Source organism: Mya arenaria, chromosome 3 (genome assembly GCF_026914265.1).
Source record: "Mya arenaria isolate MELC-2E11 chromosome 3, ASM2691426v1".
NCBI lineage: Eukaryota > Metazoa > Mollusca > Bivalvia > Myida > Myidae > Mya > Mya arenaria.
In genome coordinates, this window is record NC_069124.1 from 33857051 (window position 1) to 34001229 (window position 144179).

At 35.9% G+C, this 144179-nt stretch overlaps 4 protein-coding genes across 7 annotated transcripts; 3 read left to right on the plus strand and 1 right to left on the minus strand.

The window, feature by feature from the left end:
* Positions 1-5156: 5156 nt before the first annotated feature.
* Positions 5157-28923, minus strand: LOC128227487 (ceramide transfer protein-like). Of its 3 annotated transcripts, none has more exons than XM_052938088.1 (14): positions 28531-28923; positions 23685-23909; positions 22699-22831; positions 22099-22194; positions 21142-21296; positions 20704-20808; positions 20330-20416; positions 19648-19719; positions 18137-18304; positions 16337-16402; positions 14069-14132; positions 12659-12858; positions 10963-11086; positions 5157-10295 (listed from the first exon to the last, which is right to left on the minus strand). In XM_052938088.1, the coding sequence occupies exons 1-14, from the start codon at positions 28765-28767 to the stop codon at positions 10168-10170; spliced, it is 1860 nt and encodes a 619-aa protein (XP_052794048.1). In that variant the 5' UTR covers positions 28768-28923; the 3' UTR covers positions 5157-10167. The 3 variants fall into 3 exon arrangements, with proteins under 3 accessions (XP_052794048.1, XP_052794047.1, XP_052794049.1); XM_052938087.1 differs by having other exon boundaries at positions 19648-19722; XM_052938089.1 differs by lacking the exon at positions 16337-16402 and having other exon boundaries at positions 19648-19722; positions 28531-28922.
* Positions 28924-29051: 128 nt separating this feature from the next.
* On the plus strand, positions 29052-39676 carry LOC128228463 (fructose-1,6-bisphosphatase 1-like). The gene is made up of 7 exons (XM_052939784.1): positions 29052-29344; positions 32049-32211; positions 32813-32905; positions 34795-34935; positions 36498-36635; positions 37662-37778; positions 38292-39676. Exons 1-7 carry the CDS (start codon positions 29163-29165, stop codon positions 38478-38480), a joined length of 1023 nt encoding a protein of 340 aa, XP_052795744.1. The 5' UTR covers positions 29052-29162; the 3' UTR covers positions 38481-39676.
* A 4744-nt stretch (positions 39677-44420) lies between these two features.
* Positions 44421-78066, plus strand: LOC128226604 (ADAMTS-like protein 3). 2 transcript variants are annotated; one of them, XM_052936564.1, is made up of 17 exons: positions 44421-45414; positions 62181-62348; positions 62593-62826; positions 63334-63489; positions 68302-68435; positions 68806-69010; positions 69528-69666; positions 70174-70288; positions 70563-70693; positions 71097-71207; positions 72021-72150; positions 72725-72837; positions 73495-73586; positions 74556-75353; positions 75761-75949; positions 76496-76649; positions 77097-78066. In XM_052936564.1, the coding sequence occupies exons 1-17, from the start codon at positions 45370-45372 to the stop codon at positions 77225-77227; spliced, it is 3045 nt and encodes a 1014-aa protein (XP_052792524.1). In that variant the 5' UTR covers positions 44421-45369; the 3' UTR covers positions 77228-78066. The 2 variants fall into 2 exon arrangements, with proteins under 2 accessions (XP_052792524.1, XP_052792523.1); XM_052936563.1 differs by having other exon boundaries at positions 44422-45414; positions 63334-63493; positions 68306-68435.
* Positions 78067-102212: 24146 nt separating this feature from the next.
* On the plus strand, positions 102213-113228 carry LOC128228562 (uncharacterized). Its single transcript, XM_052939942.1, has 4 exons — positions 102213-102376; positions 103443-103728; positions 109477-109623; positions 110292-113228. The coding sequence occupies exons 2-4, from the start codon at positions 103500-103502 to the stop codon at positions 110747-110749; spliced, it is 834 nt and encodes a 277-aa protein (XP_052795902.1). The 5' UTR covers positions 102213-102376; positions 103443-103499; the 3' UTR covers positions 110750-113228.
* The last annotated feature ends 30951 nt before the right edge of the window (positions 113229-144179 follow it).

A 144179-nucleotide genomic window follows, 5' to 3' on the forward strand; every position in this document is an offset into this window, starting at 1 on the left:
GCTTGATAGGAAGTGTTCTTGTCTAGTAAGCAGTCAAAGTAGCTCAGTCGGTGGAGTTCTTGTCTAGTAACCAGTCAAGTTAGCTCAGTCGGTGGAGTTCTTGTCTAGTAACCAGTCAAGTTAGCTTAGTGGGTTGAGTTCTTGTCTAGTTAGAAGGCAAGTCAGCTCAGTCGATGGAGTTCATGTCCAGTAAGCAGGCAAGTTAGCTGAGTCGGTGAATTTGTTTGTATAGTAAGCAATCAGGTTAGCTCAGTCAGTAGAGTTTTCGTCTTCTAAGCAGAGCAGTCAGGTAAACTCAGTCGGGAAGTTCTAGTCTTGTAAGCTATCCGTCTTGTAAGAAGCTAGTTAAACTAAGTCGGTGGAGTTCTTGACCTGTAAGCATCAATGTTTGCTTTGTCAGAGGAGTTCTTGGGTTTGCTCAGTTAGTGGAGTTCTTGTCTTGTGGGCAGCCAAGTCAGTATAGTCGGTGGAGTTCTTGTCTTATCAGTATTCAGGTCAGCTCAGTCGGTGGGAATCTTGTCTTGTTTGCACCCGATTGGCTCAGACGGCAGAGATCTTTAATTAATAGCAGTCGTGTAGGCAGCAAGGCTAGCTTATTCGGTAGAATTCTTGTCTTATATGAATAAGGGTCCTATACTTGTGGATCTATGATCCATGATATTATCACCAGATTTGACTACTCATCAATGGGCCATGGTATTATCACAATACCTGAGTGTATATGCGCTATGGATATTACTACAGAAACTTGAGTATCTATCTATAGGCCATGGTATAACAATGAGACTTGAGTATCTATGGGCCATGGTATAACTATGAGATTTGAGGATCTATGGTTCATGGTATAACAATGAGACTTGAGTATCCATGGGCCATGGTATAACAATGAGACTTTAGTATATATGGTTCATGGTATTACAATGAGACTTGAGTATCTATGGTTCATGGTACAATGTATAACAATGATACTTGAGTATCTATGATTCATGGTATAACAATGAGACTTGAGTATCTATAGGCCATGGTATAACAATGAGACTTGAGTATATATGGTTCATGGTATTACAATGAGACTTGAGTATCTATGGTTCATGGTACAATGTATAACAATGATACTTGAGTATCTATGGTTCATGGTATAACAATGAGACTTGAGTATCTATAGGCCATGGTATAACAATGAGACTTGAGTACTTAGTATCTATGGGCCATGGTATTATCACGAGACTTGAGTATCTATGGGCCGTGGTATTATCACGAGTCTTGAGTATCTATGGGCCGTGGTATTACAATGAGACTTAAGAATTTATGGCCCAAGGTATTCTCACGAGACTTGCAAATCTTTGGAACAAGGTATTATCTATGGGCCATGGCATAACAGTGAGACTTGAGTTTTTATGGGCCATGACATAACAATGAGACTTAAGTGTCTATGGGCCATGGTATAACAATGAGACTTAAGTGTCTATGGGCCATGGTATAACAATGAGACTTGAGCATCTATGGTGCATGGTATAACAATGAGACTTAAGTGTCTATGGGCCATAGTATAACAATGAGACTTTAGTGTCTATGGGCCATGGTATAACAATGAGACTTTAGTGTATATGGGCCATGGTATAACAATGAGACTTAAGTATATATGGACCATGGCATAACAATGAGACTTGAGTATCTATGGGCCATGGTATAACAATGACACTTTAGTGTCTATGGGCCATGGTATAACAATGAGACTTTAGTGTCTATGGGCCATGGTATAACAATGAAACTTTAGTATCTATGCGCCATGGTATAACAATGAGACTTTAGTATCTATGGCCCATGGTATAACAATGAGACTTGAGTATTCACGGGCCATGGTATAACAATGAGACTTTAGTGTCTATGGACCATGGCAAAACAATGAGACTTTAGTATCTATGGCCCATGGCATAACCACAAGACTTGAGTATTCACGGGCCATGGTATAACAATGAGACTTTAGTGTCTATGGACCATGGCATAAGAATGAGACTTTAGTGTATATGGGGCATGGTATAACAATGAGACTTTAGTGTCTATGGGCCAGGGTATAACAATGAGACTTTAGTGTCTATGGGCCATGGTATAACAATGAGACTTTAGTATCTATGGGCCATGGCATAACAATGAGACTTTAGTATCTATGGCCCATGGTATAACAATGAGACTTGAGTATTTACGGGCCATGGTATAACAATGAGACTTAAGTGTCTATGGACCATGGCATAACAATGAGACTTTAGTGTCTATGGGCCATGGCATAACAATGAGCATTTAGTGTCTATGTGCCATGGCATAACAATGAGACTTTAGTGTCTACGGGCCATGGTATTACAATGAGACTTTAGTGTCTATGGGCCATGGTATAACAATGACACTTGAGTATATATGGGCCATGGTATTATCACGAGACTTGAGTATCTATGGGCCGTGGTATTATCACGAGACTTGAGTATCTATGGGCCGTGGTATTACAACGAGACTTAAGAATTTATGGCCCAAGGTATTATCACGTGACTTGGAAATCTTTGGAACAAGGTATTATCTAATGGCCATGGCATAACAGTGAGACTTGAGTTTTTATGGGCCATGACATAACAATGAGACTTTAGTGTCTATGGGCCATGGTATAACAATGAGACTTGAGTATCTATGGGCCATGGTATAACAATGACACTTTAGTGTCTATGGGCCATGGCATAACAATGAGACTTTAGTGTCTATGGGCCATGGTATAACAATGAGACTTTAGTATCTATGGGCCATGGCATAACAATGAGACTTTAGTATCTATGGCCCATGGTATAACAATGAGACTTGAGTATTTACGGGCCATGGTATAACAATGAGACTTAAGTGTCTATGGACCATGGCATAACAATGAGACTTTAGTATCTATGGGCCATGGCATAACAATGAGACTTTAGTATTTATGGCCCATGGCATAACCACAAGACTTGAGTATTCACGGGCCATGGTATAACATGAGACTTTACTGTCTATGGACCATGGCATAACAATGAGACTTTAGTGTCTATGGGCCATGGTATAACAATGAGACTTTAGTGTCTATGGGTCATGGTATAACAATGAGACTTTAGTGTCTATGGACCATGGTATAACAATGAGACTTTAGTGTCTATGGGCCATGGTATAACAATGAGACTTTAGTGTCTATGGGCCATGGTATAACAATGAAACTTTAGTGTCTATGGGCCATGGTATAACAATGAGACTTTAGTGTCTATGGACAATGGCATAACAATGAGACTTTAGTGTCTATGGGCCATGGCATAACAATGAGACTTTAGTGTCTATGGGCTATGGCATAACAATGAGACTTTAGTGACTATGGGCCATGGCATAAAAATGAGACTTTAGTGTCTATGGACCATGGTATAACAATGAGACTTTAGTGTCTATGGACCATGGTATAACAATGAGACTTTAGTGTCTATGGGCCATTGTATAACAATGAGACTTTAGTGTCTATGGGTCATGGTATAACAATGAGACTTCAGAATCTATGGGCCATGGCATAACAATGAAACTTTAGTATCTATGGGCCATGGCATAACGATGAGACTTAAGTATCTATGGCCCATGGCATAACCACAAGACTTGAGTATTCATGGGCCATGGTATAACAATGAGACTTTAGTGTCTATGGGCCATGGTATAACAATGAGACTTCAGAATCTATGGGCCATGACATAACAATGAGACTTTAGTATCTATGGGCCATGGCATAACGATGAGACTTGAGAATTTATGGCCCATGGCATAACCACAAGACTTGAGTATTCATTGGCCATGGTATAACAATGAGACTTTAGTGTCTATGGACCATGGCATAACAATGAGACTTTAGTGTCTATGGGCCATGGCATAACAATGAGACTTTAGTGTCTATTGGCCATGGCATAACAATGAGACTTTAGTGTCTATGGGTCATGGTATAACAATGAGACTTTAGTGTCTATGGACCATGGCATAACAATGAGACTTTAGTGTCTATGGGCCATGGCATAACAATAAGACTTTAGTGTCTATGGGCCATGGTATTACAATGAGACTTTAGTGTCTATGGGCCATGGTATTATCACGAGACTTGAGTATCTATGGGCCATGGTATTATCACGAGACTTGAGTATCTATGGGCCGTTTTATTATCACGAGACTTGAGTATCTATGGGCCGTGGTATTACATCAAGACTTGAGAATTTATGGCCCAATGTATAATCACGAGACTTGCAAATCTTTGGAACAAGGTATTATCACGAGACTTGAGTATCTATGGGCCATGGTATTATCATGAACTTTGAGTATCTATGGGCCATGGTATTATCATGAGACTTGAGTATTTATGGGCCGTGGTATTATCACGAGACTTGAGTATCTATGGGCCGTGGTATTATCATGAGACTTGAGTATTTATGGGCCGTGGTATTATCACGAGACTTGAGTATTTATGGGCCGTGGTATTATCATGAGACTTGAGTATCTATGGGCCATGGTATTATCACGAGACTTGAGTATCTATGGGCCGTGGTATTATCACGAGACTTGAGTATGTATGGGCCGTGGTATTACATCAAGACATTTGAATCTTGGGGTCATGGTATTACCACAAGACTTGAAAATCTAAGGACAAATGTATTATCGCAAGATTTCAGAATCAATGGGCAATGGTATTACAACAAGACTTGAGTATCTATGGCCCATGGTATAACAATGAGACTTGAGTATCCATGGGCCATGGTATAACAATAAGACTTTAGTATCTATGGGCCATGTTATTACAATAAGACTTTAGTATCTATGGGCCATGGCATAACAATAAGACTTAAGTATCTACGGGCCATGTTAGTACAATAAGACTTGAGTATCTATGGGCCATGGTATAACAATAAGACTTAAGTATCTACGGGCCATGTTAGTACAATAAGACTTGAATATCTAAGGGCCATGGTATTATCATGAGACCAGTATCCATGGGCCATGGATACTTACAGAAACTTAAGTATCTTCACTTCAGGCCACGGTATTTTCGGTTCTTAATTATTCTTAATTATTCATAACAGTATGCAATTGTATGCACAATGCTAAAATGAAAAGAAACAGGATTTTATTTAATTATCATATTTATTTGTCTTTAAAGAAGAAATAATGAAAAACAGTTATCATCTATTATCATAAATTATATCGACCAGATTTACATGACAATGTTCATCTGCTTATGTACAACATGTATATATAAATTGCATTGAACAAAAGTAGTTTTTTTATACAATATTGTAAATAGTAATTCAATTTATAAATACAGAATCAATAAACATATGTTCCAATTCAGTCATAAACATCACACTTTATTTGTATTGTAATATAAACAAACACACCTCACTCCAAACAATCTAAACAGACATAAAGGAGTTTTATGTGCACCAAAAATAGAAAAAATATACTAAGCTTTTTGGAAAAAAATATATTTCAAGCTTATTTATTTAGTATATATTAAATCAAAAGCTTAAAGCTATTTCAGTATTTTATGAAAAAGCCTTATACAAATGTAAGATCTACAAATATTATTTGCTAAAATCAAAAGAAAAAAAAAACGCAGACCTCTTTCAAACCAAGCATACAAGAAGTGCGAGTGGACGGAAGGAATGTTACCATCATAATGTGCAATGTTATCATTGGTACTTACTGATTTGGATCTATTTTGGTAAGAACGAATTGATTGTGCTACAAATAAAGAGTTTTAGCCAGGTTTTAAAACAGACAGGGCGCTGAAGACGAGGTTAAAGGGCACATATTGTGCACTGGCAGTTAAGAACATTAATATTATGAGTTCGGCAGAAAATGTTAGGATTTGTGTTTAATCAAAGTAGTTTTAGGTTTCAAATGCCAAATATGTTAAGTTTGTATGTGTCTATAATCACAGTTGTGTTTAATTGAAGTAGTTTTAGGTTTCAAATGCCAAATATGTTAAGTTTGTATGTATTTATAATCATAATTGTGATAAATTGAAGTAGTTTTAGGTTTCAAATGCCAAATATGTTAAGTTTGTATGTATTAATAATCATAATTGTGATAAATTGAAGTAGTTTTAGGTTTCAAATGCCAAATATGTTAAGTTTGTATGTATTAATAATCATAATTGTGATAAATTGAAGTAGTTTTAGGTTTCAAATGCCAAATATGTTAAGTTTGTATGTATTAATAATCATAATTGTGATAAATTGAAGTAGTTTTAGGTTTCAAATGCCAAATATGTTAAGTTTGTATGTATTAATAATCATAATTGTGATAAATTGAAGTAGTTTTAGGTTTCAAATGCCAAATATGTTAAGTTTGTATGTATTAATAATCATAATTGTGATAAATTGAAGTAGTTTTAGGTTTCAAATGCCAAATATGTGAAGTTTGTTTGTATTTATAATCATAATTGTGATAAATTGAAGTAGTTTTAGGTTTCAAATGCCAAATATGCGAAGTTTGTATGTATTAATAATCATAATTGTGATAAATTGAAGTAGTTTTAGGTTTCAAATGCCAAATATGTTAAGTTTGTATGTGTCTATAATCATAATTGTGATAAATTGAAGTAGTTTTAGGTTTCAAATGCCAAATATGTTAAGTTTGTATGTGTCTATAATCATAATTGTGATAAATTGAAGTAGTTTTAGGTTTCAAATGCCAAATATGTGAAGTTTGTTTGTATTTATAATCACAGTAAAAGTTTCAATAACAAAATTTGACAATTTTAAGAAGGCAGAAGAGTGCCCATGCTGGTCTCCATGTGGGCAGAATGCTTCCGAAAAAAGGCAGGATTCAGCCCCTTTCCATAAGACCTTAGCTAAAACCCTTACAAAATGTATACTAAATATCTATAATTAGTCAATGCCCAGTCTGCATCTACATGGCTTTTCTTGGAAAAATAGTACATTCTTCAATTATGTATAATATATTTCTTTCCAGCTTTTTTATAAGCCATTGAATTTGTTATGCTGGATTTCAATTCAGTAAAACAAATAACACAACATTTCAAAGCAATAATGGCTTATAAGCATATCTAAACATTCATATTTTTTTCTCTTTTTTTTTAATGTGGCATAAAAAGGTACATATGAGTTTTAACTATAACAATTGAGAAACAATAAACATTCACTATAAGTTTATATTTGAAATCAATACAAACCCATAGATATTTTTTCACGAAAATGAACTTACAGTTTTCCGATATATACATGTAAAGTGGAGTTTTAAACAAAAGAATAATACCATAATAAACCTATATGCTATTGTGAAATAATGATTATTTTTATAAAACTACACATCTATTTCATATAAACAATATTTTTTATCTACAATCTTTTTTCTCTGTAAATTCATGCATATATAATTACGTTTCATCATCATGTTTATAGATTGGCATTAAAAATAATACAAATGATCTGCGTACCCCTACAACAATTTGCAAATGTTAGCTCTGTCATTATTTTGCAACATACCTTTTTAGATTGTTGAAAAACATGCTACTTCCAAAGTAAAATGTGAATAATACTTGATTAAGGTGTTTTTGCTTTTTTTTAACACCCTTTTTAAACATGCAGTTTTGATAATAAAAATATATATTCCTGGAGGCAAAAACTAGAGCATAAGGTTTTAAAAAATATATAAACAGTCTTTTCTTGGTCTTTAGACAAAAGCTATAAACTTGAATCATCACATCGTCATGGAATAATATTTGAATATGACCATAAAATTTATGAAAACAAACAATGTCTTATAATATTGCTTCTACATTACATGTATTAATGCATTGTTTTTATAGATGTGAGATTATAACTGAAGTATCTTCCATGCTCGAGAGTGTAAGATAGGTTCATCCCACACCGAGCATAAAGTTGTTTCACTGAAAGGAAGTTTATCGATTTTCTGTAGAACACCCTGCGCGACTTTTAGGATGAACCCATCTTACACGACCAGCCATGGTAGATGCTTTTCTCCCGCCTCAGTTAAAAAAAATAAAATAAAAATGTATTTTAATTCATTTTTAACATACAAAGTACTTTTTTATCTTTGCCTGAAGGCAAGATCAGGATTTCCAGCATGGCCAAATATTTGGATCTACTTATCTGGTGAGGGAGAATAATGATTCCACTGCTTAAACAATTGAATACAATTCTTACATCTTATAATCACTATCTCAATGCAATAAGTCCATAACTGCCTCTATTTCTCTTTGCAGTTATTGAGTCATTGCATTAGGTGAGCGAAATGAAGGGCATTTTAACCTTATGAAAATTAAAACAAAATTTTCAGAATGCAATCAGGGTATCTTACAATTCCAAGGCAACATGCATAGAAAAATAGCTGTTTCTACAAAACTGATGAGATAATTCTCTTAAAGATTTATCCAAAACAATCATTCAAAACAATACAGAGTTCCACAGAGGACAATGTGTACTCATATCATAATGACATGTAATATGTTACACATATATTCACAGTGAAATTGAGGTCAAAAGGGGTCATAATCAAAAGGGGTCAGGTTCCTGTACTGTTTTATACATATGCATGACCTTACATGTTATAGCCACATATTAAATAATAACAATAAGAAATTAGATACCGTTTTGTCATTTTAATTTTTTAATTATTATTGCCTCAGAATCAGCTTATTTTGGCACCAATGCCTTCAATTTGGTCATGTTAGATAGCTCACAATATATACAACAGATCATGTGTTTGGAAAACTGCTGAAAATTTCAATTGTCTTAAAGTCATAGTAAATAATGCTTTTAGCAATAAAACATCATTTTGGAACACAAAAAAACCCTGCAATCTTACCATATGACAGCAGTCTTATATCACTGTTTTTCACCTTTGAGTAGGATTAAATTGTAATGGACCCAGTCTCCACGCAAAAACGCAAAAATGGCTCATTCCAAGACAATAAATAAAAACAGTTGTCAAAACCATCTATCTTTGAGAGTACAGCTTTAAGGGGCTGTATTTATGAACTATTCTAGGAAAAACTTCAACTAAAAAAGAATTCCCTTGACTTATCTAAATCCTTCTACATTTTATCAAATTTATTCATTTGAAATCATAATTATAACCATTTTCATGCATATGTTTATAAGTTGTATTAACATCACACATTTTCTTTAAAGTCAGCAAGGCAATTTTCTACTAAGTTGAACATAAAATCTAAGTTGCTTTATGAATATGGCGCTTAAGAACTGTCAAGAGAAGGTGTCAAGTGGAGATGATGAGGAAATAGAACAATAACTATGGCTGTACAAAAGACTGTGTCCTCACTCTGTACAATATCAACCCATACAGATACCACAATAGCTGGAAACTTAAGTGAACAAAGCCAGACACAGTGATTACTGCTGGACATAATTGACCACAGTTGGACTCAACTTGTCCACAGTTAAACATAAACTGACCATAATGGACACTAAGGTGAACACCGTTGGACGCAACTTGTCCACAATTAAACACATAGTGACCAGTTGAACACTAAGTTGACCACAGCTGGACACAACTTGTCCACAGTTAATCACATAGTGACCACAGTTGGGCACTAAGGTGACCACAGTTGGACAACACTTCTGTACATGTACATGTATCACAGTCAGACAGTTTTAACATTCCAGAGCAGAAGTAGGCCAGTAGCTGTCACCATATTAACACTGTCAATAAAGCGTTTAAACATTTGGTAAGTGACTTCCCTAACCCTGGTAAGTAAATTAAATCTTTAGTAAGATACCACATAAATAAATCAGTAACATGTCTCTCCATTGTATTTTTTCACCCATTAATTTGACAATTGCTTTCAACACACTGCAGCAGTTACAATGTTTGTACCTTTAAGCCACAAGGACATACACATCATAATCTTTCACTAAGCTTAAGTTTAGCTCACAGGCAACACTGAAGTAGCGGTAAGAGAAGCCCTCTGTCCCAAAGTCTTGTGCCGGTACCTGATGGCATACATGGAATGGAGAGCGAGAAAGAGCAAAAACTCAGAGCAAAACTGTCCTAATTATCTGATTCCGTCCCAGAAGTTACAGCAGTACTGCAATGAGTATGCAAGAGTGGAAGGCAGAGACATGTGCGGCAACACTAGAACATAATCTCCTTGTCCTTGGTGGCATCCCGCACGTAAGAAGTGAATTTTTTCAAGAACTTTGGGTACTCTCTCTTATATACCGCCCGTAGAACAGACGCTGGCGCCCAGCCACCCGGGTTCACTGAGAATTAAAAACAAGGTAAAAGTTATTCTTTAACCATCAATCAAACTTATATTTAACTTGTGAAATTAAGATTTTGCAACAACAAATAAAAAGATAATAGTCTGCTTTGTGTAAGCGTGCAATGTATTTATGGAGTGAGCACTAAAAAATATTTTTTACTTTTGGGGTTCAAGAGGTGAAATATATTGCAATCTTACACTGAAACAAACATTATCTGTTTATTATATGCTTAAAAGGAAACCAAATAACAATTAATTGTAATTTTTTATAAAAAAATGCCGAATTGTCTTGTGCTCCAGCCCAAATTAAAAACGATTTCAAAACAGTGAATAATATAAAATTGTTATTTCTGACACTGATAAATCTCTATAAATCACAGGAAAGCATATTATAATCAAAGCTATCTCATCTTGATTACCTCTCGAGAAGTGATTTATAATCATAAAACAGCAATGGGTCACAATAAGGCTAAAAATATTTTTTGTTTCCGCTTACATCTCTAAAGGAAAAGGATAGGTAGAGGTAACTTTTTTAATTTAAACCTGTTCACTTAAAAAATGCACATTTCTGAGCAATTCCACACTACAAACAAAAACAATTCTTTACAACTTAGCAATATGATATTGGATATATGTACATGTTAAAGTCGTAAAAGAGAATATACCTTCAGCAGTATAGGATATTTTACACTTGATGTTGTCTCTTGTGATTTTCCCATCAAGCGGAGGTTCAATAATGGTTTGACACACCATCGCAACATTCATGATCACTCGAACATACTTGTTAGACTGAAAACAGAAATGATATATAATGCTCCTGGAATCATGTTTCAAAATGCTGTGACAAAGAAACTTTCTGTATTATAAAAACCCAAACAATCTACCGACTGATCAGATTCTGTTAAGTAAACAATGTGATTAACAAAACTGTTGTTAACTTTTAAATGTGAAATATTTAATGATGTGCTTTTACATTTTAATAAAACAAGTATAGTTGAAACTGATATCTCAACTCTTGCTAGAAATACTGAAGATCTCAAAAGAATCCATTAAACTTCCAGATCAGTAAAGATTTAAAAGATAACAACAATGTCGTTAACAATGTTGTGAACTTGAACAGTGGTCTGAGCAATCAGCATATCAGATCTCTAAAGGTGATACAACAGAAAATTACAGAAAATTACAAGGATACATATTTGTTCTTAAAATCAAATATTTTTTCTAGAAATTAATTAAGAAAAAAATGAAATATTTAAATTAGTGTTTTAGCCAGAAATTGAAAAGGGCAGGGTGGGCCCAAAAAGGGGCAGGGTGCTTTCTTAAAAGGGGCAAAATAGTGCGCGCAATATTTGATTGTGAAACAGCCATATACCTTAAAGTCCATCTTAGGTTGTTGTCAAACTGTGACTTTAAGTGTGTCCTTATGCCTAAAAGAGTTAGCAGTATGTGTAAGTCAACAACAAGGAGATGCAAGTTAACAGTTTTTATTGTATTTTTTATATTATCCAAAAGACTGTAGTAATAGCACGAAGACAGTCAGTAGTCACAGGAAATACACACAAAATTATCATAAATGATAATAAATAGTATAATAAAAAAAATCAATGAGATCAAACAAGACTGTTACAATGAGGCAACCAGACAACAATTACCAAGGGGGGACAAGTTCATACAATTTTTAGTTTTTATCGAAAAGAGATGTTTTGCTCTGTTGTTTTAATGTATATAATTGAGTGGTGGTTTAATTAAATATTTATCTTTAAAATATTGCAATATGCATGCCATAACTTATCAAATGTAGGCACACAATTGTATTCTTGTTATTTGTATGAACTTGTCCCCCCTTGGTAATTGTTGTCTGGTTGCCTCATTGTAACAGTCTTGATTGATCTCATTGATTTTTTTTATTATACTATTTATTATCATTTATGATAATTTTGTGTGTATTTCCTGTGACTACTGACTGTCTTCGTGCTATTACTACAGTCTTTTGGATAATATAAAAAATACAATAAAAACTGTTAACTTGCATCTCCTTGTTGTTGACTTACACATACTGCTGACTCTTTTAGGCATAAGGACACACTTAAAGTCACAGTTTGACAACAACCTAAGATGGACTTTAAGGTATATGGCTGTTTCACAATCAAATATTGCCCGCACTATTTTGCCCCTTTTATTTAAATGCAAATCAATGCCATGAAGAGCTTGCTGTATGAATAAAGTCCAAAATAGATCAATGAACTAACTATCAATCTATTACAGCCTCCATAAATGGTTAAAAAAATGTATATAAAGGAAAGCTATTTCAACACAGTAAATCAGACACAACCAGTATATCAAACACATGTATCAACTAACCTGATCACTTTCATGAGATGTTGAATAGTTGATAACAAGCCAGAGGTCCGGTTCCTCATCCGTTTCACCCTGCACGTGTCGTATGTGCGACCAGAAGAGTGCGTCACGCTGGGAGGCCGGCCACACGCGCTTGATGATGTTGTAACATACAAATGAGTCCTCTGACAACCATTCCACGACATTGCTGCTGTCAAGGGTAGCTTTAGGATATAATATAGATGGTAAAAATAGGAGTTTTAATGGCTCATTTAGTACTAATACAAACAATGTCATAATGATATCAAGGGTGTTAACTCCAGTTTTTGGACAATGCCAGAATCTAGACCACCAATAGACACATAATTAATTATTTGTTGACAAAAAATTTCAGGTCAACAGTGGGGACCTAACACAAACGCTTCAGCATCAACTTCACTAGAAAACCATTTAGGTGTAACTTCACATTCACTGGCAAACAAGTTACATTCACTTAACTGTCACGTAAGTTACATTTACTTAACATTTACTGGCAAGCCTTTTATGTGTACCTAAGATTCATTGGCAAGTAAATTACATTCACTAAACATTCACTGGCAAGTTAATAACCACTACAGTAAAACTGCGATCACTCGAGGTCGCCGGGGACCGAGCCTAAACCTAGAGGGAACCCATGTTTCAAACGACCCGATTTTCAATTCTCCAGTCTGTTATGAAATATATTTCAGTGTATTTCAAGTATGAAGTAATCTGTTTAATAAGACACCGATTATGTGTTGCAATTATGTGTTAACAGTGTTAAACGTTTTTTTCACACCCTATCCATTGCCTTTTAACTGTCTGCAATTTTTACAACTTGCAAAAATTTGAATACCTAACAATTGTTTGTTTATTTTGGAACACGCGTTCGGGAAAAAGTGTGAAATAATGACCTCGAGGGAGCCATAAGGTTTTGTGCATGATTTGTGTACTTGGGACCGAGAATATTGCTCGACTCCTCGACATAATTAGGTTTCGATGCAGCGTAGGTATATTTTATAAGAAAATAGAAGGAAAAAAGTTCGGGACCAAGCTCCGACCTCGAGGGAACACCGCTTCTCGCACGACCGCTTGTTCGAAGGACCGCAGTTTTACTGTACTTGACATTAACTGGCAAGTAATTTACATTAACTGGCAAGTAAATTACATTTACTTTACATTCATTGTCAAATATGTAACATTTACTTGACATTCACTGGCAAGTATGTAACATTTATTTATCATTCACTGGCAAGTATGTACCATTTATTTAGCATTCAATGGCAATGTAACATTTAAGCATAACGTTAACTGGCAAGTATTTTTTGTTTATTCAACATTCACTGGCAAGTATGTTACCTTAACCTCAAATTCACTGGCAAGTTAGTTACATTTTAATTAATCTCACAATCCTACCTTCCCAATCCATGCGGTACTTGATGTCCCAGAAATGACTACACACCTCATGTCCTGTGATGCCCTGGAAATACACAAACCATACAGTGTATTAAACCATGATCAAATCAAGCTATGAAGTCTTAAAACTGACTGGTAGAAAACTACAGTGTCTCTTTTCATGTATCATAAATAAATGTTAATGAAAATGTTGATTTTTGTATTTGGTATAAAAATTCATTTTTTTGAAGTTTTTTTTTATAAAAGTCAAAGACAAAATAGTGTTTTGTCCAGAGCTTTCTTGGCGTATGACTTTTAGCAAACTGATAGTATTTAATACATAAGAACTCAAAGACAAAATTATAATAGTGTATAGGAATATAACAAGTAAAACAATATTAACAAAGAAAAAAATGGAACAGTCTAGTGAATGACAATGTGTTTTAACAAAAGCACTTCAAGCGAGCATCAATTCTTGTCTGTTTGTTTTAGTTGATCAAGGGAAACAACTCGTACATAAAAAAGAGCTTCACAATTAATTGCTGTAATGGAGCATATAACTAAATGGAGGCCAATTAAATGAAGAAGTAATTGAAACATATGACTAAACTGCAGCCAATGAAATGGTGATGTCATGGAACATATAACTAAACTGCAGCCAATTAAATGAAGAAGTAATTGGAACATATGACTAAACTGCAACCAATGAAATGGTGATGTCATGGAACATATAACTAAACTGCAGCCAATTAAATGGTGATGTCATGGAACATATAACTAAACTGCAGCCAATTAAATGAAGAAGTAATTGGAACATATAACTAAACTGCAGCCAATTAAATGGTGATGTCATGGAACATATAACTAAACTGCAGCCAATGAAATGATGAAGTAATTGGAACATATAACTAAACTGCAGCCAATGAAATGGTGATGTCATGGAACATATAACTAAACTGCAGCCAATTAAATGAAGAAGTAATTGGAACATATAACTAAAATGTAGCCAATGAAATGATGAAGTAATTGGAACATATAACTAAACTGCAGCCAATGAAACGCTGACGTAATGGGCATAAAACTTAACTGCAGCAAATAAAATGCTGATGTAATGGGCATATAACTAAACTGCAGCCAACACAATTCGGATGTAATGGGCAAATAAATAAACTGCAGCATAAAGCTGATGCAATGAAGTATAAAGCCATAACACTTTTGTTTGAAATAACAAATGTTAATCACCATGAGATGCATTTTATTCATAATTCTATAATAGTTATATAGTGTTCATTCCATGGTGTTTGTTAATAAAGCAATTAACATTAAGTGTTCTTCTGACAGTGGTAAAACCTTTATAAATAAGTGAAATAAAACCCAAGGCAAAAATACATGAAACAAATAGTATATGATGTATGTAATATATATATTTGCTATATCAACTAAGAAATGGACAAAATGTGAAGCCGAAATCATGCATACCTGCAAACAAGGAAACCAGATAACATATAAGAAGTTCAGTATCAATGCAAAATATTGGACCCACTTGCTTCTCTTGCACTATGAAAGGCAACAAACAAATACCAAGGCTTTTTCTCAGAAAATTCAATTGATGGCAGTAATTTCTTTTCACTGTTTGTTGGTAATGTATGAAATGTTTGTTCTTTGCAGAATATGGTTCAAAATTTGCATTATTGTAATTGCAAAATATTTATTGTTACCTATTTTCACCAAAGGTAAGAATTCTACCATTTGCTTGAATCTTCATTTAGAAAATATTTTAGGAAAACTGGGAAACAAATGATAATATTATCTAGTTTGGGCTGTAAAACACTCACTTATAAGGCCCTGAGTGTACATTGTAAGGTTTTAGCTAAAGAGTAATGGAAGGGTGCTGCACTCTGTTCTTTCTGTTTTGGTATAACCCTTCAGGCTTCTGCCCTCATTGGGACCAGCATTTTGCCTTTACAAATTAGGCGCTTTAAGACAATGAAGTTTTGTTTATTAACACCTATACATGTGTAGCAGTTGAAGTTGAACTCAATATTACTTCATTCAAACACATTTCCTTATTTTTTCTGTCTAATGTTTGATACTTAATTTCTTTACAGACCAATACAATGTACCTCTTTTCTGCAGCACCCTGTTCTTTTCAAAACCTTGCTAAAACACTAACTCATATTACCCAGTTGTGGCTATGAAAACCCTACTAAAAAGCCCTGATTGTACGCAGTAAGCATGTGTGCGACCATATAACAACCCTCCAATGGGGATTACAGACTGGTGATTTACCTTGTACGTCGTGGATGATCTTAACGCTACAGTGTCAGGGCGGGTAAGAATCTCCTCTATGCTATCCTGCTCAAAAAACACACACACAACACTCAGTGAAGAAGTACAGATAAGACTTTAAGGGTTATAGGAAGAAAATACACCAGAAGCACAACAAGTAAAACTAGATCACACATAAAAACTGTTTTGGCCCTCACACTACATGTATTACAGTGCTCCAGCCTGGATTTGAAAAGGGCAGGGTGCTAGGTCAGAAAGTGCACTTTTGATGCACATTGACTGAGCCTTAATGGGGCACTTGCAAGGGCAAATGTTTAATTCTTATTGTGTATGTGTTTTAACTACTTTCAAAACTTAAAAGTTTGTTATGGATAACTTAGCTATTATCTATACTTAAGTTTAAAAATAATGCATATTTATTATTTGTATACTAATTTCATCAATATGTGGAAGTTTAAGTCTCTCGAACACAGCAATTTGTTCCACTATTTTTCAAAATTATGTTTAAAATCAAAATCAAATCAACATTCTTGCCAACAATTTTATATCATAATAATTTATGTTACTTCAAGACTGATTGTAAATGTCACCTTTGTGGTAACATTAAAACCAGGTTTTGATATTTTGAACTTCCATGCCTTCAACTTTGGAAGAAAAAATGTTTTTTGTACTTTCTAGGCATCAATTTTTATAGTTTTAGCCCATTTCTAGCATCCTCCACACCCCAGCATATCATAACCTATATGATACCCTGGGCAAATCAGCTGTAAAAATCTCGTACTCATGAATAATTAATAGGGTGAAATCCAGCTGCTTGATTTGTCGCATGAGACACACCTAATGCGATGTGGAAATGGCCAAGAAGTTACGAATGTAATCTCGGTTTGAAATAAACCAATGAGATCACGGCTTAAAAATCGTTTTAGGCAGGATATTGTTAAATATGCCGATAGCTCTTCACAAAGGAGATTTTTTCCTTTTTGTTATCAGCTATTGCATTGGTCAGAAAATGCTTATGAATATTCAAGAACTATGAAGTTTCCCTAGCCAATTTGCCCAGGGTATCATGATTTCTAGGGAGTATATACTTCCAAAATTCCTTTAATAGAAGCCCTGATTACTCCAGCTTGGAATAAAAAAGAATGAGGTCAAAGGAAAGGTTTTATTTTACTTCATCCTAGCTGAAGCAATTGTTGAAACAAGACACTGATGGATGGTCACAAAGCAGTAAGAATTGGCAATTAAATACCCGTAGATAGGACAACATTAATTCCTCCAGGCTATATTAAGTTTTGTTTCAAAAATCAAAGAAGTAAGAAACAAAAAAATAATCATACATAATGATAAAAAAAATCTCAAGGCAATAAAAAGATCTATGGTCAAGGCAAAAAAGGGTAGGTGGGAAAATCTGAAACAAACAGTTTTTTTATTACGCCTAACATCGCAAAAAAATGACTACTTAATATGGATCTTTTTCCTTACAAACAAATTTGTATATTTACTTTAATTTCCTTAAAATTAATGTTTTCAATGTATCTAATGCTAAAAGCCGTTTCACAAAGTTGCTGTTTCAGTTTTATACCAATTTATTTTAGCTCTGTTGGGTAGAGAGTTTACAGCTCATTTACAAACTCACCAGAACTGAATGTCTATGTGAGAGCTCACAAGAACATTCTACTGGGGTTCGAACCAAGGACCTATTAATCAGGAAGAGGACACTCTACCATTAATCCATCCTGACCTTGTTTTAAGTAAATGTTTTGAAATATGATTACTACGCCGAACTTCAACTAGCCTTACCGTCACTGTGTGTACGGCTTTCATTGGGTCGAGCACGACTCCGTCCACCTCCAGTTCCCGTTTGTACACACGAAGTTCACCGTCCTCCGCGATACACTCCCATACGTCCTTCCCGTCAGTTGTTGTCTCATTTAGTTGCCGAATGTGCGTATTGACAACTTTATTGATCTGAAGCAAAAATGATTACGTTGTTTACACAGAGTACAGATCAAAAACTTCAGACAAAAAGCTGGAATTTAGATTTGCTATTACTGTCTATTACAATTGCAGTTCTTACAAGCCCTACACATATTAAATCAGTGTAAGGCTTATTGATTTTTGCTAATATCAACCAATTGTTGTGAACTTAATGATTGTGACATGATATATTAAAAGAATTAGGCCTAAATAAATAAAACAATTGCATGTGTGTTTTAATATGTAGTTTAAAAAGCCATAAACAGATAAATACTGATATGCTGATTTATTTAACACCATTACCCAACGATGACAATAAAAGTTGTACATAAAGCCTAATAAAAATAGATAAAATGCCTTCCTACCCTACCTGTTTTTGAAAAAGGATGTTACCCTTTCCAAACTATTTTTTTTGGCCTTAGCATTCATTTGTTGCAAATGTTAAAATTGGTGAATTAGGTAAATGCCTATTCAGGAAAACATTTATCTAAAAAAAATTTTTTAAAAACACACCAAATAAAATATGTTCAAATCAAAGTCAATAATTCTTGGCATCTTTGTTTTGACCAACTGTAAAGCTGTTACATTTGTGCCGTAAAATGTTGGAATTTTTGCATTAGCTCTGTATTTTGTGCAGTAAAATATTGGAATCTTTGTTTTGACCAACTGTCAAGCTCTGAAATTTGTGGCTTAAAATGTATGAATCTTTGTTCTTCATTCCAACTGCAAAGCTCTGAAATTTGTTTCTTAAAATGGTGGAAAATAGGTTTTTTCCGACTGTAAAGCTTTGAAATGTTTCGCATAAAATATTTGAATCTAGGTTTTTCAACTGCAATGCTCTGAAATTTGTCTCTTGAAATCTTGACTTTTACCAAGTGTAAAGCTCAGAAAATTGTGTGATTAAATGTATGAATCTATGTTCTTCCAACCACATGAAAAGCTCTGAAATTTGTGCCGAAAATGTTGGAATCTTAGTTTTTACCAACTAAAAGCTCCGAAATTTGTGCCATTAAATGTATCACATTTGTTCTTACCAACTGTAATGCTCTGAAATGTGTGCCATAAAATGTAAAAATCTTTGTTCTGAGTACCAACTGTAGAGCTCTGCTTTTTTTTGCCTTAAATGTATGAATCTTTGTTCATACTGACTGAAATCCCTGAAATTTGATCCATAAATTGCATAAATCTGAGTAAAGCTCTAAAATTTGTCCTTGTAATAATTTGGAATCTTGGTTTTTTCCAACTGTAATATAAAGTCATGAAATATGCCCCGTTATCTTGGTTTTGTAACATTAACATGTAAAATTTGAGTCAAGAACAGGCAAGCGACAAACCTCATCATAATACTTGTTGTCTGGAGCCAGTGAGATCTTTGGTGGTGGTTTGGCCTTCACATGACCCAACCGCTTCTGAAACACAGGCATTTGCAGACACCAAACACACACAGAATATTAAACATTGGGTATTATTATCATTGTTGTGCTTACATGTACATGAAGAAGATGCTTTATCATATTATCAGGGGATCTTGATGCTAAAAATTGGTCAATTTCTGAAAAAAGCCAGGTTTGTTTAACTCCGAGAGACTTACGTCCAAAGCAGGGTAAAGGGGCTTATAACTCTTCTGAAGTTGGTTCAAAAGTCATTTTATTCATTTCAAGGAAAAGTCCGAGCAAAAACACAATCTTTACAACAGTACAATTGTCTGAACTTAAAAGTTCACAATCCTGAACTTTAGAACCCCTAATAATTTTTATAGTAAACCGTACAAAGCAATTAATAGACATTCTTGTACAAAGATGTGCTATTGTTTGAGGTACAGCTTTTACAAGAATGTGTAACAGAAAATAATAACATGTGAAATTAAATTTGAAAGCAGCACCTTCTAGCAAATAAACTGCCACTGCATGGCAATTAACAATCAAGACTGAGTTTTAGGTGGTTTTGAATGAAACTTAGTATCCAAAATACATGTGTTTTCCACCAGTATAAAATATTATTTCAAAAGAGCCATACATCTTCCTCCTCTTTCTCCAACTTGTCCAGTGATGCATCGATGGCATCGAAAAACTCATCCTCCTTAATGACTGAGTGAGGACCCTCCTGAAATGTATGTATGAACAAGTCAAGTAGGATTACTAGTTGTGTGTTCATAGGTAAAATGTATAAATATACACATTAAGCGCAAAATAGAAAAAAGTGGTATAAAAAAGTAAAGAGATTTCGGACTAAAAGTTATGGAAAAACCTGCTGATTATCATTTTTGCAGAGGTACAACACATAAGTAACACTGGATAACATAATAATGTCCACGTAGGAAACAGAAGAACTATAAAAGTCTTGTTTGTAGAAATGGCAATTTTTTTTTCTGAAGGCTGATTTATCCTCACCTCAAAGTCAGGCCCCGCAAGTCGGGTGACGTTCTGCTGTTGTATGTTATGCTGCTCCAGCAAGTTCTTGTAAGCATCCTCATATTTCTTCCGTCGCTCCACCTCCTGGTTATGGACAAAATGCATATAGACAAGATTTACATAATTTCTTTAAATAAATGTAACAATAACATAGCAACAATAATGTATTTTTTTTATTACTGGCATTTTATCCTAATCTGTGATGCATAAGTGTATGTATTTTATCATTTGTTGATCGACATCAGGAATGTGATTGACCTTGCAGCTGACAGACTGAACCCAAAGGGGCCTCAGGAGTGAAGCACCCTGCAGCAGAAGCAAAATATTAAGTGCCAAAACAGCATTTTCAACTTAAAATGGTTTAAGATTTAAATAAGAATTTTAATGAAAAATATTCCACACAAACATTGACCGTACCCTTTCTAACCTTCTCCGCCAAGCATCTTCGCGCTGAGACATCAGCTCCATACAATGAGACATGGTGGCTATAATGCCCGCTGTTGTGGCTTTAAATGTGAAAGACTCTCCTTTGAAATCTACTGAATGGGCTCCATGCTGCTGTAAAATGGAAGCTGAAATGTATGAAATTCAGAAATTAAACTGAAACTCCAGAAGTATATAATACAGGTATGATATCCATAGAATTAAAGAAACCTACACCATGAGAAGAGGGAAAATCTAAAGTTTACAATCTAAAATGCTGAAGACCATTTTCAAAATGTTTTCTAGTTACATAAGGAATAAATAAAACAACATAAGCATTCTCCTCTCTGTGTGCCCCAAAGCCAAATGTGAGAAGAGAAAATGAGTATATCCTTCTTTTTTAATATTAAATTTTCAAAGTACCCCAAGCAAAAGTGTGAGTCCAGGGTCCATGATTATAAACAGTTTCAAGTCCGAGTCTAGACTTAAAAAGGTATTTTTATGCAGGAACAAAAAAATCAGCTTTGTTCCATTTTACAAAAAAGATAATGTACAAATGATGTTGAGACATTCAATGTGTAATGTGCTCTGCAAAAGGGAAAGTAACTGAAAAGAAGTTTTGCAATTATGTGTCGAGCCTGAACTCAGACTTGAGACTGTTTGTAAACACAGGCACTGGGCATGCCAAATGCAAGGTCATGTTCAGTACATATGCATACTAAGTTGGTCACTAGGCATGATATCATAATGATAACATTTGAATCATAGCTGACAATAGTCATTTTTATCATATTTTTGAGATACCATGTAGAAACAGACCTCTGGTGTAAAACACACACAGTAATAAGAGAAATCTTAAGTTACAGACATTTTGACAAGAATGGTAAACTGATAGGCTGATAAATGGATTGAAAGGAAAACAGGCCCTATAAATGGACGCCACTGGATTACCTAAATCTTTAGGTGTGTGTCCGGGGAAGTTGACACCAGACTGACTGCTGGCCACACTGTCCAGGTCATCAGGGTCTCCAATGTCATCCTCAGTCACTGGAAATCAAAATACATATTAACACATACATTACATTCCATGTGCAATAGAGCATGCCAAATATATAGTGTCAAAAAATAGCGCATTGATCTAACGTTTCTTGTTATCTTATACCCTGACTTTAAATAAAGTTTCTTATATCTTGTATAGTTTTGGGAATATCAATTGAGGCTTACATCTGTATGTTTTAACAGATCAGATATCTGAGTTTTAAGTTCATCAACTTTCAGCCTAAAAAAAATATTTACATTCACAATAAAACGAATATTTTCAAGTCAGAGCAAATGAAACTTTCCTGAAGTTTATAATATTTCTTCAAAAAAAAATTCTACATTAAATTAATAATTATTAATAAAGATAAATAATTATGGTAATATCAAATAGATAATGGTAAATATGTATTTTGCAAATGACATCATAGTCTAACTGTCTTTGCAGTGCAACTTGATTAAATTTCAAAGATCAATTGATCAGTTTGAAACTCAGAGTACTTTATGTCTTACAGTCATTGATTGAGCCATGAGAAACTGCCGAAGCACAACTGTCAAAGTAGCTCTGCAGGGTTTCAATCTGTCGACACAATATGTCTCTGAATGTCTCCATCTCCATCAACTTTTCTTTGAGACCTCGTCCTCTCTGAAGAGAAAATACACAATATGACTTAAAATCAGATCGTCTTTCAGCTTCAATTTTTCTGCAGATTAAAACAAAGAAAATTTTATATTCAGAGTAATAATAGTAAAAATCTAAATGATTATATGGTACAATTGAGTTACTCTATCAAAGGAATGTCATGTGAGTTTGGTTTGTGGTCACCAAGTCAGATAAGTGGGTTTTCTCCGGGTACTCCGGTTTCCCCCACAACACAAGACCACACTCTCGTGCACCATCGTGCCAACGAGGGTGATTAATATAAGTTGCAAAAGCTTGTTTCACAATCGTTATAAAATAAATAAGTTTAAACTAAAGGAATGTCAAAATTAAACATCTGATATCAATTATGTTTTGGGTTTTATCCAGGTTTTAAAAAGGACAGGGTGCTGCAGAAAAAAGACAGGATGCTAAGGGAGAAAAATTTACATTGTGTCAGACTGCGGAGAATGAATCTCACAGAAAATGTAATGATTAGTATTAAATTGAAGTAATATTAGGCTTCATCTGCCAAAAATGTCAATTGTGTGTGTATTTATAATCATGTTTTAATCAAAACAAAGGAATATTTTATCAACTTAAGCAGTTCATTCTATTAAGGTTGGAGGGTGCACAAACTGGTCTCCACGAGGGCAGAAGAGTGCTACCAAAATAGGACAGGGTGCAGCACCCTTCCATAACTCTTTAGATTTAACCCATGTAATACTGATGCTGACAGATTACTTCAGAATTACTGCATAATTTAAGCTTGATTGTGAAGACAGCTATTAGCTTATATACATAAGTCATGAATAATTCTTGTGTTTGTGAAACTTGACATGTTAATCTTGTTTTTTACCTTGAAAGAAGATGTTGATGTTGTGGACATTGATGTACCGGACGTGAGGGAGAGAAGTGAGCCATGACGTCGCAGGCTACTCTCACTGCCGTACCCAGACTCTGCCTGCCGGTGATTGTCAATGGCATCAATCCATACATGTCTCTCATCCTCACTTTCCGCCCTCAAGTACCACACAGAGTCGTTCACTGCAACATCGAATCTGCACTCATCAAACTGATGGGGCTGAAATTGATATTGAGTTTATTTTAAGGACATGTAAGGCTGTATATCATAAGTTGACATATATCTTCTTAAAATTAGAAAATCATACCATATGAAGATAACAATTATCATTTGCTCCAATTAGTGAATGAACGATAAAATTATACCCAGTCTGGTGTATTACTACTAGTAAGATATCAACATATGAGTCATATACTGATATTAAAGTAGGTCAGACTCAGTCATCATATAATCATAGCATAACTGTTGGAAGTCTTTCTGGCCAGTTAACATAGACTTTAGACCTAGTATCATCTATTAACCAAGTGATTGGCTTTACAGGAGGAACACTGATGGGGACAGCATTTTGTGAAAGTCCTGTAAAACTTTCTTCAAAGATAAAAAGCACAGTTCAAATGTTTTTCTTTTAAAATCTTTTTTAAAAATGTTGGAAGATAAGTCTGTTCCAATGCACTCTTATAATTTTTTAATTATGAGTAATTGAATTTAGTCTCACTAGTTGTAAATATTATGAGAGAACTTGTTCAAACACAAACTCATACCACTATGAAGCCGTGCCATGAATCATGGGGTCACAGACATTACAGACCATGGACATTACGGACCAGACATAACAGACCAGATTTAGGGACATAACAGACCAGATTTAGGGACATTACAGACCATGATGTATAATTTTACCCACAATTTGATTTAATTTTATAACATACCATATTTGCAGACAATGATATATAATTTAACTCACAGCTTGTACAGTGGAAACTCACTAAACCGGACAAGATCCGGACTGGGCAAAATTTTCGGTTTAGTGAGGTTTCCGGTTTAGTGCGGATTTGATGTACGGAGTAAGTTTACTCAAAATATTAACTGAGTTAACCTTTAAAGGCTTTTGTCCTCTATGGACAGTTCAATTCTCCGACGTTCAGACGGAGATTGAGACATGATTACCGTAAAGCACTTGCAAAAGTGATAAGCATAATTAAACATTTCTGCGCTTTTATAATCATCTTTTTTCCAAGTCTTGAAATAAAACAACTCGCGTAATTTAATGTTTGTTTAAGTATGTTTGATAGTTTAATTAACGCACCGCTCTAATTTGATTCAATCATAGAAGTCTTAGATCAGACAACCCTCCAAAATGATCACTAAATAACCGTTTCTAGTTCTTTATTTTTTGCAACAAACAAATTAATGTTTCAATCAATTTTCTTTTCACAAGTTTGATTATCCTTTGATTATCGCACGACAGTCAATCCACAGCACAATCATCATTATCGATTATCGAGTTAACACAACATCACAGGTGTAATATTTAACGACGCACCGGACACCAAAACAAAGTGACACGCGATTTGCGAATTCCTAATACACAAAATTATTTTGACATGTTTGAACAAATAAACGTCCGGTTTTGTGAGGTAAAATTACGTTGACAACTAACAAATTTTCTTGATTTTTTGTCCGGTATCCGGAATTCCAGGGTTCCGGTTTTGTAGGGATTTTTTTACATTAAAAATAGAAGGGGAAAACCGGGACTCTGAAAAAGTCCGGTATCCCGAGGATTCCGGTTTTGTGGAGATCCGGTTTAGTGAGGTTCCACTGTATTTACTTTATAATGTACCATATATCAGGACATTACGAACCATGAACTATTCATCACTCACAGTATGTTTGAGAACGAAATTTATAAAATGCCATATTTTAGGTCATAATGGACAATGATTTATAAATTTACATACAACTTATGTATATTTGTGAATGTGAATATTTATATGTACTTATAGGTGATCGATTGCTTTCTGAAATAAACTTTGGAGTGTCATATTTGTTTCTTTTCCGTTACATCTGTTTTAATTGAATGGTTCAGTGAAAGTGCGCCATCACACCAGGTTTTCACACTTTCATGATTGCCAATTAAAGGCTGTCAGTATAATGTTTGTTTCTTTTATGATATACCGCCGATAATTACGGGCCACAATAACAACTAATTCACACTAATTAATGCAACAGAAATTGCCAGTTTTAAACATCAGTGGAGTGAATACATTAAAAAAAATAATGTTAATAACATTATAAATCATGGTCTGTAAGTTTCTCAAGATGGTCCGTAATGTCCCGAAATATGGTCCGTTATGTCCGTAATTCGAATCATGCTGATAGTTTAAATGATTTCTTTGAAGAATATTCACTGACCAGGGTTTCCGCCAGCCCTTTATGGCTTGTCGGGCCGGACGTGCCTTCTGCTGGCAAGGCTAATTACCGACATGCGTTAATTATGCCGACATGCTTTAATCCGCTTAGCGACAACCCTTATCAAAACAATCATCAGTTCTGACAATACACAATTTTGTTGCGATTGCAACGGTTGACTGACAGCCAGAAGGCGTGTCGGGACTAATACGGCATTTGTATCAGCCATTCAGGATCGACGACAGCATGAAGGCGTGTCGGTGAGGTTCAACAGTGCAATTAACCAAACTCCTCCTATTCTTTATCAAAATGGGAATGTGTGAAAAACACCACTGTCGTAATTGCGACCTTCATCACTATAATCATCTATGAACGCAAAGTAAACAATACGTCTTAATTGAGTTCGGTAACATAAATCATGTGTCGTTTTATTTTGTTTCTTAATCCCGAGTCCGTTTGTTAACCAATTATTAAATTATTGAGAACCGTGTGAAGATATCTGTGTTATTATAAACAAGGGTTATGCTATGTCGTCGTATGTAATTGAGTCGCGTTCCCGTCTTTAGTTTAAAAGTGTAAACTTATATTATGTGTTGCTTATTATTAAACTTCGATTATTTTATTGTTCTTTTAATTTATTTAGAAAAAAAGATAAATAAATCTGAAAATGCACATTACATTCCCTTTAAGTTATTATTTAGTTGACCCGGCTTTAAAAATATTAGCTGTAGCAGCTTTAAATACGAATACACCCACGAGCAGTCGCTTTGCTCCGGGCTCTTTTGTGTTCCAGCATGCAGCGTGCTTTACACGTTTTGCTGTGACGTCAACGGTGTCAATATAAATAATACCCGCACTAAACGAAACATATGTCGATCGATATCGTCGATATTGTATTGTCGGAAAACTTGAGAAATACCAATAATTAATGAAGAGAAACCATTAAACTTTTTCACAAATATTTTTAATGTTAATCATACTTGAGTTGGTAATTCTAAATCATAGGAACATAACTGTAAACTTGTTTAAAATGCAGGAAATTGCACCATTTTGGATACGAAAATTTAAAAAAAATCAACGTCGGGAGGGGACACCTCTCCCAAACCCTCCCCTTCCGACATGCCTTATGAAATTCCTGGCGGAAACCCTGCTGACTATAAACAAGTCACAATAATATGCGTCATAACTGTCAAACTGGATGTGTATGTGTTTCCAGTTCCATATACAAAAGGCAACATGTGTGCGTTATATTTATACTCTATTTAGACCAAGCGAAACACAAATTCGCATTATAAACAATTTTTGCACTATGCAGAGTTTAATATTGTAAACCGGCAAATAACCATCTCAATTTTCAAACCTTTCCTATACTTTTTACTATATAAACTCAATATATCGGACACCTTCTCTGTCTAGGGGTCAAGCCATAATGCAGCCATTATAGGGCACTGGCAGACCATTACAAACTCAATAACAACCTTCTCTCTATAATATGGAGCGCCACTGTAGTGTCAGTATGACTACTCCTGTTACCATTGTAACCTAGTCTAAAATAATAGACGTGTTATACGGGATTCTTCCAATCCCTAACGTCTAAACGGGAATGTGCAAAAAACGGGGGTGTTTTAAAAATATTGAAATTGTTTTAAGTGAAGTATTTTATGGTTGAAATTGATCATAAAGAGTTATATTCATATTTTAACATGTAAGTGAAATGTTATTTTGCACTAAACAAGCATTTAATGCATTAAAACAAGTTGTTTACCTTTCCAATAAAACGAAAGTTGACTGACACAGAAAACAATTATGCGAAGGGGAACAACTCGATACAATCGTAATACCTCGGCCTCCTCCGACAAAGCTTGGAGATAGACCTCGTTATACAATCGTAACAACTCGGCCATAGCCGAAATGTTCCGAGCGATTTAAAACTGTGCCCTGAAGCCTTGCAGGTGCCCTTCATGTATATATCGTTATGTTTTTACAGAATGAAATGAAAAAAACCCCATCAAACTCATAATTATAAGTTGGATATTTATTTTTTGTGTACGGAACTAATATAAAATAACATTATCTGGTAATATTTCTTGTTTTTATGATATTTTATAGACTCTATATGCTTTAACCCGGAATCCTGATCGGAACAACTACCCACTTATGATACTAAACAATTTGTACGTGAAGGATTTGCCATATCAAAAATCTAAAAAAAATCCGCCAACGTACAATTATTTGGACTACATTGTAACCATATGTTTCCTTTACACTGGCATTTTGTTATACAATGAACACATTTTTATTTCTCTCAGTTTGTCAAGGAGCAAAAGACTGAATTCAGAGTTGTTTGTCATGTATAATATGACCTGAAATTGCTAATTACACAGCAACCCTAATTACACATGTTGATAAACACATGAAAAAGATTTCTCACCGTAACAGAAGCTCGGGCCAAACTCACAGCTCCTCTACAGCCAAACGATAAATCATTTTCAGATTTGAAATAGCTAAGAGTACCGTCTTTCAGAACAATATATCTGTCTTGCCAACCATGTAAATAGTTAGTCCATTTGCTCAAAATTCCTTTTTTCTCAAATAGTGAAGAGTTTTCTTCTTCGGACTCGTCCTCATCATCTGTGATGCTGAGCGCATCGACCTTCTCCTCTGCCATTGTTTGTGGATTTAAACTGATTTGGCTACATGTGGGACGAGATAACAGTGACAGAATCTATGTAAACAACAAGGAGGTGTGACTGTCAAAAATCTGCGAGAAAGTGATTCATGAGCGGAAGTTGTAAGACAGCGCCCTCTTTTGCGTAAATTATTATACAGACGTGAAACTCGCAAAGGTTGGATTCCGGTCAAGGCCGTCTGTGAAAGGTGTGACCAATGATATTGCATGTTTTAAATCATAAACCATATCGCATCCAATCAAATGCCTTCTTTCCCAAGGTCATTGGCAGGATCCATGTCATTTTAGACGATCTCAATTTTGGACGCGTTTCTGTAAACAACCCTGCGAAAGTCACGAAAGCTTGTCTGTCACTCGCAAGCACCATAAGAAAAATGTCGTCTGGAGCCGAACACTCCCCGATAGACACTTGTCCTATCACACTGACGCGGTTTTTGCTGGAAGAACAGAGGAAGCTACCACAAGCGACAGGAGATTTCACTGCTCTGATCAACTCTCTTCAAACTGCGGTGAAGGCCGTTTCATCAGCTGTCAGAAAAGCCGGTATTCACAAACTGTAAGTGCATATTGTTTTATATGTGCAGTGTGCCTGTGGGCTATGTTTATATAGTAGTTAAGTAAACCTTGGAGGAAAAGTGCGCCCAGTGTAGGCTCGGACCCGCAACGGCCATTATACTAGTACAGGGCTCTTACCAACTCAGCTTACCAGGCAGTTGGTTCTAACCCATACGCACTACACTCCTCCTGCATTAACCTAGGCTGACAGAGACACTCCTGCCTTTTACCGCTGACACAAATAAGGTAAACCTGGAAGGAAAAGTGTGCCATGTGGGGCTGAAATCCACAACTCTTTAACCAACTGAGATTGCTGGGTGGCTGGTTCTTACTAGAACACACTACTGGTACAGTTGTCATTCCCAAATGCTTTTCAGGCTTTTTTTGGCTGTAAGTTGAGCTCTGGAGCACTTGTGACACTAGGCTTTAAATGTTAATGGGAAAAGAAGTCAACTATGCATTGTTAAGAACTAAGAGCTTGGATAGCTTAGAGCTCCATGCCACTGTGGTTTGTGGATAGATGAGTGATTTAGGGCTAAATGGTATTCTTGAAATGAGCCAATAACTAAATGCTCATATTCTCTAACACATTATAAATTATAACTATAAATGCTTTATCACCTACAAACATGGATCTATTAAAAAGTGACCTGAAGACATACTTCAAATTTGTCAAAACCAGATCAATAGGTTTAATAGTAGGATAAAGACTGTGTTTGTTTCCAAATGAATGGTGGCAAGGCCTTTTGATAGGGGAAAAATAGCTTTGTTTTGGTAAAAGGGGAAAAATACATGATTCAACTTGTTGTCAAACCTTTTATTCCACAAACCTACCAACATATAATCCATGAATTGCACTAAATTGTTACATTTGCTAAATGATAAGAGGGCAATGCTCCTAAAAAATTCCGGGGATTTTTTCACCTGGGTAGGGGAAATTTGATTTACTTTTTAAGGAGGGGAAAAGGGCCGAGAAACAACAGTGCTGCTGCAAGAGGAAATGTAAACATCCATAGCCTTGCCAGTAACATTTTATGTTAAATGTTGAATTCATAAAGAAAGGTCTAAATTGTTTTATTATTTTGGCTAAAAACCATACCGTATGCTAAATAAAGCAAAAGAATCATAGAAATACTCACTGTCATAGAAAGTATTTGTTAGCTTTCATCTCACACCAGAGTTTATTGTTTTCTGATTGACCACATTTATTGTGAAGGTATGTTGAAATACAGATCATTTACATCTTATCATTCATGTTTGGCAGAGTTTGGACATTAAAGTATTTAAGATATTTATCAATGCCACAGCATTTCATAGAAATAGTCCTTGCACTTTGCTGTTCCTTTTGCATTGTAATGAATTAAATGCACATATTTGTACATGTATTTTCTTTTCAGTGTGTCAGTTTCAGAAGAAAGAAAATTTGTCATGGCTGTCACATAGAATTAAACAAGAATGCTTTAAAAGGCAGACAGAAAAGGTCAAATAAGTCTGTTTTGTTAAGTATTCACCAACCAGTCTATAGATACAAAAATGTGGAGTGCGATCATTTGATCAAAATGAATATATACGTATACATAATTTTCATAACATAATTTCGGAATTTTATTCCAAATTTATGGAAAAATTATATGTTTTAGCATTTGGAATGGGGCTGATTTTTGGCCCTAAATTGGGCAGAAATTAAACACTAGAATGACAGAAGAACACAGATTAGCAACGGCTTGTGTTGTCGTAGTGTAATGTAACATGGAGTTAAGGCTGCATAGCTTTTTGATTGATTGCATTCTTATCTTGTCATAAACATACTAAAGGTATCTAGGTTAACAAATATACCTGAGTTGTGATGCTGCATTTATCATTTTTATTGAATGTGTACAGTTTAAAGTGAATAGGAATAAAATAAACCACACAAACACTTCATTATCTTTAACGTTTTTGCGTATTGCCTTCATCAGTAGATGTAAACAAAAGGAAGACACATCAACGTCATATAACGGGGGCACATATGGGTAGTTTGGTGGCAAAATAAGTGAGGTTGCTAAAGATATATATATGATCCTGCATATTTTTAGGCCGTCTATATGCCAAAATAGGCTTAAATTCATGTAGAGATTTGACACTTTCTTTATTAGACAATTTCATAAGGGCCCAATACAGTGAATACTTATGTATAATATCACCAATATTTGGTAATGATGTATTAAAACATATTGCTATGACTGATTTAACATTTGTATTTGTTTTTTTACAGTTTAAATTGACACTTTTATTTGAAATCACACTTGCACATGTATAACAAACATAAATCTTGAGTGATAAACCTTATTCTACTTTTTAAATAATGCATTATTTTATGGACAATATTGATTACTGATAAAAAGATTGTAACCATGTATTTTGTAGCTGAAAACGCACAAATATTAAATGACTAAAATATTTACAGTTATCAACTTTCGTCTCATTAGGTAGAAATATCGTATTTTCTGCACCTTTCTTTCAAATCAAACATGGTATCCATCATAAGAACCATTGTTTTAAAAATTGTATTAATTGTGGTGCATTAATTTGGGAATAAGAGCGCATCTTTAAACTCTACATGCATATTGTTTTTTTTGCAGTTCTTGTGCTGATTTAAGACTTAACACCTATTTTTAATGATAAATCTTGTATCGTTCAATAGTTCTGTTTCTTTCGACTGACAGCTATGGCATCTCTGGTACAACAAACACAACGGGAGATGAGCAGAAGAAGCTGGATGTTCTTGCCAACGACCTCTTCATCAACATGTTCAAGTCGTCCTTCCTCACCTGTGTCATGGTCTCCGAGGAAAATGAAAAAGTCATCATAGTCGATAAAGAGGATAGGGTACATATGAAATAGTTGTATGATAGCATTGTGTGATAATATCTGTACAAGTCATGGCTTCCATGTTTCAGTTATTTCCCTTTTACAGTATGTTATTGATTTCTGGAAATACAGGGTCATGGGTGGCTGCCCTTTGAAAAGCTACAGCCATGAAATGTATTGTTCAGTATGAAAAAAATGGTTGCTTTTGATATGTAGTTAAAACTTTTGAAAACATTGAGGTAAAGATTTCATTTAATAGTTATAAAAACTCGTCATCTTAACAGGGGTTGAAAAGTCTAAGGGTTGAAAAGTTTTCGTTTTTAGAAGGGGTTGAAAAGTCTTGGGGTTGAAAAGTCCTGCTCCCTATATTAATTTAGCTTGAAAAAATATAAATATTCTGAAAAATAGGTTTTATTATATGGTGCCTTTGGATGTGTTGAATTTAAATATATGTGACATTTGTTAGAAAAAAAACAACCATTGTGTGGTATTACAATGTATCTCTAGTTGTCAACACATAAACATTTATTCTGCTTTTATAATATTTGTTTGAGACGAAACAGCAAACTTTATACATGAGAATTGAAAAGGTCATTTGTTCTTTGTTTTACAATTGCAGGGAAAGTATATGGTTGTATTTGATCCCCTTGATGGCTCTTCCAACATTGACTGTCTGGTGTCCATTGGCACAATATTTGGCATCTACAGAAGGGTAGGACTTCATTATCATTGTGTAATGCATGTGTGTAAAAGTTATTAATGCGTATGTCTGCCTTAAATGGTTTTTGAAAAACAGGGCCCTGTTTCATCAAAGATTGTAAGGTGTAACCCCATATTTGGCCTAATCTGAGTTTTAATAAAAATTATCGCAAGAACATAGATTATTGTTTATATTATGTCCGTATTTTTATGAGTGTCCTCGAGCACTCTTAAGCTGGATAAGGTTTACAACATAGATATCTTATTGAAACTCGGCTCAGGTCATTAATGCAATCTAGCCCAAAGGAAATCTGAAAAACCAAATACAGCCAAAAAGATAAGTACAAGCCCAAGTACACAAAGTAAGGTATCAGATGCAGCCATATGTTGGTATCATTTGAGATGGTTTTGTGTGCAAAAAGATACAAATAAAAGATTAAAATAATAAAAATATATAATTCAAGTTTTTGGGGCTTCAAAAATTGTAAGATATATCATTTTTGTCTGATAACAGCTGAAATAAAAAAGCAAATATATATAAGGATACAGTTTTATGATGTATTTTCCCTTACATATTAATAATCCGTAATTAAGTACCATTTTTAGCCGAAAAAGAATGGGTTATAGTTTGGCGAAAACCGGGCGGGCGGGCAAAACAATTCTGGGTTAAAGTTTTCATTTTATGTAATAAAATCAAGAGTTTTATCCAATGGTTATCAAACTTGGTCAGACTATTTGTCGGCATGTTATCTTGAATATATATCTATGAATATGGGTCATCTAGGGTCAAAAACTAGGTCACTAGGTCAAATCTTTAGAAGAAATATTTCAAAGTAATAAATTCAACAATTTTTATCAAATCTTGATGAAACATGGTCAGAATGCTTGTCTGCATTATATCTTGCATTTTTTTTTTAATATGGGTCAACCCGGGTCAAAATATAGGTCACTAGGTCAAATCTTAGGAAAAATATTTCCACGTCATAAATTCAACATTTTTTTTCATATCTCGATGAAACTTGTTCAGAATATTTTTCTGCATAATATCTTGCTTATTTTTTTATATCAGTCATCCCGGGTCAAATTCTAGGTTACTAGGTCACATCTTAGGAAAATCTTTCCACGTCAAAAATTCAACAATTTTTGTCAGATCTTTATGAAACTTGGTCAGAATATTTGTCTGCATAATATCTTGAAAGTTCTTTAATATGGGTCATCCCAGGTCAAAATCTAGGTCACAGGGTCAAGTTTTAGGAGAAAGAATTCCACGGTCATAAAAATTCATTAATTTTTGTCAAATCTTTATGAAACTTGGTCAGAATATTTTTGTCTACATGTTGTCTTAAACATATGTGAATATGGGTCACCTCGGATCAAAAACTAGGTCACTATGTCAAATCTTAGGAAATATTTTCCTATGTCATAAAAAAGATGAAAACTTAGATGATAAAGTGTGTCATCTTGAGTCAAAAACTATGTCTCTGGGACAGATCTTATTGGAAAAGCGGATGTATTTATAAAATGTTCATTTTTCCTCACACAAATGGAGTAGCTTCAGTTGATCAGGTTATTTGTTTGAATGATATCTCCGGTAATTATAAATATTGGTCTTTTTGGTTAAAAATACTAGGTCACTAGCTCAAATCCTAAATTGCAAAATTGCATTGTCAAATAAAAAATCTAGCGTTGCTGCATTGGCGTCTTGATATGATACCAAAATAGTATGGTGCATTAATCATCAACTTAATGGATCTATCAGGAAACTAGTGTAATCGTGGGTCTGATTCCTTAAGATGGCCTTAAGATCTTTTGCTACTTTCATTTTGAATTATATTTTTTTTTAACTTCTTCTTAATGCTAAGCTTATCATAAATTATGTAAATCTTTTTTCTCCACCAACAGGAGGGAGAAGGTGAGGTCTCGGAGAAAGACGTATTGTTACCTGGCAACAAGCTGGTGGGCGCGGGTTATGCCCTATATGGCAGTGCTTGCATGATCGTTCTTACCACAGGAAATGGGGTGAACGGCTTCATGCTTGATCCGGTAAGGTTCTGTTCTTATTTCTTGTTTTTTTTAGTTTATCCATTTTGCAAAGAAAAAAGGTAAAGGGTTTGTCATGGCTTTGAGCTTGTCTTCAGCGTCAACCGCATAATGCAAAAATTTTAGGTAATTGACCGTGCAATATATTACCACGAAACTATATATAAATGTTACCAGTGGCAATAAACATATGTGTAACAAGGTCTATAGTCTATTACTCAAAAATCCAGAGTAATACCTTGTAACACATATATTTACATTCACACTGATTTCCTGTATGATAAATTTGCATTTTTTTGCATCAACTGGTCAACCCATAGTATACTCTGTAGGCTAAGTTTTGCAAGAAAGACCTAAATCATGCATATGTAAAACACAAATTAAAAAAAGGGTGAAAATGTTTTAGCCTTTTGTAAAGGGACAGGGTGCTGTAGAAAAAGGACAGGGTGCTAGGGGAGAAAAGGGCACACTTTGTCTAGCAGTAAAGAATTTGAACTAAATAAATTTAACAAAAAAATGATCGTTTAATATTTGTCACAAAAGAATATTATCTTTTAATTGTCAAGTTTGCTATTTTAAGGAGCATTTGCAATCCGTGGTTCTCTTAATGTGGTTTAAGTTTAAAAGATGTATGGCTTTTACTTTATATGGCTCATGATTATTTTCATATAAACCAGGATACAAGGTATTACATTGCCACTTTCTAGGATGTAATATTAAGGAAAAAATGGTTGTCCAGGATGTAGCATGATAAAAAGAATAACACAACAGCATAAATATTTGCAACCACTTTTTTGCTCAATCCATGGTTGGTTTTGTTTACATTTACCTTTTTCACTTTTTGAAAAGAGTCCAAAAAATAGGACACTTTACAACACTTTATAAACATTGTATTTTTGGCTCTTAACCAACATTTCAAATCCTTATCCTAATTAGTAATGCATTAGAAAGCAATGCAGTTATAAATTTTATACCTTATAATATATTAGTGAATGTGCTGATTGTTTTTTATACAAAAACTCCCCTATCAGAATGATAACTAGTAGGCGAAGCTTAACAGTTTAATAACTATGGTGCGAATAAGTTACAACCTTATTCACTTATGCACATGTAAGTTATGGTCTTTTTCCCTTGACAACATGATACAAATCAGTAACTTCACCCAGTAACTTTCTTTTTAAAAGTATAATTTCTGGCTGACGCGCTCTTGAATAAATTCAATAACTTGGGCCCCAAAAAATTAACTGCTTGGTTAGGGTTACATCCTTTTCAAAAACAGGTAGCGGAGGTAGGCTGTTGTTTTTTTTGGGGGGGGGGGGGTTACGCTTTATGTAAGAACATTATTGTCATCATTTTTTTATTTTTTATTTATCAACTGACTGTAAAAGCAGAAGGGTTGGCATCTATTTTGTAGGTAGAGTCGGTAACAGAAAATAAATGTACTTTTTTTAGGCCTTGTGTTGATGGTGCAGTAATTAATTAAGAAACTTCAAATATAACTCAATGATACTTGTTTGTATTTATGATATAAGATCTACTTTATCCAATATATGTCCATTTTGTAGGCCATTGGAGAGTTCTTGTTGACAGAACGCAACATGAGGATCAAGCCCCGGGGCAAGATTTACTCCCTGAACGAGGGGTACGAGGCCTTGTGGGACGAGCCTACAAAGGAGTATATTAGAAGCAAGAAGTACCCAAAGGTAATGATTCAGAATTTAGAATGGGAAAATCAAAATCTGGTTGTTGACAAAAATATCAGGTTATAATTAAGGCTATGATAAGCGACAAGTTACAATTTCAAAACTTACATAACTGATAGGAAAAAAATGAACAAAGAGCCATTCTGTTAACAACCAATGCAGCAAAGTAACTGATCTCACTAATAAAGTCCATAGAGAAAGTATCATACACATTTGCAGGTCTGTCCGTCTTTAAAATTACTGGTATATGATATATTTCTTGTCTCAGATTAATTGTATTTTATTAACTAGCTCTAAAAAAAGTTGTTGATATCTTGTTGAATGAAAAGTTCACACTGGTTGAACAAGTATTCGTTTAAATTTTATTTTTTTACAATAATTGTGTAGAAAGTTAACGTTTGCTAAGTCACTCTCATTGGCACAATGTTCTGCGAGAGTTTAGTCTCTGTTGGGGGGAACTGGAGTACCCGCAGAAAATCTATTTGTCTGGCTTGGTGACCACAAACCAAACTCTCATACACCCAGGCTTAGAATCGAATCGGGACACCTTGGTGAGAAGCTATTGTGCTAACTGCATAACTAGTATTAGTATTGCCAAAGAGCTTGAATAAAACAACCAAGGGGATAAGAATATCTCTGTAGAAGTACATACATTCATGCGAAACCATTTAAGGAACATACACAATGGGCTGATTGTTCAGAAAATTGATAAAGTTACTGTGAACAATGTTATAAACATACTACTCTTGAAGTTTCATGGATACACTTATGATCTGCTGTATTTAGACAAGTTTTGGGACAACTGACGCAGCTGTTCTTGTTTTATTTTAACATATGGGCACTTTATGAAATATTTTACCTTTAAAATTTAACAATAATTTATAATTTATAAATTCATTTATCACTTTTGTTTACTTAAACAACAGTCTGAATAACTTTTCCATAATTTGATTGTATCAAGAGAAGTGAGCGTTATTTGTAGTCTTAGCCAGTATTTTGATTATCTCCCTTTACTGATCTCTCCAGACTGGTAAGGCGTATGGTTCACGGTACATTGGTTCAATGGTTGCCGATGTCCACCGGACTTTGCTGTATGGAGGAATCTTCATGTACCCAGCTACCTCTGACAACCCAAAGGGAAAGGTAATGACAAATGTTGATATGAGCTTTATTATTATAGAGAGTAAAACTTTTCATTTGTGTGGACAAATTGTCAAGAAAAATACCGTTGATAGTGTAATACTGTTTGTAAGCATTTATAATATAAATATGTGTTTACTAATAATTGATTGTTATTTTTTCATTTTAATATTTTCCCTTTCAAAGATGAAGACAGAAAAACATAATTAGAAAAGGGCCAATTGTATGATTATAAATAAAATTGCCGTTAAAGGAACTACCTGGTAGACACAAGATGGTCCGAATATTGGCAAATACAGTATTTCATCAAAACAGGCCTACAATTGTCATGATAGCTAGTATGAGGTCACAAATTTTACATGATTATGCGAATATTTAGTGTCTGTCTCAGCTGAATTTACCCTTTTGAAAATAGCCCAAATTGGTTTCCCTTCCAATGGGGTCAAGTCCCATTAAATGTGAGCATTTTTTTTTACCAGAATTCAAAGTAATCATCATTCAATCTATTTTTCCTAGCTTCGTCTCCTGTATGAGGTGAATCCAATGTCGTGGATCGTGGAGCAAGCTGGAGGCCTCGCCACAACAGGCACTGAGCGGGTACTAGACATCCAGCCCACCGACATTCATGAGCGGGCGCCCGTCTACCTGGGCTCCAAGGATGACGTGCAAGATGTTATAGATATGTACAAAAAGCACAAGAAATAGAGGGCTATTGGTCTGTAGTCCGTATGGTCCATTCCATAGGGAAGTCTGTCTTCCAAAGTCAGAAAGACAGCTTTTGCACATTATTTATGAATACTATATGAATGAGGCCTGGGAGCAAAGTGATTGAATTTGATTGAATGTTGGAGCTGTATGTATACTAGTTTATGATGTGGGAATTGTCTCCAGTCAACGATATGTTAATAATGGTTGTATTTTGTCTTTTCATTTAAAGTGAGTGTTGCATTATGCTTTTTGTTTAAAATAATTGTTGAATGGTGCTTACCAATAACCGGGTATGTCAGATTTACTTGTCAAAGTAATATGTTTGTTTCAGGTCTCATGCCAAAAAAATAGGGTATGTAGGTCCTCATTATTTTTTTGGTATCTTGAGATTTTTCTATTACCAAAACTATCATTCATAAAAACATCTTTTCAATCAGCACCAATGGTATTGGTAAAAGTCAAAAACACTTTGGTTGGTAGGTTGGGAAACCTGAAACTTACATATCTGTATTTACACCTTAGGATTTTCTCAGATTGTGCCATAATTTCCAATCTACAGCAGTCTTACTGTTTTAAGTTTTCTATTGTGTTAACAATGTACTCGATGTATGATTACATTATATTAAATACATAACAGATGGGGTCATAAAGTTCACAATTAATCCTGAAATCAGGATTTAGAGCTTTTCATTCAGCCTGTTGTTGTACAGATGTAATGATTCTGTTTTTGCTTAAACATTTGCATAAAAAAGAATAGGAAGTACCTTGAAAAGAATTTGGAAATCATTTTAAAGGGGGTCTAAGCCATTTAACCCTGCTTTGGATATTAATCCCTCATACAGACCTCCCCCCCCCCTCGGATGTTTTTCAAAGTTTGACAAATATCAGCTTTAAGAACCCCTGATAAGAGGAATGTTGTGCATAACACTATGAACATTTAAATTGTTCGAACTACTAGTGTGTAACATATTGAGGATAATTGGACACACGTCATGAACATCTCAGTTTAGTTTGTGGCGTTATAGCCATTATAGTATTCATAAAATCGTTATTCCTGTGATCATTATGGGTTTTGTTTTAAAGATTATGTTTCGATATTTACGTTTATTTGTTATGCAATGACGCATGTATTCGGATAACTATGTATAAAGAAATTTACCTGGAAATACAGTCAGCTTTTAAAGCAAAATTTATTGTGTATTATTTTTATTTTTTACCCCGTATATACTATTATACATCATTTTCACTTTTTAGTGAAAAAAAAATATACCAAGTAAATTTAATGACATGTAAATGTAAAAATGCCATCTTTGGTACAAATTTATGTGAGGTATAAACAAAGCTGATTTGTTTTTTCTGTTCAAGGTTAAACAACAACAACAACAACCTGCGAACATATCTTGCTCCACATCTGTATATTTTAAGAAGAAAATAATAATCTTTATTAGTCTTTTATACTGCGAACATTTCATGCTCCACATCTGTATATTTTAAGGAGAAAATAATATTCTTCATCAGTTTTTTAAACTGTGATTGAGCCAGAAGTGTAGTGTAACTGCGAAGGAATTTCAGGCTTATCATGGTCTGGTCACGTTAAGAAGGCATCTTTTCATCCGCCTATTTTGCTATTTTGAAACACTCAATTTTACATCCTCCACAAAAAAAAGATGAATACACACATTCACACCCTAGTGTTCGTAATAAGAACAAGCCCTGCACTGGTAAAACGCTTTCCGGGCTTGCTCAAATTTTGGATTTTACAAAAGCAGGGCTTGTTAAAAAAAATGATGCCATGGAATAGTTTAAAGTGACACTCTTATTCAAAATCAATACATACACATGAATAACAAACATCAATTTTGACTGATAAACCTTTAACTACTTACTAAATAATGCATTTATGAATAATATCAATTACTGGTAATAAGATTATAACCGTGAATTTAATAGCAGAAAGCGAAAAAAGATAAAATAATTGGTGAATGCTAAAATATTTACTGTGATGTACTATAATCGCATGAGGTAGAAATACCGTGTTTTATGCTCATTTCTTTCAAATTAAACTCCGGTATCCTTCATAAGAGCCATTGTTTTCGACATTTTTTTCATTCTTTTTGGAATATTAAAACAATATTATTAATTGTGGTCAATCTTATCTGGGAGTAAGAGTGCATCTTTAGGATTTCAGGCTTGTTCATCCAAGAGTCTAAGCTCGCTGACTGCACAAGCACACATCAAAAACATCTGAAAGTACATGTATATGGTATCTAATCATTATACTTTCTCTGTAGGTAATGTTGTATTATTCTGTTCTTTACCCTTTAAATGGTAAGAAATAGGTATAACATAATAACACAAAGCATACTCTGTTTTGTACCAGTGGTCTAATAGTGACACTTTTGTGCCCAAAACTAACTCAGGTATCAATATCATCCTAAGGGTTGGAGAAAATGAGGTGAATTGTAACATGTTAGTAATTGCTGCTCTGACAATAATTCATCTCCATTTACCATTGTTTATATTCAAAACAATGGTACATACCATTCATCCAGGCAAATGAACATTGTAGGTTATGATATTAATGATTTGTAAATACAGTCTAAACTGGCTATGTAGAAGTCGTTGGGACCTCGGAAGCATTACCTCGAGATAACGAATATTCGATATAAGCGGAATATAAAAAGTGTAAAACTGAACTGAAAAAAAAATGAACATAATCAACATAACTGGAACATCGAGATAACGGAGTTCGACATAGTGAGTTTCGACTGTACCGGGGTTTTGTCAGAGATATATAGAAGCTCACATGGTGCTTGAACTTGGCTCTTTTTCATCTTACTCGCCTCGTCCTTGTTTTATTGATATGATGGTAAAGATAAACACTAACAAGTTAAATTACTCTTAAGAATATATTTTTGAAGTTGTGTCCCTTTATTTACGTAAAATATGAAGTTTTGTGGTGAAAAATATGAAGGCTTAAAGTGAACCAATTTCTACCCATTCTAAAGTACTGTGCACCTCTTTCATTCCAGGTTATTGCAAAGCTTAATCGATAGTTTGAAAACAACTTCTTTACATGTTTGGCCGCTGTTGCACTTAAAAAAGCGCCAATATGTCGCGGTGCAGGCTGGGACGTTTTCAGCGTATCACATGACCGTAGATTTCAACCAGCGTGTGTCATGTTTCGGGTTGATTTTGGCGTTGTTGTTTTTTAACTTGGAAAATTTGTGACCACGTCAGGCGCGTAAGAACGAAACGTCTTTGGGGCAGCGGAAAAGTGTTGGGGTTTGGGGCCCGGGGGTCCGCGATAACATTTTACGAACATCTAGTATAAATGTTGCGATTTGGTGGATTTCTGGGAACGATGACACTAGCAAATACCATAAATGGCAATACATATGTAACACATTCGGGCTTTCTGTTTGTTTTTTGTTTTTTTCTTTTTTGAAGACAGACAAATCAAACAAAGAACTTTTAATAAGCAGAGATATTTTTTACTGTTTTCGTTTTGACATTAAAAATGTTAGTATTTATAAATGGAGATTACAATTAATAGCTTCGTGACTAACATTTTTTATCTTTACACAAATTCTTTTTTGTTTTGATCATAAAAGTCAAATGTCTTTAACATAGTATTGCATTTAAATTAACACGCTCCTTTTGTGCATCAATCCAGGCTTTCCGCCTTTAAGCCATGAGATGACTATACATGTATAATAACATGTACATCTGTGTGAGACGGACGCTTGGGATCTCTTCAACTAATGATACAACAAGACATTGATTTGTTTACGTTTTATTGCATTATAGCTGTTTTATTGAGCTTCCTGGGGTAAGGCAATAAATTATGTTTTGGCAATGAATACCGGGCTAATTGTCGAGGTTGTCGCCGGGGTCGGCAACGATTTATCATAGGTTTTAGATCCGACTTGTGAAATCGTATAAGTTTACACAAGATAGCACGGTGCGCTGTAAACATTCATTGGCGCTCGTTCGTCAAAATCACTTTAACGTTTAATTATAAGAAACGCACCTGTGTTTTTAGATTTTTTGTATAAAAGAAACCTTGTGGGGATATAATAATAGTTCGTTTGACATCGGTGGCTAAGGGTTCCAGTTACTGATCCGTCTGATTTTCAACATCGCTAAACCCTCGTTCAATGTTTCTACCCTTACTCGATCTGAATGATTTATTTTAAAAACGCACACGACTACAGCCATGACGGGGATTTTAAAGTAGAGGGCTCCTAATGAATAATCTCAAACACCGTTGTTAACAGCATAGTTGTTAACTTTAAAATGTGAAGCCGGTATTTTTTTTATGTGCACATATATTTGCATTAAAAAGTACAACCGAAATAGTTGTCTCAAATCTTGTTAGAAACGATGCAGACCACAAGTGTATCCATTAAACTTCTGGTGCAGTTTTGATTTTAAAGTTAAAGTTGCACTCTCACAGATTGAACGTTTTGACAACTTTTTTTAAAAAAAAATGCCTTAGAATGAGCAATTTTTTGCGTAAATCCATGGAAACCAGTTGTATAAGTCTGCTGACAAAAAATCCGATCGCAGATTTTTATTTTAAGTTCAAAAAATGATGTTTTATGCATTTTTTCTTAAACCGTTAATTTTCGAACGGAAAATGAAAATCTACGATCTAATGTTTTTGTCAGCAATCTTATATCATTGGTTAGTAAATATTTACGCAAAAATTTGTTCTTTCCAAGACAAAAAATAAAAAAAATGTTAAAAACGGTATATCTATGAGAGTGCAGCTTTAAAAACAATGACGTTTGCAACGTTGGTTACTTTAACAAAGTTATGTTACAATTTGCCCAATTAGCTTATTAATGTTATAAATGGTAACAGTTTCAATCCCCTTTCAACCGTTTTTTTTTATGGGGGCGGGGGATACCCACTAGGGGTCTCCTACCTTAAGTGATTGTCATTTAAACGTTCCGCATAGACAATATCTCCAATTTCTATTGCCCTAATGATAAACTGTTAAAATGCAAAACAGATTTATATAATTTAAAGGCTAATAAGCTGGGAAAAATCATTTGAAGAGTCGTTAAAATGCAATTCCCACAACCTGCACGCAGTGTACACATGCAAACGGTTATGTGGTTTTGGGCTTCAGGCAGCCAGATTTCAGCACTCGAACTGCTTTCCTAGTTTATACAAGTGGAGTTTTTCTTAATTACTCAAACAAAAAAATCCACCGCTGCTTCCTAGTTGGTTTTTAAATGATCCTGGTATCGGGAAATGTATTTAACGCCTTCTTAACGTTTGAGCAATCCCAGGGGCGGATCCAGTAATTGACGTTAAAGGTAAAGTAATTTGAGGGCACAACCTTTTGACATGCGCCCGAAATTTAAATAGTTTATAATGTTATAATGTTGGCGTGTGTGGGGGTGTGTGTGTGTGTGTGTGTGTGCGTGCGTGCGTGCGTGCGTGCGTGCGTGCGTGCGTGCGTGTGTTGGGGGGGGGGGTACTCCCCTTTGAAAAATTAACCAATTTCTAGTCCGCAATGGTGCATTTTGAGCTTATTTTATTACTTTTTTGCTCCCGGATATCGACATACAAAGTAAACTTGGACGATTAAGAGGGGAAATATGGAGGGGGGGGGGGGGTGCGCCGGGTTCGCCCAAACCCTTGATCCTATAGTAAATGTGGTTAAGCCTTTCGTCAATACTCAATTTGACAAAATTAATACTGGCAATTTGCAATTCATGTAAACAATCTTTACACATCATTCAAAGTTAAACAATGTTGAGATATTCGCAAATACAAAAGCTACATGTATGTTTCAATGGCACGAACTACTAGCATTAGTTGAAACACGGTAACGTATAATAAAGAAACGAGAAGTCTTTCGACACTACGATCCAATGTCAATACATCTCCACTATTGCCTCCAGTTCACATCTGTTGTATGTTGCGCGACCGCGAGGGAGTTTTCTTACTTCACGCGATGAAAGATGCTTTAAGTTAGATGGCGGTTTAAGCTTCTTCTCCAAATGTTTTATGAACTCGGTAGCGAACACTGTATGTCAGTTTACTACGGGATACATGCAGTGTAGACTACTGTGTGATTTAAGTAGAAGGATTTACCGCACCAATGACAAATGCAATTTTAACTAAATTTCTTTACTGCTTTGGAGTTTTAAATGTGCATATTTCACTTAAATAATTGACACATACTTATAATACATCAATTTCAAAAAGTGCATTAGAACATCAAGCGTTACAGCATAACCATAAATTTGGATATAAAAATATTCGATAATTGAATTGAAAACGGCGATGCATGATGAACGATATTTTAATCATCGGGATTTCATTAGCTAGCAAATATATCATGATTAGATGAAATCTTTTCTGATTTAGCTGTTTTAAAGTTTACATTAAGCGATAAGTTGTTTTGTGCAAATTTGATACTGGTGTCAAGTACGCTTTAAAAGCGGAGTGTGAGTGGCTGAGGTCGATGACATGTCACCCTTACTGACAGTTTCGAAATCAATCAATCGATTTGCCTATTAAGACAACAGTGCCACTTGGAAAAGCTGCTGACAGATTTTTGTTTTAAGGAAGATTTTCTTAACAAATTGATTCATTTATTTTCGTATGTTATCGGATAGAGAAAAATAATGTTAAAAGTCTGTAACCTGTTAAACGTGTGTGAAAAGGTGAGTTGCAGTTGAATGCAAATGAACTCATAAAACGCAGGCAGTGCGTTTGAACGAACACAAGTCAACTGAAAACTACAAGTACAGCACCATCGCTTGGACGTTCGAGAGAATTGTTATTTGGCGTGCTGTGCTGTTGGCTTTCAAGATTGGTTTAATGACGCTATGGTGGCCTGGAAGCTTCACTGAGGACTAAGATGGTGTCGACTACAGCATCATGTCTTATTATCGTCGTAACTCAGGTCAGCCTCCTTTCTTCATTCTTATAACTCAGGGCCTTCTTTATTTTAATTGGAAATCTAGACGGTAGCTTATCGGTACCCGTTACAATGTTTTCTTATTATCAACGTAACTCTGGTCATTATGGCCTTATGACAAATGTCGCTGACATTTCAATGTGTCTTATTATCATTTCTCGTCTCAGTGTATTTCACTTTTTAATATCATCGTAACTCCCGTCAGCGTTTCATAACATGATCAATACTCCCGTCAGCGTTTCACGTGATCATAGTAACTCCCGCCAGCGTTTCATAACATGATCGATACTCCCGTCAGCGTTTCACATGATCATAGTAACTCCCGTCAGCGTTTCATAACATGATAAATACTCCCGTAAGCGTTTCACGTGATCATAGTAACTCCCGTCAGCGTTTCATAACATGATCAATACTCCCGTCAGCGTTTCACATGATCATAGTAACTCCCGTCAGCGTTTCATAACATGATCAATACTCCCGTTAGCGTTTCACATGATCATAGTAACTCCCGTCAGCGTTTCACACGATCATAGTAGGTCAGCGTCTTTTTTATCATCGTAATTCAGGTCAGCGTCATTTTTATCATCGTAACTCATATCAGCGTCTTTTTATCATCGTTACCCAAGTAAGCTCTTATCGATATAAATCAGGTCAGCACATTAGTTTCATCGTATCTCCAGTCAGCGTCTCTCGTATTGTATCGTTACTTACGCCAGCGTTTTCATCATCAGATCACGTTCTCTTCATTTCTATCGTTACTCGAGCAAAGTAACTTGGGCCATCGTCTATTTAAAATCGTAACTCCAGCCAGCATCATATTACTATCGTAACCGGTCAGGCCAATACCGTATTAATATAGTATCATCGTTTTTCAACTAATATTATCAATGTTACTTATTTCAGTACCTACATGAGTTTCTAACGTATAACGTCGCTTCCCAAGCCAGTGTCATTCTCTATTTAAGATTTTACTTTTACTTAAGCATTTTAGATTATCAGCGTACTTATCGTGGTAAGATTTAGGTTCCACGTCAACGTTTTGTCATTTTTCAGTTTACAAACATTAAATTTTGCATTCTTGGCAATGCGAATTCGTTATGCTTTTAATGTCTATATGTTTTTTCTTTATATAAACGTGTTGGCAACTGTCGTTGTAATTGTTTCAAAACAAAAGCCTCCAATTTCTTGACAGCCGCCGTCTGTCTTCAAATGACCACAATAATTAACAAAGCGCAACCTCCCGCGTTGATGCTACGTAGACACAATACACTGCATTAAATTATGGAGACAGCTTGAAATCTTGGACTGACATCTCTCATTTTGATTCATGTTTAACAATGTTTTATCATTAACTTGATTTTTTTATGAGAAGAGTATGTGCAGAGTGGTAATTCGATGGCAAACATTGTGTTAAACAAAGCTCAATTTCACAGACTTTGTGAAAATGTGCTCAAGACACGCGACTGAAGCACTTTTGTCACCAATGTGAATTTTGAAATCACACGTTTCACACTTGTTCAACGCATATGTTGTGTGGCACGTGTTGTCTATGCACCAGTCAATTGTTACCACCCCCACCCCACTCCAAGGTCCGGGGTATACCGGGAATAGCGGGGAAAATGGGCCGTGTGTTTACCTTACAGATGGCCCCGCAGTGTAGGGTAAATAGCGTAAAATGGATGGGCCTTACCTAGGATGTCCCCGGGATGCATGGACAGTTGGAGGGGATTTTACCAGCAGTTTGTCTCCGCAGGACAGGGATGCTACCCGGGGTCGGCTAGACCGAACGTTAAAATCCACGCTATTCCCCGGACCTGCGGCCGTGGTTACAATTGACTTGTGACTTATTATATTCGAATTTGATATAATTTACCAGTATGAACATTACGCGTGTGAAAAGATACGTCATACAAGTTTCACAAAAAATAACTTGGTAAGCAGACTCATTCATCAAGAGTCTTTGATCTGAGATCTAAACCGTAGTGTGACTAGCGGTCCATAATCTTTCTTTCTGTGTGCAAGGCCGAGATAAAATCAGCAGTTTGCCACACAATCCGGACTTTGTGTATACGTTTTCTGAAGTTTCCTTTTTCTCCAAACATCAAACTTCTTCCATAGCGCCCCTGCGACTTAAGAATGTAGTTTCATAACGCTGCTCGTCTGACTAGATGTTATCGTGCTGTGCAAAGTTAATTGCGCTTATATGAATGTTAATTTTTAAAAGATTCCAACCGAATACAATTTGATATATGTGAGCCGATATGTAATATTAGATAGGATAATCTGACATGCTAAACATATAGAATGATGTAAATAGCGGTATCAGATTTTATGTTGAATTGAATTGATCTTATACACCCACGAATGCAGTATAACTAGTATATCTACAGGCAGTGCTTATCGGTTTAATGTTCAGCTATAGGGTTATAAATCAATTTTCTTTTTTATATTCTCCAGTGTACGATGATTTCATGTGCATTTTCTCAAACTTGGACACCAATCCCTATCGTCTTGAAGATTGTTATTTTTTCTACACAGATATTTTTTAACTTAGACACCAATGCCTTTAGACTTGAAGTGTTCTCTTCAAAGATAATGCTTTAACTCAGACTTGAAGTTTTCTCTACAAAAGTATATCCTTTAACATGGATACCCATCCCTTTCGACTTGTTTTTTCTACAAAGATATTCTTTAACGTAAATACAAATTCGGCTTGAGGTATTCTCTGCAAAGATACTCGTATTCTTTAACTAATATACCAATTTTTCCCACCCCAGATTATTAGTATCTTCCATGGCCTAGAGTGTAAGATAGGTTTATTCCGACCCGAGCGTAGGGTGTGTTGCGGAAACGAGGTTTACCGACGGTTTCCGCAAAACACCCTGCGCGAGGGTCGGGGTGAACCTATCTTACACGAGCGGCTAGGGTAGATGCTTTTTCTCACACCTCAGTTAAACAAAATTAAGAGAAATGTATTTTTTGCCGGATCTCTTTTGTTCAAATAATTGCGTATGGATATCCAATAATTCGTGAATGTCATGGATATGCGCGCAGTGATTCAGATTATATTAATAGTCAAATCGGTCTTTAAATAGTTCTAAGGAGAGTGAAGCATTATTTCTTGAAAGGTGCGTGAAAACTGTTTTATGGTGACATTTGAAGCGAGAAAGAATTAATTAGCGTTCTAAATATTGCCACAAAACAAGGTTTCCATGATGCTACAGACGACAGTCTTTAACGAGGGAGGTAATTACAATGTGGTGACCATTAAAAAGGAGTTCCATATGGGCATTTTATCTTCGCCCGTGGGCAAGATAAGTATTTCTAGCATGGTTAAATTATTGGATCTACTTATCTGAGGTGGGAGAAAAGTTTGTCCTGCACGGCCATGCTGGAAATCCTTATCTTCCCCACGGGCAAAGATAAAAAAAGTCCCCGTATGTAAAAAAAAATTTTTAAATACATCTATCAAGGCCGCTCGTGTATGATAGGTTCATCTACACCCTAAGCTCCGGTTCGGATGAACCTTTCTCCCACCACAGATAAGTTGAACCAAAAATTTGGCCACGCTGGAAAATTCTCCGTTTGCACACGAGCAAAGATAAAACAAGTACCCGTATGGAACAACTTTTAAATGAAATCACATAAGTATCCCCCTTGTTGAAAACCGTCGTCTGTAGCATCATGGAAACCTTGTCTTGTGGGAATATATAAAATCCGAATAAATTATTTCTCGCTTCAAATGGCACCATAGAAAAGGTTTTACGCTCCTTTCAAGAAATAATGCTGAACTCTCCTCAGAACTTCTTAAACCTCGTTTCCGCAAAACACCCTACGCTCAGGTTTGGATGAACCTATCTTACACTCTCGGCCATGGAAGATACTTATAATCTTACACAATCGGCCATGGAAGACACTTATGTCTTTCCGACTTGAAATTTTCTCTACAAAGATCAAGACAAAGACGTACCACATGTTTTGCATATCTATTCGCTTCTTTATGTTTTCATTATTTGATAATTAAACTATTTCCTTCAAAAACATCATCTCGCAAAAAGCATCTGAACATTAAGATAGGTTGTGCGGCAAGAACCTGCTGAGTTGCAAATATCCGTTTTCTAATTGTTTCCGCAATGCATTCAAAACGTGCGGTTATCTGCATCGCCGTTTGAATGTTCACAAAAAGTGCAATTACCAAGAATGACAGAAAATTTACCTCATGAAAGCAAAAATCAAGTGGCGTACGATGGGTAATGTAATTGTTTTAATGCGATTACCATAAATAAAAAAGATTATAAAAATATCCCTTTTGTTACGTCATTTTCGCCCAATCGGAACTCCTTGGCCATATTCCATGGGGTGGGTGGCGTACTCCTAAAATTGTCCAAGTTAACTTTCTTTGCTAATATCGGAGGGAAAAAGTAAACGCTCAAATGGCACCATGTTATAGTAGAACTTTCCAAAATTTTGAAATATTTAAATTTCGGTTCTGGGGGGGGGGGGGGCGAATGTCAAAATATTGTGCCCTTAAGTTACGATCCTTCTAACGTCAATTCCTCGGTCCGGGACAGCGTTGTTAAAGTCATCATTGTTAACTGGACATATTTTACTGCACTTTGACTAGAATTTTAATGGACAAACTAATGATATGCAGTATTTCTAACAAGATTTGAACCAAACGCTTTAGCTTTACTTGTTGTATTTAAATACATGGCCACATCTTGTGAAGGCCATGCTGGAAATAAGTAGTAAATGTATGTCTGTAATGATTGTACACTTAGTATGTAACCTTCGTTAAATAAAGTTGTTATTATTATTATTATTATTATTATTATTATTATTATTATTATTATTATTATTATTATTATTAGATATTTCACATTTAAAAGTTAAGAGTGATACCGTTAATCTCAGTGTTAACTTAAACAAAGTTCTAAAAAATCGGCCCAATGTGTGTATATAATCTACTGTAATAAGTGTTAAGAACGAACTCGAAATCATACTCTACACACTATAATAGTTTGTCTTGTTTTGCCTTGCCAAGCAAACGTATCGCATTATCAAATTTAAACCCGCTAATATGAGTGGAATGGAATGCATGAATGCAATTTATTTTATTTCGCTCGCCATATGTTTTCCATAGCAATACCTTGCTATTTTTTCGTTAAGTAAATCATGGAGAAAACAAGCCTATAATGTATTCCTTTACCACATGCGGGGTTGCGCAACCCAAACCGTAACCCAGTGGCATAAATCATGGCACATGATCGCATTATGTGTCTTAGTTATTATAAATATTTATTCCGGTATTTCATTATTAACAGGGGAAACTTCAATCATGTTTCTACACCTGTTACAAAGTCATAAAACAACCGTCGGAAATGTGACTTTTCCACAATACTCCGATGCCAGGTTCGGTGATGATTTGTTGTGCGTTTTTATCATTTCCCATCGTGTGAATAGTCTGGCAGCATTGTACCATGTTGTCTTTCATGGCTTGAATTATTATGAGTGATGCTTGAACAGTCCCAGGTCAAGGTCACTCTTAGTTGGTTTATTTCTAATGCCACATTTTATGGTCTTGGTACATGGTCGCCACTGTTCTTGTAAAAGAGATGTTTCTTGCTTTACGTTTATATTCATAAAATATAGAAACGGTAACCAGTAGACAATACTCCTACAGTCTAGTAAGAAGCGCGCGAATATGTTACAACGCTATTTCAAGCTACTAATTAAAAAGCCCTTGACAATGATTGAAATTGTACACTCTCGCATCGCGCTCGTTGTTTGTAATTTCTCGGGTAGAGGATGCAGTTACCATAAATTAATTTAGACCGTGTGTAAAGGTCAATGTCACTTAAAGGATATGTCACAATGTAAAGAAAGGACTTCATTAGATGCTGTCGTTATAACTTGGTATAACATATAACAGACTTACATGTGTTTGTATTTGAGAGCGAACGTTAAATGTAGGTCAAGGTCGTTCTTAAAGGCAAGGTAGTATTGAAGGTCTTTGTAAAAATAGGTCAATGCCATACGTAAAGACAAGGCAGTATTGGAGGTATTTGTCTATGTAAGTCAATGTAGTGTAAGTCTCGGGTGTTTGATGGAGAGTTAAATGTGGGCCATGACCATACGTAAATGTAAGTCAAAGACATACTTACAGGTCTTGGTATTGGAGGGTAAGTTAATGTAGGTCAAGGCAATACGTTAAGACAATGTGGTTTCGAAAGTCATCGTTAATATAATGACCTATAATGACATACTTACATGTCTATGTATTTGAGAGTGAGAGTGAAATGAAGGTCAAGACTGTATGTAAGACAAGGCGGTTTTGAAGGTATTTGCAAATGTAGGTCAAGGTCATTCGTAAAGACAATGAGTTTTTGAAGGTCTTTGTAAATGAAAGTCAAGGAGGGGATTTAGATGAAGGTCAAGGTCATATAAAATGTATGCTGCTGATTAGTGTCTTGGCTGAAGTAACGTATTTGTTCGTTTGCCATTAAAATGCATGAATAAGCACCATTCTCAAACTATAGTTATGTACGCAAGTAAAGTATTCGTCGTATTTGAAGGGTGTGAAAGTTACGCCCCAAAAAGACATAAACATAAAGAACATCAGATGCTCGGTCGATTACAATAATCACTCTTTAGAAGACTAAAAGGGACATAATATATTTCCAAGGATTATTCTGATTGCACTTACGTATGAACACATTTATAGTGATAACATGAATCAGAGAGCGGAGCCAGGCTGTTTTGAAGTGCTTAACAGTTGAGGACTGACAGACTGCAAACCAATATGCATAAAGCTTAATCGTGTATGCAGGTAATTGGTTCGCCAGATGCGGGTATTTAGCTAGAAAATAATAAAATACGCATCGCAAAAAAACCATCCCACTATAAGGTATTTCGTTCATCATTTTAAGCGACTGTGAAGAAGGCTTTATACTTATGCGAAGCCCGGTGTTGCGCGAGAGTGTGATCTTGTGTTATATAAGGAACCTGAAAACCGGGAGAAAGCCCACTGGTCCAGTTTGGTGACCCACAAAGCAGTTTTTCAAGTTTAATTAAATAAACTAAATTTAAGATAACATGACAGCATGAGTTTATAAGAAACATAATACATCAAAGATACGAAGCAAAAGATGACGGGGAAGACATCTGTACAACAATGCTTTAAACTAACATTTAGCTATTTACAAGATACAAAGTACAAACCAAATCGCACATAACCCAAGGCCGGGGATCGATCCCGGTACGCCAGGGGCGTAGCTAGACCAGCATTGGTGTGCCGGACCAAACCGGTAGGCGGGTAAGGTCAGCAACCCCCCCCCCCCCCCCCCCCCCGCGCGTTGGCATAAAGGCTTAAAGCGTAAATTACATCTTAGATTGTGTAAGAGCTTTTGTGGGCCAGCGGTTTTGCTGTAACCTTATTATGATTTGATTGGCTGTACCTGCCTTGGTTCGCTCCAGGTTTTATACTTTTAATGATTTTTCCTGTAGTCTCGGTATTAAAGAGTAAAATAATTATAATATTAGTGTTTTCAGATGTATGACCGTGAAAAAAAACACATGGGCGAGTCCCTTTAAGACTCCGTCGCCACTATTGAACCTGAGTTTCTATATCTTCATTTTTCAAATACCTTCTACCGTAAAATTACATTTATAAGAGATTATGCAAATGTTGGTAATTGACAAATACGAAGGAATGCGCAGTAGGCACAGAATGTGATTTTTAGTTGACACAATTAGGAAGGCTGGATTAAATTTCGTCTATAATATATGTTTAAATGTCACCATTAAATAATAAATTTGCATACTTTCTAGTAATAGACTTCAAAGTTTATGGCAGTAGGGATGCAGTTAAATTGTGCATGTCCAATTTTTTAAATTCCGCATCAAGTGACATGTTTTGTTATGAATACTTTGAGCAATAACTTAAAGGTTGTTTGTGTTTCATATATAATTTCTTCAACCATTTCGACAAGTTCGCCGTACAAAAGGGATAAGATTGTATTTTTTTATTTTTTTTATTTTTACGTATTCCTTAATAAATCCGTGACATGATCGAATCAGCAATAAAGATCAAACCTGTAATATATTATAAATATTAAAGTAACACTCTTATTCAAAATCAATACATACACTTGTATAACAAACATAAATTTTGAGAGATAAACCTTTGACTAGTTACTAAATCATACATTTAGGGAGAATATTAATTACCGATAACATGATTGTAACCGTGTATTTAATACCTGAAAACGCACAGATTTTAAATGATTGGTGAGTGCTAAAAGATTTACTGTGATCTTCTATTGTCTCGTAATGTAGAAGAACTGTTTTTTCTGCACCTTTCTTTCAAATTTAAGTCGGTATCCTCCATGAGAGCAATAGAGCGTCATTTATTCATACTTTATGGTATATCAAAATAGTTGTATTAAGTGTGGTAAATCTTATTTGGGAGTAAGAGTGCACCTTTAACTGTTCTAATGAAACAGCTATATCTGGTCACCAGTTTGTAAAAAGGTCGAGGGGACCTAAGTCGGACCAGATCTCAGCGGTGGACAGCAGGGTGGAAGCTATCCACACCCTCTTGTCCGGGTCTTTTTTAACATTACCACATTCCCGTATACACAAATCCCGGCCAAAAGCACTTGTTTCACCCTCGGTCATGGTCCGGAAACAAATAACAAATGTCTCGCTTGATGGAATGTGTCAGCCGCCGCCGCCGCGGCACTAGAGCGGTCATTTGTCTTTACAAATATGTCGGTCCGAGTGTCTGAGGTCTTCTCGACTTACTGTCACACGCCTAATTGGGCCCCTTGATGGTATCCATTTACACCACTGTTTGTTTTGTCATAAATCATATTTCTCTTTAATTTTTGTCACAATCGCTTTTCTTCATTCCGAAGTAAGGTGATCACCTTTTATGTTTAAGTCAACACCACATGTCTACAATGACATCTTTCTATCGAAAGTACGTCGACAATTTTGCCCAAAGTGTTTTAGGGAACGTTTTCTAGGTTACGCAACATATTCAGAGGTAAATTAAGTCAGTAAGTTCAAGCATATCAAAACTATCTTAAAACTTAATGAACCTTAACTAAATTAGTTCACAGCTTATGCACCAGTCAATTGTACCCCCCCCCCCCCCCCAGGTTCAGTGAATAGCGGGGACTTTGATTTTCCCTGCAGGGACGATCTGCTGGTAAAACCCCCTTCAAATGCCCCCGCACCACAGGGACCCTAGATAAGGCTAATTTCCCGCTATATTTGGCATGAAGACAAAACCACCGCATTCACCCGACACTGCGGGGCCACCTGGAAGGTATAAACACGGCCCATGTTGTTGTTGAGTTTATATAGGTCTGCCCGCGCCCTATAATGGCTGCATTATGGCTTGACCCCGTCACATCCCCAAGTGTGACTTAAACAGAATTTTGAAGCCAAAAGGGGAGTTTTACCCCCATCGGTTGATGGGAGGATATTCGTCAAAGGAGTAATTTTGTACCCAAAATGCCGCGAAACCTGCGATGAATGACATCTAGGGAGGTCCCACAGCAAAACACGGCCCATTTCCCCGGCTTCCCCAGTTATACCCCGAACCGGGGGGGGGGGGGGGGGGGGCGTGGTTAAAATTGATTGCTGCATTGACGGGGGTCTGAAACGCAGGCATTTATGTTAATATATCAATTTATGTTATGCTGCCCGATTTATCAATGAAGTAGGATTAGTTATAAGGCGAAGGTCTCAAGTCTTCAGGATGAGCTATTAAGTCGTTTTATTGTTTAGCCCCACTCCTCCGTCAATGGGATCGCTAGACACATTCACATTTAGTCATATACAAAAGATCTGGCAACCACAATCCATCCGCCAAATCTCCATTATGTAACGATTCGATTAGGCATTTCGCGCTGAACATTAGAAAGTTTTTTTTTTTTATCTTTTAAACAACTATTCGGTACCGGACTTTGTCTTGCCTGTCGACTTAAACGTTACGAAAACAAACAAAAATACTAGATAATAAGCTGGACCGGTTGCGGAATTCGTCATAGGACTTGTCCCAAAACATTTCCCTAAAAGTGCGGAATATTCGGACCTACTTCAAAATGTTTGACACGTTTGCCAAAGGAACAATTTACAGATTTGTTAATTTTGGGACCTGTTACGAAACGTATAACGATATGGTCAAAGGACCTGTTCCGCAACGTGTAATGCATTAATCACAGGACCTGTTCCGAAACGTTTGACACATTCGTCATAATACCTGTTCTGCAAGCAACATGTAATGCATTAATCACAGGACCTGTCCCGAAACGTGTGACACATTCGTCACAGGACCTGTTTCGCAACTGATGCAATGCACTCATCACAGGACCTGTCCCGAAACGTTTGACACATTCGTCATAGGACCTGTTCCGAAACGTGAATTAATCACAGGACCTGTCCCGTAACGTATGACACATTCGGGCGTTTTCTGTAAGCTATTTTATCTGGAATCTTATAGAAATATATCATTAAATTAAAGTATGATTGCTATTATTATATTAGGAACATTTATGATAGACTGTTCGGAATTTGCAATTTAGTCACGCTGTGGAAAACTCGAGAAAGTAGATTTTTAGTGCATTGCAATCTTGGCCTATTGGCCTACATCCCGACCCCCGGGGCGCTAGGTAAATGGGATTTTCACCATCAACAATCGCTACCCGGGAAGCGGGACGGTCAAACCTTCTCTTTTCAATGCGGATACGGGAGATATTGAATTATGCGAAAATTGCTTGCTATTTGAAGTATTTCACTTTTCTATGATGATTAAGCATATTTGCGTCATTGGGAGATACTAAAATATTGTTCATGGAGTTTTTATTGACATTCAATGAATTTCATATAAAATGTAATGTGATTGATCGGAAATGCTTCCTGCATGTGTTTGGATGTTTATGTTCTAAATCAACATTTTCATGGCAATTCGGTAAAGAACGAAACACTTGCACTAGGTACATACCACAAAATGAAAACAGCTGCGCCAAAGAAGCCCTTTAATTAGATTTTCCATTCACAAATCCTTAACTAAACGACGATCTTGAACGAGTGTTATTTTCGTTAACTATCGTATCACTTTACATACTTACTACATTAATTGGAAATAGATTTACCGGGGAAAACAGCTGTCAGTATTTACTTGTTTCTTTCTCAAGAATTATAAAAATATGTATTAGCTTTTAATCACTGCAACATGGTTAAGAAATGACACAGGTACATCCAGATTTTAAGGTATGCTCTGTCCGATGATAGCACATATCCATACTTCATGCGTTTTTACTTTATAAAGGATTTTTTTTCTGCAAGATGATGAAATAGATCCATCCAGATTTTAATAAAAAAAATAAAGGAATACTCTGGCAGATAATGAATAACATCTATACATGTTTTAAAGGTACACTGCGTGATATATTGAATCACATTCATGCAGTTTTTACACCGTTAAAGGCACATAACGTGAGGCAATGGAACACCTTCATAATTTGTTTTTACATTGTTAAAGGTACATTACGACACGTCCATACGTTTTTTACACCGTTAAAGGCACATAACGTGAAATTATGAAACACATCCCTAGGGTTTTTACATCGTTTAAGGCACATTACGTGGAATAGTGAAAAACATTCATACAGGTTTACCTCGTTAAAAGTACATTATGTGAGGTAATGAAACACAATTATACAGTTTTTACACCTTTAAAGGCACATTACGTGCAATAATGAAACACATCATGGCCATACAGTTTTAACACCGTTAAAGGCACATTACGTGCAATAATGAAACACATCATGGCCATACAGTTTTTACACCGTTGAAGGCACATTACGTGCAATAATGAAACACATCATGGCCATACAGTTTTTACACCGTTGAAGGCACATTACGTGCAATAATGAAACACATCATGGCCATACAGTTTTAACACCGTTGAAGGCACATAACGTGCAATAATGAAACACATCATGGCCATACAGTTTTAACACCGTTAAAGGCACATTACGTGCAATAATGAAACACATCATGGCCATACAGTTTTAACACCGTTAAAGGCACATTACGTGCAATAATGAAACACATCATGGCCATACAGTTTTAACACCGTTAAAGGTGCATTACGTGCAATAATGAAACACATCATGGCCATACAGTTTTAACACCGTTAAAGGTACATTACGTGCAATAATGAAACACATCATGGCCATACAGTTTTAACACCGTTAAAGGCACATTACCGCAATAATGAAACACATCATGGCCATACAGTTTTAACACCGTTAAAGGTACATTACGTGCAATAATGAAACACATCATGGCCATACAGTTTTTACACCGTTAAAGGCACATTATCTGCAATAATGAAACACATCATGGCCATACAGTTTTTACACCGTTAAAGGCACATTACGTGCAATAATGAAACACATCATGGCCATACAGTTTTTACACCGTTAAAGGCACATTACGTGCAATAATGAAACACATCATGGCCATACAGTTTTAACACCGTTAAAGGCACATTACGTGCAATAATGAAACACATCATGGCCATACAGTTTTAACACCGTTAAAGGCACATTACGTGCAATAATGAAACACATCATGGCCATACAGTTTTAACACCGTTAAAGGCACATAACGTGCAATAATGAAACACATCATGGCCATACAGTTTTAACACCGTTAAAGGCACATTACGTGCAATAATGAAACACATCATGGCCATACAGTTTTAACACCGTTAAAGGTACATTACGTGCAATAATGAAACACATCATGGCCATACAGTTTTAACACCGTTAAAGGTACATTACGTGCAATAATGAAACACATCATGGCCATACAGTTTTAACACCGTTAAAGGCACATTACCGCAATAATGAAACACATCATGGCCATACAGTTTTAACACCGTTAAAGGTACATTACGTGCAATAATGAAACACATCATGGCCATACAGTTTTTACACCGTTAAAGGCACATTATCTGCAATAATGAAACACATCATGGCCATACAGTTTTTACACCGTTAAAGGCACATTACGTGCAATAATGAAACACATCATGGCCATACAGTTTTTACACCGTTAAAGGCACATTACGTGCAATAATGAAACACATCATGGCCATACAGTTTTTACACCGTTAAAGGCACATTACGTGCAATAATGAAACACATCATGGCCATACAGTTTTTACACCGTTGAAGGCACATTACGTGCAATAATGAAACACATCATGGCCATACAGTTTTTACACCGTTAAAGGCACATTACGTGCAATAATGAAACACATCATGGCCATACAGTTTTAACACCGTTAAAGGCACATTACGTGCAATAATGAAACACATCATGGCCATACAGTTTTTACACCGTTAAAGGCACATTATCTGCAATAATGAAACACATCATGGCCATACAGTTTTTACACCGTTAAAGGCACATTACGTGCAATAATGAAACACATCATGGCCATACAGTTTTAACACCGTTAAAGGCACATTACGTGCAATAATGAAACACATCATGGCCATACAGTTTTAACACCGTTAAAGGCACATTACGTGCAATAATGAAACACGTCATGGCCATACAGTTTTTACACCGTTAAAGGTACATTACGTGCAATAATGAAACACATCATGGCCATACAGTTTTAACACCGTTAAAGGTACATTACGTGCAATAATGAAACACATCATGGCCATACAGTTTTAACACCGTTAAAGGCACATTACCGCAATAATGAAACACATCATGGCCATACAGTTTTAACACCGTTAAAGGTACATTACGTGCAATAATGAAACACATCATGGCCATACAGTTTTTACACCGTTAAAGGCACATTATCTGCAATAATGAAACACATCATGGCCATACAGTTTTTACACCGTTAAAGGCACATTACGTGCAATAATGAAACACATCATGGCCATACAGTTTTTACACCGTTAAAGGCACATTACGTGCAATAATGAAACACATCATGGCCATACAGTTTTTACACCGTTAAAGGCACATTACGTGCAATAATGAAACACATCATGGCCATACAGTTTTAACACCGTTAAAGGCACATTACGTGCAATAATGAAACACATCATGGCCATACAGTTTTAACACCGTTAAAGGCACATTACGTGCAATAATGAAACACATCATGGCCATACAGTTTTAACACCGTTAAAGGCACATTACGTGCAATAATGAAACACATCATGGCCATACAGTTTTTACACCGTTAAAGGCACATTACCGCAATAATGAAACACATCATGGCCATACAGTTTTAACACCGTTAAAGGCACATTACGTGCAATAATGAAACACATCATGGCCATACAGTTTTAACACCGTTGAAGGCACATTACGTGCAATAATGAAACACATCATGGCCATACAGTTTTTACACCGTTGAAGGCACATTACGTGCAATAATGAAACACATCATGGCCATACAGTTTTTACACCGTTGAAGGCACATTACGTGCAATAATGAAACACATCATGGCCATACAGTTTTTACACCGTTGAAGGCACATTACGTGCAATAATGAAACACATCATGGCCATACAGTTTTAACACCGTTAAAGGTACATTACGTGCAATAATGAAACACATCATGGCCATACAGTTTTAACACCGTTAAAGGTACATTACGTGCAATAATGAAACACATCATGGCCATACAGTTTTAACACCGTTAAAGGCACATTACCGCAATAATGAAACACATCATGGCCATACAGTTTTAACACCGTTAAAGGTACATTACGTGCAATAATGAAACACATCATGGCCATACAGTTTTTACACCGTTAAAGGCACATTACGTGCAATAATGAAACACATCATGACCATACAGTTTTTACACCGTTAAAGGCACATTACGTGCAATAATGAAACACATCATGGCCATACAGTTTTTACACCGTTAAAGGCACATTACGTGCAATAATGAAACACATCATGGCCATACACACCGTTAAAGGCACATTACGTGCAATAATGAAACACATCATGGCCATACAGTTTTAACACCGTTAAAGGCACATTACGTGCAATAATGAAACACATCATGGCCATACAGTTTTAACACCGTTAAAGGCACATTACGTGCAATAATGAAACACATCATGGCCATACAGTTTTAACACCGTTAAAGGCACATTATGTGCAATAATGAAACACATCATGGCCATACAATTTTAACACCGTTAAAGGCACATTACGTGCAATAATGAAACACATCCACGGAGATATTTTACACCGTTAAAGGCACATAACGTGAAATAATGAAACACTTCCATACGGTTTTTACACCGTTAAAGGTACATTACGTGCAATAATGAAACACATCATTGCCATACAGTTTTTACACCGTTAAAGGCACATTACGTGCAATAATGAAACACATCCACAGAGATATTTTACACCGTTAAAGGCACATTACGTGCAATAATGAAACACATCATGGCCATACAGTTTTTACACCGTTAAAGGCACATTACGTGCCATAAAGAAAAACATCATGGCCATACAGTTTTTACACCGTTAAAGGCACATTACGTGCAATAATGAAACACATCATGGCCATACAGTTTTAACACCGTTAAAGGCACATTACGTGCAATAATGAAACACATCATGGCCATGCAGTTTTTACACCGTTAAAGGCACATTACGTGCAATAATGAAAAACATCATGGCCATACAGATTTTACACCGTTAAAGGCACATTACGTGCAATAATGAAACACATCATGGCCATTCAGTTTTAACACCGTTAAAGGCACATTACGTGCAATAATGAAACACATCATGGCCATACAGTTTTTACACCGTTAAAGGCACATTACGTGCAATAATGAAACACATCCACATAGATATTTTACACCGTTAAAGGCACATAACGTGAAATAACGAAACACTTCCATACAGTTTTTACACCGTTAAAGGCACATTACGTGAAATAATGAAACACGTCCATACAGTTTTACATTGTTAAAGGGACATTACGAAATATAATGAAGCACATCCATACACATATACACCGTTAAAGGCACTTAACGTGAGATAATGGCTCACACCCATACAGTTTTACACAGTTGAAGTTAAATTACGTAAGATAATGACAGAGCTCATTAGTCCCCCCCCCCCCCCCCCCCCCCATTTAAGCTAAATAAATCTCGATTCTGAGGGAGGGGCGCAAGTCTAAAGCTTACGCTCCTAAGTAACGCCCCCTTTGACGTCACATTCTAGAACCATCCCTATGTCAAGTTATGACAGTGATCCAACATAGTATGATGAATTTCCTAGTAAAAAAGGCAAATCACTCTTGTAGCAGATTATTTCTGTGCAGGATTGCGGTTATATATTTTTCTGTTCATGCTTGCTGAATAATGTATTAATGTTATTCCCCCACTGGATGGTTGGGAAGTAGGCTGGACCACACACAGGGGATTCAGACAAATCTCAAAACTTGTTACATCTAAAGATCGGTTTTTTAGCATTCAGGGGAGTTTGTCAATATACCTGGGATAGGTGCTGTTCTAGAGGCAAATCTTTCTCGGATGGGTTTCTCACCCGTCGGGCATATCAAAATAACGACAATCGGGAATCATTATTGTTTAAGCTCCGTCAATGCCCGCTTCCAGGCGTGGCAAAACATTGATTAATACATTATTATCTGCAGCTGGTGATGTGTCACGTGGCCGGAAGTGGTTGGGCGGAGTGGAGCCGGTGGAGCGAGTGTTCCCGTACATGCGACGGAGGTGCGCGCTACAAGACGCGGCGCTGCTCTGGCGTCCCCGGCTATGACTGTCCAGACAGAGGCATCAAATACACGTCTTGCAACACGAAGGTAAGCCTGGGTGATACTTTGTTTCGTTAATCTTAATTCTTTTAGGCAGACGGACAGTGTTGTTGTGGAGTAACGGTTGCATTCTCCTATATAGTATGACAGCGTTCAATGGGCAGTTTTAAAGTTTGGACAGAAAATGACAACTTAATATACGCAGTTTTCACTTCTCTTTTTTTGACTTCTCTTTTTTGAATTTATTTCTTAGTATTTCTTTCGCATGCTGCTCAGCAAATCTGCATTTCAGCCCTGCCCGCCAGGTACCCCAGACTTCCGGACGGAACAGTGCGCCGCCTACAACGACGCCTCCTACTCGGGATACAGTTTCCTGTGGGTGCCCTACCATGAACGGAAGAACCCGTGCGCGTTGTCCTGCCTGGCGGAAGGGACCAACATGGTGGCGATATTGGCTCCCAAAGTCCTGGACGGAACCCGATGCCGAGATGACTCCCTGGACATGTGTATCAACGGACTTTGTGTGGTATGTCAATTAAACCTGCACTCTCACAGATTTACCTTTTTACAACTTTAAAAAAAAATGTTTTATCTCGGAATGAGCAAATTTTTGCGTAAATATTTGCAAACCAGTGATAAAAGACTGTTGACAATAGATCAGATCGCAGACTTTCATATTTCCGTTCGAAAATTAATGCTTTATGGCAAAAAGCGTAACGGTTTAAGAAAAATGCATAACACATCAATTTTTGAACTAAAAAATAAAAATCCGCGATCTAATTTTTGCCAGCAGTCTTATTTATGACGCGTTTCCATGCATGTCGCATAAATTTGCTCGTTTCAAGACAAAAGTAAATAGAAAAAAGTTGTCATAGCGTTCAATCTGTGGGAGTACAACTTTTATGTCAGTAAAAACCTTTTCCCCATTAGAATAACCAGTTATGACATAACCGGATACCTACATTGATTGCATATCGCTTCATTCGCTATTCTTTTCAACACTGTAGATCTAGTTCTAATAATTCCCCTGCAGCCTGTTGGTTGTGATCACGAGCTGTACTCAGAAATGCAGACGGATATGTGCGGTGTTTGTGGCGGGAAAAACAGCACGTGCCACCTTATCGACAAAAGCGGCATCCGGTTCCAGTGGATAGCAACAGACTTCGGCGCATGCTCCGTGACCTGCGGTGTAGGTAACTGATGTCGTCTGTAGCATTACTATATGTATTCTAGCCATTAATAGTTGTACTTTTGTTGCCTGGTAACCTCATTCAACGATACGAGTTATCAGCTATTTTATTTATGTTGTAATACAGTCTACAGTCGAAACCCGTTTGCTCGATATCCCAGGGACCGGCTAAAAAACTTCGAGCCTCGCGAAAATCGAGCCCAGCGGGAATGCTTATAATGAGTAAAACTAAATCAGCCCTTTAGAGAAATTCGAGCCAAGCGATATCGAGCCAACGGGTCTCGACTGTATATAGATTAAAGATTCAAGATTCAAATATATTTATTAAGTAACGTTAACGTATAGTTGTTTCTTGCTACATTCTTTATTTAATTAACATAATTAATCACGTGACATGACAAGCATTTCAGCTTAAAACCATTTAGTATATATTAAGTGAAAGAGGAAAAAACACCATTTTCGTGAATCCTTACCATAAACTGATGCAGATGCATGTAACACATATTTTATGCATACAATAACAGCTACAAAGAAAAGCGAGGTTACAATGTCATGTAGTACATCCAGTTAGAATAAATTATTTTTTTAATGATACTTACAATTTTTTAAAAATATTTGAACACATAACAAAAGCTTCAGGAAAATATTTGCATAACCGCTAAAGAATACTAGTGTTCATTGTTTGTAAAAGTGATAATTTTTGCATCACTTAAGTTTTCTTATCATATGTTTTCAAAAAGTTTCGTAAGTATTACAAATACATACAAATTGGTACTCATCTTCTTAAACGCCAGATCCACAGCATTTTTTTTTATTTTGGTTAATTCTATAATTGAGATATCGGTCAGTTTCAATGCGTAGCCTTAACTTTGAAAAATCAATGTGATATGTTTTTGGAACTTTGTCCAATACAACAACTATTAAAATATATTTGTAATCTCTCTATACATGTGGATGTTAAACCTGCATTGTCAAATGAATACTTAACATTAGAGCTCCAATTTCTTGCCTCTGAAACGTCAGTAACCAATGTTCGTACAATCTTTGTGCAATAATAAGCTTAAATTCTTTTTTTTTTAATCTTAAGCGGATAACTACCTACTGTTTTAAATTAACGTATATCTTATTGCATAAAAGCAAAAAAATACAACGACAATAGCAATACAAAGTTTGACACAATATTTAAAGCGAACAATATAAAACCAAACATGTAGAGAATTGGGCTACGAATTTTGCCAACATCTGTTACAGCCCTCTCCCATCTCAATATAGCTCGTGTACAAGTTATTTGTTCAACATGTAATAATTGTTTACAGAATTTCAAAAGTACATGCTCTATTTTCTTATTCTTATTAAATCCCCACATTTCACGACCATAAATTCAATACTTGACTTGAATAGAAAACAACAAATATTTAACTTCTCAACCCCACGATTGACAATCTTCGTGTAAGAGGTCAAGACTTTTTTTGTATTTCTTCAACAGAATAACCATATCACCGGCAAATGAAGTTAATATAAAGGATATATCATCTGTGATAGTACCGCTATCAAACGTATCTTTAAATCTCGAAAAAAGTAAGGCGGCAATATTTCAACCATGTTTCAAACCAAGAGAACATTAAAACAAAACAACATTGACCTCTGTCTTTATATTTATACATGTTTTAACAATACTTTATGATTTAAAAAAAAAATGTCAAACCTACAATTTAACCATAAGCAATTTCTATTTCAATAATATGAAAGGCCTAATTGAAGTCAATAAATGAACATCGTTATTTTCGTTTAAAACTTTACTAACAACGGCATTAAGAACAAAACATAGCGTTCAACGTGGACTGTCCTGATGTGTATATAGGACTGATTCTTAACAATGTCCTGTACTGTTCTTAACCAGTACATAACACATTTTAATAATGTAAAAAATCCGGGGACCGGACACCGGTTATCAGAACTTTGCGCAACGTAAATGTCACTTACACGTACACATTCAGCCACTTCTCCATGATTTGCAACAAACAAAATAGAAAATATATACACCTTTTTGTGATTTTACTATTATCAATTTGAATTGTCAGTATTGAAAAAAATATAGAAAAAATAACCTGACAAGATGCATAATGTATTAATCGGATTTAAATTTTTATAATGACGTCATTGCAACGAAATAGACATAGCTCTGGAAAACAGAATAAGAATACATAATTATGCAGTTTGTAATGTTTCATAAATAGATAAGATTAAGTCTTTTGTATATCTGGTGTTGTATTGAGAAGGTATTCGATTATAACAAATTTGTTTTTACGTAACAATATATCAATGCAAACCATTGAACGCATTCCGAACCAGATTTATGTTCATATTGACGCCTCTTTTGTTTAGCGTGTATGCTTTAAGAACAAAGTTTTTTGAATGCTCTGCCAAAATGTCGTGGTTTCCATTATGTTCCCGCACCATTAATTATCCAAAACATCTCTGTAACTATATTAGATAAAATGCCGAACATTTAGCCGAGAAACACAATACAGCCATTATACTCCTCTGCGAAAGAACTTGTTTTACGGCTATCTCGCTGATTGATACATTGATCCAAACTGCTAGCGATATTGAGGATGAATTCCATTATTAATTAGAATTCTGTCAATGATTATAGAAAGTGCCAAGGGGTTTTGGCAAATATTTTCCTGAGTACTATGCGCTCTTATCGTTAACAAATAATTGGTACATTTTACCGAAAACTGTTTTTCCAAGTTGTGAGATATTTCAGGTCTCTCTAGTGATTGAATATGCCAAAGAGCTGATTAACCAGCCTGGTGTATGTTTGTCTTTCCCCAAAGAAAACATATGTTGAGCACTACAAACAACTCGTAGATAAACTTCGATCATTAAATTTCTATTAACAACTTGCATACCTGAAAATGATTTAATCGTGTGCACACTTTCGAGATTTAATGGTATAAAGAGAGTTCAATCAAGACTCTTTTTTCGAAAGCTATTAAGACAGTTACATTATTCAGTAGAGTAGGCAGCGAATGGCAGCTTGATTATACGAATTTCACAAAGCACAATTTTGTTGTCTTGAGAGATTTTTTTCGATGAAGAATTTTCCATTCATCTTGGGCGTTTGAATCTAACAAGACAGGCAGAAGTGTTCAATTGCGTGAATATGTAAAAAACAGTTTCTTGACAAAACGCATTATGCACCATAAGATAGATTTATGATGATTCATTTGTATTCGATGTCATTAATTCAATAAACATATACGTACTTGGGTTTCTTATACAGTATGGTTTAAATAATTATGCATTAATGGCTAAGTGATACTCGTCTTCTTTATCAATTGAGTTGCATGTAATAGAATAACGCTCTGTCAGTGTTATTGCGGCCATATCGGCCTGGTATGTGATGACAATCTTAGCTTTTACTAATGCATGTTGTTGTTTTTTGCTTAACCATCCAGATAAACTTCAATTTCAAAATGTTTCTTAATACTTTGTATGTACATTAAGTGTTGAAATGACTAACGTTTCCATACCATGACTGCTAAAAACAGCAATCTCATTATTCTGAAACACAATATGAACGTTTCTCAGATTAACAGAGTTTGGATTTAGCCACACAGATTAGTTATCATACACATCTTAAATTATTTTAACATTATTAACCCAATTCTAACGAAAATCTAGACTTCATTACAACTCGTTGTTTACCGTGTATAACACTATTCTTTTAAGAATTGCTTTTTTACAAAAATCCTAAAAATCTAGCATAGCTATTGACATTTGAGGGGGTTTTCCCTTATTCACTGCAAATGGCAAAATTACATGTACTTGTTTTAATACTAGTAAGAAAATATTACAAAATTTAGGGTGAATACGCTCAATTTCTTTTGATTTTGAAAATCCCCATATCTCAGACCCATAATTCAACGTAGCACTCACCAAAGGGTAAAAAGTTGACACAGAACGCTTGGTTAAAAACTGTAAAGCTTATCATTATTAATAAGTACGTTAAGAACATCGGGGCCCTTGCCGGATGTGGTTTCAAAACAGAAGAACCAATTAAATGAAAAATGAATCCAACGTAATTAATTTTATTAACTGTTTCAAGATACTTATAATAATAACCATTATTATTATTTCTTTACAAGCCTTTTTTCTGGAACACTATAACCTTAGTTCGAGGTCACAACTTCGACAATGTCGAGCACTTCAAGTAGCTCTACTAATTAATAAGACGCTTATAACTTCTTAGTTGAACTGTATATTGAATTCAATTCCACGTACATTTGTTCTTTTTTCGGAATTGTCACGTGACTTGACAAATGCCATTGGTTATAAATAATTATAACATGGTGGTTCGGCGTCATGTCACTTACTCAATCGGAACATACTCGACAATTACCAAAAGAAATAGTGTAACGAGCTTGCTAGAGAGGCCCGAGTAGATTTGATTCCTCATTTACCTAGAAAGATGAGAAAACAATCACCATGAGCGCTCGAGGAATACTCGTGTAGTACCACATGTTCTCAACTCAGGGAAAGTAGGTCGAACGCTCGGGCGTTATAGATTGTTTGTCAGTCACTCCGAGATCATCAGTCGAGCGTTCGAACGTTCGGAACTTCTTAATTTAAGAATGTGGACATAGTACTACCCGTACCTTTAATATTATTAGTCCGCATCAAATCATCCTCTACTGGGAATAATGCCGTTTGAAGCATGTTTTCATATAATTTTGCTTTAACTATGAAAATAACATAGTACCTATATATACCTGCAAACATTCTACCAATGCAGTTTTCTGTCAGATAGGCGTGAAAGAGCGGCGGCTGCTTTGTTACCACACAAAGAAGGGGCGTGTCCTGGATCCGAGCCGCTGTAAGGGCGTGGAGAAGCCCGTCAACATGCGGGAAACCTGCAGCCAGGGGCCGTGTCCACCAGAGTATGTATCGTCGGACAGTTTCAAGGGTCTTTGTATTTTTTACCATACCTATCCTGTAGTAGGTTTTTCATAAGAAAACAATTTACGACGATTCAAGTATGTTACGAGAACACTTTTACATTTAAGACCACGTGCCCAGCGCGTGGAGACTTATGCAGATTATTATAAGGACGATCGCAGTTTCGGATTTTTTTCTCCAAAATGAAAACCCACGAATTCAAGTACCCACAAACATGTAAATTTTCGGAAAATCACGAAATTTTATACCAACAAATATAAATAATTTCAAAGTATTTCATGTAAAATTGAACATTTGAATAAAGGTATCATTGAAAGTCCCTTGAATGAATCCCTTCTGTGTACCAACTAGATGGCGCGTGGGTCCCTGGCAGAACTGTACTCGGGACTGTGGGGGCGGCGTCTCGTGGCGGATAGTCTCTTGCATCCAGACTTTCGAGGATGGAACCCAGCAGCTCATGCGTGACAGCGCGTGCGACGCCTCGACGCGCCTGTCTTCAAGGAAATCATGCAACGGGTTTATATGTCCCACGTGGTACGCGGGGGAGTGGTCAGTGGTGAGTTGTTAGATGGACTGAGATGCATAGTCCGTTAGCTGTTTTGGCTTTTGTTTCTTCTGGGTATAGTCAGGAATGCCATATGTTCAGTATCTCAACATTATCAAAGGCCTGCAGTGTCAACATTTACTATCATCCAATCAATGCGAAGGGACCGTTCTTGTTGCATATGCGCATAACTATTAACTATTTATAGAGCTCCAAACACAGGACCCATATTCACAATGTTCTGTGAATAGTTCGAGGCTCAGACTCAGTTTAATGTTGTGGTAAAAATGTTATTAGAGCAGCAAGGATCGCAAAAAGTGGTGCATCAGTTACAAATCATCTTTTCTACTGGAAGGCACACATACTGTGTCAAATTTCGTAGTATTATTAAAGTTTGTCACATTTTAAAATTTAGTTTTCTGAGTCTGAGTATAAAATTAAAAGGAGTTTATATTTAATACTGGCCCAAAATTAACACTTTTTAAGGCTAGTTCCGCAAATGTTTATATCTCTGTTCCCATGTCCGCAGTGCAGTGTAAGTTGCGGTACGGGGACCCATGTGAGGGACGTGATATGTCGTCATGTCGGGGACGTGTTCTGTCGGCCAGGGGACAAACCAAGGACCGTGAAGAACTGTACTACAGGCATACCCTGCTACAACCTCAATGGTAACATAAAGTTGTTAAGTTTTAGAAGCAAAGCAAAATTAAAATGGATCGGTGGCAAAACTGTCATAAAAGGACATAACTGTACATGTATTGCGGTCTTTCCACTTCTTTGTATATACATCTACTAGTCCATATAAACAGCCGCTTCAGAACCAATGGCGATTTTCATCTCTGCGCGTCCATTCACAACTTGTTGTTTTCTTATTCCGAATCCGAGTGCTTAATATAACTAGCGGAAAAACAATACCGCGTTTAAGGGAACATAATGAGTGTCCAAATGTTAAACGTTTGTCCAAAATTCGCCTCGTGGTTCTTGTATTGACATCTGACCTGCGTGTAAGGTTTTGCTAGTCTAAATTCTATAGTGCAAGGTGTCATCTCTCTGTTGCTATTCTAATTTCTAGACTGATAACAGGGGCATCGGATCTAATGAAATTAAGAATTGGCACGGATAAGTGTACTTTCTTTAATACTTATTGCTGTCACGAGCTGTTTCCCTTGCTCTAGGCGACATTCAGGAACGGAACGTGGGTCAGTTCCGGACCGGAAGCGAGCACGAGCTACAGGGGGACCAGCCGGACACAACCAAACCTATCACCAAGGAGGACCTCCTGAAACCTAGGTGAGTCTACTATTTGATGTACTCATTTTGTAATGAACGCACGTGCAGAGAGGATTCCTAGACCGCGATAGTCATATATGTTATATAAAATGTCCCAATTCTGTACAGACGAAAGGTTAGTGTCTTTGTGCTAGGGTTAACTTTTCTTAAAGATTTTATATGTAATATAATGAGGTAATGTCCTGCTATGTGTCCACTACGATAAGGCTTCGTTATGCCGACGTACCACAAGCGGAATGGTCATTATTTACGTCTATTTTACGCGTGCTGATAGGTTTGTGACGTCGACGTGGGACGCGTGCAGCACCTCGTGTGACGAGGGTATCCGGTTCCGGTACGTGCGCTGCCAGGTGTTCCTCCGTTACCTTGACGACTTTGTCGACCTCCCGGATGAGGATTGCTTGGGTAGGGCTTAAAGCAAATATCTGGCCTATGTTCGTATTGACCGTACCCCGAATACGGACAATACAATTATGTTGATTTGTACAGTACATTAAACTTTTTCATGATATATCCAGTGATGTATCCATAAACTTGAATTCAAATGGTTTAAATATTGGCAGGGGTGTTTGGAATTACTTTGGTGCATTTTAGTGTATTTTATTATCTTTTCACCAATATTGACAAAAGAAGTAAACTTGGACGATTTCCCATAAATACGCTAGTGACATCCGTACTTGTCTAAATCAAACACCGAAATAATTGAAAGATGTAAAATTTTGTTCGTAGTTATATTAAGTGTATTCATTGTACTCAAATGGCGAATAGTTGTACTAATGCAAATCCTTATGCCATCTTGCATGTCCAGAGCACGAAGTTAAGCCGGATCAGTACGAGGCGTGTATGGTGGAGCCGTGTTACGACATGTACGCTTGGGTGCCCATCGGTATGACCGAGTGCAGCCGGACATGCCTCGGAGGTACGTGAACAGCCATGTGAAATCATTCATTTCACGGAGCACGTTTTTAAAATTGTAAGATGGGTGGGATGTGAAATTTGTGGATCATTTTATTTCACACTGTCATAGAAGCTCATGCGTCACAAGTGAAGCAGTTCAAGTTCACAAATGTTGAAATAATTCATTTGTCAAGTTTGCGTGAGTTGTGTGTCATTCGTAATTCTTAGTTTCTTTTTCTATATCATGCAATAAAGGAGACCTTCTAAATCTGGAACAAACTAATCGGAAAAATATGCTTCATCCTGAATTGCTTTAAAAAACCCTTAAGCTTACCATGGTGTACATGTATACAGCCGAGACCCTCTATGTCGAACTCTGTTATCTCGATAACCCGGTTATTTAGGGTATTAGAAAGTATTGTATTTCGTATAAATCGAATGTTCGTTATCTCGAAGTATTTTCCGAGGTCCCAATGACTTCGACATATCGAGTTTTGACTATACAGGGCCTCTCTATCAACAAAATTAAACCAACTACAAATATTTTCTTAAATTCGCAACAAGAATAGGGAATAGAGACTTCATAGTTCGCACATCCTCCCATATTCTAGTCTTGGTTGCGGAATAAGAAATTTCCAAAATTTAATTAAGATAAGAGGAGTAATGAGGACATACTTTCATATATTTTTCTTCAAAATGTTGAAACCCACGTTTACCAAAGTCAATGGAGAAGCATGTACTCATTTAACATGCAACAACATGAACAACAAAAGCAACAGCAACAACAACAACGTACTGTCGTATAAAAATGTTTCACACCGTTTGTGTTCACCAGGTGTACAGGAAACGATATTCACGTGTGAGCGGAAGGAGAACGGGGGCCGCGTGGAAGATGCCTTCTGTCTGGAGTCTCCACGTCCCCAGGTGGAGCGCCGGATCTGCAACGACAAGCCATGTCCACAAAGGTTCGTACCTGAATCTCGAGCTTTATTTGCTGGTACTGGTTGTAAGCAAGTGTTTGTTCCCGGGCGTGCATCCATTCGATTGTAAATCTGACACTAAAATTTAACAAGTTTACGGCATTTAAAAGTCGTTGCAATAAATTTAGTACTATAATGTAGACATGGCCACTGCAAAGTGTTACGACCACAAACACGCTGACCTTGGTAACATTTGTCTTGAAAGGTATTTTTTGTAAATACATTCGTATTTTATTCGGAGGTAGAATTATAAGTATCTTCCATGGCCGAGAGTGTAAGATAAGTTCATCTCATGGCTTGAGCCTGTCTTACAGAAGCAGGCAATGGTAGATGCTTTTTCCCCTACGTCAGTTAAACAAAACATAGTAACAATATATTTTAATTTATTTTTTACATTTTGCTACTTTTTTATTTGTGCTCGTTGGCAATATAAGGATTTCCAGCATGACCAAATGTTTGTATCTACTTTTTTGGGTCAGGAGAAATACACGTACGAGTTGTGTCCTTTTATTCAATGAAATGTGTGTCTCCCTTTACATATTCGTGTCTGCATTTGCAGGTGGGAGCTGGGAGAATACGGGGAGTGTTCTCTCACGTGTGGTGGGGGCGTCATGTCGCGCTCCGTACGCTGTATCCAGGAGTACGCACAGGAGTCCGTCCTTAACCTGCCAGGTAAGATCATTTCTAAAAAAAATAAAGAAACTCAAATGATGGATCTACAAACAGAGGGCAAAAAAACATAAACGGAAAAAAACTTATTCAGAGTGGGACTGATCTACTCAGACGATTTCTTTGAAGGGACTCGCTCATGTTTTGGCACCTAAAATAATTCTCCCGGTAATGCATCTGAATACACATCTATTATAATTATTTTACTCTTTGATACCGAAATTGCAGAAAAACATATATAAGATAGAGTCGTTGTGGGCAGCGAATCCACGACGGTACAGTCAATTAAAAGAGTGGTTGACCGACATCCTATCAACTCTCCCACAGGGACTCCAACTACACTATCGGATATTTAAACTTTTATTGCATACATTGGTTCATCACGTGATGATGTCAATCAACCAATCACGCTTACAGCCTTTTGTTGAATTGTGTTATTAACTCGTTTCAAAATTGTGGACTCTGAAGACAATGTTTGAGTAAATATTAACAATTGTTGAAGGGTTCCAGCCGTCAGTATCTTAGTTTTAACACTCGTAAAGATTTGCCACACTTTGTTCCGTAAAAATGGTGCATTTAACAAACCATAAACGAGTCCCTTTAAGAATGATAGCTAATTTTGTGCTGTGCTAAATTATAGTTATCTCCATTTTTACCCAGATTTCATGTGCAGCAAGCCGGGGCCGGAAAAGGTGTCTGGGTGTAACTCCAAGGAATGTCCGGCACAATGGGCCGTGGGCAACTGGTCAGAGGTAAACAATAGTTTGTACAGATTTTATTGGCCACGCGTATAAAACTAGTTTGTTAAGATTTAAAGGTCATGTCATACAACTGGTCTGAGGTAACCAGTCCTTTGTTAAGATTTTATAGGCCACGCGTATACAACTAGTTTATTAAGATTTAATGGCCCTGTGTATACAACTGGTCTGAGGTAACCAGTCCTTTGTTAAGATTTTACCGGCCACGCCTATACAACTAGTTTATTAAGATTTAATGGCCCTGTGTATACAACTGGTCTGAGGTAACCAGTCCTTTGTTAAGATTTTATAGGCCACGCGTATACAACTAGTTTATTAAGATTTAATGGCCCTGTGTATACAACTGGTCTGAGGTAACCAGTCCTTTGTTAAGATTTTACCGGCCACGCGTATACAACTAGTTTATTAAGATTTAATGGCCCTGTGTATACAACTGGTCTGAGGTAACCAGTCCTTTGTTAAGATTTTACCGGCCACGCGTATACAACTAGTTTATTAAGAGTTAATGGCCCTGTGTATACAACTGGTCTGAGGTAACCAGCCCTTTGTTCAGATTTAAAAGGTGGCATGCATATGACTACCTTCATACGTCCTTGATATGACGTCCAAGGCAGTTTAAGAACTGTAAATGTACAAAAGTAGCTAAACAGATTCCATAATTTTGAAAAAAGCCTTAGCTTACTCGTTAATGGTTCTTTTGAATGTTGTGTTATTTTCAATTACGCATGCTTAAATATATTGTGTAACACATTTGTGAATTAATGTGAAAAGAGAGTAAACATTTGTTTAAGAAATGTGATTAAATCTGTTTTGACCACGTTTAAAATCAAACGTGAAGTAAGATATCACTTTTATCGTACAAACTGTCAAAACATTACATTCACTTGTGAATTTTTTTGTCTATTGTCTATAAAACTGTGTTGTGCACTAATAATTGACTAGAACTATGAACGCTTATTTCAGTGTTCCGTAACTTGCGGGGTTGGGGTGATGACCCGCGTGCCGCTCTGTCAACGTGAGAGAAGCAGTGGTCTCGCCAACGTCTCGCGCTCAGAATGTGACGTCACGCTGAAACCACAGACGGAAATGACGTGTAACCGGACAACGTGTCCAGAGCCTATGATCAAACCTAAAAATATAAAATTGTATCAATTAAATAAAATTAATAGACTTAAATTATTTGTTGGAATGGAAGCGTCCATTCTACCTGACACAACTATAATTGTGAAGTGTCCACATGTTGGCTTAGATAGACAGAAAGTTACGTGGTTTAAAAATGGCTTAAAATTTAGACGCTCAAAACGGGCGAAGGTCGCCCGGTCTGGTGCTTTAAGAATTCGGAGAGCGTTCCCGGGGCGGGATGACGCTGTATATAGCTGCTTAATAGGAGGGCTAGAAGCTAATCTAACTATAAAATTTGCTTCATCATATGATGTGCTACAAGCAACAGTATTCCGTGAAAAGTTTTTAAAAGACGGGGCCAGTAATCATTCGTTACTCAATAAAACTGTGCTATATAAAGATCCGGTGGATCGCAAACGGAAGCCGTTGACGCTCATGTCGACGGACTGGTCTCGATGTAGCGTGACTTGCGGGGGCGGCCTTCAGTCGCGCAACATGAGTTGCGAAGTTATCACGGAGGACTATTACGAGGTGCTCCCGAAGGAAGAGTGCTTCCGGAACTCCGACGTCAAGCCGCCCCTCATCCGGAGCTGCAATGTTGAGCCGTGTGTAGAGTGGCGGGCTGGCAACTGGTCAGAGGTCAGTTTTGATAATGTGGCATACTATACCAATTGAATGTATATTTTCCAAGTTGCTTAACTCTTCGATATGCATTTTAGTGAGTAGATTTAAATAAGACCCAATTATGGACGGCCGTACGGCGCCTGAATGTGACGTTTAGTAGAATACAGCCGAATCCCATTGGCTCGAACTCGTTTTGCTCGAATCCCTCGTTGGCTCGAACTAGATGTAAAGGATCCATTACTTTAGACTGAACGTAAGAATTCCCGCTCGCAGGTCCATGGGAGTTCGAGCCAACGGGGTTCGACTGTATACATTTACCTTGATTTAGCAGTTTTGGCTTGCTTGTAATGTTTTTTTAATAGTATCGAATCGCAATAATTAATCTTATTCATTATATATGCTGAACTTTTATCTGCCTTCAGTGTTCCATTGAAGAGTGTGTTCGTTACCACTACGCGAAGCAGCGGCGGACCGTGGAGTGTCTTAACCTCTTCAATGACACGGCGACGGACGGCGGATTCTGCACGGACCTGGGGTTCCCTCCTGACAACATCCGCGACTGCTTCAACCCGAACTGTACCGTCGCCTGGAAGACATCAAAGTGGTCCGAGGTACTAGTTGTTCTATTGTTTCACTGCTAAAGAGTGTCCGAAGACACCCGTAAAGTTATGGCCAGAGTCTATACGATTCATGTTTTAAGGATATGTTTAAATTGAAACGCAGCTTACGGCAAAAAATCGTGGTTACGCCTGCAAAATTACGATATTAAACCTTACGATTTTATACAAACGGGACTCAGACTAACAGGCTCTTACTTACGCAGAATTTTAATTATCAACGAATGTTGTTCCTAAAAACTAAAAAGCGACTTCATCATCTGTTTAGATTTTACGACACGTTCAGTAACGGTAGCAGATATGAAATGTGTTGAATCATTGTTATACTAGTATACGTTTTGGTGGACGTAAATGAATCAAAGGGGCTGATTTTTCACAAAAGGTCAAAGTAGAAGTCAAGGTTACCATCATTTGACAAAATAAAATGACCTTTGTAAAAGTACACGTAACGTTTATATAAGGAGATAGTTTTAGTCAGAATGATGCTAACATGTAATTATACCGTTGCTGCTTCATTATCACGCCTTCTTTCTCCTATAGTGTATTGCTGACTGTGGGGAGGAGGGTTTCAAGGCGCGGACGTTCAAGTGCGTGTGGGCGGGGACCAACCGTCCCGCCCCTTACGGCAGTTGTGAGCTTCTGGAGCGGCCTCGCGCCTCCCGCGCCTGCCGAGGTCCGCCCTGCAGTAGCATGGGTAGGGATTGATTCGACGTTTTTTTTTTGTTTTTTTTTTAAACTTGACGAAAAAGAAACGTACGCAACATAGGAGACATTTAACATGTGTCGTCATGTAATTGCCCAATTAACATTGGTAAGCCAAGAGAGTTTGGTTTGTGGTCACACAGCCGGACAAGTGGGTTTCTTCCGGGTGCTCCGGTTTCCCCTACACCACAAGACCACACTATCGCAAAACATCGTGTCAACGGAAGTGATTAATATAATGTTTAATATCTTGTTTTACAATCGTTGTTTAAGTTTTAAAAAAAGCAAATACAATTTCAAACACAGGTTAATGGTTTCGCCGTCTAACTACGCAAGCATTATGAAACCTATATATCTCTTATATCAGTCCATACTCAAGGTCTGATGTATCCAAATGTTTTGGTTAAACTCTAATTCTAACTTTCTTCAATGCTTTCAGTATGTGAGGATGAAAGTGACCAATGTGAGCTGGCCGGCGAGATGGACATGTGTGGCTACAAAGCGTTCCAGATGCGATGCTGCTTGACCTGCTCAGCCATTGACGAAGAGTACGACTTCACGCTGGCCTGAGGGGCTGAGGCCCTGGACGAGGACTACGATTGCACGATTGCCTGAGGGATTGTGGCCGTTGACGATGAATTCGACTACGCAGTGGCCTGAGGGGTTGAGGTGCCATTGTTTAAAATCAGCGGACTTGATGGGCTATCTGGGGTTATGGTCGTGGCGTTGATAAATGACCATGAATACCCTTCGAAATCAACTCGCATATACTGTAAATTCACAATGACAACCTCATCAATATCTAAACAAAGAAGATTAACGGCAGCACGAGCCTCTACAAGTGTACAAGTGTAGGATGGAGAGTGTCGAGGCCATTTTCCATCGAAAACAACATCGGATTTATGCCGATGCATTATTAAAAGTAGTTCGTTAACTTAATTATAATAACAATTATGAATTGTAGTGTTTAACGTGAACTTTGTATTACTTAGTGCAAATTGATTCACAGTGAAGTGGGTGTTATTGCATAAAAAAATAAGATTTCAAAGATTTTAATCCTTATGTTTAACTGTTTAAGTGAAATTACTTCGCGATCTACTTGCAGCGTAGATATTCGATGTAAACCGATGTTGTGTTCATAGGAAAATGGCCGAATGGCTCCGATTGCTGTATAATATTTGTCACGGTTATTTATGTGTCATTGTTAGGATGTGTGTTTCATTTGCGTCTTAACATGTAGTACATCTCTAGACGAGTACTGCAAACAAGGAATTATTCTGGCTTTATGTATTTTATTGAGTGTGTAGTGTTTATTATATATGTAATGCATTTTTAATGACTATGCAACCTTGTACATATATTATACAGTGTATGTACATATATGTTTAATGCCATCAAATACAACTACGTGTAAATATGCTTTTTTTTGTTTCTTTTGTTCTTCGTTATACTTTCTGTACACTATAGATCCCCTTGAACTAGTTAGTTTATGCTAATTTCTTATTTCTAATTTTGCTGATTGTCAAGAATACAAATACAACGCAGGATCCGTATTTCCTAACGCCTTGAGTCTGTGAAAACTGAAGTCTTAAAGTTTCAAATTATCTACAATAGAACTATTGTTGACAAAAGATGTGTGCCTGGTTACAAAGCAGATTATTGGTAACATAAATCACAAGCAGTTCAATGGGGTAGGGGGGGGGGCACCCCAACCCCGCCAAATAAATATCGTCCAAGTTACTTTTTACTTCAACATAATAATTAAATACGCCCAAAATGCTTCATTCGGACTAGAAATTATTACTCGCGGCTTCGCAACTCGTGGAATGTAAATGTTGGTGCTCACTCGGTGAAATATACCACGATCTTACACTGAAACAAACATTTATCCTCTATATTCTCACAATAAATAACGACATATTGAAGTGAAAGTTCAGTTAATGTCAGAAGCAACTTACCACTATAAAAAAAGTTTGCTAAAACATCAAGGTAGGCAATTTGTAACGATGACTCATCGAGTGATGTTTTTTTAAGTATACAGAATTCAAACTTATTGCCCCTTTTCCAAATCACTGGCAGACTTGTATGACAAATTTGGCAATTGCATAAAAATCCTTCACAGTGTCAGTTGTTATCATGACCAGCGATTGTTTTTTTAAGCTTGACACGAACCCTGTTTCATCTTTCAGCAACTGCTTCTCAAAATATAAGTAGCGCGGCGCCATTTTTTTCTTCTGAAAAATAATAGAACTGCAAATGAGTTCAGCCCTAAAATTCTATAAGCGAACTATAAATCCTACTTGATCCAAACAAACACAAGCCAAATAAAAAATACCACTAGATAGAAAAAATAGAATATTCGGTGATATTACGGAAAGCATTTCAGCCATTCAGTCACGGTTAAAAAAATGAATTACCAATTTATTTATCAACGAGGTTTTATTGAAAATAAAATATACGATATGGTTGCATTCACATTTCATATCATATATCAATAAGTTTCCTTATTTTCCCGATTCCAACATCACACATGGTCGGGAACGAATTTTCAGGTTAGGATTCTAAAGGCATTTAGTGCTGATCAGTAAATGGTCATATCAATTGCTTTGATTATTTGTTCGAGAATATTATAATATTCATATCTTCGGACCGACTTATCGATCAATCATCAGTATAACTAATAAAGTATGCAAAACACAACGTCTCATGAAGGGTACGTCCCCTATTATTTAAGACCCAACATGGGTTTTTTTCTAATATGTGTAGCCGGGGCATATAAGTATAACGGGTGTCAGTCCGTTTATATGCTTAATTTCGAATCACAAGAGAAAAAACCAGCGGTGTGATAAAAAGTATTGTTTTACAACAATGCAAAATTGTAGATATGAAATTGTTCTAAGTTGTGACTCCAATGAGTGTCAGGACAGCAATGCCCCAGAGATAGAATGGCGGGAATGTTACGGGTGATTACGTGCATAAATGATTTCCTATATTAACCAATTGAAAGTTGTTTGACCACTATAATACGTACACACTGACCACTCTCACACACTCTATAATAAAGAACAATCTAAACGCAAGCAGGCAATGATAAATGAACATGAACGGATAAATTTAATACCCTGTTATATATGCAAACATTTCAATATTATAAACAATACTGGTACACGAATATAAATACAATAACAAAATATCTCAATTAAAGGGAAAAAACCAAAGCGGTACTTCTTTATTTCAAATCAGCTACCGAAACTGATTAAGGGAGATCACTGCGCATGAGTCGTATCGTGTTAAAATTGGTAGTGTGTGACCCTTAACGGATATCAATTGTGACGTCACAACGGAAGTGACTTCATGTCTTCAGCAGCAAATCTCCCTAGTTACTTTATTGTGACAACGGTGGCAAGACTTGTTTTCAAGCTCTGACATATTTTAATACGAATTTAAGCTTCAAGAAGCAACAAACATTCCTAAAAGGTATATATTATGAAAATAGTGTTAAATTATCATACAATTTTTCTTTCATGAAACTTTGTAGCAAGAAAGCACCTTTATTTAAAGTGTTATTGCCTATCTAGTGGAAGTTTTCCCCACCCACTCTTTATGCAACACGGATCATCCTGTGGCTGTATAGCGAATGTAGGCTGTAAACGATTACAAAACCATCTACAAACATTAGAAAGTTCTATGTTAACACAGTATGACTAAAGATTAATCAACTTGATGATGGGGTGTTGGTGGTGTTAATTTATTTTAAAGGGACTCGTTCAAGTTTTAGTAACAAAATATTTGTTGCACTGATAAAAAAACTTCAAAAGTTTAAATTAGAGCTCAACTGTAAATAATGATTAAACATCGCCAATTATTGTTCGATCTTTGTTCACCAATGCAAGTTAAATAACTCATTTTATACAAATTGAAAAACAAACATCGTTGCGGCATAAACTCTGTGAGTGAGTCTCTTTAAAATTAAACAGATAAAAATCATTGGCCCAGATAGTTCATAACCATGGGTCTTAAGACTTTAACTAAGAGCCACTGGACTACTGTTCTGTACAAGTTAGTTTAAAAAATGCATCATGTATCCATTTTTCCTCCCGGTGTCAGTAGTAAACGACAAGATTGTCTGAATTAGCCTAAAAAAGAGTATAACGTGTGTGGTTAAACACCAGCCGCTTGCCTATCTCTGTCAGTAGAGCGCCGTGTAAGTGTTCCGACGGTTGTGTGGTAAAAAAACAGCCGCTTGCCTATCTCCATCATGAGAGCGCCGTGTTAGCGTTCCGACGATTGTAAGGTAAGGAACCAGCCGCTTGACTAGCTCCGTCAATAGAGCGCCGTGTTAGCGTTCCGACGGTTGTGAGGTAAAAAACCAGCCGCTTAACTAGCTCCGTCAGAAGACCGATGTGTTAGCGTTCCGACGGTTGTGAGGTAAAAAAACAGCCGTTTGACTAGCTCTGTCAGTAGAGCGATGTCTTAGCGTTCCGACGGTTGTGCGGTAAAAAACCAGCCGCTTGACTAGCTCCGTCAGTAGAGCGACGTGTTAGCGTCCCGACGGTTTTGCGGTAAAGAACAAGCCGCTTGACTAGCTCCGTCAGTAGAGCGCCGTGTTAGCGTCCCGACGGTGGGCGGTAAAGAACAAGCCGCTTGACTAGCTTCGTCAGAAGAGCTCCGTATTAGCGTTCCGACGGTGGGCGGTAAAAAACCAGCCGCTTGACTAGCTCCGTCAGTAGAGCGCCGTGTTAGCGCTCCGACGGTTGTGCGGTAAAGAACCAGCCGCCTGACTAGCTTCGTCAGAAGAGCGCCGTGTGAGCGTTCCGACGGTTGTGCGGTAAAGAACCATCCGCCTGACTAGCAACGTCGGTAGAGCGCTGTGTAAGCGTTCCAACGGTTGTGCGGTAAATAACCAGTCGCTTGCCAAGCTCTCTCAGTAGAGCGCCGTGTTAGCGTTACGACGGTTGTGCGGTAAAGAACCAGCCGCTTGACTAGCTTCGTCAGAAGAGCGCCGTGTGGGCGTTCCGACTGTTGTGCGGTGAAGAACCAGCCGCCTGACTAGCAACGTCGGTAGAGCGCCGTGTAAGCGTTCCAACGGTTGTGCGGTAAAGAACCAATCGCTTGCCAAGCTCTCTCCGTAGAGCGCCGTGTTAGCGTTACGACGGTTGTGCGGTAAAGAACCAATCGCTTGACTAGCTTCGTCAGAAGAGCGCTGTGTGAGCGTTCCGACGGTTGTGCGGTAAAGAACCAGACGCTTGACTAGCTTCGTCAGAAGAGCGCCGTGTGAGCGTTCCGACGGTTGTGCGGTAAAGAACCAGCCCCTTGACTAGCTCCGTCGGTAGAGCGCTGTGTAAGCGTTCCAACGGTTGTGCGGTAAATAATCAATCGCTTGCCAAGCTCTCTCAGTAGAGCGCCGTGTTAGCGTTACGACGGTTGTGCGGTAAAGAACCAGCCGCTTGACTAGCTCCGTCAGTAGAGCGCCGTGTTAGCGTTACGACGGTTGTGCGGTAAAGAACCAGCCGCTTGACTAGCTTCGTCAGTAGAGCGCCGTTTGAGCGTTCCGAAGGTTGTGCGGTAAAGATCCAGCCGCTTGCCCAGCTCCGTCAGTAGAGCGCCGTGTTAGCGTTACGACGGTTGTGTGGTAAAGAACCAGCCGCTTGACAAGCTCCGTCCGTAGTGCGCCGTGTTAGTGTTCCGACGGTAACCAGCCTCTTGCCTAGCTCCGTCAGTAGAGCGCCGTGTTAGCGTTCCGACGGTTGTGTGGTAAAGAACGAGCCGCTTGACTAGCTCCGTCAGTAGACCGCCGTGTTAGCGTTCCGACGGTTGTGTGTTAGTTTATGTTTAAATCACTTTCTAGTTTATTTCTGGTATACTTTTAGGAAGACGAAGGGATGTTTTAAAGATTATCTTAAAGGCATACTCCGAAAAGTTTTAACTTTTTTTTAATCTCCTTATTTTTAGTAAATGAGAATTTAATTAAGGAAACGCTGAGAAGCCAAGTTAAACTCATCTCATCTTGTTTTGTGTTTTGTAACATTTTCAAATTCTACGAAAATGTATCCCAATGCTTTTGTTTTCGTTTTGGCTTAGGTTACTCGGGTTTGGTGTATGTAACACGGTAGCACAACCCCAAATCTAACAATAGTGTTTTTGTTTTGAGGTATAAAACAATCAATCATTTTATTCATATATATTTAGTATTTCATAATATGCATTATCACATGTATATTCAGTAAACGTTGATTAGTGAAATTGTCACTGCATTGTAGAAACTAATACCCATATACCTAGTTAGTGACCCTGTCACCGTTTACCATTATTTACCCGTTGAGTAAGTGCTCAAATTCTAATTTTCACCCGAACATTGTCGAAATCCGGCGAACTTTACAGTAGTATAAAAAAACTATATTTGGTTTGGGTATATATTAAACAAAATTATGTTTATCTTTTTATATAAAATTGAAAAAAAAAACAACATTTGGCAAAACTTCTGTTTCGAATCAGTAATTGATACTCGTTAGGGGAAATCACTGCGTAGGAGTCATATCATTTTTAAAATTGGTAGTATTTGACCTAAAGTCAATTGTGACGTCACGCCGGAAGTGACTTCATGTCTCAAGCAGCGAATCTCCCTAGTTACTTTATTGTGACAACGAAAGCAAGACTTGTTTACAAGCTCTTACATATTTTAATACGAAAACTATCTTCTAGACGCAACAAATATTACAAAAAGGTATTTTTTCATGAACACAATGTTAAATTATCATATTCATAAACCATTTATGTTATTAAACTGTGAACCATTTGTTTCAAGTGTTTATGCCAATCGAGTGAAATATTTCCCCACCCACTAAGTATAAATCACTGATCAGCTTGTGGCTCAACATAATGATCGTAGGCTGTAAACTATTACAAAATCATGTGAAACAGGCTGTTTAAACAAATTGCCCATACAACTTCCTCTCTTAAAATGATTTTGTAAAAAAATAATCTTTAATCAGTTAAATCTATTTACGCTGTTTGTGCAACTTGTTGCTGGGGTTGCTGAAAGTGATAATTAATTATAGGGAACATTGAGACGCATTCAAGTTGTTAAGGGTTTTAGGTCCAAGGTTTACCTTAATGCTTACCACAATTGTTCAGGTTTCTTCCTTTGGGCTCATGGTTTGATGACTTACACTTTACGGAGAATAGATACATGGTCATAATGCGAACATTTAAATAATGGTCTTCTAGGCTAGAATGAGTTTGTTCATAGCATGAAGTTCAAGGTGTTGGTTATTTTTTATTTCACGTTAGAGTCCCTTTTTATTATACTTTTTGAGAAGCCAACAGTTATTGAAAAGGTTGTCAAAGAACTTCGAGGAACATTCCGAAGTTTTAAACCATTTCGATCTCTTAAAGCTGCATTCTCACAGAATGACCGTTTTGATAAAAAAAATAATTTTTGTTTGTCTTGAAATGAGCAAATTTTTGCCTAAATATCTGATAACCAGTTATATAAGACTGCTGGGAAAAGATCATATCTTAGAATTCCATATTTACGTTTGGAAAGTGATGGTTTATGTCTGAAAGTGTTGTCAACGCGTCAAGAAAAATGCATCAAACATACATTTTTGGACATAAATTTAAAAAATTGCGATCTGTTGTTGTTTTTTGCCAGCAGTCGTATATCACTAGGTGACCATGCCTTTTATTTCGCAAAGATATAGAGACAAACATATAAAAAAAGTTGTCAAAACATTCTATCTGTGAAAGTGTGCAGATGTAAATAAAAACTAGCTTTTGGAAAGATTTGTGATTGCATCAAGATAATCGCTTTTTTATCGCGATCAAAAAAAGTTAAAATGATCATCTTTCATTTTTTCATTCCAGTTATTTTTCAAATTTACCGAAAAAGAATAAATGCACTACTTTTTGATTTGGCTCTTATTTCTTGTTTTGGGATGATCGGGTGCTTGTAATATTCCGACACAACATCAACCCGAATAATACGCTGACGCTGTTGTGTAAGCAGCAATTCATTTTCATTTATAAGCAGGTTCAACAAACAATGCACTGTGAAAGGGTCAATGAAACTCATATAATTTTAAAACAATTTTCAAACAATGCATCCCGCCAACTAAGGCACGTGTTTAAGAAAAGTGGGTCATCATAAAAAAGCAATAAGTATTGGACTGTGATGCACATAAAATGTCTTACTATAGTCATCGTGAAAATCAGTTTAGAATACAACCCACATTCTCAGCCAATGGAAATACAGATAGGCATTCATTAAGTACTCGGTTTTATCATAAAGAATTTCACATTCCATGGGTGTTTAAAGGTCCGCCTATTGCAACTCATCCGATATACACTCCCTGTGTCAGATTTTGCATTTGCAATACGTCAGGCAATAAGGTTCTAAAAGACGGTTAGATTACCTGAAATAATATCCTTATTATTAAGAAGGGCTGGTACGCTACGCTCACTTCACCCATTCATAATAATTAAAATCTTAATTCAACAGAAGCAATCAGATCTTCTATTAAGTATTTTTTGTTAAAAGGATGCGCCTTAAAATGCTTATGAAATTCCTTGCATGCATAGAGTTGTATCTAAATCACTCATTATGTATACTTCTCAATCCAAGAAGTAGGTTAAATATTAATATATATTTATTTGTATTGGGTTTTATCTTCTACAACTGCAATCACTTTATTAATTGAATTTCTATTTTCAGATGGCTACTTCAGTATCATCTACGCAAGCTGTGGAGGCTCCAGCCTTCCTGCCCATCACAATCGCTGCAGAGGTTCTGCAGCAGTTTGACCCTCTGGGTCATCCCAATCAGAAATCCGCTACCAAGCTAGCGAGCGAGCTTTCTGACAGATGTCCTGTCAAAGATGTCTTTAAGGATGTCTGCTTTGCTCAGGCCTCTAGCCAGAGTATCATTTTGCAAATGGAGGATTTACCTCTGTCATCAGCTGAGGGTGTCTCCTTCGCTGCCTTTGAGACTCCACAGCCGTTAGTGCCTGTCACACCAAGTCTGCACTCTGGTGATGTTGTTGTCCCCGGCGCACGGGAAGTCGTGTACATTCCAAGACCGAAGGTCTTTACAGCTAACATGGACGTGTAAGTTGTTCTTAAAAATGACCAGTCATGCATATGTTTTATATTTAATACTTCTTATATTTAAAGATCATGATACAGAACGTCTGTTATAAACATATTAAACACCTAAAACTTTACAATTCAAATGTGTTTGAGTTACAAAATGCAGCAACATTATTGCAGATATACATTAATAACCCTTACTGTTAATAGGTTTTATATACACAAATTATATCTTAGAATACAAGTGTATGTGAATATATTTTGTTAATTCTTCAGTTTCACCGATCTGAGGACGTTCAGCAAGCTTACAGGTTACATACCGACCTCCCAAGTGACCAGGCTGACAACAAAGATGCCCAAAATCATCACTCAAGGTATTAAGAGTTAAGACTTGGCTCTCTTTAAGTTACTGTTAGTTCATTGCTGTGGATACAATAACAAATGCAGTTTATATTATCATTTCAATGTCATTATTTTCATTATTTACAGCTACTAGTAATAGTAGTATTTTAATTAACTAAAACATATTATATTATACTTTGTGTTTTTGTATGTTACTGCTTTCTCTCTCATGTCTTAACATAACGTTTCATTGTACATTTGTATATTTCTGATGGTCTGTCCGAAAATTTTCTATCAGCAGAACTTATATGGCCCTTTTTAACGCATATCTACAACTTTTTATGCCCCCTTTTGAAAAAAGTGGGGTATATTGTTTTGCACATGTCGGTCGGTCGGTCGGTCGGTCTGTCTGTCTGTCGGTCGGTCGGAATACCAAATGGTTTCCGATCAATAACTTGAGAACGCTTTGACCGAGGGACCTCATACTTGGTATGTGTATTGGTCATCACCAGCAGATGAACCCTATTGATTTTGAGGTCAGTGGGTCAAAGGTCAAGGTCAGTGTGACCTTTACATGAAAAACGGTTTCCGATCAATAACTTGAGAACGCTTTGACCCAGGAACCTCATACTTGGTAGGTGTATTGGTCATGACCAGCAGATGAACCCTATTGATTTTGAGATCAGTGGGTCAAAGGTCAAGGTCAGTGTGACCTTAACATGAAAAACGGTTTCCGATCAATAACTTGAGAACGCTTTGACCCAGGGACCTCATACTAGGTAGGCTTATTGGTCATGACCAGCAGATGAACCCTATTGATTTTGAGGTCAGTGGGTCAAAGGTCAAGGTCAGTGTGACTGTAAGCTGAAAAAAGGTTTTCTGATTGTCCATATTTTATTTAAGTGTCCAAATCCTACTAACAATTTGGCTCCCAAGGGGGCATAAATGTTTCACTAACATCTCTTGTCAACATTAAATCACCTTTCTAACGTTTATTTGTCTATGTGTTATCTACCTATTGGTTATATCTTTTTCTGCCTCTCCATTCACCCGTCTCTAGTGCGGGCTTTTGGTAGTGCTCTCGGCCGTCTAAAGCGCTATGTTCTACCCAGCAAGAGCAGCCACAAGCACTATGACACTCTTACAGACAAGCCGCCTCTGCAGCTGTAAGCTATATTGCAGTCTGATCTTGCCCTGAGTTATTGTTCTCATTCATCAGGCACAAGCTGTTTCAATTTCTCTTGAAATATAAGTCCTATATGCAAATAAGAACAAAGGCGCTTTGGTAGAGTTAGTAATTTGCGTCTTCGTCTTTCTTTGTAATGCATATTGAATCAACAAGATTTCCCCCATATTTTCAAAGGTTTCCCTACGAGACCATGCAGGAATGGAGGCAGACAAAGAAAGCACTCCTAACAAGGATGTACCGCCACCAGGACGCCCTCTCAGACCTCCGAGAGGCCAGAAAGGTGGGTTGCAGACATATTTACCTTATAAATTACACAGATGTTAAATTCTAAGGCAAACGTATTCATCGTGTTATTTTGTTGTTTATCGCAAATAAAAATTCAAATAAATGGCTTGTAAGATAAAACGGGTGTATCCCAATATGTTTCAGGCATGCTGGAAGAGCGAAGCTAAACTTAAAAAGTACAAACTGATTGTTTCAACACAGCAATCCGCTCTTCGGCACAACCCGGTCCAGAAGGAGGCTAGGACTAGGGCATTAAAGGTACAATCTTAAATGAAAATAAATGAAACACTTCTATTTTCTATTATTGTTAAATAATGAACTAGCGTGCTTAAGAATGTTTCAAGTATAAAAAAATAACTAAATGCTCTCTGTTACCAAATTGTTCTCAACAGTGATTCCGAAGCCAAAGAGTGTGAAACATGTAATTGTAACATTCATATTTTATCCTAATTGAATATAAACTTTTAAATTTTTATCTATACATATATTTCTATACTTATAAACAGGAAATGGAGGGCGTCCTCGAAAAGAAACAGTTGGTGCACCTTAAAAACATTGATGCCTTCAAAAACAAATACCTGCAGGAAGTCTCTTCAAGGGATTCTGTCCTCCAGGTATGGTTTTACTTATGAAGTCTTGCTTCAACCTTTAAACTTTTATAAGCATATACACCCTTGTTTTCATTTTTACTTCATGGCCAAATACCAGTTTTTCAAGTATATAATGATGTTGTTTTTCTTATTTAATGCAGATGTCTGGGGACCTTCAGAGTCAGATCCTGTCTGATATGCAGACGGCTATTAGCCGCCTGACGAGGACGAACAGACAGGATGTCAGGTGGGGGAATATAAGTTTGTAAATAGTTCAATTCACACATACAGTACTGACAAAAGAAAAGTTTCAAACCAAAACATTTAAATTATAAAAATAGTTAGATGTACTTACATTTTGTAATTCAATCACACACTGTTGGTTTCAAGTATAAGTTTTCACCATACTCTACACCACTCTCTTCATGTTATATGGCTTTTAAAATAACATGCTATGGATGTTATGCTTCATCGAAGAATTGAAGAATCACGCATAAGGAATGAATTCTACCTGGTAGACATACCCAGTAATATTTTTTAATGGAAAAATACGAAATAAGTGCTAAACTTAAATAAACTGTAAACTATGTGGTACTTCATGGAGTAAGCTTCAATGCATTGTACACATCGATGCCAAGTTTATGTCAGTTTTCGATAATTTTCTTTTTTTCGCTTTTTTATCATACGGAGTACAGCCCCTTTAAGAACAGTGGTCAAAAGCACAAGCTCGCAAGTTGAACTGTTTCAGTTTGTGCTGTAATGTTGTAATGTAAGATTTCGGGCTTGTTAATACTATTGAAGGTCTAATTTCGATGACTGTAAGTACCGAATACTTTTGACAATTTTTTACACTAGTTTAAAATATTTATAGCAAAACACCTCAATGTAAACTTTTTTTATTTTAGTGCTGAGCAGGTTGCAGACTTTGCCAGGCAAATCTACGGCATGACGTCACGCAGCTATTGCTTCGACAAAGCCTTGGTAAGGATTTAACTGAATTAAGAAGGAAACTTTGTCTGTTGATTAAATTTTATATTGTATGTATAGTTTTTAACAGTTTATTGGAAACTATTTCATTTTGTGGCAGTGTATCTGTTCAAACTGTGCTACTAAATATATATGATATAAAGTGTTAAAGTCTGAATATGTGTCATGTTTTTTTTTTGCCTGATCCATGCGACAAGTGATTACGAAATAAGGTGTCTAAGTCTGAATATGTTTCACTGTACCATTTTCAGTCTGATCCATTCCACAAATAATTACGATATAACGTGTTTCAGTCCGAATATTTTTCAGTGTGCTATTTTTAGCTTGGTCCATGCAACAAATAATTACGATATAAAGTGTTTAAGTCTGAATATGTCACAGTGCTATTTTCAGCCTGATCCATGCAACAAATAGTTACGATATAAAGTGTTTAAGTCTGAATATGTCATTGTGTTATTTTCAGTCTGCTCCATGCCACAAGTAATTACAATTAAAAGTGTTTAAGTATGATCATGTGTCACTGTTCTATTTTCAGCCTGATCCATGCCACAAGGAGTGGGTGACCATTCCAAGTTACAACACCAGCAAGATGAACAGAAAGGACATGCTCAAGGTAAGCGAAACAATATACATGCGTATGTTATTTTAGCTCGAAGACTTGACAATTAAAAATGAATTTTAGGTACCTTTTCAAATGAAACATATCTAAGGAACTGCATTTTTTTTTCAATTTATATAAATTGATAATTGACCAGTATTTCAAGGATCTTGAAGGAAATTGAATGTCGACCAATTATGTTTGGTTGTATACCGTTAAAGTGACACTCATATTCAAAATCAATGCATATACATGTACAACAAACATAAATTTTGACTGATAAACCTTGAACTACTTACTAAATAGTGCATTTATGGAAAATATTAATAACTGATAACAAGATCGTAACCGTATATTTAATAACAGAAAGAACAACAATATTATATGATTGGTGAATGCTTAAAGATTTACTGTGGTCTACTGTAGTTTTATAAGATAGAAATATCGTGTTTTATGCTCATTTATTTCAAATTCAACTCGGTATTCTTCATAAGAACCATTGTTTTCGACATTTATTCATCCTTTATGGCGTATTAAAACAATTTTATTAAATAGCGTTATAAAAATACTTAAGTCTTCTGTCTGACTCATAATTAAATACTTATCCAATTTACTTTTTCTTTTTCAGCTGTCAGCCTAAGGCGGACCTCGTCTTGGAAATTTTTTGGTGCTAGTGTCTTGGTCTTGATTGTCTGGCTACGCTCAAACACTATGTACTCTAGACTATTGCACCTGTGAGGCCCGTCCGCCAGAACTCTGGACTTAAAACTTACAATTACATTATTGATAAATGAGAATTTAATTAATCTGAAACTGACCTATATATGTCTGTGTGTTTCTGTCACTTATTACAATTAATGGAGTCAATACGTAAAGGTTCTCGAGTTACAGAGTTATTGCACCTGGTGTATGCGGCCAAGCAGAGTCTTTAGTGCAAAGTGCGTTGAGCGGGCAGGGCACAGAGGCCCGGGTTAGGGGCTATTATCTGTGATAGTTTATGTGCAATAGTAGTTTAATTTCCTTACATTGCAATTCGTTTTTATACGTCACATTAGGCTTAACGATGTTTTTCTGTCATTTTGGGGTCTAGATATAAAGAAGTTCTAAAAGTTTAGAATTAATCTTGAGCTCAGGATTGAGATATTTTAACTTGCATTATATAATTGTTTTGGCTGGACAGTTGCATCAAAACAGGAGGAAGTTCCTTGAAATTATTGTTCCTTTGGGGTCTACAGCAGAATTTGTATGTGTTTATTATTGAGTTTCTGTATGCATATAAGCCGCTAAAAAGTATGAAAAGCGAGTTGGAATGTTGACACCATACACGCAATACAACTTAACAAGTGTGCATTACTTATATAAATACATATTGGCATCTTTGATAATTGACACAAGATAATTTTGTCATATAATTTTATAACAATTAACCAATCATTTGGGCTTGTTTTAGATATGCTATTGCGTTCATGGTGTTCAAGAAAATATGTCCGCTGATTAAAATTCTGGAAAGAAATTTGTTCAATAATGTGAATTAAATTTTATCTTTGGGCAATCAAATCACATTTTCAAGAAATTGGAGTATTTGTTCTTTAAAAATCAGCTGACACATTTTCAAATCATAATAGCTTAAGTTTTTAAATAAATGGGTTAAAATTGTTCAAAATCTTTATTGTTTATCTTACTTACCAGCAAGTTGTTGCTGTGGCTAAGCTAAAGTTAAGAGGAACACTCTGTTTCACAGTGTAGATAACGTTCAAGATTCGAATCCAAGACTGCCAAATTATTTAGCTTGTTCGTGAAAACAACTATCAGATGACGTGAATTACTATCAAGCTTATGTCTATGGTGGAAACCAGTTCCGGTGTCCATTTGTTGAGAGCTCGTGAGAAAAAATCCATGCTGGGACATGATTACATGACCTCTTGGTGAGAATCAGTGACGTAAACTACAACGCTTTACTCGTGCACAGTTGGTGTCCATATAACAAAAACAATCATTTAACGAACTGTTCTGCCTTGAGCTCAGTTAACGCGTACAGTCGCCCACTATAGCAAACGTGTGCAGGTTGGTTCCCCGCCTGCAGTGTATAATCTACGATATCGGTGTGTGTATACCACGTGATATATTGCGTCATAAATGCTGCGTCGATAGGCAATATTTTGCTTTGAATGGACACTTTAAACAAAGATTACTTTACTATTTCGTCACCATTTTAAAGGGAACATAGCGCAGTCCACGCCGCTGACAGAGCCCCGCCTTCGGTCTTTTACCAGAGTTTGAGAGTTTAGTTCTTGAAAACACTTCGACAAACCTTTTCACAAAACTGTCGCCTGATGGAGCACTGTCAAAAAATAGTTTGGAAATAGGTTTGTCGAAATATCTGAGAAAACTCATCACCTTGTCAAACTCCGGTAATACAAAGAAGGCAGGGCTCTGTTAGCGGCATAGACTGCCCTTTGTTTCATGGAAATAATGAAGAAAATGTTAAGGTATCTATGTTTTAAGTCTTCATTTTAAGCAAAATGTTGCCTTCCGACGTAGCATTTTTAACATAATTTAACACGTGGATAAAACCGGGACTCAAAAGAAATTGGTTTGTTAAAGTGAGCGACTGTTAGTCTAAACAGACGCCAGGAGAAGTCTCAGTCTCGCACAATTTATGTACAGACGGGGGTTAAGTAATGAACGAGTGACAATAAACACGTGGCTGAAATATCCCAAAAAATACTTAATGCTGCACTCTCACAGATTGACCGTTTTGACAAATTTCTTTTCTTTTTTATTTGGTATTAGCCAGTTTTTTAGTAAAGATCTGGAAACCAGTGTTTAAGACTACTGAAAAAAAGATCAGATAGCAGTTTTAAATATTTACGTTCAAAAATGGAAGTTTTATGCCGAAAAACTCATTTTTTTAAAGCGTTGGTAACGCTTTTAGCCATAAAACCTTAAATTTCAATGGTAAATATGAAAACTGCAACCTGATCTTGTGACAGCAGTCTTATATCAGTGGTGTTCTGGCATTTACGCAAAAAATGTCCCATTCAAAGACAAAACGTTGCCGGACAGTTAATCAGTGAGAGTGCAGTCTTTAAGTCAAAGCTCAATCTCAACTCATTTCACCATTTGACATCAAAACTTATTCAAAATCGTATAAATTAGCTTTTATAAGTGCATTCTGTTTTTAAATATATAAATGAAAAAAAAATTCGAAGCAAATTATTTCTACAGCGTATAATGAACTAGAGTACAACTCAATGCTTTATAACAATTACTCAAATAAATTTTCTGCAATAAAATGAGTTTTTATTGCAATATTGCAATATTTAACAAGGGTTTTTATCGGCGCATTGTATACGAATGATACGTTTTTATAAATAGTAAGAACATACAAGATTTTGAATCATACTATGGTTTTATATGATAATTTGGGTTGAGATTGAAACTGAGATTTGACTTAAATATGTTCGTTATGTTGGGCCATGGGCTCACTTAAAGCCTAATTGCGATCAATCTTAGTCCGCTCAATGCAAGAGCAGCAGGGCAAGACACAATTCAGCACTTTCAGCATACTTGCGATCAGTCCTAGTCCGCTCAATAAAACAGCACGGCCAGAAGACCGAGTCTCTATTTCAGTATACAGTAAATGCGAAAATATCGCCCCAGTATCTACTTCTCTCTATGCCCCAGTGTCTCCTTCTCACTATGCCCTAGTATCTACTTCTCTCTATGCCCCAGTATCTACTTCTCTCTATGCTCCTGTATCTACTTCTCACTATGCCCCAGTGTCTCCTTCTCACTATGCCCTAGTGTCTTCTTCTCTTTATGCCACAGTGTCTACTTCTCTGTATGTCCCAGTGTCTACTCCTATGTATGCCCCAATGTCATCTATGTATGTCTACTTCTCACTATGCCCTTATTTTTACTTCTCTGTATGTCACAGTGTCTACTTCTCTCTATGTCGCAGTGTCTTCTCTATATGCCCCAATGTCTACTTCTCGCTATGTCCCAGTGTCTTCTTCTATGTATGCTCCAGTGTCTACTCCTATGTATGCCCCAGTGTCTACTCCAATGTATGCCTCAGTGTCTACTTCTCTGTTTGCCCCAGTGTCTGTTTCTCTGTATGTCCTAGTGTCTACTCCTATGTATGCCCCAATGTCTTCTCTTTATGTCCCAATGTCTACTTCTCACTATGTCCCAATACCCCAGTATCTACTTCTCTCTATGCTCCTGTATCTACTTCTCACTATGCCCTAGTGTCTTCTCTCTTTGCCCCAGTGTCTTCTCACTAAGCCCCAGTATCTACTTCCCTCTATGCCCCAGTGTCTACCTCTCTCTATACCCCAGTATTTACTTCTCTATATGCCCCAGTGTCTACTTCTCACTATGCCCTAGTGTCTACTTCTCACTATGCCCTAGTGTCTACTTCTCACTATGCCCTAGTGTCTTCTCTCTTTGCCCCAGTGTCTTCTCACTAAGCCCCAGTATCTACTTCCCTCTATGCCCCAGTGTCTACCTCTCTCTATACCCCAGTATTTACTTCTCTATATGCCCCAGTGTCTACTTCTCACTATGTCCTAGTGTCTACTTCTCACTATGCCCTAGTGTCTACTTCTCACTATGCCCTAGTGTCTACTTCTCACTATGCCCTAGTGTCTACTTCTCACTATGCCCCAGTGTCTACTTCCCTCTATGCCCCAGTGTCTACCTCTCTCTATACCCCAGTATTTACTTCTCTATATGCCCCAGTGTCTACTTCTCACTATGCCCTAGTGTCTACTTCTCACTATGCCCTAGTGTCTACTTCTCACTATGCCCTAGTGTCTACTTCTCACTATGCCCTAGTGTCTACTTCTCACTATGCCCTAGTGTCTACTTCTCACTATGCCCCAGTGTCTTCTCCCTATGCCCCAGTGTCTACCTCTCTCTATACCCCAGTATTTACTTCTCTATATGCCCCAGTGTCTACTTCTCACTATGCCCTAGTGTCTACTTCTCTTTGTGCCACAGTGTCTACTTCTCTGTATGCCGCAGTGTCTCTACGTCGCTGTATATTTCAGTGTCTCCTTCTCTCTATATGACACAGTGTCTAATCCTATGTAAGCCCCGGTGTCTACTCATAATGCCCCAGTGTCTCCTTTCTGTGCCCTTGTGTCTCCTTCTCTGTATACCCCAGTGTCTACTCATATGTACTTATCTATCCCCCAGTATCTACTTCTCACTATGCCCTAGTGTCTACTCCTATGTATGTCCCAGTGTGTACTCCTATGCACGCCCCAGTGTCTACTTCTGTGTATGTCCCCGTGTCTACTCCTATGTACGCCCCAGTGTCTACTTCTGTGTATTCCCCCGTGTCTACTCCTATGTACGCCCCAGTGTCTACTTCTGTGTATTCCCCCGTGTCTACTCCTATGTATGCCCCAGTGTCTACTCCTATGTATGCCCCAGTGTCTACTTCTGTGTATGTCCCCTTGTCTACTCCTATGTATGCCCCAGTGTCTACTTCTGTGTATGTCCCCGTGTCTACTCCTATGTATGCCCCAGTGTCTACTCCTATGTACGCCCCAGTGTCTACTCATATGTATCCCCCAGTGTCTACTTCTGTGTATGTCCCCGTGTCTACTCCTATGTACGCCCCAGTGTCTCCTTCTGTGTATGTCCCCGTGTCTACTCCTATGTATGCCCCTGTATCTACTCTTATGTACGCCCCAGTGTCTACTTCTGTGTATGTCCCCGTGTCTACTCCTATGTTTGCCCCAGTGTCTGCTTCTGTGTATGTCCCCTTGTCTACTCCTATGTATGCTCCAGTGTCTACTGATATCTAAGCCTCAGTGTCTACTAATATGTAAGCCCCAGTGTCTACTCTTATGCATGTCCCAGTGTGTACTATGTATGCCCCAGTGTCTACTCATATGTAAGCCCCAGTGCTTACCCTTATACACGCCCCTGTGTGTACTCCCATGTATGCTCCAGTTTCTAACTTTATGTATGCCCCAGTGTCTACTCCTTTGTATGCCCCAGTGTCTACGTCTCTGTATGCCTGAGTATTTACTTTTATATGTGCCCATGTGCTTACGTCTCGGTATGCCAAAGTGTCTACTCTTATATATGCCCCAGTGTCTACGTCTTTGTATGCCCCAGTGTCTATTCCTAGGTTTGCCCCAGTATCTACTCCTATGTATGCCCGAGTGTCTATTCCTAGTTTTGCCCCGGTATCTACTCCTATGTATGCCCCAGTGTCTTCTTCTATGTATGTCCCATTGTCTACTCCTTTGTATGTCCCATTGTCTTCTCCTATGTATGTCCCAGTGTCTTCTATTATGTATACCCCAGTGTCTACTTCTCTGTACTCGTATAAATATTTCTTGCATACCGGACGTGTGTTTCCGGTCATATGACCAGTTCTGGAAAAGCCCGTCTTACACCCCCCATGTACGATAAGTCATGCGAAACAACGAACCACTTTTTTCTGTTATTGTATGGTTTATGAAAAGTGTATTTTTCCATTTCAACAAAGTGCAATCAAATATATAAGTATGCAAGACCTTAACTTAAGATTTGCTCTTTCTACGTCATTTTTCCAAAAATTGATAAATTTAGAAATGCAAGAAAAATATCAATCATGTTTTTTTTCCGGTCCAGGTCGAAAAATCCGACCCTCGGGCACGTTACGTGGCCGATAACTCGGCAATGCTCGTTACCAGCGTACGCGCGTGCCCCCTGGTCGATTTTTTCAATCCTTACCAGAAACGCATGATAAATACTTGTAATATATATTAAGTTAATCTGATAATGACCAAATAACTTTTACTCAGAGTCCGCCAGGTTCGCTTGCTTATGTGACGATGAAAAAACTAGGTCGCCCGACCGACCCTTCATTTTTGTTTCTGACTCTTAACTTGTTCTCCGACATGGTCAACTCTTTCGTTCGTTATTTTTTTGTGCTTTTAAAACATCAGTTTGACATGTATGACCAATATGCAACTTAAGTTTCAAAACCTTTTTTCACACATGGCCATTCTTTCGCACCTTTCATTGTTATGTCCAAAAGTGCTATTGTAAAGCATTGTTACTATAATAATATATATTTATTTATAAATCATTTATTAAGTTTTCTAATACTATAAATAGACTGAAGAAAACTAAACCGGAAGACATAAAAAGTATTGCTAAATCGTTAAAATATGACAAAAACCTCAATTTTGAAGAATTATTGTTCATGAATAACGATCTTAAAATATGATATTATTATATGCAGGTTTTCTGTGGCCCACTGCGAACATTTAAACAAATAACTTTTCCACGGAAAGGGCTATACAAATCTGCCATTTAAACCTCCAAGTTTTAAAAGATGACATAATCTGCCAGGGTTTCATATCCTAAACGAATTTGTACGGAAACTAGCGGTGCTGGTTTTCGAGCCCGGCTCTCAGAGTGAGAGCCACCACTCGTACGTGTGGTCGTGCATGGTACGAGATCTGTCATCTTATCCGTCTTTCCACTGACTCTCAGAGTCACCATCGTACATGAGTTTGTGGTCGCGCATGTTACGAGAACAATCCAATCGACTTTCTTTATTTCTTCCAGCACTCATGGTCTCTTATTCTCGTTGCCTCTTCCGCTTACCGTATCTTTTACCCTTGCTCCTCCCTTTTCGCACCATTCTTCTCCACCCATCCTCTTCTGTCTCTTCCTCCTCGCTCTGCCTTATTTCCCTCTATTCCTTCCTCTTCATTTGTTCCCTCTTATATTCACTATTCCTCTTCTATCAATTCCTTCTTTCCCTCTGTTATCCTCCTCCCTTCTCCGTCTCTTCAATCATTCTTTCATTTCTAACCTCCCTTTTCTATCATCTCACCCCACATATAAACCCTTATTGTATCCTCCCTTCCCCCTCTTCTTTTCTCCCCTTTCTATCGTCCTACCTCAGATCTACCCCCTTTTACATCCTCCCTTCCCCCTTCTACTCTCCGTTCTGTATCACCTTACCCGAGTTTCTCCCCCTCTTCTATCACCTTCACCCCCTCTTCTATCCGCCTTCTCTCTTCTATTCCTCTTCCCCCAGTTTCCAATCTCCTTTCCCCCTCTTCTTTTCTCAGCCCTCTATCATCCTCCCCCAGTTCCACCCTATTTTATTTTCCATTTTCTATTCCCTCTTTTCGATGCATGCGTACTAAGTAATTCGGTTCTAATTTCCATACACATATTTCTGACTCCGTATATTTCAAGATAAAAAATGAATTTGTCCGCTTTCCAATCCAACTGATAAAGAATGCTGCCTCATATAAGTCTTTAAAAATGGGTACGGTCCGTTAACGTCTCGCTTACCCGCAGTGAATTTCAAGATTAAAGTCAATATTATTTCAATTTAGTCATTTAACTAGACCTATTTAAACTTATTCATATTTATTGATTATGTATTACTGCTTTAAATTTACTCTTTAAGTTATAAGTACTACTAGCTATTAGCGGCTTTTAGCCTTTAAAGCAATGAAATGAAATAGTAATTTGGTGATTACTGCAGAAATCAGATTTGAAAAATTCTCGTGTCCGTTACCTATGAATAAACAGTACCAATCAGAATTGTTTACATTCAACCACGCAGCAAGTAGATCGCGTAGTAATTTTAATTTAGCAGTTGAAATGAAGGACTTTACTAGTGATTAAGTTAGCTTAATAAATTAACGAATATAACAATAGTTTTTTTTCTTATTTTACCAGTTAACTACACACAGCTTTTACACGTTGCCTCCATCGTTTCTATAGACATCTTACAGTTGAAGGCAATACTACTTGTGTTGGCTTCCTGGTTATGCGCGGACAAAAGTACATTTGGAGCCACTTCTAACCCGACAAATACATAATTCTGTATAACTAGATTATTTGTGAGTGGAGTACGTCCAAATATGAAATATAATAAATTTAAGACATCATACGTACTTCAAAGAAGTAACAGTTGATCAACAAAAAACATGTGATAAAAAATCGCTTTAAAATCCAAATTCACAAAATGACATTAAAGTCAATCACAATCATATCCCGTATACCAGAGAAACATTTATCTAGCTTGACCTCCCATGGCTACAATTTTGTCTCATGGACATTGTGTAGTTTGTATTACGTTTGGGGGAAAATCCCCCATTCCTGCACAAGGGTCTCATCCTCTTTCCAAAGATTGCGAGGGTGTGTCTGCAGTCGCTTGTGTAGCTTGTCCAACACATGTTCAATAACGTTAAGACCAGGCGACTTAAAATGCAAAGGCAGTCGACGGACATGCTGCTGCCCGTGTAACGCCGCTAACATGCGTTTGATTATTTGAGTTTACCAAGGTCAGCCCGCGCCTATTGGCTACATTATGGCTTGACTCCGCCCTGACGCCATCACGACTTACATCGTGTTTTAAATGTCATAGGTGATATGACATAGAAGTGTCTTTAATTCGCAGTCAACTCCAGACATTGGAAGACTTGAAGAAACATAGTGAGATACAAGAGATCCGTGTGCTATTTGCGAAGAGACCTCTTGATTCATAAACGTGTTCGTTGTAAAGCATCGACACACGGGAAACAGCTTTCATGCGTTGAACCAGTACTGAGTACACAGTTTTCCCAGTACAACCCTTTTAATGCCGAGCTCTTTATGTTTTCCATGAACAATCTTAAAGTATGTCATGATGTGTAACGACACACCGGCCCATACTTTCACGGAATTGTACAATATTGTTTATGCTGAAAAACACACGTGTCATTGAATCTTTCAAATTGACGTCTGTAAACTCGCATTCTTCCATCGTTGCGATACAAGTTAAACTGGCTCTCGTCCGCTTGACCACCGAAGATGTTCGATCTCTCTGCTGTGGCCGACGGCCTCACTCACGCTGCTGCCGTTGGCGTAGTGTCAAAATAAGCCCCCAGAATGGCCATCAAGCTCTGTTCCTCTATTTTCAATTGTCTTCTTACTGGTCTTCCGTACGTTCGATTTGTCGATCTCGCAGTACATAATTATTGCGGTCCTTAAACGCCCGCCAGTTTTGCGCATCTTGTGCCGGCGTAGTCAACCTAACGGTTTACAGTCCGGTGCGCTGCCATGCAGTAAATTCGTTATGGCGGACACATGTCTGCGATACATTCCAGCTACCTGTAAGGAAACAAAATTGAATTAAAAAAAATAAAAAATAAAAAAAAAAATAATAATTTTAAGTGATCATGTTGAAACTGCATTTTTTGCGATAAATTATAATAGAATATAAATAAAATACTTTTACATACGTGTCAGAGTGAATGGCAGGCCTGCAGCGTGTATATGAAGCGACCGCGCTCTTGGTTAATCATTAGATTTTGAAATCGAAATTTTGTTTTTTACGGTTTGATTTTGGTTTTAGAATAATATTTTTCGCTCACCTACATTTTCTCGTGCAAAAATGTTCCATTTGTAATACTGACCGACCGTCAAAGCTGAATGCTTGTATGATATTTGTAGAGCCAAACAATATTGGCCAAGAATGGGCCGATTGTTCAGAATTTTGTTAAGGTTAACAACGTGATTAACGACATCGTTGTTAATTTTTAAACGCAAAATATTTGACGATAGGCTCATACATTTCAATAAAACAAGTTCAGCTGAAAAGGTTTCCCCATACCTTATTTGAAATACTGCAGATTACAAGTGTGTCCATTAAACTTCCAGTGCTGTAATTTTTTGAATGTTAACAACGATGACGTTAACAACGTTGTTAACTTTAACTTTAAGTGCTTGGATATCTTGAGCCATATTGGAATATTTTGTTTGGTATTAAATGGTAACTTATGTAAGATTAGTTTTAATCACATGCCACACTCTTCGTCAAAATGAACATTGTATTCAAGTTTCGGTAAAATGTTTGACGCGAAAGTAGTACCTGGCGAATTGACAGCAACATAAAGTCAGTAGCATATTTGTGACTGTTGTTCAAAATAGATAACAGAATACAGAGAACAATGAATGAGCCCTGAGTGCTGTGAAGATGTACGTTTGGACATGTATGGTGAAGGTCGCAGATATTGGAATAGAAAGAATAAGTTTTTACATAATAACTTCCCAGTAAGGAATGTTGTGTAGGGGTGAAGTTGTCCCACTTTTCGGATGACACGAAAACTAAGACGTTTGGCAAAGGCAAACCACACCTACCACTGAAACAATGTTTAAAACGATGTCCAGGAAACATACCAACAACTAATGGCGCTGGTCCCATGTTTTCGAAGAATATAACAGAGTGTGTATACCACGTGATAAATGACGTCATATATGCTACGTCGGAAGGCAAAATGTGCTTACAATGAAGACTTAAATCAAAGATAACTTTTTATTTACGACACCATTTTAAATGAAACAAAGGGCAGTCTATGCCGCTTTAAGAGCCCCGCATTTGTTTTATTACCGATATTTGATGAGGTCATTAGTTTCATCATACACTTCGACAAACCTGTTTCCAAAATAATGTTTTGACAGTGCTTCGTCAGACGGCCGTATTGTGAAAAGGTTTGTCAAAGTGTTTTAAGAAACTAAACTCTCAATCAAATTCTGTTAAAAGACCGAAGGTGGGGCTCCGTAAGCGGCATAGACTTCGCTATGCTTCATTTAAAATGGTGAAGAAATAGTGTAGTTATCTTTGTTTAAAGTCTTTTTTTTCAAATCAAAATATTGCCTTCCGACGTAGCATTTATGACACACGTGGTATATACACACTGATAAAGTCTTTTTAATCAGGAATAAGCTAAGCTTTCTAACTTGCATATATTTATTTCCCTTTTAAGAGTTTTGAGTCTTAAAAATAAAATCATTTTTAAAGACACTGATGACACACTATTTTTTATGCTGAAAAGTCTACTAACAGAGACTTATTTGACTACATGAAATAAGATACTAAAGTACTCATACAGGAAAAAGGTTTTTGATACGCATTTTCTTGACGGCACGCTGCCAATATAGATATGTCAGAGATATATAAAAGAAGAAAAAACACTTGTATGTTTGATTTCAACAATTAATTTAGATATAATACAAACTTCGATTGGACGAACATTTATTGTTAAAAATGAAAGGTATTTGAATCTAACTGATGTTTATTTGCTTGATTTTCCCATGTAAGAATCAATGTTTATTTTCATTTCCAAACTAGAAAGGAGAGATATGAATTCAATGACCATAGATTCTATAGAAAGAAATCACAGAATAGGCACAATGGTAAGGTAATCATTATATATGATGATGAATAGATCTCTTTATTAATATATGAAAAAGTGAGCAAACATTTGGGATTTTTTTCTTCTTTGAGTTGCTTAAAGTAAACGCTTGTGAAAGAAAATTTATCACCCGTTTTGCTTCATTTGAAATCAATTAAGCCTTTTAAAATATTCAATATCACTCTTATGTCGACTAGTTTTTCATTATTGAGGGATGCGAACATATTTATGAGCGGATTCAAAAGAATCTTGGGACATGACGAACATTGAGTTGAATATATATAATCACTTTTTATCGAACTATTTAAACGTCACACTGAATATCTAGCAAAAATAAAATTGCATCTGAACATCTTAAATGAAATATTTATACATGCCATTGGCTAATTTACACAAAATGTGAGGCATTTAATAATTTCAAAGGTGAGTTTTTAATTCTAATTTACTTTTTAAGTTTTTGTTTATTAATCAATTAATTAATTAATTTATTTATTTATTTATTTATTTATTTATTTATTTATTTATTTATTTATTTATTTATTTATTTATTTATTTATCAATTTATTTATTTATTCATTCATTCATTCATTCATTCATTCATTCATTCATTCATTCATTCATTCATTCATTCATTCATTCATTCATCCCTCCCTCCCTCCCTCCCTCCCTCCCTGCCTGCCTGCCTGCCTGCCTGCCTGCCTTCCTTCCTTCCTTCCTTCCTTCCTTCCTTCCTTCCTTCCTTCCTTCCTTCCTTCCTTCCTTCCTTCCTTCCTTCCTTCCTTCCTTCCTTCCTTCCTTCCTTCCTTCCTTCCTTCCTTCCTTCCTTCCTTCCTTCCTTCCTTCCTTCCTTCCTTCCTTCCTTCCTTCCTTCCTTCCTTCCTTCCTTCCTTCCTTCCTTCCTTCCTTCCTTCCTTCCTTCCTTCCTTTATGGTAAGGAGTATATTTGGATATGTTTTCTTTTTAAAAAACACATTTAAATACACACTTTCGGGGATTTTTAAAAAAGGAGAAACCACATATATAAATGTTGGAACCGTCCGTCCGATCATTCGTTTGTTCGTACATTCGTTCGTTCATTCGTTTGTTTGTTCGTTCGCTAGTTCGTATACTTATTCCTTCGTTTGTTATTTCGTACGTTCGTTCGTTCATTCGTTTGTTCATTCATTCTTTCATTCCTTCATTCGTATTTTTTAACTAATTTATTTGTTAATTTATGTATTAATTTAATTATTCATTATTTATTTTTATATATTTATTCAAGACAAAAATCTTACGATTTCCTTAGTTTCAGTTACATTTATCTAAGCGTCAATTAGTCTATGTGTCTGTTTCTTTCATTTGATTATGTTTTAATTCACGTCATTTTTACCTCCGTCAGTACGATGGGGGTTTTTCTCAACAAATGCGCAGAAAGGTCATATTTATTAAATCAAATGTATCCTTTTATTTCTTAATTTCTAAAGAGTGATACCAATCCTTTCTATTGTAGGTATACACTTCTTACAAACAAACCTTATAAAGACATCAGTAACATCCGCCGTGTGCCATGCGGAACATGTTCGGCTCGGCTTCAACGTGGGCAAAAATTGCGCTCGCGTTCCTCGTTGTTGCCATGGCGCTGCACGTGGCGGGATTCGCTACGAACTACTGGATGCAGACGGAGACCATACAGGAGAACACAGTATTCTCCACGGGGCTGTGGAAGGCGCTTAACTGCTCCGGGGGCCACGATTCAGCGTGTAATGACCTCGATGTACCCAGTACCTATAATACAGGTTAGTGGCGATCTGTACGATGACATCGAGGTAACATGTTATTTTTTTTTCATCTGGTGGCCTCGACTTACTAACTCATTTTCACGACTTAGTTATCTTGTGGCATAGTTATGTCATCGCTACGTCTTAAAATTCCTTGGCCACGACTGAAAAGTTATTTTACCACGACTAAGATCGTGGCCACGACATACTTATTCGTGATAACGAGTTAGTGTCGATGACAGAAAAAAATCTCACTTGTCACCGTATTGCTATGCGTTGTATTATGTGTGCTAGTATTATTTCCTTTTTTTCTAACACTGTTATATTTGATGACTTCAAAACCATATTTAATAAGCCTTAAGTTGAAGCCAGTAATGACCACAGATTTCATCAATTTTATCCATGAAAATGTGTTTCATTATTTAAGTTTCGAGCGTATTAATTTTAGAACGATATACCGGATCAAAATGTTTTACCATTCTAAAAGTATAAACTATTTTTTTTCAAATTGTGAAAATATGATTGGTGAAATTTGTCTACTTCACAAAGCCAGCTCGTTGTTATCTAATTTCATAAACAAGTTGGTAAGATCGGTCCTTATTATCATGTTTCCAAACAAGCAATTTTTGAATTAAAACCCTATTTCAATCAGAATGATTCCGTGCTGCGCTCTGGTTTTATAGGTTAAGGTTCCGCACTCTGATTAGTATTTATCAATCCCTGTTACTACGAATTAAATAAGTACTTAAGCCTTTCAATTTAGAGTCGGTTTTCATATTAAAAGCATGTTGAATTGATATATAACAATGTGTTATAGTCCTGTTCCGAGCATCAAGCGCGAAACTATTGTATGCGGTAATCACCGAACTAAGCGGTGGTGACCAAATATGCTGTAATAACCGAAACATAGCGGTAATAACCGAAACTAAGCGGCAATGACCGAAATATGTTGTAATTACCGAAACTAAGTGGTAATAACCGAAACTAAGCGGTTGTGACCGAAACTAAGCGGTGATGACCACCGAAACTAAGCGATGATGACCGAAATATGCTGTTATAACCGAAACTAAACGGTAATAACCGAAATTAATCGGTGAAGACCGAAAAATGCTGTGATAACCGAAACTAAGCGGTAATAACCGAAACTAAGTGGTAATAACCGAAACTAAGCGGTGATGACCGAAATAAGCTGTAATAGCCGAAACTAAGCGGTAATAACTTAACTAAGCGGTGATAGCCGTAATATGTTGTAATAGCCGAAATATGTTGTAATAGCCGAAACTAAGCGGTGATAACCGAAACTAAGTGTTAATAACCGAAACTAAGCGGTGATAACCGAAACTAAGCGGTGATAACCGAAACTAAGCGGTGATAACCGAAACTAAGTGTTAATAACCGAAACTAAGCGGCAATAACCCTAACTAAGCGGTGATAACCGAAACTAAGCGGTGATGACCGAAACTAAGCGGTGATGACCGAAACTAAGCGGTGATGACCGAAACTAAGCGGTGATAACCGAAACTAAGCGGTGATGACCGAAACTAAGCGGTGATGACCGAAACTAAGCGGCAATAACCCTAACTAAGCGGTGATAACCGAAACTAAGCGGTGATGACCGAAATATGCAGTAATAACTTGACTGAGCGGTGATGACCAAAATATGCAGGTATAACTTGAATAAGCGGTGAACACCGAAATATGCGGTTATAACTTCACCTAGCGGTGAATACCGAAATATGCAGTAATAACTTAATTTAGCGGTGATAACCAAAATATGCAGTAATAACTTGACTAAGCGGTGAACACCGAAATATGCAGTAATAACTTAACTAAGCGGTGAACACTGAAATATGCAGTAATAATTTAATTTAGCGGTGAACACCGAATATGCAGCAATAACCGAAACTAAGCGGTGAACACCGAAATATGCAGTATTAACTTAACTTAGCAGTGATAACCGAAATATGCAGATATAACTTAACTAAGCGGTGAACACCGAAATATGCAGTAAGAACTTAACTAAGCGGTGAACACCGAAATATGCAGTAATAACTTATCTAAGCAAATGTATTAAGCTTCTTATCAATAAAACCCTTAGACTTTATTGCTTAATTGAAATTACTAAGCAATCTACTTGCAGCGTAGGTAAATGTAAAGATTTCTGACATTGTAATCAATCCATATACATCCTCGTTTTTTTGTGAGGAAAATAGCCGAGGTGCTCCGATTGACCCTGATGGATGATAAGTTACGGGATCAGTAGGTGACACGATATGGGATATACGGGGCAAAGGAAACCATATCGGGTAAACCGTAACGTATATATCACGTCGATAACCTGTTTTCATTTTAATATTCATCGGAATCGGAAAATAGACGTCATTTTGGTATGATATTTTTTATGAAGTTGGTGACCAAATATGGAAAAAAATATGTGGTTACCGCGTGATCAATCCTGTACCAAAGGCGTTGCGTCATTTATGTTGGAGGCGTGACATACCTTTATTTTTTATCTATATATGTATACTCGTTATACCTAAGTTAAATGTAAAATATAATATCTTGAGTACAACTACATTTATGATATATCTTCAAAATCTGCGTGAATCAATATGGAAGCGTATACCGTACATACATACGATGTGATCATGTAGTCTTAAAGTACGACATGTCTCAATAATTATATTTTCTTTTCATTTATTAACTGTTTACATAATTATTACGACATGAAACCTTTTTATAGCTTAATTAAATAAGTAAATAAGTGCCGTAGAACGCTAAATTGTTCCGGATTTGTGAATATTTTAAATGAACAAATACGATCAATTGTTGGTTGTATAAAAGAGAAAAGCACCGAAATATGTATTTTTAGGGTTCTGTTAGTTAAAATCAACAAATTATAATATATTTGGATTATTATAATTACCTCGGAACGTTTGCATAGAACATTGTCTGGGATGACTTTGTTAATGTATTTGCGTATGATATCAATAAAAACTCACATGTTATTACTGAATTTTGCTTTGTTGTATATTAGAAAGAGAGTATAAAAAGCAGGAAGATATTACGTAAATGCTTAATTTGTATTTAAATACTGTCACATAAATAGTTGTCAATATGATTGGATAGTTTAAATTCTGGCTCATGGCGTAAGCTTCACCTGCCCCCAAACAACGGCACCCAGTGCAAAAGAATCTGCGAACTATGAAAAAGACTGCTGTACCAAATTATGTAGACCGACAAAATACTCTCTACGGAAATTAATGTTTTTAATTATATACCCATCATAAATCCACACGCAATACATATCGCAAAAAAAACGGTAGTCCGTTTTCCACTTAAGTGCAATACGGTCGTATTCCACTCTCCTGACGTCACATCACAAACGTATCGTTGCGAAATGCTAAAATGACGTCATTAAACAAAATAGTGCGTCATTGGAATGATGTTTATCATGCAAACATGTGTCATTTAGTGATTTAACCAGTCATGTAGAAAATAAAAGGGCTTTAATTGCTGCTTTTTTGGTCTGGAATGTCATATTCAACTCTTGGATTTTTTCAGATTTTTATTTTAGTCGGCCAGCGCTTCGTGAAATCCGAATCAACTCGAGACGAATACAACCTCCCTGATCAAAACATAGTACTAATGAATAACCCTATTGTATTCACCGTCAGATCTGCTCTACATCATATTGAGTCACAGTAAATGGGCTAATTGCACACACATATGTACTTGAAAGCATAATTCATAATAGTCAGAATTATACTTCAATTTAAAGGGATCTTATTTGAATATTAAAACCTCATTCTTAAACATAAGGACTTTTTGGAATTTTAATAATTTATGCAACAATACAATTTACTAGTAATGAATTTTAACTAAGTACCTAATACAAAATACGCGTTAAAACACTAATTAATTAATACTATTATTTCAAATTTTACTAACTGCTTTTACTTATTTACCGGCATGCATCCGAAGTTGTTTTCGATGAACAATAGCCGAGATGTTCCGATTAATTGAAAACTTTGAATACATAATTAAACAGTTTATATGAAATAACTTACAATTAAGACATTTTCACCTCGCGTAATGATACTGGTTATGACGTCATATAAGCAGAGTGGAATACGTCCATATCGCTTAAGCATTGTGGAAATACGGACGAACGTACTTTGCGATAAGATTTGTCAGAAGAGTTTAATCGCATATAGAGTAAAATGTATTACAAACAGTTCCAGGGTTGATGAAACTCATCAATTTAAAGATATACTCTTAATCCCAAATAAGATTTACCACAATTAATACAACTGTTTTAACATACATAAAAAGGATGAATAAATATCGAAAACAATGGTTCATATAAAGAATACCGAGTTTAATTTAAAATAAATGTACAGAAAAATGTATTTCTACGCTGTAGATCAAAATAATTCCTTTAGCACCCACCAATCATTTAATAGTTTTGCCTGTTCAACTATTAAGATCATGGTTACCATCGAGTTATAAGTAAACAATATTTTCCTAAAATGCATTATTTAGTAAGAAGTTAAAGGTTTATAACTCAAAGTTTATGTTTGTCTTTCAAGTGTTTGCATTGATTTTGAATAAGAGTGTCATTTTAATTAAATCTAATAAGTTTGTCATTTTTATCTAAAATTACATTTAGAGTGACATCAAAGACTTTCTGCAGAGTACTGTGTATGCAATAAAATTACAATACACTACGCTGTGAAACCAAAATAGTGTAATAAACAAAAAAATACAACGTTGAATAAAAGCAATGTCTATTGTAAATATAACCACGATAATTTAAATTGGACTATCTGAACGCGTTCAGCTGGGGATGTTTAATTAAAGCCAACTCTTTTGAAATCAGTGCCAACTTTGATGAATAAAAATGCGGTTTTGTAATGTAAATTTTAAAAACACTCATTCAAAGCTTAGGATGTCGATTGTTGTCTTTGACAAAGCGTACAATCAAAGTGGGATGAAAACATTCTATGAAGATGTCATATCTGATCAATTTAATATTCAGTACGGACAAATATTAAGATAAGCAGAAAAAAGAATTCATATATTTTTCACTCTGCCCCTGTCAAAACCTGCCCAGATGAATTAATGGCTCCAAAGTATTTAAAATATGTACACATCTAGGTTCCACTTTGCATAATAGTTATCACGATAAGAGTGATGAAGTCATCAACTAAATTGAGGATAATTGTGTTTTTTTCATTGTAAAATCTTAATATATTTAATTTAGTGAGCACCAAAAGTTATACTTCACGAGTAATAAACAAGCCACGTCTAAAGTTTTTCACCTTTCGTGTTTACGAGGTGAAATATATATCGATCTTTCACTAAAATAACGTCGTTGTCCTAGTCCTGTGCGCGCTAATGATTGATTTGTATCAGAACGCGCGAAATTTTAAAACAGTGAAAAATATCATATTGATATTTTCACTACTTGAAAAAAAATGAAATATCATTTTAGTTCACTGAAAATCTCCAAAAGGCGGAAAGCATTTACGTTTTTGAAAGTCATATTCCATTGTTTACCAGCCGAACATGTTAAGGACCATATCCGTAACAGTCAATGTTGTAAATGTTGTATACGTTTAGCTGCTAGGTGTTTGAATCAATCAAATTGCAGCGTTCTTGAAGTGGAAACGTTGTATCATAATTCTGCGCCGTACAGTGCTGTTCGGATTCTAACTTTTGTCACGAGAGCATATGATTAACAATCATATTTCCCTTTCACAGGCTCGTTCAAATGTGTGCAGGCGTTCGAAGCAATCGTGCTCGTGCTGGTGGTTGTGGCCGCCATCTTGGCCGTCATGTACGTTGCCTCCGACCGTTTCCGGGAGCTCTCAGTCGCCGTGACTGTCGCCATCATATGCTTCGTCTGTGGTAAGATACATATAAAAAAACTGGCTCCTCTTACTCGTTTAGAAGTTACGTAGAAATATGACTTTAGTCAGGAAAACATATTATGTGCTATAAAATGGTTTTGATTAGCGTTTAGATGTATTTAATTCAAATTTTGTGTGCTTCGATTGAGAATTGTTGTTATGAATAAGTTTTGATTCCATTATATCAAAAATAACCTAAATCAAACTAGATAAATATAGCATGTTATTTATCTTCAGTCTAACAGATTTATGTTCTGTTCAAGATATTCAATGTACAAAGAGAAAATCTAGAAACAACTTCTTTATATTAACCGATGTTTAAAGTGACACTCTTATTCATAATCAATACATACACATGTACAACAAACATAAATTTTGATTGATAAACCTTTAACTACTTACTTGATAATGCCTGTATGGAAAAAAATACTGATAATAAGATAGTAGCCGTGTATTTAATAGCTTAAAACGCAAAAAAAAATGATTGGTGAATTCTAAAAGATTACCGTGTTTTCTGCACTCAAATTAATTTCGGTATCTTTCACAAGAATCATTGTATTTGACATTTATTCATCCTTTTTGGTAATTTTTAAACAATTGTATAAATTGTGGTAAATCTTATTTGGGAGTAAGAGTGCATCTTTAATATATTTATTTGTATTACAGTGACGTTGGCGATTATTGCGATGATCGTGTGGCTGGCCCAGATCCCCTCCTTGCACTACCCCGGGTTCTCATTCGGCCTCGTGATCGTCGCCTTCCTCCTCATCTTTCTAGCCGGGGTCCTGATGATTCCGGATATCCGGCGCTACCAGAAGAATCGGGGAGGGATAACTAAAGTCCGCCCTGACGAAGATGGCGGGGCATACCGGATGCAGAAATTTCAGGAGCACGATCGCGCAGACAATTCCTACAACCGGAAATTCCGTAGCCCACCACCGGAAACACCAACGACGAATATAAGACATTATTACAACCCGAATCGGGAGCCCTTTGTACGGTCGCCGCCGCCAGCCTACAAGACCAGCGCGACACCTCAGTATCATTCGTACGGACGGAGCGTACGGACGGATATACAGACGCCTGACGTCTATCTTGGCAGGGACGGAAGAAAAAGATATTAAACATGACAATGTTGTTTGATATTCAAAACCATTGATTTTATTGTGTTTTGTTGGATACTTAGTGACACACGCGTTTTAGCTATGAAAATTGGTAACATAAAAATGAAGTTAAAGTGTAGGTATGTTTTAGATCAGCATGTCCTTTTCTACGAGGACCTCTCCATCACAACCATTTTCAATATTTTTTCTAGCGTATGGCACGACTGTTGATCATATAATTCTCGGCGAGTTATCAATCCATGATATGAGGTGGGCTTTTTGATAAAACAGATAATAAGCCTTCAGATATAAGTCATCTAATGTTAAAATGTTGTTATTTTCTAAGTATTGCATAAACAGATTGTCTTCCTTAGCAAAGAATAGTAACTTGCAAACTTGAGCTCTGAAATGTAATAGCTTGTATAGTTTTAACATTCGACAGCAAATGGATGAGCTCAATGCTTGGGCACAGCCCGAAGGGAAGGCAAAGCCCGAACGATGCCTTCGTTTTCTTGTAGAATGCCTGTAAACATATCTACTGGGCGCATGAGAGTTTGGTTTGTGGTCACCAAGCAGGACAAGTTGGTTTCCTCCCTGTACTCCGGTTTCCCCCTACAACACAAGAACACACTCTCGAGTTATATCGTTCCAACACGAGACTGTTGATATTATTTCGTTATAGCTTGTATCACAATCGTTGTAAAATGAATTTAAACTAACATATTGACGACGTTAAGTTGTACAATATTTATGACTCAACACAATCAAGCGAAAGTTTGAATAATACTCAATCTTAATTCAATTAATTCACAAATCAGTGCAGATACCAAAAGCTTATAGGCAATGGGCAGACTGTTCAGAATTTGTTAAAGTTAACAGCGTTGTTAACGCCATCGTTGATAACTTTCTTTACTGCTCTTGAAAATTCATGGACACACTTGTGTTATACAGTATTTCTTACAACATTTTTTAGACACTGTTTCAACTGGACTTGTTTAATTTAAACAAACGAGCGCATCATCAAATATGTCAACTTTGAAAGTTAACAACGATGCCGTTAATCATGTTGTTAACGTTTACAAAGTTCTGAACAATGAATTGTGCTTCATCATTTAAAGTCGGTATAGTTTTTAATACTTACTATTCAATTAGATAAAACTGGTATCTGTTGTTTTTATAAAATTATTTACTCTTGTTGGAACTTTTCTACATTATTGTTATTGTTGTTGATATATTTGTTATTTTTGTTGTTGATTTTGGTTGATTTGTATAATTTTGATGTATAAATAGGTTAACACTGTAATTAGAAACATTGGTCAGAAACCAGCCATGTAGTAGAAGCATACCAAAAATGTTGTTATATATGAATGGACAATCTTTAAAAATGCTGATAAAAACATCGCCTTAGTGGGAAAGTTGCCAAACCTGAATAACATGACGAGATGTTCAACACATACATTTTTTAACCATTAGAAACGACATGTGCGAAATAGTCGGAAACACGGAACAAAACAACTCTAACGGATCTAACCTGAGACAAAAATGATAACTTAACAACGAAAATGGATCTGACCTGAGATAAATATGATAACTAAACAACGGGCAACGGATCTGACCTGAGATAAAATGATAACTTAACAACGCAACGGATCTGACCTGAGATAAATATAAGAACTAAACAACGAAAATAACACGGACCTGAGAAAAATATAATAACTGAACAACGAAAACGGTTCTGACATGCGATAAATACAATAATAAAACAACGAAAACGGATCGGACCTTAGATAAATATAATAACTAATGAACGGAAACGGATATGACCTAAGATAAATATAAAAATTAAACATCGGGAACGGATCGGACCTGAGATAAATATAATAACTAAATAACGAAAACGGATCTGACCTGAGATAACTATAAGAACTAAATAACGGAAATGGATATGACCTGAGATAAATATAATAACTTAACAACGAAAACTAATTTTACCTGAGATAAATATAATAACTAAATAACGAAAACGGATCTGACCTGAGGTGATTAAAATAAATAAACAACTGTACGTAAAGGATCTGACCTGAGACAACTTAAATAACTAAACAATAACTAAACAACACATAAAGGTGATCCAGAAAATATGTATAAATAATTACGATGGGATAGTGACGTGTGCGATCTTTTTAATCTCGTGGCCCCGAATTAGTATCTCGATCCAAGGGCTAAGTTTGTCGTGGCAACGAACAAGAGATAAATAAGCAATGAAAACAAGATAGTTTGTCGTGGCTATGACATACTTAGTCGTTGGAACGAGTAATTAATACGTAGCCACGAGTCAAAAAATCACACATGTGATATCTATGCCACAGTAAATAATTATCGTCTTGTTGTTATGTATTTATAGCCTAAACGGTAATCTCACTTCGTTATATTTCATGGATTTTATTCTGTTTCACAATATTCGAGTCATGTTTGAATTAAAAATAGTGTATTAACTTTATTCATGTTGTTGTTTACTTATATCTATATCAATCCCATGATTGATTTCAAAAAGAATCAAAGTGCTGAAAGCTCTGACGGACTAGGGCTTCATTCAGGGGAATGTTGACAACCATATTCTAAGCAATGAAAAAAAGCCTCACATCACAAGGGGTCACTGTTTAATGGGCTAGCTTAAACTTTAGACTAAAACTGCTTGCAAGCTGCAAAGGAAATTTGAAAAATCTAGTTAAGTGTGTGTGTAGAGTGAGGGGGGTGGGGGGGGACACATACTTCTTTAATTTGATCAAATTCTTTTACATCAAAGGTCTGTTATTTGCAGTTTCAGAGAAGATTTTCAAAGATGTAATTATATACTATATAGAAAACCTGTCACCTCTTTTTCAGGGGAGCTTTAAACCACAGGGCCATACTTTGAACAGTCTTTGTAAAAGATATATCTACATTGTACACCTATGTCAGACTGCATACACAATGCTATTAGGAAGTAGTTTTTATTTAAAAAGAGAAGAATTATTTTCTCCCTCTTAATTGGTGCCGCACTGAAGTGCGCGCCTATTATGGAATGGGAAATTATTTTATTTAGTGGAAGGAGCGGTTTTTAAATTGATTGACAGTTGGGTTTTACTGTTATTTTATTATGATTAAAACATGCAAATGGGTGGCGATTGCATGGGTGTTAAACATGCTATTTATGGTTGAATAGATTGTCTTCAATTTATCTTCAAAACATTATGTCGGACGAACGACAAATAAGTTTAATAACTGTTCCCGATTCGTTTACGTTTTCTGATTGGTTACCTGTAATATCATGTGCCGGAAATGTAAACATTCGGAGGAGTTCCGAATGAAATGTAAAATGTGTGGACCGGTAATTATGTGAATGGAAAGAATTATATTTTATGTTATTTTGTTATGTTTACTGCATTAATAAACCATGAGGTAAGCTGTTTTCTTTAATTTAATCGATATTGGAATTAAATGTGCACCTAACTTCATTTGTTAAAGTGTTGAAGGTGACATTAGTAAAATTGTATTACGATTGCCCCCGAGTTATTTTATTTTTAGAACACTACACATATCCGGATGTTGCTATTTTTAGAACCAGACGGTATTTCCCCGCTATTCATGGGTCAATAATGGAATTTCTACATCGTCGATTAATAGTTGGAAACACGGTGAAGTTTTCTCATGAATATACGTTTAAAAAAAGTAAACACTAAAAGTGCACACTGACAGTTGATTACGATATATCTAACAATTTGAGTCATTACAGTGAAACATGGATTTTAAGTGATTTATACGCGTAAGAGAAGATTTTCTGTCGAAAAAACTAAGGTCAACAATCAGCATGTAGCCACAATAATGTGCGTTAAGGGAACGTTTTTTAACATTTGGATATTTATTGTGTTCCCTATAACGCCACAAGTCGATTTATTTATACCAGTGTAAAATAAAATATTAGCTATTATATTACAACAACACTGAATTGTTAAAAGAAAACATTAAAGGGACACATAAATGATATACTGGTTAATACCTTTTATTGGCGCCGCACTGAAGTGCGCGCCTATTATGGAATGGGAATTTATTTTAGTTAGTGGTAGGAGCGTTTTTTAAGTTGTTTGACTTTGGGTTTTACTGTTATTTTATTAGGATTAAAAAATGCAAATGGATGGCAATTGCATGGGTGTTAAAAATGCTATTTATGGTTGAACAGATTGTCTTCAATTTATCTTCAAAACATTATATCGGAAGAACGACAAATAAGTTTAATAACTGTTCACGATTCGTTTACGTTTTCCGATTGGTTACGTGTAATATCATGTGCCGGAAATGTAAACATTCGGAGGAGTTCCGAATGAAATGTAAAATGTGTGGACCGGTAATAATGTGAATGGGAATATTTATGTGTTATGTTGTTTTGTTATGTTTACTGCATTAATATACCATGAGGTAAGCTGTTTTCTTTAATTTAATCGATATTGGAATTAAATGTGCACCTAACTTTATTTGTTAAAGTGCTGAAGGTGACATTAGTAAAATTTTATTACGATTGCCGAGTTGTTTTATTTTAAGAACACTACACATATCCGGATGTTGCTATTTTTAGAACCAGAAGGTATTTCCCCGCTATTCATAGGTCAATAATGGAATTTCTACATCGTCGATTAATAGTTGGAAACTCGGTGAAGTTTTCTCATGAATATACGTTTAAAATAAGTAAACACTAAAAGTGTGCACTGACAGTTGATTACGATACATCTAACAATTTGAGTCATTAGAGTAAAACATGGATTATAAGTGAATTATACGCGTAAGAGAAGATTTTCTGTCGAAAAAACTAATGTCAACAATCAGTATGGAACTGGGATATTCGTATCAAAGGACTATCATGTAAGTATCCTTGAGTAGTTGTGTACGTTTATGTGTTCAAAAATGTTTGTTTTTTAATTTATCTTTGGAATCCTTAAATCATTTTTATTTGCTAAATGTTAAGACAGCGTTTTAATATTTCTACATACATGTACTATAAATATACATGTTACATACTTTACATCTACTTATTATATAATGCACCAGTCAATTGTAACCACGGTATCCCCAGGTCCGAGGAATAGCTGGGACTTTGACTTTCGGTCCAGCCAACCCCGGGTAAAATCCTCGTCCTGTGGGGACGAACTGATGGTCAAATCATCGCCATATGCCCCCGTACCCCATGAAGCCTAGGAGAGGCATATTCCCTGCTATATTTTGCTCAAAGACAAAACCACTGCATTCACCCAGCACTGTGAGGCCACCTGAAAGGTAAAAACACAGCCCATTTCCCCGGCTATCCCCGGCATATTCCCAGACCTGGGGGGCCGTGGTTACAATTGATTGGTGCATTATGTACATGTTACATATTTTTAAATGTACTTATATGTACATCATTTATGTATATGATATGAGTATGTAATCTTTTATTTGATTGTTTTATCTTAGAAAAATATTAGACTTAAAAATACCCATTATTTGTTTACAAACTGCATATTTTAAAAATAAACCTGTATTAAAAGATGTACATGGTTTCGGGCTGGAAGCCACGACAGCTTGGACACAAGCGACATTCATTTGCTTGGTGTAGGTCTTGTTGAACGCCATACTGTTGTGAATCATTATCAACCATATGCACAACTACTACACATTTGGGCCTACCAACCCTTACTATTGGCTAAAACAGATATAAGTGCAGAATGTATAATTAATACATGCGCATTTGTATTTTACGGTTGTAGTTTCTGTTGGTTCATAATCAGAAGTCTAATTTCTTCTAAAGGCAGGAAAATGATTGAATATTACTATTATATGAAGAATTCCAGCCTGCATTAAATACTTTGTTCGATCATTGAGACAGATTTGACATCCATGTCTATCCACAAGGCAGTCACATCTGATAGAGATGATGTGAGTATTTCATATAAAACATATTTAAGTTGGGTGTTTGTTGTTTTATAAACTCACTGTATTCAATAATCCAGTGGTGGTGGTGGTGGTGATTGTGGTGGTGATGATGAATTTTATTGATACATTTAGTAATTTTCTTTATATTATATACATGTATGTATCAGCTTATTGTTGTTGTTTTTAAATAATGTTGAGAAATATTAAACTGTTTATATTTTATTTTGTATATGTATGGCAGTATTATTATCTATACAAATTAGTTAGAAAGTACTTTTTTTCTTTTACAGCACTAAACATTCTAGATGGGTAAAGAACCTGAAAGGGCATGAAAACCAAATCAGCATTGACTCAGCATTGAGTTATTATCATCTGTGGACACACTACAAGTACAAACGCATGGGAACAAACCAAACTTCAAATGTTGAAGAGTGAAGAATTATTGTGAAAAATTCTAAATGTTAGAATACCATTGACTAAATAAAACAAATAGACATCATTACCAACACAGACTGTTTACATGTTATAATATTAAAAAGACATTAGTTGAGAACTTTCACTCTGACATTTTTGGAGGGGCATTGTCGCCTACTTAGTGTTCTTGTTTCTTTACATATTTTAATTTAAAAGTATATTCATTGTTTTTAAATCTGAATTCTGAGTTAGTATCATAAGTAAAATTCATTTATTTGAATGATTACATTTTATGAATAAGTCCAATTAAGCTTTATCAATTTTTACAAGAAAAAGTTTGATTTTTAAGTATTTTATTAGTAATAAAAATGTATAGTTACATGACATTATGTATATTTTCTTCAAAACTGAACGGTAAACTAACATAAATTGTCTTTTAAATTGTTCATTAGACATCATAGAAAATATTTAAAATGATTTCAGCAGGTTGTCTTATTATTAACTATTTTTTATGAATTTATAAAACTGCTATATATTTTCAAACATCGAAATACTGCTCTGTTCCGAAGACTCACATGATCAATCAAAATGATTTTTTTCCATGTGTATCAATAAAATGTTCGGTTGAATTTAATTTTTCTGTTAACTTAAGTTTATTTTACCAGAAACTGTTGTGTTTATTACATAATCTCTGATAATGTGAAAAAAAAATCAAATATAGACAAAATATTTTTAATTCACGGTAAAAAATCTTCAAAATTTGGATAAAGTCCCATAGTGTACCATGATAATGACTATGTTGTCGGTAAAAGCTTTATGAAAGTGTGTATTACTTATACCTTAATTCAGTTTAAATAATTATGGCCTTTAAGGATTTTTGTTTTCATATAGGTTTCCTGTTATTTTGAGCTTTGTCAATTTTTGTTGTTGTTTTGTATTATGTACAATTACTACTTCTATTTTCTAACTTTCATCTCATTTGTCAAATTGAATTGTTACATATTTAAGTGAAAAAAACACACACTATTTTTAAAGATGCACTCTTACCAAATAAGACTTATCACAATTAATATTATTGTACTATTGTTTTGATTTTTTTTAAAATGGGTTGATAGATGTCAACAACAATGTTTTTAATGAAGGATATTGAGTTCAATTTGCTAATAAGAATGAACATACAACATGGTATTTCTGCCTTGTGATACTATAGTAGACCACAGTAAATCTTTTAGCAATCACCAATCATTTAATATTTGTCATGCTTTCTGCTATTATAAACAGGGTCACAAGCTTGTTATCAGTAAACAATATTTCAGTAAATGCATTATTTTAAGTAAGTAGTTATTGTTTTATCATTCAATTTGATGTGTGTTATAAATACAATTATATGTACTGATTTCAAATAAGAGTTTCACTTTAAAGATGCTCATTTAAAGATAATGAACAGACACACAAAACTAGACACATTTGATACTAATTATATGATTGATTATTGTTTAGGTGACCTCTGATTTGTTTTGGAGATTTTCATAAATGGGTGTTATTCTTTATTGTTTTCAGTTTCTTATACATTTAAGGATTTTTATATTTGCTTTTCTGGTATATACAATGTAATTTAATGCAAATGAAAAACACTTTAAACTAGACACATTTGATACTAATGATATAAATGATTATTGTTTACATGTACTCTGATTTGTTATGAAGATATTCATAAAGGGGTGTTCTTCATGTTATTATACATTTTGGACTTGATTTAGTATTGCTTTTCTGGTATATATTCATTTAATGCACAAATAAATTATTTTAAGTGTTCAGTATCACTTTCACACATTGTTTACTATTATATTTTGCATATTTGGCCTATTTATGCTTATATGTGCATTGTTGTATTTCAAAACCTTTGTGAAAAATAGAAACAGTATTATTTCTTTCATACATAGTCTGATACATATTCAGTTTGAATGCGTTATTTTTATCATATTTGAAAAAATTGCCATTGTCCAATAAGACACATGCTGTTTTGTGTTAATATCAACTAAAAACATCCATTTTCAACTCTTCTTTACTATGTAAATGAAAAAGTTAACATTATAACTCCATTGACCAGATTTTTATGCAATTTTACATTACATTTTAGTATTATTAAACAGCTTAAAACAAGACATGTTATGTTATAAACGCATTTCATCTAGTAAACAATGTTCACTTTTTATATAACAGTTCAATAATTATGTTCCATTTATGTTTGCAACTTTCAGACGAAATGATAATGTTTATTTAAGTACTACAAAAATTGTTAAATTGTTATTTCATATCACTTCTTCATGATGAATGAGGTAACTTATTCTTTCCTACAAGTTGTCATTCCAGCATGGTGACGTTTCCCCCTCCCCCTATATGATTAGAACTGCAGTGTACATGAACAATAACTCTATTTCAGCGTATTGCAAGAGTTATTCCCTTTGTACCTTTTCCTATCCGGAGCATAACTAGAAAACTACTTTTTTGGAATTTCATTAAACATCATTCAATGGTATTTAGCACAACGAGAGGAAGTGCAGTGAACAATGACTATAGCTGTTTTTAAGCTAATTACATAATTATTGCCCTTTGCCGCTTTTTCTTGACCAGAGCATGACTTTAAAACCATTAATGGTATTGAAATAAAACTTGGTATATGGGTAGGTGGAAATGACAAAAAGTACAGTGCACATGCACCCTAATTCTGTCGTGTTCATTAATGTACCCCACCCATAATGAAATGTTCAACTTGAAACTCTTCAATTTCAATGCTTTTGCCTATGTTGTCAAGCAGAATACTACAAATATTTTGAGAATTTCATAGATGCGGTTCAATGCACTATAATATGCTTGTTGGCCTTGATATTCCTTGTTTTTTAACATATAACAAATGCATAAACTATTAAACGGCGCCCTTTGATGCTTTGCATCAATGGTCTTTCTTGTTTGTGCTTGGTATTCAATTCATATAACATGTTACCATGATAACTTAGTGCTGTTGATTAATATTAGACACTGCCTTCTGTCTAATGCTATTCATATTACTGCTGCAGACTTTTGTTCATAGCAAAGCAAGTTGAGTAGACTGAGATGAGATGAATATCGTTTTTAAAGTATGAAATATTGAAATGTCTTTTAAATACTTTGACCATCAATTTTCATAACATGGTGTCAGCAGTTCATCACACTGCTAGTGAGAATGGAATACCAATAATAATTTTATTCTTTATTATATACCCATCATCAATCCACATGCAATACATATCACAAAATTCTTTAACCCATATTCCGCTCCAGTGCAATATGGCCATATACCACTCTTGTGACGTCACGTCATAACAAGTATGTTGCGCAATATTAAATTGACGTCATTAAACCAATGAGTGCATCCTTAAAATGAAATTTATAATGCAAAGATGTGGCTTCTAAGTGATCTAATCAGTAATGTATATAATAAAAGGGTTATTATTACTGCGTTTTGATCCGGATATGGCGGAATGTCATATTTGATTCTGGTAATTTTTTGTAGATTTGATTTTGCTCGGCTTGTGCCTTGTGAAATCCGAATCTGCAAAAATCTACTTGAGTTAAATACAACGTCCTGGATCAAAACGCAGGAACAACAAAACCTGATAACCCGTGGACAGAGCATCTTTAACCCACAAGGCCATTGTAATTTGAACAATCATTGTAAAAGACAACTACATACAAGATGCTTAAGGAAGTAGTTTGGAAAAATTAAGAAATATTTTCTCCGTCTTAATTTGTATGCATTAGATAACTCAATAAATGCAGCAGTTGACCATTCTTGTATTTTCCTCTGTCACTGTCCTGATAGCTCCATATCTCAATAGATGCAAAAGGTTGTAGGTTCATGATTCTCCTGGTCCAATATGTCATACAGAAAGAAGATGTTGAATGTAGAATCAAGAAGCTTTCTTTTCAGGCACTCCAAATTGAATAGTACTGTAACATATGGAGTGCCAAGAATTTGTCGGACTCCTAGGCAACAGGTATCAGGTGTTGCAGTACATTTGGCAAATACTTTTCACCCGTCCTTGTAAATCTAAAAAAGCTTTCATTTCGCAAAAGTAGTTCATATAACTATATTAAGGTTGCTAAATCAGAGTTTGAATAATTCCGCAAACTAGATGTGCCTTTAATTGCAGCAATTTGAACTCCAACTCATAATGTCAATTAAGCTGGTTAAGCAATACTGCAGTTCCTTGGTGTGGGGATTGCTGTATTTACTTTAATAAACAAACAGTTCATGCGTAGGAAAGTACAATGTATTAATATGCATATTTCTTGCCCTGACTCCATCCAAGCCTTAAATCTTATATCAACATGTACTTGGGGCTATGTGTAATATCAATGAGAAATATAAATTATGTTCAATTTAGTGCCACTTATGATATTTCATTCCACATACAAAAAACAGGAACATGTTCTTTAAAACCAATATGTTATGATAAAACCATTGCCAAGTTGGTAATTTGAAAAGACAAGAAATAATATCTGGTCAGGGTTTGACATAGTCTTTCTAGACAGCGTGCTGGACTTGTTTTGCAGTTACTTTGAAAATCTTCAAAAGCTAAACTGAACAAGACTGGAGCAAAAATCTCACAATACCAAAAGGGTTTTAAAGACTTACGAGATCATTCTCACATCATCTACAAACTTAAGTCAACATAATAATTAATATTTTACATAAATATTGCAATTAATAAAACATATTGCAATAAGTGCCAATAACATAGCAATCAAGTATGATCACTACAGGCCTAAACATGAGATTTTAACATTTCCTGATAAACAATAACTAATTTTACTTAACAATTTTCTCATTATTTACACAAGCTGAAAAAAAATGGTCTCTTTTTGAATACTTCACATATTTCATGGCTTTCATCATTCAAACTAACATTTCGCTTGTTTTTTCAATATTCAATGATTTTGTAAACATTCATAAATGATGGTTGAAATTAACATTCATGCTAATCATGCCTACCAAAAGCACCTGACTGACCAATCAGTATCCAATTTTGGCAGGGCTTATTGGTGGTTCATTGAAATCAACCATCACCTCCCACAATCTGCACTGATCAACAGTAGTTAATGATTTGTTTCAATTGTTCTTATTTGCATAAACTTAGAAAACAACTGCAGTGAATTAAATTTATTCCTCATCACTGAGAGAAAGTTTAGGAAAATTAACGAAGCCGAGTTACATCTAGTAGGATATCAAATCCTACAAATGTATTCATCATTTTATATAACCGTATTTAGTAAATTTTAATTTTTGAAAGTCTAAAAAGTTTCATTTTTTGTATATCAAAGAACATTTGTGTGCATAATTTTGATGATATTTTGTGATTCTTGTTCACATTTAAGTGCAAGAAAAGTGACTTCATAATGATCTGAATAAATTCATTATAATGTAAGGTCACATAAAGGATATTTTGTGCTTTTTAAAAATAACATTTGTTTAAAATTATGTCAAATGTAGTGCATTGAAATTTTATTATGAGTTTAAAGCTGCACTCTCATTTTAACAACTTTTTTTTTTTTTTTGTCTTGGAACGAGCCAATTTTTGCGAAAATCCATGGAAACCAGTTATATAAGACTGCTGACCAAAATTTAGAAGGCAGATTTTTATATAAAGTTAAAAAAAAATGATGTTTTGAATAAATATGAAATATGACAAACTACGAGCTGATTGTTTGTCAGCAATCTGATATCATTGGTTTGAAGATGTTTACGCAAAAATTTGCTCTTTCCAAGACAAAAACAAGTTGTAAAAACGGTAAATCTGTGAGAGTGCAGCTTTAAACTATGACAGGAATAATTCAAGGGAATGATTTTTTTGTGATTTCTATCATTAAAATTGTCTGAATCGCATGAAAATTTATAAATTATGTAAGGTATTCTCACATTGGTCACACTTTTTGAACTTTGTGCTGTCTTCTTTTTGTTGTCTCAAATTAATACAGCATTGGCTTCACTTGTTGTTTATGAAAGGGACTGTACACCAGATTGGCACCAAAAAGTTTTTTTTTTTCCTGTAATGAATCTAAGGACACTTTTTTAATAAAATATTTTACTCTTTGATATCGTTATTGTAAATAAAATACAAAAAAAAATGCAGTGAAGTGTCGTATCCACTATGCTATAAAGACTTACTTTTACTGGGTGGAATTTTCCAGATGTATACCTAACTCGCTAATATCATGTAATAACATCAACGGCAGATCACGCGTAAGGAATGAATTCTACTCGGTAAACATACCTACCGGTAGTAATCTTTTTTTAATGGAAAACACGAAATAACTGCTATTAATAAATCTTTTGTAAACTATGGGGATCATCAGTTAGTAAGTTTCAATGCATTAATTGTACACATCGATACCATGTTTATGTCAATTTTCTACAATATTCTTTAATTTTTTGCTTTTTCATCATTAACTGAGTACAGCCCATTTAAACTGTACCTTATAATGTCTGTGACTTATCAAATATTTAATAGTAATGGTCTACAACCAAGATTTGTTTTAATTATACATGTTTCAAACTGCATTGTGTATGCGATTGCAAAGGTAATCTTGAAAGCTCACTTAGTATATTTTTTACAAATAACATTCACCCTGCAAGGTACTCATATTTGGATGATACATAAAGATTTGCACAGTCATTTATGTATACTTTTTTATACATTTATTGATAAAGGATACCTTTTTCAAATCTTTGATTTAGATTGCAAAGTATAACTTATATAAATAAATATATATATTCTTAACTTTATCTGAATACACAAGTTAATGCATCAGTCAATTGTAATCATGCCCCACCCCCGGTCCCGGAATAACGGGGACGTTTACTTTCGGTCCAGCCAACCCCAGCTAAAATCCGCGCCCTGTGGAGATAATCTGATGGTAAAGTCCCCACCAAAGCCCCGCACCCAAGGGACATTATGTTAAGCCCCATCCACACTGTATTTTCCGGGAAGACCTGGCACTGCGGGGCCACCTGAAAGGTAAAAACATGGCCCATTTCGCCGGCTATCCCCGGTATACTCCGGATGTGGGAGCCGTGGTTACAATTGACTGGTGCATTATGATCCATGTAGTGATCCAATCTTATGCCAAGATGATTTCTGGTCTGACATCGTGAGGTTAGTTATTCTTAAGCATAAAAAAGCCTGGACAGCATTTGAGAAAGACTGTTGTGAGGTTAAATCTTCATTACTTCACTATTCCACAACATTTTGTGATAAGGGAACTTTATTGAATATTTTTATTTTAATTTTGTTCCCTAAACGCCACAAGTCAACTGATTAATTAATACAAATTCAATTCTATCTCCACAATATTCGGCACTGCATTGTTAAATAAAACTCAAAAGTTGTAAATTATTTAACCAAATACCTTTCCCTCAAATATATCACAGATTTAAATTGATCTATCAACAATAATGCATCACCATACAGTATCTCTGACTGATTTAAGATTTTCATTCTTGGCTAGAAAACAAAAATGAGCACAAAGCGTCTTCAGAAAAAGAACTTGTAAAGTATGCCCCAGTCAATTGTAACCACGCCCCCCCCCCCCCCAGGGAATAGCAGGTACTTCGACTTTCGGTCCAGCCAATCTCCGGTAAAATCCCTGCCCTGCGAGAACGAACTGGTGGTAAAATCCCGTGAATACCCCCCCCCCGCACCCCGGGGATCTAAGGTAAGAGCAATTCCGTGATATATTTTGAGGGAAGACAAAACCACCGCAATCACCCGGCATTGCGAGGACACTAGTTCTGGCTTCCATAACTTTATAATATAAATGTTAATATTTATTTTTGACTTGTGCATTTCACAGGGGCAGGTTGTGTTGTTTTGACACACCCGGCCTCGGTCCGTTTTGTTGTTTTTTATTGTTGTTGTTTTTTTTATTAATTTTTAGTAAGAATATGATGTGGTAACTGTAACTTGTGATAATTGGCAAAAAAAAATTGTTTTAATTTTTATTTTATTATCTTTGTAAAGGGTGACGACTTGACCCTGAAATTCCATATATTTGCCGACATGACCCTGTTAAAGAATCATTACTTTATCAAAACTTTTGTGTCAAAACAACGCAACCTGCCCATGTGGTAAGAGAGGAAATCAAAATTGAGCATGCAAGATTGTTTTATCAATAGCGATGGTTTATGACAATGTCATGTACTTACACTGAGAGTGGCTCCAAGACTTTTCTATGCACATAGGTAAACAATCATCTTATTCACAGATAATGTGCACATATTCATACATTTGGCTTCATTTAGAATGAAATTTCATAAATAAGTATGCGCATATTTGATATTTTTTTATCTCAATTTTGCAAAATTGAAATCACATGATTTTTTCAAACGAACTTGGTATTGCTTGAAAATTTACGTGTCAAATTAAAAATGCTACCCACGGTAAGATGAAAATAAATCCGTTTGATGGTGGTAATCATTCAATGGCGGCTTTATTGATAAATTTCCTCAATAAAACACTATGAAATTCACATCATCAGCATCCGGAAGTAGTGATAGCATACATGTATGTCTGAATCATTCGGCCGCTCTGATCAGAGTAAATTTTGAGGTCAATAAGTAGACTGGTACCCTGATTTACTTTTCCTCAAAAATATAAAGTTATACAGGTACGCGGCATATGGTTTTTAGTTAACATTAATAGTAATTGAACAATAAAAACCAAAAATTATGTTGTATTTAAAAATGTGCTAAGTGCCATGCGATGATTAGTTAAAAAAACTTTGTATCGAAAAGAAAATATCACGGAAACATGCAAATTATGTCGAAAAAAAGAACAGGGACCGACTTCGGAATACCAACATTGTATGCAAAGGATAACAAAACTTTTTTAAAACCAACTTTCCTGGTTGTTTTCTACTTAGACCGCAAGCTTTATTCACTTTACGTATGAATTCACAAGACATTTCGAATGCGCGACGGGCACCGCGGTTAGCTGATACTGGTTTCTTTTCGGATAAAAGAGAAAGAGGGTATCAGTCTGTCAATACAGAGCATTGAACGGAAAAAATTCGATGCGTACTTTTCCAATATGTTCATATTCTTATTGCATATAATATGACCGTATGCAAGAATATTCATGTAGTTAACCCAATTAACTCACTCGCTACGTATGAATTTCTTGTGCTTCATTAAAAGAACATACAGTTAACTTGAATTGTTAGGAGAACTGTTTTTATTGGATGTTTTCATTGTAATCAGTTCTGGTACTACTTTGATTATTCAAATTCGCTAACGCAATCCAATCAAAATACAGCGTATGAATACATTACGTCAGTGAACCCCCAGATGCGGCTTGAGAATACAGACAGCGCGTTTATGGCTATGAACTAGGCCACAAGTGCCCTAGTCCAAAAAGCGTATTAAGACTCTTTTTACAATACCGACATTTCAAAAACATTTGAATGAGGGTATCGCCCCTTGGATACGCCGGATTCCTGGTCATTTTAGGCGGTATTTCGGATGGCGAGGTTGAGTATGCCGGATTCCTGGTCATTTTTGGGCGCTATATCGGCTGCCAAGATTGGGAACGCCGGATTCAAAGCCATTTTGGGCAATTTACCGGCTGTCGAGGTTGGGAGCGCCGGATTCCTGACTATTTTGGGCGGTATTATGGCTGTGGAGGTTGGGAACGCGTGTTATCTGACTATTTGTGGCGGTATTCCGATTATCGAGGTTTGGACCGCCGGATTCTTACCCATTTTGGGCGCTATACCGACTGTCGTGGTTGGGAGCGCCGGATTCCTGACTATTTTGGGCGGTATTCTTGGAAACGCGTGTTTTCTGACTACTCTGGGCGGTATTCCGGCTGTCGAGGTTGGGAACGCCGGATTTCTAGCCATTTTGGGGCGCTATACCGACTGTCGAGGTTAGGAACGCCGGACTCCTGACTATTTTGGGCGGTATTCCGAGTGTCGAGATAGGGAACGCAGGATTCCTAGCCATTTGGGGCGGAATTCCGGCTGTCGTGGTTGGGGACGCCGAGTTCCTGACTATTTTGGGCGATATTCCGGCTGTTGAGATAGGGAACGCCGGAGTCCTGACTATATTGGGCGGTATTCCGGCTGTCGCGGTTTGAAACGCCGGATTCCACTTACAGGACAAACTGAACTCGGGTTTCATAAGAAGACAAGCAAGCATAAAAAACAATTATAAACCTACATTCTTTTTTCTCGCGGGGACCTACCCCACCCCTAACTTCATTTAATATGTATTGTTTTGCCCGTGGGAATAACATGTCAAAGTGTTTCCATCATTCGAAACCCAAGATTAGGTCTTGGAACCGCCGTTAGTCAGGTATATCAATATAAAATTTAATCTGATAAATAATGGAAAAACGTATATCACTCGAAATTTTCATTTAATTTTGAACATTGTATAATTGTACAGACTGACACCGTAAACACAGCGCGATAGTTCTTATAAATTCCGGCCCTTTCGTATACTTTATTATTGTATGTTGCCCGTTTAGGTATGTGGGTCGGCGAACTTCTGATAACGAGCTGGCTAAGCTTTAAGTGCATAGAACCTCACACTGCTTTCACACTACAATTACGTTTGTATGTGATATGCATGAGGGTGAACCCCCATCTCATTTCGCACGCCAGATCCCGGCTCATTTTTAACGTATTCCGGATGTCGAGGTTTTGTACGCCGGATACCACTTTTGGAGCATACTGATATCGAATTTCATTAATTGAACAAGAAACTAATTTAAAAATAAAAATAGTGCCTTAATTTACCAAATAATAATTCCTAATTCACACAAAAAATGAGTAATCGTCAGCAGTTTTGATTATTATTGTGATCGATATTAAAATCAAAGCAGAAATCATTGGGGAACGGTTGTCGCAGTGTCGGGTTTTATAGCTGTCTTATTTTTATAACGCAATTACTTCCCCTACTCTAAGGCGATACATTTTTTTTTCAAATTACATGCACTCATGCTTTTAGACGTTTGCTGTAGATTGCAGTTTTATGAGTCGCATACAAAGGTCGGATTGCGAAGTTTGGGTTTTCCTATACACAGACGTCCGGTGCTACGAGTTTTCACTCCTGAGGCGGAAATGGAGTATTCTGTCCGTGTATCGCAAACCGTCGATGTCAGATCCAGACTGAAAATTAAACCTCTATCACTTTTGGTCAAAATGATGATAAAATTTGAACATATCATCTGCATAGAAGATTTGAATTATGACTTATTGAAAAGATGAAAATGTAAACCTCTTCATAACATTTGTGATAACTTTAGCCTGGAACATACTATCTCTGGACCTACATGTTTTATGAAAAACTGCAGGGCAACACTTATTGCTGTCATCCTCACCAATGCAAAGTTATGTGTAAAACTGTCAACTTAAATTGCGACCTTAGCGACTGTCATAACCTCGTATCTACTAGTTTAAGAGAACAAAGTTAGCAATTTATGAAAAAGAAGGTCACTTTTAGAACTTTGACAACAACTCTTTTACTGAACATCTTTACCATGTTCTGTTCCACTCGCCAATATTTTTGAGGACATGGATAATATATTGGGCTCACAAACACCTATTGAAACAAGTCATTGACGAGCATGCCCCAGTGAAACAGAAAACCCCAAAACGGAATCCACCACCTTACATGAACTCTAGGTACCGTTAACTTGTTAACAAAGCTCGTCAAGCAAGAAACACCTATAATAATATAATTCAGAACTGGTTAAGCTACACAAAGTTCAGAAATCTTAAAACTAAGGTCAACAGAGAATCTATAGCTTTTATTCGAAGAACGGTGTGGTGGAGGACCTATAACCTAAAGACTTCTGGCCGACAATTAAACCTTTTCTCTCACACACAAAAATACAAATACATCGGATAACCCAATAAACTTCAAAGACAACATAGGAAATTCGGGTTCAGATCAACAGCTGGTGGCGAATAAAATGAACTCATTTTACATCAATATAGCTGAAAATATTGGAATATCTGGAATACAGGTAAATTGTCAAATGTCACCTGACTTTCATATTACCCCGGTCACCGATAAAGATATTAGAAAATGTATTGACAGGTTAAATCCAAAATCACCATTGCTGGCAAAGATACTTGAATAGTTCCCATCCGAAACATGGCCAATGAATTCATAAGCCAAGGATCATTTCCTGATATTCTAACTAGTTACCCCTATTTTCAAGAAAGACGTCCCCTTTATTTAAAATAACTATAATCCAGTCCGTATTTTAACATCAATGTCCAAATTGTATGAACGGGTTAATAGTGCAACTGTTTAGTCATCTTGAAAACATTTTTATCCTTTCCTGGCAGCTTTCAGGACAAAATTGGGAAGTCAAGTTAAGACAACAATGATCTTTATGATAATCACAATGAACCATTTTTCATTAATCAAACTCAAAAGTATTTAATTTGTCTTATTGAAATTAGTTACTTAAGCCTGTTAAGCTTAAGAAGTTTCGAGATTTTGGGGCAACGGTGTTGAACTATTAACACTGAGGAACAGAAGGGTTGTTTTGCTCATCATCTTGAATCAGAGAATATTGCGAAGAAGCACTGGGAAGTATGTCGAAAGGTCGAAGAAGGAACAATATTGCCTTGAACATTTTAAAATGAATAAAAAAATTGCATCAAAAAATATATGTTTCCCTAATTAGGTAAAAACTCGTTTTTTCTTGAGGAGAATTGACCTCTTATTATCTAGCAAATGCAGCAATTCAAAACAGTTCAAGGATATGTTTATAGATTTGTTAAGTAAAAGGTTTGACTAAAAGTTAAACATGTTCGTATTTTTCCCCTTTTTTGCCAAAACGTCGCTATTTTCTCTCTCTCAATGGGCTCCGTCATCATTCCCTTAAATGTGGATGATTCTTGGCAGTACCTGTTTCGGAGGCCTGTCAACCCCTTGTAAATACAGCAAATGAGAGTGTTTCTTGACAGGGAAAGAGTTATTTGTGAATCATCAGGATGCAGGATTTCAACTGATAATGATAACTTGGCGTTATATGGTGAATGTTAAAATTTCATAACATCAAGATTGTATGACATGGGATCCAATGTAGTGGAGAGTGATAAAAGCGTCCCTGAGGAACTAACGTGGTTCATTCCAGCTCCAGTTTCAAGAGGCGGGCATAGAATCAAATGTAATCTATCATATGATGATTTTATCGCATGAATGTAAGTACATGACATGTATGTTGATTGATACCACAAACAGTATGATCGTGTATGTCTGTTTTAAACTGATTCTACATTTTGAAGATTAATGTTTATTGTCTTTAAAATCTTTGAAATATTGTGCTTGATTACTGGTTTATGTATGAAGTTTTTTAACAGACAATGCTCAGGTCCGAAAATAAAGTACTTTAGTAATGTTTTCCTCGATATATATATCAAATAGTATTCCGGATTCCAGTTCAAAATCAAGTGGTATTCCGGACTAATGTACAGAATGAAGTTGTATTCCGGATTCCAAGGAGTTGGAGTGGCGGTTGACGTAGAAGGCCTACCCATTTATCTCAATGGTAGTGGTCTGAAAAGGAGATAAAACATATGCACTTTTGTAACTTCTGAAAACCAAAACCGGAAGTGTGTCTGTTCGGTTAAAATTGCTCTGAATGTAATGGCATCATTAAACCTATGAAATCATATGCTAGACTAATCTTAATTCTCACACGAACAGACGCTGTTAAAGGCTCTTAGACCAAAATAAATGACGTGGAACATCGAATATAACATACTTTCAGCATCCTACTGCAATAATTTGATATCCTTCATACCAGAGACTACCTACACAAAATTGTTTTGCAAGAATATGGCAATTTGTAAATGGTTCCGCAATTTATTCCGCCGGGGTTATTTAAAGGGACTGAATATGTGTTGTCTCTAATTGAAATCGAATATATGAAAGCAGCTCGATCATAATTATATCATGAAATGGTATTTCAATTAATAGAATGCCAACACCACTGTCTTTTATTTTACTTTTGTACAAGTATACAAAATATCACAGAAGACTTGCATTTTTCATCAAACACATTATGTCACCTGTAAGCAAACAGATCCGACAATGCTTGAACGATGTAAAACATTCTAAACATACTCTTTTTGTCATGTAATATCTGATACTATCACCCAATTAGTTATAAAAAAAATGTATATTGCTATATTGATTGACAACAAAATCATAATTCAGGTGAAGAACGTAGATCTAATAAAAACATGTCAATGTGTAACAATATCACTTTTATGGTTTTTTTTCTCACATTTGTTTATAAAAATCTTGAAATAATGCATCATTGTATCATTGTATAAAGCAGTTTGTTACCCATTCTGAATGTTGTTTAAACTCTCTTTTATAGAGCGTGTATCGAGTTTATTTACAAACACATTAGGGCAAATATGCCCATGAGTATGCAGGATTTTAAATTTCAATGAATCGATATCACAATCTACGTAAATATTGTGAATATTCTTTTAATAGGGTCAGTTAATCAATAACATATTGGTTATGTTTTCATAATTTGCATAGCATGATACACGTGCACTGCAAGATTTCTATTAATATTAACTTTATGTGGCTTAAGTAAAAAAATGGGTACTTTTCGTCCTGTGTAATAATAGTTTTTAGATATTTCTTTCTTAAATCTTTACACAACGAACATTCTAGAATAAAAATGAAATTCATCCTCTAAGATATTTCAAGAAATACATTTTCTAACACAATGTTGAACTGCAACTGCTTTGTGCAATCTACTAGCTTCTACCTCTCATTTATGACCTAACATTCTAAGCCTAGCCAGTGCAGTTTTATACTTGACAATATTGGCATCTGACAAATACGATTGAAGTTTATACTCAGCAAAAAATATGTATGTTTTCGTCTTGTGTATTCAACTCCGTCAAACAATTTTGAATAAAAAAATAATCAGTAACTCGTTGTTATTTAACTGACAATATAGATTGGTCAAGATCCCCTACACCTAGTGAAATTCAAACATGGTTACGCCCTAATGACTGAAGTAAATGTCTTACCAAGTAAGCCCATTATCTAAAATTTGGGTAATCATCTAAATCACTTTACATTTTTTTTCTGGGTTTGGGCTTTAACTCCAAATAAATCTTTAAAAATGTACTTTTTTCTAATTGCGAACTTTTCTGTTATTCCCATACTTCTGAACCATAAATATCCTGAAAAAAATATTTGTCTAACAAATCTTATCTAGGCTTTATTGACAAAGTAGTGAACTTATTTAGACTATTCTTTTGTTCATTGCTTTCAGAGCTTGTGCGCATATTGATCCAAACGTGTTTGTAAAAGACCCACCTTTTGCAAAAAAAAAACGAGATATGTAAACTAAGAAACAATTCCTATTTCCTGGCCATTCCTGGCCAATATACAAAAATCGTGAATTATTTTATTTCTTATTTCTAATTTTCTCAACATTTCTCCCTTTTTTAAAAACCATAACTTTCGTTTTAACAGAATTCACACTTAACTTCTATCTTTTTCAATATTCTTCTAACAGTACTAGTCCTTTCTGAAGACATGTTTCTGTTTCCGAAAATAAAACAAAATCATTAGCCCCCATCAACTTCATAACAACCAAGTACTCTTCAATATCATTTAAGTACATTGAAAATAGAAATGGCGATAAAGATATCCATTGACGTACACCAAGAAACCAATAAAAGCCCTCACTTAGTGTATTATCAAACTTGATGTTACATTATTATACACAGATAAGCTTGTACCACAAAACATCTCTTATAACATAATCAAAGGCCTTTGTAAAATCAACAAATGTAAACAATTTCTTGTTTTTAATTAATAAATGTGAAATAGCACCCATCCTGCGAAACAAATCTGTTATCAACAGATCTCATCTTCTGCCGAAAGCCTGACTGTGCTTCTACGTATACATGACATTGTTCAGCCCACTGATTAAATCTGTTAATTTACCAAAACAACTCAACAATGTAACACGTCTGTAATAAAAAATTTGACATCCCCATTATATGGAGTGGCAAATTATATGCTCTAGTCTAGTTATCTGGAAAGTATCTCATATCAAACAATTTATTGAATACAGTGCATAAAACATTTGTAAAGTTAACATTTATTGATCCATATTTGAAAAATTCATTTAAAATTTAATCTGTTCCCGCAGCTTTTTCATCATTTTGTGTTCTACAATATATATTTTTTTAAATTTCATCGACTCTTATCAGCATATCTTATATCATAACGTGTAACTCTCCAATCAAGTATCTTTCGTTGAAATTTAAAATATCTTCATCGGATTGGAAAAATGTGAATCTGGATCACTTATTAACTTGAGGTATTCCAAAAACTATTCACATTTGAAAAAAAACCCTGTATTTTTACACCTGATCATTGAAGTAATCTCCAATATAATTTAGCATTATGAGTTTTAGCATTTTCAAACATGTTTGTTTGATTGTTATCATAAATAAACTTATTATTCCTGAAAGAAGCTTTATACCCCTTCTTGCATGTACCACATCAGTTATAACTTGATCACAAGGTGTGTTTCTATATATATATATATCCAAATATCTATAAAAATGTGTTTAAAAGAGCTACATTCTTCATCGAAATATACTATATCTGTATTATCTTTTACACCACTTGTAGCAGAAGAACAGAACAGAACAGAACTTTTATTAGGCATAAACATTAACATGTTCGTAGCCAAATGCATATATATACATTCACGGCGGTAATATAAAACAGTATTGACATTAATGTTGTATGAGGAGAGCATAAATTCAAGAACAATCTTTCTCTTTTACACCACTTGTAGCATTCCTATTAGGATATATATTCTTTTTAAACAATGGTTTACATATATCGCCTAAAACATTTGTCTAACACTATTGTAAATTTACTTCTATATCAGCTTGGTAACTTGACATATTTATATCATTACAACGTGTATCAAACTGTTCAGTAATTTCATCACATAGTAGTGAATTAATAAATATATATTTCTTGTGTTATCCTATTTATACATAAAAGCGATTGAATTTTTATCAGTATTTTATTATCATATTTTTTTTTCCTTGACAACACAATGATCAGATATAATATTAGGTTTTATAAATTCAAAATATTTTTTTAAAAAGAAGCTGTCTCTACATACCACATTATCAACAACACATCAACCTTGAGAATTAATACTTGTATATTTACCTATATGACTGTCTTCCCCACATATCATTTACAATTCTCATTCCTGTATATTTTTTTTCAAAATTCTAACAAACATTTTCCATATTCGTTTACGGTTATATCTTGACTTTGATTAAATGTACTTTCATCTGCTATACAATTGTCAGGTAGAATATTATGCAGATATACACTTTCATTCTCAACATAATCTGGACTCTCCCCGACCCTTGTATTAAACTTACCACATATCAAATCAGTAGATGATTCATCATACTTTTTGTCAAAATATATCATGTCATTTAATATTCCATTAAACATCATTTATTCCAAAAACAATTATCTACTGCTACCTTCAGGTACATTGTATAATAAGTACAGTAAATATTTTTTTTTTATGTTTAAACAATACATTGCTCAATTTCAACCATATTATACAGTCATCTGTACTTTTGACAAAGTTTACATGTTTTGACAGTTTTTCATGTCCAAACATATTAATCCCAGCACTGTCCCTCTTAGCATCTTTACATTTATTCTGTCTATTCAATAAAAAAGGAATAAAATGATCAACTTCATCGTAACAGTAATCGTTTAGCCAAGTCTCACTGAAAAGCAAACTATCATTATTATTAAAGAAGTACTTTTTAGTTATTTTTTTCATTTATTATAACATTTCCCTATCAACGTTGGAAAATCCATCAAAAAAGCTTGACCCCATTATTAGTATCAACGCTGGCCTACTAATTCTGCTGTTCTTGTCTTTCGTTGGTCATCTGTGTGTGGCTGTTTTGCCGTTCCACACTCTGTTGATCTCTAGAATCTACCGAGGAGTCTCGATCTGGACCAGAAATATAACTTTCCGCTTGTCTATTTTTAGCATTGGCCTCGGTTTGCATGCATTTGCCTCGTGCATTTCCTGACATCGCGTGTTGTGATGTTTTTATCGTCACAGCTGGTTTGGATTGTTTTTGTGGTGTGTTTTTTTGTTGAGTTTTCGGTTGAACAGTGGAAATAGTTTTCACTATTTTGTATCTGATATTCGTCATTTATGGATTCTTTATCTTCTATTCTCGCAGTTTATCACAATATCGCCACACGCGACCTCCTAAGAAGTAGAACAAAGTCTGAGAAATTGTTGTGTACTTATCTAGCCATCTACGATGTTGTACGAGATCTGTGGTTTCCTAATTAATTACAAAATATAATGCATTAAGAGGAAATATATTGTAGAAATCAGTGTTCGAATCAGTATTCTTCTATACAAGAAACCACCCGTTGATTATTATTTTCATCAAAGATCCATATAGGTCAACCGGAAGACGGTTAAGAGCTTTCAAATGAGATATCGAACATAAAGGATGGTCACATGTCTTTGAACAATCCAGCTGTGCTGCTTTATACTAAATTGCCAACACAGAACACACTGAGATGACATCATGTTAATTGTGTTTGATTCTGTAATGCAGAGATAAAGGTTCTTAAAGGCAGATATAAAATTTAAATTGTTGTCCTTTAGCAAAATGTCGAGGTTGTTTCATTAGACGCCATATGCAACAGCAATCACCTAACGATGGTACGGATTGTGCAGTATGTGCAAATAATAAGATCCGTCTATATTTTTTGTATTTAATCATATTGCATAATTTTCTCAATCAATGGGCTAAGATGAACGCTAACAGTAATTGTCGGGCAAAAATCCAATCAGAAGATACATTCGGCACGGAAAAATGTTAGGATTGCAAGGTTTATTGGCTTAATTCGATCGGAAACCAGTTCAAAGCCGTCTCGAGTGGTGAGTTGTGCTTAGGGAGCGGCGTTTGGCCAATATTCGCCGCACTCGATCTATGCGTGTGTGTCTCTTGGAACTCTTCCCACCTATACGGGCAGTACATTCAAAGGCAAGTCCGCTTGTTGATGTATTGCAATTAATTTCCTGATGGATCAGCAATCGCGCAATACCCTTAACAAGAAACAATAAGTAAATAAATCACTTTATCACGTACATCAGATGAAGGGCTGTATACTTTATATAAGTGTTGAAGGTTACTTAAACGAACGTTCTGCACATGAACAATCAATGCTGCAATGACATGTGAAAGTTTATTTTTTGTTGTTGCTTTTACGAGTTTAGGAACAATTTAAACGTCTGCAATGTCTCGTAAACGAGCCATAAATTGGGCAGCTCCTGACATACGTCGATATGTGATAGCCGGTGCAGTCGCTGACTCAATTTTGTTCGCTCAAATCTCATTTTTCGTCACGTGACTGGAGGCCGTTTCAATAAAGGATTTTGTTCGTAACTGGAATTCCATTATTTAAAATATCTATAAACAACATGCATTGAAATACATCAATTGTGTTTTGTTTTATTTCTTCAACTTACAACTAATAATCATTATTGAAATGGACCATAGAACCGCAAACCCAATCGCTCACGTGAAAGGTAGCGTGTTTTATCAATTACGTTAATGTTTTAAAATAGCAATATTTATATGAAAAGGCTTTTTTTAATCGAAGGCTTCAACATAAACCCCGTTCAATGGCACCGGGTCAACAACACTGACAAACTATTAAATTGAATAACAACACAATTCTCCTCCACAAAGTCTCGCAAACAACACTGACGAACAAATTAACCTAGACAATTGTGGCGTAGTAGACCCCCCAATACTTTTCTAATACATAATAATAGGTCGTATAGCACGATATGAGCTATAAAGACAGCTATGTTTAGTTATAATCCGTGCGTTCGTGAACTACAATTTGCTGGGCATTCAATAAATCCTAGGCTTTCATTTTCATTTTTCATTTTCTAATAACTTTAATAAACGGTTTTATAAGATACATATCTTCAGAGGTTGATGTACGATTAAATGATGCATGTAATAAATGCAATCTTCTTACTAGCTATATTTCATTATATGTAAAGAAATTAAGCGAATAGCTCGGCTTGCAATATATAAACTATATCTGTTCTTGCTGTACTGGTTGCAGTCATTAAGGTAAGAATATAGTTGTACGGCTTAATAAACAATTAGATGAAAAATATCAGAGTTGGTGTTATTTGCGATTTTAAAACATAGGATTGCATCGTCATGGAACTAAAAGTAATATTTCTAAAAGTGGCAAAATAACCAGTTCATCAGCAGAATTATGTAAAATGATACTTTTGTTGTTGTTCTCAGGTACATAATCATTACAAAACCCTATAGCAAATGCCAAAAAAGACATACTAATGGAAAGAAAATCAACATGTGTCACTTTTCCCTCTATTGTTTAATTTAGATTATTTGTGCTGGATTGTGCGACTTCCGCAGATAATTTGACCTAATCTTCGTTCTTTGACCGATATTTACGCTCTGAATCTCAAATAACACAGACGTCATAGAATTATATGTTTAAGCCTTTCATAGTGTTTCCATGGCCGATTAAAAACTGCTTTAGTTAATATTTCGTTTGCACAGTTTGTTTTAAACATCCGATCGGCTTATCATATTTGATCCAAACAAACTGAACACTCGATAAAATCATTTGTCGACGTTTAACTAAACAATGAACTAAATGTTTATCTGTGGCTACCATATATCAAACGCAGTATGTTTGTTTTAAAATACGAAAACATAACAACCTTCGAGCTCCTGATTGCCCGTATGTCATTCGGTGTCGGATGCAAACTGAATTTAATGCCCATTTGCAGCGTGTGTTTTATAGAAAATGAAAACGTAACTACCCTAGAGTCCCGCCTTATCCATGGTCTATTCTCGATTTTAGGCTTGGAATGCTCCATACTATAATAATGAGCAGTACTTGTTTTAGAATGTGAATACTAGTAAGTAGAAAGCGGTCCGACCTTAATATGCGCTTTAGGGTATCTTAGTACCTGTAGGCTTGACCGCTGCATAATTTTAGGTTAATACGACCGAGTACTATCATCATGCGCAGTAGGTGTATTAAAAAAGGAATATCTTACGCCCCAGGAGTTCGTGACACGCACCGCTTTGGCGGTTCCCGACATATAGGACACTTTCTCTTCACCCTTTACCACGTAGGAGTAATTGGAGACCATTCCCCGGCCCTTCCGCTCTGCATGACCTTCCTTGTCCAAAGAAATGAGTATTGATTCTGAATCGGACCTTAATTATGCCATAAATTGTTCTTAATTCATGTAACTGAAAAGGTCACATGTATAATAAAAGGATATGTTAATGTTGTTTGTTTTAATGGCAATCCCCCAGAGCGTTCCAAAGTAAAATTAGCGATGTTTCTCGAGATTTTCGAAGGGCGCTGCATTGAAAGAAGTTTTGCATACAAGGATATTTTGCTGAAACGATAAATAACACAGCAAATTATAATTTGTAAACATAACAGTTCAAATGGGGCATCCTCAAACGAATTTAATGTTCTTGAGTCTAAAATGTGTTACAAAAACTAGTCTCATATATGACCAAAGTCCAAACTACGTTGAACTACTACGTTGAATAGCAAGATTTCTGTCTTCGAGTGGTTACATTCCACTGGACGTTTTAATGGGTTCAATTGAATATGCCATTTAGACACAAAGCATGCTTTCTCTTATCTAGGTTATTGATACACTTAATAAGCGAAGATCTGGCTGAATGGCTCTTGATTTCGATCAAAATTTGCATTGTCCCTATTGTAGAGGAAAAACATTGCTGGAAGGGTGTGAAACTCTCGACCCTTCACTGCATCGATCCATATATGAACCATTTCTAAATATGTAGCCCTGATAGAAAATAGGCTTAAACCCTCAGCATGTAAACCGGTATCATATTCAATTTCATCTGGATATCTGATACAATCCTAACTTGAATAAAAAAGCTACGTTTATCACATATAGAAACTTATCAAAGGCGTAATACAACAGCCATGGAGTGCTTGATTTATAGGCTTACATATAGAATGTATTACTATACATATAGTGAAAACAGAGTCTTGAAATGCATTTAAATGTCTGTATCTATTCAAAATGGGTGTATACAATATAAAGACAGGATATGTGTAGGACAAGCACTGACACTCCTTTGTGCAATATATTGCAATCAGAGGGCGTATTGTAGAGCCCGGTTTCAACGGTTGAAATATTGCAATAAGAAGGCCTATTGTAGACCACGATTTCAACGTCGAGATATAACAACTAAAAGGCCTATTGTAGACCTCGGTTTCAACGGCGAAATATTGAAATTAGAAGGCCTAATTGTAGACATCGGTTTCAACGGCGAGATATTGCAATTAGAAGGCATAATTGCAGACCACGATTTTAACAATAAGGTACTGTAATCAGGAGGCCTAATTGTAGACCTCGGTTTCAACGATGAGATATTGCAATCAGTAGGCCTTTTAAGATCACGGTTTCAACGGTGAGGTTTGCTATCAGAAGGCCAACTGCAGGGCAAGGTTTCAACGGTAAGATATTGTAATTAGGAGGCCTAGTGTAGACCACGGTTTTTAATGGCGAGATATTGCAATCAAAATGCATTTTGTAACGCAAGATTTCAACGGTGAGATATTGCAATCATATTGCATATTGTAGGGTTCGGTTTCAACTATGAGATATTGCAATCTAAAAGCCTTTTGTAAGGCACGGTTTCAACGGTGAGAAATTGCAATAAAAAACCTAGTGTAATCAACGGTTTCAACGGTGAGTTATTGCAATCATAAGACCTATTGTAACACACAGTTTCAACGGTGAGGTTTTGCAATCAGAAGGCCAATTGTAGACCACAGTTTCAAAGGTGAAATATTGCAATCAGAAGACGTATTGTAGACCACAGTTTCAACGGTGAGATATTGTAATTAGAAGGCCTAGTGTAGACCACGGTTTTAATGGTGTGATATTGTAATTAAATGCATTTTATAACGCAATGTTTCAACGGTGAGATATTGCAATCATAATGCCTACTGTAGCGCACGGTTTCAACTATGAGATATTGCAATCTAAAAGCTTATTGTACGCACGGTTTCAACGGTGAGATACAGCAATCTGAATGCCAATTGTAACGCATGGTTTCAACGGTGAGATAGTGCTATCAAATGGCCAATTATAGCGCACGGTTTCAACGGTGAGTTTGCAATCAGAAGGCCTTTTGTAACGCACGGTTTCAAAGGTGAGATATAATAATCAGAAGACATATTGAAGCGAACAATTTCAACGGTGAGATATTGCAATCAAAAGGCCTATTGTAGCGCACGGTTTCAACGGTGAGATTTTGCAATCAGAAGGTCTATTGTAGCGCACGGTTTCGACGGTGAGATTTTGCAATCAGAAGGCCTTTTGTAACGCACGGTTTCAAATGTGAGATATAATAATTAGAAGACATATTGAAGCGAACGATTGCAACGGTGAGATATTGCAATCAAAAGGCCTATTGTAGCGCACGGTTTCAACGGTGAGATATTACAATCAGAAGGCATAGTGTTGTTTGAAAATTATTGATTTAAAGACACATAGTCCATCTGCTTTAGATGTTCAAAATTAAATGTCCAGTGACTGTAAGTCAAATTCATGTTTAAAAGGATTGTAAAATGTTTGTTTTTAGATTTTTTACAAGCTCACTTTCAGATAAAAAAACATTGCCATATTATATAAATATCACGGTTTGGTTAAAGATGTAGATGCTATAATGATTGCTGGTTCAACATTTACTATTGAAAGATATTTTTTATCTATCTATTAAAACTTAACATTCCATCTCTTGCCTCAGCTACAAAAACTGCATCAGATACTTTCTGATCAAATAAGCTTGCCAAACACAGAGAACGTATAATATGAAAAGTTAAAACATACCTGTTGAGAAGTCATTGTATACCAAGTTCTATGTCTCAAAATATTAATGAAATATTGTCAGTTTGTTGTAACCTGACACTTTTTCAGGATGGTTTTGTAAAGGATAATGTTGATTCAAATATCTATACAATATTGGATGAACAGTTCTCAAGCTAAACAAGTATGCACGTTTCTTTAGCATTCGGTATGTACTATGGTTTGATAATAACTTAAATATAGCATTATGTTTAATATGATTTACATGAACTCGAGTAATAACGTGGTCTGACAAAATAGAACCAATTTGGACATCAACCAGTAAAGTCGATACTGTTTATTCGTTGTGAACGACAATATAGCAATGGCGTGTATTTCAATTCTTAGAGATGTCTCAATTTATCTCCATGCTTTGTAATATTTTAATAGAATGCAGTATACGGCAATTCTATTGGTAGCGCTTTTGAAATTTCAGTACGACCCATTCGATTTTAGATTTCATGATATTGACTGTGTATTGACTGAAGGCAATCGCTTGTATGGAAGTATGGTTTACTCCATTGGTGAAGTTCGATATTTAGGAAACCACAAATGGTCGAACGTAGCTACATTTATACGATGTACAGTATTTGCCAGATGTGTGCAATGTATGAATTCATTTCTGTTGTAAGTAACATTTCGTCATTCACTACAGAAATGGACTTTCCTATCGTCGAATGCTGCACATTGTTTTCAGCATTTGCGGGTGGGATAAGTGCACATGTAGATTTTCTGGCGGATTTTCTTTGCCAGTGTCGTTATCATGCAGAGTGAGGGAACTTTTTGGGCGAGTGATTGTTGAGGTCGGTTGTTGGTGGACTTTTGATTACTGTGTAGCATTATTTGTGAATTTCATAACATTTCCCTTTTTGCGGTCATATGACTGACTGTTTATAAACATCACGTGGTCAACTATCCTAATACACTAAAAATTTCAAGGCACCTTGTTACTGGACTGATTTGTATGCAAGTTACAGGATAAAACCCTTAATAGTATACTTGCTAAATATATATTATTATGAAATATAAACATCTATATCACGTATTGCTTGCGCAGAAAAGAAAAGTGGTTATACAAAACCCGTTAAGAATACCTAATCAAAACCAAAATGTTTTTAAAGCATTCTTAAATGTAAATTTACCTTGAACACTATATACCGTAATGGGCTTACACATTTATAGACGTCTCGCTGTACATGATATATATCGTATTATTTTAAGAAAAGAACAGTGGAGCCAAGAACACACGAAAATCAAGCAAGGCAGCAAATTGAAAGTCCATTAGTGAGGACGTCGTTTTAACGAAACGCCACGAAGCGAGTGGTCCAGGTATGAATTGATTGTATAGTATTCAAGCGAGTGGTCTGTAAAGGCGCTTAAATAAATGCACTTTTGTTACTCTGCAAACCGAAACAGGAAATGTGTCGGCTAAATGTCTTGGCGTTTAAACTGAAAATTAAATCGTAGACTAAGGTACACTTTCCCACTAGCATACGCCTTTAAAGGCAATTTGACTAAAACATATGACCTACTTTCATCATCGTACGGAAATATTTTAATATCCTACATTTCAGGCTACTGACACAGTATCGTTTTGCAAGATACGTTGATGGCAATTTACAAATGAAGTCGCTAACTGTTCCGCCGGGATCATTTAAATGGACCAAATGTATGTTATCTCTAATTGAAATTGAATATATGGAAACAGCTCAACCATATATATATAACTGTATCATAAAATAGTATTTTAATTGATGAAATGCAAACACCAGTGTCCTTGTTCTACTTTTGTTCATGTAAAGAAATTTTAAAATATCACAGAAGACTATCAATTTTCATTGAACACATTATCGCCCATGTAAGCACCTATACGATGCAAAATTTTATAACATATTGTTTATCGTCCATGTTATATATGAAACTAATACATTGATTGACAAACACAATCATATTTCACGTAAAGAATATCGTTATATGACATAAACATGTGATGAATATAAATATCACTTTTATGGTTTTGTTTTATCTTTTTTTCAAGAAATCTTGAAACACTGTATCCCTCTGTTATTGTATAAAACAGTTGATGGCGCATTTTGAGTGATGTTTAAATCCTATTTTTATACGGATAAAAGTGAACGTACAAGCAAATACACGGTTATCATTTTTTACCCTACCTGTTTCATTGAGACAAACTTTGGAATGCATGTTCAAATTTTATTTTGTAGTTGTATGAACACCCTTTAAACCAACTCATGTAACAGTTCTTACTTTGTATTCTTGCAGTTTCTCAAAATACCGCCACACGCGATCAACACCTATCCTATTTAACGCATGTCTGAATCCATGTCTTGATACCGTTCTTGTGCAGTTTCTAACAATACCGCTGAACGTACACCTATCTACTGTATCGCACGTTTAACATTGTGCTTAATTGACAAGCCCTTCCGTGGACTGAACGCTCTCCTTATATATTATACCTAACTCTTAAATCAATGTCCCAATTCTGTTCACACACCTTGTCATATGGCCCAAAATAGAACATTTAAGAAAACAATATTATAAATGAATCACCTTATAGTTCAACAAAAAATACATATCAAAATATTTTGACAAGTCGTGAATTTATGTAGCCTACAGCTCTGAAGTGATGACAATTTGAGATCAGTTTATATTTTCTTTCCAGAAAGGCAAGAGAGGCATGTGGGTTCGCCCATTGGTACCACTAAACTACGTACCTGCATTCCATGACTCTGAGAATAGGTGGATAAGGTAGGAGCGCTCCTGGTTTCGGAGCTGCGCCGTCGGACAATTATGTTTCTTAACGGGGTACAGAAAACATCCGCAAAGTAAACTGGCAGATAGTGTGTGAAAGGATAGTGAAATGACTAATTTTATCTATAATTCATTCTTTTTACAAAACAGGTTATTTTCGGTTAAGAAAAACCAACAGGTTTACTGTTGAAAAAAAAAAGAGTCGAAAGTTAAAAAAGAGG

Bases quoted from the DNA above. Each gene is read 5' to 3' on its own strand.
- LOC128228562 (XM_052939942.1), top strand. From the start codon at position 103,500: ATGCGGAACATGTTCGGCTCGGCTTCAACGTGGGCAAAAATTGCGCTC. The intron at 103,729-109,476 runs GTTAGTGGCGAT...TCCCTTTCACAG, and splicing joins ACCCAGTACCTATAATACAG to GCTCGTTCAAATGTGTGCAG. The intron at 109,624-110,291 runs GTAAGATACATA...TTTGTATTACAG, and splicing joins CATCATATGCTTCGTCTGTG to TGACGTTGGCGATTATTGCG.
- LOC128228463 (XM_052939784.1), top strand. From the start codon at position 29,163: ATGTCGTCTGGAGCCGAACACTCCCCGATAGACACTTGTCCTATCACA. The intron at 32,906-34,794 runs GTAGGACTTCAT...CTCCACCAACAG, and splicing joins TATTTGGCATCTACAGAAGG to GAGGGAGAAGGTGAGGTCTC. The intron at 36,636-37,661 runs GTAATGATTCAG...TGATCTCTCCAG, and splicing joins GAAGCAAGAAGTACCCAAAG to ACTGGTAAGGCGTATGGTTC.
- LOC128226604 (XM_052936564.1), top strand. From the start codon at position 45,370: ATGGTGTCGACTACAGCATCATGTCTTATTATCGTCGTAACTCAG. The intron at 75,354-75,760 runs GTCAGTTTTGAT...ATCTGCCTTCAG, and splicing joins GGGCTGGCAACTGGTCAGAG to TGTTCCATTGAAGAGTGTGT. The intron at 75,950-76,495 runs GTACTAGTTGTT...TTTCTCCTATAG, and splicing joins AGACATCAAAGTGGTCCGAG to TGTATTGCTGACTGTGGGGA.
- LOC128227487 (XM_052938087.1), bottom strand. From the start codon at position 28,767: ATGGCAGAGGAGAAGGTCGATGCGCTCAGCATCACAGATGATGAGGAC. The intron at 19,723-20,329 runs GTATGGCTCTTT...CCTGTGTTTCAG, and splicing joins TGGAGAAAGAGGAGGAAGAT to AAGCGGTTGGGTCATGTGAA. The intron at 11,087-12,658 runs GTTAGTTGATAC...TTCTGTTTTCAG, and splicing joins CATCTCATGAAAGTGATCAG to TCTAACAAGTATGTTCGAGT.